Below are 137,746 nucleotides of genomic sequence, written 5' to 3' on the forward strand. Positions count from 1 at the left end.
TCAGAACAAGCAAGCCTGGAGAATGGCGGTGCTTCCAGCCCAGCTTCCTCTGGTTTCGGGAATAGCAGTCATTTCTCAGAAGCTGGCCTGACAGAGGCGACTCTTTCAAAGAGCCTGAGAGCTTCAGCTTGGCTCTTTTGCTGAGCAGGAAATGGATTTATAAAGAAGCAACCGGGAGTGTTGAAGAGACAGCTGAAGAGACAGCCAAAAATCTGGCCTAGGGATGAGAAGCACTGGCTTTCTAGGCTGCGGACAGCTGTCCACTCAACAATCCTCCAGCCCGGCACGAAGCAGATATTTTTGTATATATTCTGATCCAACTAACACTTATCAAGTGTCTGCTGTGTGCCAGGCGCCAAGCACAAAGCTTCTTTTTATAAACTTCATTTAATGCCAACAAGTTTGAGAAGGTGGCATCACACCCCTTTTCTCAGACAAGGAAACAGGAGCAGAGTAAACGACTGGCCGGGATTCCTCGCACATCCTCTGAGCTCCGAGCACAGCGCGGTCGCCGCGAAGCCGAGCTGCCTTGTCCTTAGGGGCAAGAAAAGCCTGCCTGCATCTGAGCTAAAGTTCAAGAGGTCGCGTGGCTCATCTTAGGAGCACACACGTGGACCTTCCTGCCTTGTGACTTCTAGTGACAAGAAGGAGTTTCCAAGCCAGATTCAGAATTCAATGCCTTTTTTCCCTCCTAGCCCAGATCCCCTCAAAAAAAAAAAAAAAAAAAAAAAAAAAGCCACAACAGGGGATACAAATTTTTAACATACTTTATTGATTTAGGGGCCAAACAAGGCAGCATTTGGTCAGTTAAGAAAGGCACCTCATTGAAAATAATACATCACAGTGCTGACGAGTGATCCCAGTCACAGGATTTGAGGATGGAAAGGACAATCTTTGGATGACGTTGCTTAGGGCACTTGCTCATTTATTAATAAGGGTCCCTTCCCACATTATGGATGCAAAATGGCAAGAGTGCAGGGATGCTGGGTGGCTGCTGGGAGCTGACCCATGAGAACAGGGCGGGAACCAGTACACAGCAGTATGTGGTTGAGGAGGGAGACCAGCCCCGTCTACCCCCAACTCCAGTAAACTTGATTGGCTGAGCCACGGCCCCTTGAACATGCCCCCTCCCAATCTTCCCAATGCAGAGATGATCTTTTGATCTCACGGTCTCAAGGGAACCAGGGCCAGGAGTCGAACCACCGCCATTCCAGGCTTTTGGAAAGACGGGGCAACAGTCTGACTTCCTGCATTCTCAGGCTGGCAACCCATGAGGCTCTGAGATAAAAACTGAGGTCTTAGGACATTTGGCTTTAAAAAATATTGTCACCAATCCACAGTAAAGGAAACCTGGCTTCCTTAGAAACAATACTGTACCTCCCTATTTCTATTTACAGCCTCTAATCAGGTTTTTTAAAAAAAATTAATTTCCCCCTTTTTCAGACTCCTCTATGACGTGTGAAAGAGACGGCCTATCCCATTGTTGCTCTCCGTTACTCCTTTTGGGCCCTCGCCATTCCTCCCTCTCCATCCTCACCCTGACCACCCCTCCCCTCTGCCCAGCACCTAAGAGCAGGGATCACGCCGCGGGGTGATGAACAGTGGTGCAGTCTCGCCTGGCCTTCTGCTACTAGGCTGAAATAGAGAGGAAACAAGAGAGAACAAAATGGGTTTTTAAAAACCAAGTAAATATCAGGGAAGGCTGGCATGCATGTCCCAGCAACCAAATGCATCAGACACTGGACATTTCTGTCGGGAGAAAGCTCTCATGCCTGCTGAGGTTAAGGCCATGTAATTAAATGAAGCAAAAATCTAAATCCTGACCACCCCCCAAAGGACATATGCATCCTGCATGTTCTAGGTTCACCAGCAGCCCAAATATGCACATGTGAATGTATAGATAGGTGACAAGTATTTGAGGAGGATCACACACATTCAATTAGCAAACACTCAAGGCCAGCCACCTCAAGGCCAAGTGGCTGCAGCTGTCCCCTGGGAAAGGCGAGTGGACTCCAGGATCTGTGAGGTCTCCCTCCCCCAGAGAAGGGCCCCAAGCCACTGCAGACACAGCTTATAGTTTTGGTTTCACTCCTCTTCCCTGAAGTCATGTGCTTCCCAGAAATGCCCCATGGCAGACTAGGTTTCTGTTCAGAATGGGCGGAGTTAGTTTACAGGCAGGGAGGCAAGGCAGAGCAGAGCTGGCAGACACTCACTTGAACCAGACCAAAGGGAAGCAAGATAGCCACGTACCCATGCCCAGCTTCCAGGTGGACAGGGGACAAGCCCTCTCAGAGTTCCACAGACAGCAGGAGACTCAGGTCAGACGGGGACTGGGACTCTAGAGCTCACTGCACCAAGTCAGCAGATTGTGCCAGGGCTGGCGACGTTATTTACTGGGCCTGCCACTGGTTTTCCAATGGTTTTTCCAGAAGCTGCTGTTTTGTGGCCTCTTCCAACAGTCTATTAATTCACCTGTTTGCCACAAGTCAAATAGCACAGCATGGACCTCAGGAAATGCTTAATAGATGGAGAACTGAAGTTAGGAGTAAAAGCTGGTTCCTGTCATAGTTGATCTTATTTTGGGTGATCTTTTCTTGGGGAGTCTGTGGAGAGAGTCTGAGTTTACAAGAGACACATCTGATTGCGGTTTCATATCCTGCAGAGACTGGGTTTGAGTAAACTCTAATGAGGCCAAGAACAGAGCACCTCCAAATCAGTTTTGTTCGTACTTGGACTGAGACCAACATTAAAAAATGCAAACAAACCAACCTACCCTGGTCTCTCTGGGAAGTGGCCTGGCTGCTCTCAGATGCCCTGCCTGGATGTTCGGAAGGCAGCATGAATTCAAGAGGACCATTGACTTGGGTTTAATTCTTTGGCAACAATTGGGTTTCTACACACGGGGCCCAAGGGGTCCCTACTTTACAGCACTGTGAAATCACCGAAATTTTCCATCTTAGCCTAGATCTTTCTATGGTGATACCTCTACCAGTTATTTCTGAAATCTGTAGTGTATATGCCCTTTTCTTTTCACTGAGGGGAAAAAAAAAAGAACAATCCCCATCCACATACTGACTTGTGGCTTTTCACTGTGGGGTAGAAAACAAGTGGGAACCTTGGCCCTGCTTGACTTCATGTGATCCTGGACTCCTACTCAGCTGTTGGGAGAGGGACCATGAGGTTCTAGAACTGCGGTGCCTGGCAGATATCTGAGTTAGGTTATCTTGGTAAAAATAAATAAAAATCAAGACTATGGCTAAAGAAGTAAACAGCTGGGAGAGCAATCTTGCCTGTACCTTAGAAAAAAGGAAGAGTGTACATGTATTTAAATCAACGAACACACGCACGCACACACACAGATGAGATGAGAGTTGCACACACGCTAAAGAGACATCAAGCAAGCGCTTTTTTAATCAGTATAACAAATGGTATTCTCGCTGGCCTCAGGAAGCTTCCCTCTGCCTGCTCTGTAATTCCCACCCTCCCTCAACAGGGATAGGAAGAAAGAAATTCCTTTTTGGACCCAACATTAGATAAACATAACCAAGTCTTTACATGTGGCTTTGGAGAAGGCCGCTAGGATGCTGGCAAACACGACATCGGGGGTCTGGGTGGCATCGATGACAGAGTGGATCCCTCGTTTCCTGTAGTATTCCACCAGCGGGATGGTCTGAGAGTGGTAGGCCTCCAGGCGGATCTTCAAGGCCTTCTCATTATCATCTGATCGTCGGATCAAGGGCTCCCCAGTGACCTGAGAACAGGAAGGGGGCAGTGAAAGTCTGGGACAGTTAGCAAGGTTCCTTATCTGATGATGCCAGGTGCAGACATACGATGCTGTCTGCTCCCAAAGTCCATCAGAGGGAAAGAAAGATGATCTAGATCCCCTCCACTGTGGAACTCTAAATAGCTTTGCGACTCCCAGGAAGTTGGTCCTAGGAGGAGACCAACTAGTCCGGAGCAGCCGGGCAGCCTGAGGCAGCAAAGTGTGAGGAAGGGGCTGAGCTTCTGCACAGGCTGCTTGGCTTCCAAGATGAACACTTCTAGGATCAGAAGCAGGAAAGATACAGGCCCTCGAGACTGAGAATACATAAAAAATCAGAGATGCATTTGCCATTGTAACCTTAGTTGGCAAAGTATTCGGTGTTTTCACTAGGGCATCGGCCATCAGTGTTGTAGAAGTGGCAAGTAAATGAGAAAGAACTCTGAATGGCAGAGTTCCCAATCGTGGGATACGTGGCTACACTGACACGAGGGTTCTGAAACCTGTAGGACCTGACGAACTTGTCTGCAGGGACAAAGGCAAACCCAGGATTCTCACTCTCACTTACATGTTCTAGAACAGGTCAAACAGACCTAGTACTGCAAATGTTACAGCGAACATGTACAAGACCCTCCTTGTCACATCTGAAAGTCACTGCAGACTGGGCACTTGGCAACGTTAATCCAGCCTAAACAGTCTGAATCTGTTGGACACAGCAGAGTCAACAGAGAGGACATTCTTCTAAAGTTAGGACCGATCAACACATCTCTCTTCAGTCCTGTTCTCCCAGCTTGGCTCTGCCTCTGGGCTTCCAAGCAGCCCTCTCCTGAGGTTAGTCAATCATTTAGATCACCATGATAACAGAGAGGGGCTGCGTTAGACCAAAGACAGGTATAAACTGGGCACTGTGAAGTAGCCAGTGCTGGTAGCTACCTCAAAGTCAAATAAACCACCCGGGGAAGGCGCTGTGTAGACAGAAGGGCCACGGCACATGAGGTTTACTTGGTAGTGGTATTTCTCATGGTTAAGTTAATCATATTGGTAGGAATAAAGAGAAGATGGAAAGAACAGAGAACAGAAAGGAAGAAAGGGGAAGGAAGGAAAAGGAAATTTCCTGTCCTGGGTTTACATACGTCATCTTTCATGTGTTCCTTTGGGGGGTTGAACTCCTCGTGGTAGGAACGGCCACTCAGAGGGTGAATCAGCCTGAAAGACAGCAAACGAACATGAGTCAGGTTGCCTGAAAGTACCCCGGCACCCCAGGGGTCTCCAGGTTGATAAGCAATGACAGAGGAGCTGGACATGAGGACTTTATCCAGCCAGAACCCTGCCATAGGCGTCTCTCGCTTGGGAAGATAGCCGGGCTTCCAGGAAGCTTATGCCAGAGGGAGTATGTTTTCTACTTCGACCTAATATGATAATGACCGTCTGGCTGCCGAGGCTGGCGTTAAGCACCTAACTCAGGAACCCGGTGCTGGTCTTACACAGCCCTTCATTTTATTCACCCACTCGCCCAACAGACGTTTATTTTATTAAGTGCTTAGTCCGACTCTGGTGTCATACTGAATCCAGGGGCCGCACTGCAATGAATCAAGATGCCTGATCAAAAGCAGCACTTACTCTAGTGGGAGGGACAAATGAGGAAAAAAACGAAAATAAATGTGACTATCCTTTAATAGAGATTTGTACAACATGCCATGGAGGCCAGAGGACAAAGAAGCTAACCCTATTTTCTATCCCAGTTCGGTTACAAAGACCAGAAAGGTGTGATGGCGAAGAATTATGTCCTTTAGATGCAAACAGCACCAGACAGGGTGGCACTCCTGAAGCATCGGAGGGCCAAGCTATACGAACATTGGCACCAGGGGAAAGGACTTACTCAACAAGTTAGGAAGTGCCCAAGAATTAAGTGTTTAGTGGGTGCTGAAAACGTAGCTGGGCACCCCATCTCTGCCGGGCCCCCTTGGGCCGGAAACTCGAGTTCCTTACTGTAAGGGGCCATGCCACGGGAGCCTAGAAACCTAAGAAGGGAGGAAGGCAGGCCAAACACTGCCCAGCAGCCACGGACCATCTAGTTTGCCACGTTTGTGCAGACCTGGGTCTTCTTACTGAATGGATGCCTGCTCTCCTGATGAAGGTCTGTTACACCAGAGCTTCCCAACATTTTTCACCTCTTGGTGCCGGCGGAAGCATTTATGTGTTAAGCACTTGCGTGCTTCCCCTCCGGAATAGCCCAGGCCTACCCAGCTGCTCTGATGGCTGAGGGGATCCACATCTCGGCACATCCGTTGCTAAAGTCCGGGTCAGACTATCAAAGCCTGGGCAGGGGCGCGCAGGTGGCTCAGTCGGTTGAGCGTTGGACTCTTGGCTTCAGCTCAGGTCACAATCTCAGGGCTGTTAGATCAAGCCCTGCATCGGTTTCCACACAGAGCAGTCTGCTTGAGATTCTCTCTCCCTCTCCCCCTTCCTCAGTTTCGACAGCACACTTTTGGGGTGCTAAGTGGTCCATTTACAGCACTGGTGGGGGCAAGGTGATGGCTGAGTAGAACAGGCTACACTGATGGCTATGCCTGTTGTCAGGCCCTTTTATTTGAGTCACTGGTGAAGTTCCTCTGGTGCCTCTATTGGGAGACCTGGGGAAAGGTTGCGGGGCTCAGCTACAGCTTTCCCTCTGCAAAGGGTTGCAAGCTCGAGACATGGACCATGATTCTTCCCCTTCTGGAAAGCACAAGGCACCCAGCAGCCAGGCTGCAGCAGACCTGACTCTTTCATTTCCACATCCCTACATCTCTCGCTTACTTTGATTCCCTCAGCCCTCCAGATACAGACAACACATGGCTCCTTCCCTGCTCTCAGACTTCATTTTAAGAGGAATGCCAGGCTCACTCCCCAGAAGGGCAACAAAACAAAGTCCAAGATCCAAGTTTTCAAAGTGGAACTGGTCTCAGTACCAACCACAACAGCTCTAAGGACCACTGAGCCTGACCTAGTGGTGGGGGTCGTGATGGGGAGGGACATGAGCTGGGATTCTAGAGCCGTTGGTCTCGAGGAGGACACTTCAGATGGCTGTTTTCTCAGCCACAAAGGGTGGACGGCTTGAGACATTAGGAGAGGAGCACCTGGGTGGCTCAGTGAGTTAAAGCCTCTGCCTACGGCTCAGGTCATGATCCCAGGGTCCTGGGATCGAGCCCCACATCGGGCTCTCTGCTCAGTGGGGAGCCTGCTTCCCTTCCTCCCCTTCTACTTGTGATCTGTCTTTCAAATAAATAAATAAAATCTTAAAAAGAATGCTTAAGAATCACTGAGAAAGTTTAAAAAAAAAAAAGGGAAAAAGAAAAAAAAAGAGACATTAGGACAGCCAACTGGCAGGATAATTAGGATATCGGACAGCCAACACTGAGAAAGTTAAAACCCATAACCGCCAACCATACATATTCAAGACATAAAGTAATGACTCATAATATCGTCAGAAGTGAGGTCAGAGCTAATCAAAATTTACAGTGCATTTTTATCATGTCAGATTTAAATAAGATTCAAATTAAACCAACTAGTCCCTGCCACTTTTTCTTCCAACCCTCACTGTAGTGGACCAGGAGGCAGAAAGCCCACTTTCAGTGCTAGTTCTGCCACTAATCCAGAGTGAATCTGAAAAAACTGCTTTACCAGTCTGGTGTGTCCTTCTCTGTGAGGGAGGTGGTTGCACCGTATCACTCACCCCCAAACCCAGACCCTGGGTCTTCTTCATGCTCTACAACAACCTTATAATTTGCTCTTCGGCATATCTTCATTCCCCACCAGCCAACCCCAGTCAAAAGCCTCCACAACTCCACGTGGGGATCAGAATCATCCTCCTAGGTGGGCTCTTGTCTGTTTCTCTTTTGCCCCAGTTTAGCCTGTATGCCAGGGCCAAACTAATGTTCTTAGAATGCTGCTCCTGCCCTGACACCTCATGGCTTACAAACGTCCCATGACTCCCAATCTGTCTACCCTCTTCACCCTGGCCAACCTTTCCCAGTCAAGCGCCCATCTGTTCTTCCCAATAGCACTTTTTCTACCATCCAGCCCTGCAGATCACTCCTCCAACTCCGGAAATAAATAAATAAAATAGATAAATAAAATAAACTCTGCCACCACCCCTAGAGCTAGAGGCCCTCCCCTAACCTGTACTCATTCCCACCTCTACTCCCGTCCTGGAAAGCCTCGCCGAAATCCTCTCCGTCCAGGAAGGCCATGTTTGACATTACATCTCTCCTAGGCAGCCTTCCCTTTGCGCTCCCAGGCTCGCTCCTTAGGACTACGTTAATCAGCCCAGGTTTCTCGTATGGCTTGTAGACTCTCTGAGGTCAGAGACGGGCACATTGTTCTTCTGTACCCTCCAGTATGGCACTACACACAGAACAGGCACCCAGAAACATGGGCTGATCGATGCAAAGGCCTCCAGCGTCAATAAAGTGGATCCCACCATATCTAACGTAGCCCCTCAGGAAAACACCTGTCAACACTCACCCCGCTGTCTGTTTACATGTCTATCTCTGCCCTTGTAGATATGAACTACAGACCCATAGAAAAAATGTACATCTTCATGAGGAAATCAACTTAGTAAAATTTACAACAAGAAAACATTCTCCTTCTAATTAATTCCAAAAGTTTACACGTACTAGGACGGTCACAGCATTAAATTAACAGCAGACAACTATAAAAAACACAACCGTACCACAATAAGGGGACAAGGGAGTAAATGATGGCCCGTCTACTGTGAAATACCGCGCAGCAAGCAAAAATAATGGTCACAGATGTCTGGGTCAAGATGGCAGACTGACTACCTTCCTGAGACTCCATCAAAATGACTAAGGGATATAAAAGCTAAAAGCCACAAACCACAATAAAGATGAGAATGGGAGGAGGTCTATTAGTGGCCAAGATCTTCCCACATATTTCTGGAAGCGGATGGCAGAGTGGACAGGGAAACAGGGTAGAGGAAATTGTAGCCTAAAGCAGTGGCCCTTTCAGGGCAAACTTGTTCAGAAACAGAAACATATCTGTATTCAGCGGTGACTACTACAAAGAAACATGTACTTTAAAGATTGTATTTGGGGCGCCTGGGTGGCTCAGTGGGTTAAGCCGCTGCCTTCGGCTCAGGTCATGATCTCAGGGTCCTGGGATGGAGTCCCGCATTGGGCTCTCTGCTCAGCGGGGAGCCTGCTTCCCTCTCTCTCTCTCTGCCTGTCTCTCCATCTACTTGTGATTCCTCTCTGTCAAATAAATAATAAATAAAATCTTTAAAGATTGTATTTATTTACTGTTTTTTTTTTTTTTTAAGATTTTATTCATTTATTTGACAGAGAGACACAGCAAGAGAGGGAACACAAGCAGGAGAGGGAGAAGCATGCCTCCCACCAACCAGGGAGCCTGAAATGGGGCTCGATCCCAGGACCCTGGGATCATGACTTAAGCCAAAGGCAGATGCTTAACGGCTGAGCCACCCAGACACCCCTTTATTTACTGTTTTAAGTAAACTCTACACCCAATGTGGGGATCCGACCTCCAGTCCTGGGACCAAGAGTTGCATGCTTCATTTGGCTGAGTCAGCCTGGTGCTCTAAGCAACATGCACTTTATTTATTTTTAAAGATTTATTATTTGAGAGAGAGAGAGAGAGAAAGAGAAAGAGAAGGAAAGAGTGAGGGGGTGGGCAGAGAAAGAGGGAGAGAGAATCTGAAGTAGACTCCGTGCTGAGCACGGCACCGGACATAGGGTTGGATCTCACGACTCTAAGATCACGACCTGAGCCAAAACCGAAGAGTCGGACGCTTAATGGACTGAGCCCCCCAGGCGCCCTGAAACAAGTACAAAGCAATAGTGGGTTTGGCTGAGGTGGCTGTACACGAGCAAAATTTTCCTCCATTTTCTAAACTTTGTGTAAGTGGTCATATTATTTTCACACTACAAAACCTACAGCAAGGTAGGGCAACTCCCAAATGAACCCAGATTTCAGGGCACTGGATATAACCATGGAAGGAATGGAATCTTTCTGAGGTACCTACCGTAAGCAAGGCTCCAAACTACACAGGTCATGGTATGTAAAATGCACAGTGGTTCCTTGAAGTGGGTCTTATTAACCCCCCTCTATGCAGGAGGAATCAGCCTTGGATAGATTAAGAAAGTTGCCTAGGGTCAGAGTTAAAAGGTGACAGGCCTGAGATGCTGTCTGCCTTCAAACCCCTTGCTCTTCTTTCCACGTATCTCCATCGCATGTCACATACAAGACCAGCCCATGTAAAAATGGCACTACGCTGCCTGGCTGGGATGGGGCAAGAGCAATGCTGGTCTGATAAAGCTCTGAGGAGGCAGGACCAGGAGAAGCCTTCAGAGGACAAATACCTTCCTGTGATTCTTCGGATCAGCAGAGAGTCTGGGATGCTGAATTCAATCACAGAGTCAAGCTTCTCTTTCCTCTTCTCCATGAGGTCGTCGAGCTGCAAGAGAGTAGTATATGGCCCATCTAAGCTACCAGAGCTTGATCAGAGCTGTTTCCCTCAAAGGAATTACGAGATAAAGGGCCAAGAGTTCGTTTTCATGCATTAGTGACACAAATGCAAGGCACCTACCATTTCTGCCTGTCTCACGGTCCGAGGGAAGCCATCTAGAAGAAAGCCATTTTTGCATCGAGGGGTCTCCAAATTCTTCTCAATGAGCTCCACTACCATTTCATCGCTCACCTGGAAGTTAAGAACGAGACAGCCTTGGGTTTAAATCTGTTAATTAGGTGACATGAGCCCAACTCCAGGGCCACAAGTTTGTGTCTGTATAACCTGATTAAACAGCATGTTTTCTTGACCCCAAAGAAGCAAATATTAGAGCAAATGTGGAATGGCTCCACATGCCAAAGAAAATTCAGTTTCATGATTTTTGTGGTTGCCACATATGTATTCTCTTGTGTCCCAACTATCTGGGTGAGGGAAGAGGATCCCACTGCCCGTCACCTGGACAGGAGGTTCTCATGTCTGAGGTCCTGAGGACCTCACCAGCCATTAGCCAGGATCCTTTCCATCAGATAATAGCTCATCAGCTGTCCTCAAGGCACAAGAAAGATGAGGGCTTCTGGCTGAGAGATCACTGAGGAGGGCTCCATGGGAGAATGGGGCTCGACCAAAATGCAGGAAGGTACCAACCTTCCCTGTTTCACAATTCTGATCAGGCGAACAGTAAAGTGGTTCAGGCCATCCTGGACATGAGGTAACAGAGAAGGCTGCTGAACTGGCAAGACTGGGTCAGAGCCAAGGAAATGAGGTACCAGCCCAACGCACCTCTTAGTTGCTCTAAAAGCCCTAATGAGGACTCCTCCAGCTTCTAAAAACTGGTTTTCCTCCTGAGCTTTCATAGAAACAGAGTTCCCTACCAGTATGACCGTGAAGGTGGCTAACACTTTTATCTCCTGGGACCCGCTGTGAACCTGGGGACAAAGTACAAGCTCTGTGACGAAGTGAAGGCTGGAGATAAGCAATCTCATGGCCATACCCCAATTTTTTCTCAGTACAAGATCTTATGCCAAGACCCAAAGTCCAAACTATCTAGCTTTCTGGCTTAGCTCAAGGTCTCACAAGCACGAAGGGAAAGCTAGAGATAAAGGGGCAAGTGGGCGAGTAGGGGTACCCCAGATACAGCTATGCAATCTCAAAGCCTGCCAGGAGGTAATTTGGGGATAAAGATAAAGCCAAGGCCTTCCCCGACCAACATTCTGAGATGCGAGAAGACCAGAGGGCCAAGCACAAAATGACTTCTGAAGGTGATTCCCAGATGATAAACGTACCTTTTTCTACCCCCCTTCCCCCAAAATGGTATGTATATCTGATCATCTTCATGTATGAACTTAAAATAGTGAAATGTTGGGCACCTGAGTGGCTCAGTCAGTTAATTAAGTGTCTGCCTTTGGCTCAGGTTACAATTCTAGGGTCCTGGGATCAAGTCTCGCATTGGGCTCCCCGCACAGCAGGAAGTCTACTTCTCCCTCTCTTGCTTTCGCTCTGTCAAATAAAAAAATAAAATATATATTTTAAAAATTTTATTTGTTTATTTGACAGAGAGAGAGATCACAAGTAGGCAGAACAGGAGGCGGGGGGTGGGGTGGGAGAGAAGGGAACAGACTCCCCGCTGAGCAGAGAGCCCGATGCGGGGCTCAATCCCAGGACCCCGAGATCATGACCTGAGCCGAAGGCAGAGAGGCTCAACCCACTGAGCCACCCAGGCGCCCCTAAAAAAAATAAAATCTTAAAAGAAACCAGGGAAAATGTTATGGAAGCAAATGGCTTGTAACCTTGTAAGTACTTACAACACAGTGTATCTTCTTGCTCATGAATATTCTATACTAGAACCATTGTTTCTGTAGTTTAATTAAAATGTTTTCTTGGTGTTCCAGTTTATTAAAATGCCTGAAGGTGATTCCCAGAGGCCAACTCCCAGAATAACTCAGTTACAACTAAGCTCTGGCGCTAATCAAAGAAGATTTAGTAGATAATAGATTGTAACCATCCAAATAGATCAACTGGCCTACAAATGTAAGAAAATGCTATTATATCCCCCAAGTAGGAGGAATTATTACTTTCATCAGTCACCAAGCAACTCCACTGTTAGAGACACAGAACACAGTCACAAAAACAGAGTTAAAACACCCTGTGGTTTCCTGCATCCTCTCTTGGATATATCCTTGAGTTCTGGCATAGGGATGGCAGTTTCATTTCTGGCTCTAAAACCAGGGCCTATTACAAAACGCATCAGCACAAAGAACCTCAAGAATACTATAAATAGGGGCACCTGGCTGGCTTTGTCAGTAGAGCATGTGACGCTTAATCCCAGGGTTGTGAGGTCAAGGCCCACATTGGGTGTAGAACCTACTTAAAATAAAAATAAAATAAAATAAGTTAAAAAAAAAAAAGGAATACCGTGAATAAAATAAATGCCACACATTCAGAATATACCACATAACCTGCTACCCTAGAAGTCTGCAGTGGGTGAGTTTGTGAGAACACCCTGCAGCACACAGGGCTGTCCAACAGAACTTTCTACAATGATGGAAACATTCTAAAGCCGCGCTGGCTAACAAACCTTTTAAATGCCGCCAGTGAGACTGAGCAGCTGAATTTTCAATTTTCAATTCAAGGAAATCTCAATTAATACCCATGGTTCCACGTGGCTGGTGGCCACCAAGGGAGGCAGTGCAGACTGAGACGCAGGAATATCCACATTCACTGGGACCACTGAACCTACCAGTTTCCCGGCATCCATAGTGGCCTTCAGCTTTTTCCCCAGTTCTGAGCCAGACGCAACCATGGCCCTCAGCATGTCCCCAGTGGCCAAATGGCAGACGCAGAAGTTTTCGGCCAGTTTGGGTGCCTGTGGAGGGGAAGATGAAAACAAAGACAGAATTAATACTGAAGGCCCTGGCATCAGGCTGCCCAAGGGTGAGTCTGGCCCTGTCACTGGCTCAGTGGACTGTGGCCAATGCCCGATTTCCTTACCTGGAATAGGGATAAAAGTACCAGATGTTATAGTCCAATGTAGAACAATTATAGGGTCACAGTAAGATTTCTACGACAGAATCCCTGTAAAGCACTGAAAACTGCACCTAGCACACGGGAAGTGGTCATAAATATTAGCTATTCTCACAACTTCCACCAGATACGCCCTAGTGACACAAAAGCCTCAGTTTACAAATGGGAAGAATCAAAACAGCAGTATCAGTACCTCTCAGGGTTGCTGCGAAGTTTATTTATTTTAAAAAAGATTGTATTTATTTATTTGACAGAGAGACACTGTGAGAGCAGGAATACAAGCAGGGGGAGTGGGAGAGGAAGAAGCAGGCTTCCTGCTGAGCAGGGAGCCACCCAATGTGGGGCTCGATCCCAGGACCCTGGGATCATGACCTGAGCCGAAGGCAGATGCTTAACTGACTGCATCACCCAGATGTCCCTTTATTTATTTAAAGATTTACTTTTTATTTTTTAAAGATTTATTTATTTACTTATTTGACAGATAGAGATCACAAGTAGGCTGCGGGGGGAGGGCAGGGAAGGCTCCCTGCTGAGCAGACAGCCTGATGCGGGGGCTCAATCCCAGGACCCTGAGATCATGACCTGAGCCGAAGGCAGACACTTAACCCACTGAGCCACTCAGGCGCCCCTATTTTAAGATTTTTATTTTGAAGTAATCTCTATGCCCAATGTAGGGCTCAAATTTAGGACCTAGAGATTAAGAGTCATACCCGCGGAGGAGGCCAAGCGCCCCAGCTGCTGAAAAGTTGAAATGAGTGTAGATCAACCACTCAGCACAATGCCTGGTATATAATGTGTTGAATGAACATTTGCCAAAGGAATGAATGCGCCACAGTCAAGTGCCAGGGGTCTGGGATGTAGCCCGGGGCCAGCTGAGGAATGCGGGTTTCCCCCCAGGCACATCTGGTTCTTCCCCTTTCCTCTCAGAGGCTCAGTTTTCTGGTCTGTTTAAGTCGAATGGAAACAGTAGCAGGCCCTCCATCACTGGGCTGATGGGATCAAATGGAGCTCGACATGTATACACCGGGACAGACACAGAGTAAACACTCAGTGAACTTTAGCTGGCACTGCAGCCCCAGCCCTAATTCCACGTTCATTCATAGAGAAAGAAAACACTGAAGCCCCCTCCAAGAACCCTGCTGGGAGCCAGGAAAACAAGACATGGATTCTGGCCTCTACAGGCTCCTAGTTTGGTGGACAATACAGCAGAATAAAGACCAGAACAGGAAGAACTCTGAACAATACAACAGGAGTACTCTCCTCACCCCAGCCCCCCACCCCCACAGAATCAGTTCAAGAAGCTTGATATTTAGTGTTCTGGTTCAACTGTTTCATAAAATAAGTAGGGTTGGATTCTTATTCAAGCCAGTGCATTGGGAGTTTTCTTAGTTGCACACAGGAAAGGGAAATAGATGAGGCTCAGTGTAGCAAATTCCAGTTTGATTCATGGACTGATTCAGTTCAAGCAAAGACATGACTTCACAGCAAAATGGAATCCAGATGAAGAACGTGTTAAAAACTGCACTTTGGAAAACCAGTGAGGGTCAGGACTCTCTGGCAATGGAAAACCTTCTGGCCCTCCAGGTTGGCGTGGTGGCCACACTCCCAGAGAACTGTGCTTTTCTGCCAATCTTTCTTGTTGGTTGTTGAAGTTAATCTGGGGGAACATTCTGGAGACTGGGCTTGTGCGTTTCGGGATGATGGGATTCTACAGATGTGTGACCTTGGGCCAGTTACATTACTTCTCAGCATGTTTCTTCACCAGTCAGTTGGGGATGTCTATCTACTTGATTGGGCTATAGTAAGGATAACAACATTGGGCTGTTTTGAGGAAGTAAGTACCCAAAACATTAAGAAACACAGTAGGCATTTAATAGAAGAGTTCCCTCCATGGTCTTTCTTTTTTGCATTTCTCCACAGAAATGCAACCTACAGAAGCATTCGGATGAAATAACTTTGGACTGTTTAATCCCCATCCCCTCACACTTCAAGATTATGCTTCAGGGCACTGCTTCTACTCCAGACCACCTGGAGATGCTGCTAAAATGCAGATTCTGATTCCACAGGACAGGGCCTGAGCATCTGCATTTTTAACAAGCTGGTAGGCCTGGCTGTCCTGTTGGCCCCTGGACCACACTCTTGCTGCTTGAGGCCCTGAGCCACTTGTGTCTCACTGGCCACCTCTGAGAGAACCCTGTCGGAGAAGAGGAGGGCTTTTGTGGGGGGCATGGGTAAGAATGGCTGAAACCACCAGACAGGCAGCATGGTGGATGGGTTTAATGTCTTCGGTCTTCAGTGTATTACCACAGTCATCTGGGGCATATGCTAAAAATATAAAGCCAGGCCCACCCTTAAAGTTTCTGCCTGAGCGGTTCTCAGGCAGCACCCAGGGATTCTCATGCACAGTCTGTGAAACCCCCGGGGGCAGTGGGACAAGACTGGATTTTTGGTGGTACAGATCTGGGTTGGAAACTAGGACCCACAATTTACTCACTGTGCTCCCCCTGAACAAGTTATGCGGCCTTCTTAAAGCCACAGTGTCTTGTCTTCATCCCTGGAGTCCAGACAATAATGTCTACTCTCAGAGCTATAATGGGGACTTAATAAAATTACGTATGCAGAAGCATTCAGCACAGTGTCTGGCATTCAGAGAAATAAAGGGAAGCTATTAGTTGCTGAGGTTTGATTTAATCTCAAACTCATGTGTTTTCTCACTTTGAAATTACCTCTCTGCCTCTGTCTTTCCCATTCCCACGTCCCATGCTCCTGAATATGTAGCTGGAATCATCTCCTAAAATACTGTTGGGCGTGCCCCCCACCCCCAACACCTACACACACATTCAGAAGCCTTCCATGTCTCATCAGTGCAATAGGAGAGAAGTCCAAATATCTTAGTCTAGCACTCAGTGTCCTCCATAATCAACTTCCTACACGGCCTAAGCTCTTCAAATTTACCTCCACCTTCAAATTTACCTATATATGCCTTGCACCACTGTAAACAGCAGCTCTATGGATGGTTCCCGAATACATAACGTAAGCATTTCTGAGGACCCTAGCTCCTCTCCCTTCTACTCTTCCCAAATTCTGAGCATCTCTCTCAAAATACTCCCACCTACCCCTTCTTCCTCTGATAAGGACTCATCAACATCAGTTAACTGAATGTTTGCAACATGCCAAGGAATTTTTCTATGCAGTTTTACTACAGTTCATATGCATAATATACAACAAACCCAGGAGGTAGGAACTATTTTTAATCTGTATTTTATAAATGAAATTCAGAGACTAATTGCCCAAGATCGCGTAGCTAGTAACATCAGAGCTGGCAAGCCCTAGCACTTACCCATGATATATGGCCTTATTAAAAAACAGCAATAACAACCCACAGAGCCTCAGTGGCTGTTTCTGAGGAAAGGGGGTGTGTGTGTGTGTGTGTGCACGCCTGCCTGGAAGGGAGCACAAGGAGGATTTTGCCATGCTGGCAACATTCTGTTTCTTAACACGAATATAAGCCGCTCAAGGGTAATTGTGAAAATTCATGTTGTGAGGAACCATCAAGTTGCTCACTTATGATATGTGTACCTTTCTCCATATACAGTATACCTCAATAGAAAGTTTTTTAAAAAGCACAGAAACCTGTGTTTGAGTATCACTTCTGCCTCTTAACTTACCATGGAACCTTAGGCCAGGGATTCTTCGAGACTATCTCCTCATCTATAAATTGGGGCTAACAATACCGACATTATGGGCTGGGTAGGAGGAAGAATGGAATACTCTCGACAAATGACAGTTCTTGTTTTAACCCTGAACTAATCCTAGCATTTGTCAGTCACTCCTGTGACACGTCACGCATGGTACTTCACACTGGTACGAGTTGTGCGCGTGCTGTTCGGTTTTGCCTCTACACCCAGGCTAGTGTTAACCGTGAAAGATGGTGACTCTGCTCAGGAACCAGTCATGGATTCAAATCCTGCCTTTGCTACTTCTTTCTGCTTATCCTGGGGCAAGGTACAGCATTTGAGCCTCAGTTTATTAGTACAAAGGGCATGGATAAGAACAGGACCTACCTTCTAGGGCTGTAGGTTTAAATCAGACGACACGTGGAATTTCTGACTAGGGGCCTGTCACATAACTGAGCAAAGGGTGACTATTTCCTGTACTGGATCTTCTTAAGGGCAAGGGCTGCTCTCTGCATCGCTAACACCAAAACGATCAAGCACAATATGCATAGGGTAGGAGAAAATCTAACCCAGGGTAGGAGATAGTCAATAAAAGAGCAGGGGCTTTGGAGCCATTCAGGTGGCGGATCTGCCGATAACTTGCTATGTAAACTAGAGAACAGGCCCTCTGAACTTCAGTTTCTCTAACTGTAGAAAGGGGAATAAAAGTATGGGTCTCACAGAGGTGTCATGTCGCTGCACTGATACAGCTGACAGAGACTGGCCTGCAAGAACTGGTATAAGCTGGACACATGCAAAAAATGTGAACAGGGCGACAGAGACACCTCGGTCACGCTATCTGGTTGCTGCTTGAAAATAATTTGTGAAGGGATGGGACGCCTGGGTGGCTCAGTTGGTTAAGCAGCTGCCTTCGGCTCAGGTCATGATCCCAGCGTCCTGGGATCGAGTCCCACATCAGGCTCCTTGCTCAGCAGGGAGCCTGCTTCTCCCTCTGCCTCTGCCTGCCATTCTGTCTGCCTGTGCTTGCTCTCCCCCCCACCGATAAATAAATAAAATCTTTAAAAAAAAAAAATAATAATTTGTGAAGGGAAAGTGGATGGGGAAGCAATGGCCACCAGCTGATGGTTCTTGGGGCTGGATAATGGGTACATGGGGACAAGTCTTCTTTTGTATTCAAACTTGAGGCACCTGGGTGGCTCAGTCCGTTCAGTTTGTTTGACTCTTGATTTTGGCTCAGATCATGATCTCAGAGGATGGTGAGATCAAGCCTCTTGTGGGGCTCTGCAATGAGCATGGAGCCTACTTAAGATTCTCTCTCCCTCTGCCCCACCTCCACTGCCTTCCCCCCACTCCCACCCCGGGTCATGTGCTCTCTCTCTCTCTCTTTAAAAACCCAAAAAAACCCACAAATTCTTTAAAAAAAAAAAAAAAAAGTTAGGGGGTGCCTGGGTGGCTCAGTCGGTTAAGCATCTGCCTTTGGCTCAGAGCATAATCCTGGGGTCCTGGGACTGAGCCCTGTGTTGGGCTCCCTCCTCAGTGGGAGTCTGCTTTTTTTTTTTTTTTTTTTTTGTTTTTTGTTTTTTGTTTTTTTTTTTTTTTTTTTTTTTAAAGATTTTATTTATTTATTTGACAGAGAGAGATCACAAGCAGGCAGAGAGGCAGGCAGAGAGAGAGGAGGAAGCAGGCTCCCTGCCGAGCAGAGAGCCCGATGCGGGGCTCGATCCCAGGACCCCGGGATCACGACCCGAGCCGAAGGCAGCGGCTTAACCCACTGAGCCACCCAGGCGCCCCAGTGGGAGTCTGCTTTTGCTTCTCCCTCTGCCCTCAGTCCCCCTCCCCCATCTTGTGCTTTCTAACTAACCCCCTCTCTCAAAATAAATAAAATCTTTTAAAAAAAATTAGGGAGTCACCCTAATTAGGGTGACTAAAATTAGCCTCCCTAAAAAATTAGGGAGTCACTGCTAGCTCAGTCAGTGGAGCATGAGACTTCAGATCTTGAGGTCTGTGAGTTCAAGCCCCACATTGGGGAGTAGAGCCTATTCAAAGAAAAAAAATAAATATAGGATGTGTTTGTAGACTAAATGTTGCTGGACGCTGCCACTTTGCAACCTCTGATTTATGAACACTGCTGTTTTTTACTTTTTTTTTTTTTTAAAGATTTTATTTATTTCACAGAGAAAGAGACAGCAAGAGAGGGAACACAAGTAGGGGGAGTGGGAGAGGGAGAAGCAGGCTTCCTGCAGAGCAAGAAGAGCCACCCAGATGCCCCTGCTGTTTTTTTTTTTTTAACTCCGTAAAACTACAACCACTAGTATTCTTTTTGTCCCACTTACGAAAAGAAAGGTGTACAGAGGTTAAAAGACTTGTTTCCTCAAGTCCCAATTACATCTCCTTCACTTCCACAAAGCCTTCTCTGACCAACACTTGCTGTATGCACACACCCTTATAAATCAGCTCATAAGTATAAATTCCTTCAAAACTTCCTGAATACATCACTCTTTACACTGAAATATCTGGTTGTAAGGGAAGGGAAATGTATAAGATGAGGAAGTCAATAATTATTGAACACCTGTGATGTGCCAGGTTGTCATTTGGGTAGGTAGGGATGCTTTTACACATGTATATAACACATTCTTCCAAAATCCTTGTCACCTTTTGGTCTATATGAATAAGGACCCTATTAGTCTTGTTCACTGCTATATCTCCAATGTTTGGTACTCATAAAATGCTGAATAAGTAAGGTGGGTATTATCACCATTTTTCAGGCGAAGACACTGAGATTTAGAAGTTACAAAGCTTGCTAGACTATAAAACCCTTGTCTCAGCACTGGGATGGGTTGTTCATTACACAGCTAATAAAATTATTAACTTCTGTATGAACTAAGAAAAACTAATTGATGCATTTGAGCTACCCTGTTTATAGTCACAGCAAAAATTTGCAGAGTCTGGGATTAAATATTCCTCCGCTGCAGTTTCCCTAATAACGGAGGGTGATAGCAACAGGAAAGAGACTTCAAAGTTAACGGAGGTCAAGGGGATTAGGTAACAGTGAGTTCCAAGGATGTATCAGCTCCAGCTATAGAAAAGGGTAAGTGGTCGTTCTTGACCTAGTGCCCAGAGCCAAAAAGCAATTATCACAGGAATGACCTGTATCTCCCAGACTTCCCTTGTCATCACCCACATTAATCTGTGTCCTTCAACCATTTCCAACCCTATCAAGTGCTAAGTGATGTGCTGTGTGCCAGAGGGGTCTCAAGAATGAGTTAGACAAGATCTTTTCAAGTGCTTTTCAAAATCTTTTCAAGGAGAAGTGGGCACACAGCTGTCCCCTGAGCACCATTCATTTAGGTGCTCAGGACTTTCAGGAATTCCATCTTAAGCAGCTAACAACCAACAGGAACCTGTGGCCTGGAGGGCAATGCCAGACCTTAAGCAGGAAGGGGACACTGATAATCCAACCTATGGGCTTCCAAATCTTAAAAGATCATAAATCCCAACTCTGATCTATGGGTCCATTACAGCCCCGACACCATGTGAGGATCCACAGTCTGCTAAGGTAGAAGGTAACTTTAGAGTCCAAACTCCTGGAGCCCCATGGTTCCTGAGGTTCCAGACTGCATGAAGTTAATTTTGCTATCTTCGGAAAGCAACCTAACCTCTCTGGGACTGTTTTCTTACCTGTATGTTGACACCGTCTCTCATTTCCCCAACTTAACTGGCTCAGGTAGGTTATACCTCATTTCTCTTAGAACTCTTAATCAGCACACCCCAGTTCCCCCAATGTCCCACGTGCTAAAGATGCTCCTCTGCCTTCAGTCATTAACCCTAACCAGCAAGGTTTCCCCTACACCAAATGCCTGGAACATTAACTTTGGACAAGCCACTCCCACACTGTAGGGAATCGGGGGTCCCTGACTCCACTCAGGCTGTAATATAGATACTTCAACCGAAAGCTCACCCTACCGCTCAAATCCTCTCAGCTTTTAACTCCTTAAGGAATCTAAATCAGTCCTTTGATCCCGACATGACACCTCAAGTCGAGATGCCTCCAGAACTCTAATCCTAACTCAGACTTCCCCCGATCTCCAACTGGACCCTCTCCCAAACGCCTTCCCAGAACTCTCCCACACCCTTCCTAGGCCTAGGCTCCAGGTCCCGCTCCAGGGCTATCTGGAGCTCCGGCCGTCCTGACCTTGGAGTTAGTTCCACAGGCTCTGCCGCCAAGCCCGCCCCTGCAGCTCACCTGGGTACCCTTGCCGGCCCCGGGAGGCCCCAGAAGCACGGCCCGGATGCCTTTGGGACACTCTGAGGCCGGTTCGGGCGCGGGGACGTTGGGAGCCATGGCCGCCAAGCCTCTCAGCGCTCAAGCCGCCAGCACACACCTCGCAGGTCCAGCGCTTCCAGTCTAGCGCGCCGCGCACGCCACGCACGGCCCGCTCGCCGCTAACACTGGTCCGCCGCCACGTCCGTCAGGTCGCTTCTCCCGCCCTCGAGTGTGATGGACACTTCAACTCACCAGCCATGAGGCAACGTTGTAGAAAGCTGCTTTTGATTGGACAAAATCCGTAAGGGAGTAAGGAAGGGGCGGGCCATCATATTCCGAGGCGGGGTTGGGGCTCTCGGCGGGTGTGCGGAGTGGGCGGGAAAAAGTGAAGTTAGACCTGAGGCCCGGCTAGGAGTTCCAGTTTGGCTTTGACAGTTAATGACGCCCGCAACTCCGGTAAAGTCCTTTGCAGTTGCTTCTGGGAGTGCAAATGGGCGTAATCAGTCTTAGAAGACAAGTTGATATTATGTATCAAATATCCTTTGGCCCAACAACTGCACCTCCAGGAATTAAAGATATAATCAAAGAAAGATACGTGTGAAGATTTGTGTAACAAAGACACTACTTGTAGCACAACAGCCTAAAAGCCTCAAAAAAGCAAACCAAAGAACAAAATAAAAACAAAGGCAATATCCCAAATATTCAACAAGAGATTGGTTAAATAGATTGCAACAATTTGTATTCTGAACCTCCCCATTGTATAAAATATTTAAACACATGGGAAAATGCTCACCAAACAGGATACAAAATTGCAGTTACAACAAAATCCCACTTTTGAGTTACAAGTGATGATCTTTGTACACTGTGATTACAGGAGCCTCTCCCATTCTTCTTTGTGCATGTTTATATTTTCAAAAAGTTCTATAATAAGTTCTGTAATAAACAGATACTACTTTTATAATAAGAAAACAACCTTTTTAAGTCAGGAAAAGCTTTTCTCAAAAGAGATAACTCTTGGAGATATCTCTTGGAGATATCCTTCTCAGATAAGAAAAGAATTCCTCCAGCTTTTTGGTGTGTGAAAGTTTCATCCACACCCCCTGTGAAGCAATCCTCTAGACCCTGGCAAAACTAGCCCCAAGGGCCCCTTTGGACCTTTAGTCAGGAATGTGATTATGAAACGATTATGTTTCCCCACAGGCTCTTAGCAACTTATTTTCTACATCCTAGTGGTGAATTTGCTCTTCCTTCAGTGTGACCTCTTCTATATTACCTCACAAAAGAAATGAACATTTATTCCCCCTCTCCACGTTGGACATCTACAAAGTGCCTGAACTTGAAAGAGGCAGAGATTGTTAAACCCATTTTTCAGGGAACTATGTAGTGGTTAGCCCAGAGCCACATAGTGGCAGGGTCACAATTAAGACTATGGATGATGAGCTGGTGCCCCAGAGAGCTCAGAGTTCATGGGAGTGAGGGGGAGGGTAGGGAACAAGCACATTTTTCTAGTGGAAACTTCTATGTAGCCAAAATTCACTTTATTCCAAGAAAGTCAGAGTTTATGTAGGGTTGCTGTACCCAGGACACCAGGCAAGGGGCATAGGATCAGTCTTCCCTTTCTGTCACCTATCCCTACAGTGATTTCTATCAGGCACAGATCCCTCGGGAAGGAAAGCAACTGAGACTACACAGAAATACACAGTGTAAAGTTTATTCATTCAAATTTTAATAATGTCCTAGTCTTTGGGGGGCATACTAAAGACCACAAGGGGGATATTGACAGCCCTTGGGAAGGAAGGAGTACTTCATTTATTCTCTCAACTTAATTTGTAATAATAACTGCTATCATCTACCTATTATTGGGTACTGTGTGCCAGCCCTGTGCTAACACTTTACATGCATTACTTCATTTAATTTGCACAATAAACTAGACATCTAATTACTTTATTTTATGCAATTTTTTAAATAGAGGAAATTAAGGCACAGAGAGGTGAGGCTGAGGCTGAGCAGATCTGAGCTCAGTTCTGTCTGACTGGCTGGTGCCCAGTACTGCCAGACAGCAACACAGGCAGTTTCTGCAGATGTGAGACCCACAGCACAGCTGGATTCCAGGTAGAGGGATCCTGGACATTTCTGTGAAAAAGATGGACCTTGAAAGATACAGAGGATTTGGCTTTGGTGTGGGGGATATATTTCAGGCTGAGAGAACATTCAGAGCAAACTAGCAGAGGGGAGAGAGAGAGAGAAAGAGAGAGAGAGAGATAAGAGTGTGCTGTAGACTTTATCCAGGGGGCTTTGGTGAATTGAGAAATTTCTTAAGTAGAACCATCATGGTCAGATTCACATCTTTTTTTTTTTTTAATATTTTATTTATTTATTTGACAGAGAGAGAGAGAGAGAGAGATCACAAGTAGGCAGAGGCAGGCAGAGAGAGAGGTGGAAGCAGGCTCCCTGCCGAGCAGAGAGTCTGATGTGGGGCTCGATCCCAGGACTCTGGGATCATGACCTGAGTCGAAGGCAGAGGCTTTAACCCACTGAGCCACCCAGGCGCCCCTCAGATTCACATCTTAAACGGATCAGTTGCAGGACAGACTGGAGAGAAGAGGAAGAGATTAATGCCAAGAGATACTTATGTTTGTGTTTTGTGATAGGCAGAACAATCCCCTCCCCACTCTACCCCCAAAGATGTTCATGTCTTAATCCCTGAAACTTGTGACCATGTTACCTTACAAGGCAAAAGGGACTTTGCAGATGTGATTAAGTTAAGGATTTTGAGGTGGAAAGAGATTATCCTGGATTATCTGGATGGACCCAATGTAATCACGAAGGTCCTCATTAAGGATAAGAGAGAGGCAGGATAACCAGAGAAAGAGGTGTGATGACACAGACAGAGGTCAGGGTGGTGTGATTGTTGACTGGGGACCACAAGCCAAGGAGTGATCAAGGAATGATCCAGCCTCTAAAGCTGGAAAGGCAAGGAAACAGACTGTCCCTCAGGGCCTCTAGAGGAAACACATCTCCTGCTGACACCTCGATGTTAGCCCCATAGGACCCATTTTGGATATCTGACCTCCCGAATTATAGGATAATAAATTTGTATTGTTCTAAGCCATCAAATTTGTAGTAATTTTAAAAAAGATTTTATTTATTTATGCGAGAGAGAGAGAGAGAGAGACAGAATGAGAGAGAGAGAGCATGAGAGAGGAGAATTTCAGAGGGAGAAGCAGACTCCCTGCTAAGCAGGGAGCCTGATAGGGGACTTTATCCTGGGACTACAGGATCATGACGTGAGCTGAAGGCAGTCGCTTAACCAAATGAGCCACCCAGGCACCAAACTTGTAGCAATTTACTACAGCAGCAATAGGAAACTAATAAATGTTCTTTGTGTGCAAGCAACAGAAACAGACTCTGGCTACATCAATCAAGAGAGGAACCCGCTGGGATGATACAGTTGTACGACAGGTGGCCTTAGGAATGACAGGAGCCAGAGCTGCTTTGGGTAATCTAAATATCGAGAATAAGTAGACAAGGTGGAGGGGGATATTTATTCCCTCCTCTGGCTTTTTCCAGAAAAAAAGAGGGACCTCTTTTAGAGTAATATTCCTGCCTCTTGTCTCTGCAGAAGAGAAGGAGGAGTGACTTATCTGATTGTTGAGTTTAGGGAGACTAAACGAAGCTCAGTTCACCTCTTCCTCTTCTTTCTCTTTCAGATCTACCTCCTCACAAGAACCACGTTTTGTTTTGTTTTGTTTTGTTTTGTTTTGTTTTTTTCTCTCTTCCTTCTTGCTCTAAAATTTCCCAGGATCTGACCCTCACAGGGAAGATTATGATTCCCAGCACTGCCTGAGACTGGGTGGGAAAGATTGCTTGCTGGAGTTCCATATTAGTAATTCCACTTGTCTGTCAGACCTCAAGGTACATCTCCAACAGGTCTGTCAGTAAAAAAGGTGATATTTAGATCTCCTTCTGTCCTACTTCGGTAGCCACCTATCACTGGATTCTAAACTTGGGTGAGGCTACCCTCAAGCCCAACAAATGAGTTCTCATGATGCTGTGATTGGAATGACTCAGCTTGACTGTTCCCTGCATCTGCGTCATTCTACTCAAGATTCAAAGCTCTGGCTTGGTTTTTACCTCATGTTCACCCCTTGGCAAAGGTGGAGAGTACCTTGATTAATAGTTCTCTCAAGATTGTGGGAGTGGGAGACGTAGTTCCCCAAAAGCACATGACGACAGTTTCTGAAATAAGGGGGAAGAGCCTGTGGGCAGGCAGAAATGACAGATGTCCACAGCAGGGAGTATTGCAAAAGTCCAGGAGAAAGGGAATGAGGGACTGGTCTATGGAGGTAGAATTAATGGGAACTGACACTAGACCAGATGGGAATAATAATGTCCAAGTTCTGGGGCCAGGTGACTGGGGGAGGGTGGTGTCATTAATATTCACCTCATTCATTCTTTAATTAATTCATTCAGTGTATATTTAGTGAGCATATACTATTGCCCAGGATTGTGCTTGGTGCCAGAGATCTGGTGCTGACAAGGAAGACAGGGTATCCACTCTCATAGATCTTGCAGTCAAGGGAGGGACAAAACTCAAGTAAGATGGCAATTTCAGTACGGGGATGAGGACAATGCTGTGGAAGGGACAGTCTATGATGGGAGCACCTGTCCCAGATTTGAAGGGCAATGACATCTAAGAGACATGAAACATCAAAGGATGAGGAGAGTTTGGCTGAAGGAGGGAGGGACACCAGGAGCAGTATGTGCCAAGGTCTGGAGGCAAAGGAGCCAGTGGCAAGTCAACGATAACTGTGGTACTCAGCAGAAGAACGTCTCTCCTATGTTGAAATCCAATACTGTAAAGAGCTTGGAGGGCAGGGGACAGCCACGTCTCCTTGTCTCCTCCTATGGAAGCTGAAAGGGCAGAATCTTTCCTGCCTTTCTGGCAAAGGGACAGTGAGCACATGACCCGGCCTGCCCAATAGGATGTCTCTCCCCAGGACTTTGACCTTTGAGAGAGAGAAAGAGGCGACGTGGCAGGGCTGTTCTCGGAGGGGACCTGGGAGTCTTGCAGCAGTGGGTGGCCAGTGGCCAGTAGCAGCTATCCAACTGGGCTTCTCCTGAACCATGTCTTTGCCTGTGTTCTTAGCCTAAATACTTTGGGTTCCCGTCCATGTTTGGAACTCATGAACACCACACGTTATTCAACACAACCCTTCATCCTTTAGGTTAGCCACCAAACAGACGGCATAGAGCTGAGAGGGGGTCAGACTGGCCGGAGGTACAACTTGAGAGGGTGAGGGAAGAAGCAAGAGGGTGGGAGGCAGGGCTTTCCCTTTGGGTGAGGAGAGAGATGCCTCAGGGAAAAACCTCCCTTCCTGCCTGCCTTTAGATGTTGAGGGTGAATGCGATGCTTAGTCTAGCAGCCATCCTGGGGTTGTGAGGGAAGAGCGAAGAAACGCAGAGAGAAGCTGACTCAGAGTCGAACATCGCTGTGCCGCCAAATGAAACAACTGGTATCACCTGCCTCTAGACTTCTTGCAGTGGGGGCCATGTTTATTTGGGTATTCCTGTTCCTGCTGCTAAAAGTGCCTCCAGTGACACTGCAAGTCATCTAAGCCCTCTTAGCCTCAGTTTCTCTTTGTGAAGTACAGATGGGAGTGCCTGGGTGGCTCAGCTGGTTAAGCATCTGCCTTTGGCTCAGGTCATGATCTCCAGATCCTGGGATTGAGCCCTGCATTGGACTCCCTTTGCTCAGCAGGGAGTCATCTTCCTCTCATCTGCCTCTTTCCCTGCTTGTTCTCTCTCTGCCCACCCCCATGAATAAACGAAATCTTTAAAAAAAATGCAAATGATGATACCTGCCTCATAGGATCAGAGCGAATATCAAATTAGATAATGGATGTGAAGTATTTAGCACGATGCCTTGCTTATAGTAAGCACTCAGTAAATGTTAACTATGACCACCTGTGTCAAAACCTTGGGGCAGATGGGTTTGTCCTAGAAGAGAATAGAGAGAAGAGAAAGAGAAGAAGGACTAAATCTGGGGAACCAACATCTGAGGGTAGAGAGGTAACCAGCAAAGGGGTCAGAGGATAATTAGAGAGCCAAGAAGAAGACCTGAAGTTTCATTCTACTCAACATACTCTTTTTCATCTGGAAAACTCCTATTCATCCTTCAAAGTCCAGCCTAAATATACCCTTCTTTATGAAGACTTTTTGCGCACTCAACCCGCAGTTTCACACTCTTAGTTGTCCTGATGCTCTGGCTCTGACAGCATACCCTTCTTTTCTTGCATTTATTCTGATTTATCATGATTTTCTGCTTTTATATCTGTCTCCTGCTCCAGACTGTGAATGAATTCCCTTAAAGCCAAGGTGCCCTGACTGCATCTTCCAGCCCAACCTAGATGAAGCTTGGTAGCTGGTGGCAATAACAGAAGCTGATGTTTAATGACTGATTATCCTGTACCAGGTGCTGTGCTAAGTGCTTTACATATGGCAAATGATTTATTCCTCCCGACAACTTTATGAGCTAAGTGCTACTCTTGGTCTCAGTTTATAGATGAAGATCTATAAGAAGTGAGAAGCTATTTAGATCCAGGTGGTCTGGCTCTCTAGTCTCTACTGTTACCGACAGTGACAAATCATCTCATAGGTAGTGGCCACTGATGAATATTTGTTGACTGAAACGATAGAAGGGGTGTTACCAAAGCCAAGGACAGAGTTTCAAGAGTACAGTAGTCAGCTTCAGCTAAGTTATGCTGCAGTGACAGATAATCCCCCAAATATCAGCTTACAGAAAGGTTTATATCAGAAAGGTTGCAGGTCAGCTATGGTTCTGCCATCAATCGGAGGTGCTGGCTGAAGGGAAAGGCCCTATCTAGAAACTTGCTGCTCTCAGAGGAAAGGGCCAAGGCAGACAGGAGGCTGGAGTAGGCTTGTATTAGGGAGCGCTGGTAGTACAACTCTCTTCTCAACTCCATGTTCAGTAACATCACATTGGCAGCTTGAAATCAGTCATTCCCTCCCCTCCCCCAGAGAGCCTGTTGCTGAGCATTTACCAGCACAGCACTAATGATGTTATCCTTAAATCTTCTCTCCAGCTCTAGCACAGGTCATGGAAGTACACACTCACATTTTACATATCAAAGCAAGTTTCATGGCCAAGCTGCAATCAGTGGTACCAGGAATATACTTCTCCCACTGGGAGGGGCAGTGAATTATTTGTGGATAATGAATAAAGCAGTCCGCCTCTATGAAGGGGTACATGATGAAGACTGAAGAAAGCCCCTTGGAATTGACCTTGAGAAGTTTGTCCATGACCTTTAACAAGGTAATAGTTTCAGTTGGAATCTGGGGTAGGGACTCAATTGTGAGGGGGCGACCCTCATTCCTGAGGCTGTTCAAGGGAAGGAGGGAGACAGGTAAGCTGATAACCAGACAGGGTGGCCAAGTGGAAGGCAAGAGGTCTTCCAGAAAGAGGCAGGCAGTTTCTTGGTGGGCCTGAGTGCCATTTTTATTCATTTTTACTTATTTATTTATTATTTATTTATTTAGTAAACTTATTTATTTTTAAAGATTTTATTTATTTATTTGACTGAGAGATAGAGACAACACATGTAGGCAGAGCAGCAGGCAATGGCAGGAGAAGCAGGCTCTCCTCTGAGCAGGGAGCCTGACGTATGGCTTGATCCCAGGACCCTGGGATCATGACCTGAGCAGAAGGCAGCCATTTAATTGACTGAGCCACTCAGGTGCCCCTGAGTGTAATTTTTAGTATTAACCAATGTCTTTCTACACCCATGGTTCTTCCACCTTTGATGCCAGGGATGGCACTAGGGAAGGCAAAGAATGAAAGAGAAAGGGTCATTTTGAGGGTTCTAAAAGCACAAGAAGGGGGAGGGGCTGACTGAGCCACCTAGGCACCTATCACTTTTCTGGTGGTAGGAAGAGTCCCAGAAAGCACAGGATCTCAGAGACCCACCTTCACACCATGATGCAGGGCAAGGCCAAGGACTTGAGGCACCCCCAAGGGTTCCCTCATGACTCCATGTGCTGCAGGGGGCAGCAGAATGTGTTGCTGTCCATTGTGGGTCGGGGGGTGGGGTGGGCACTGGTGGCAGGTGGACTAGAAGAGGCCCCGAGGAGCGGACAGGGAGCTCTCGGCGGGGACCTCTGTGTACGTGCCCGCACGCCTTGTTGGGAGGAACCGAGTGCGGTGGTGAGTGGCTGCCGTTGCTTCTAGAACAAGCCTGCAGTCCCTTATCTAACAGAGAGCTTATTCAGAATTTGGAATTCTTTTGGACTTTAGACATAGGTGATTGGGGCACATGCGGTGTGTTACGTAACACTGCTTATTATGGTCCTTGGGGCAGCCCCGTGTCATGAAATGCAAGAATCTTTTCTGCAGCAAGGTGTATGGGACACGTAGATTCTAGAGTTTTGAATCATTTAAACCAGAATGTCTTCCAGGTCAGATTTTGCTGTCAAGTTACTTTTGGTGTCAAATTTTTAAGAAGTCTTTTCAGGTCAGTCCTGGGAGTCACCATGGCTTCTTCCTTTCCCTCCTTACTCTCCCCAGATCCCATGAGTCAGCTAATGCCTCCCATCCTTATCTCCTTAACACCTCTCAGTCCCTGTCCTTCCTTCCATCCCTCCCGCTGTGTCCTGACGCAGGCCCCCTTCCCCTCTCACCAGGCTCGGCATACCCGCTTCCTGCCAGACCTCCTGCCCCTCCAGTTTCTGCTCCCTTACTGCCCCCACAGGAATTGCTCCAGAATGCAAACTTCTGGCTTGGCCTGGCTGTTCCCTCAGGATAATGATGTGTTTACCTGAGAAATACCAGCAGAATTGAAGAATGATAACTTTCTTTTTATTGATTGTTTGATTTATTGAGGAGAGGGAGAGCACAGCAGTGGGGAGAGGCAGAGGGAGAAGGAGAAGCAGACTCCCCACTGAGCAGGGAGCCCGATGTGGGACTGGATCCGAGGAGCCTGGGATCATGAGCTGAGCTGAAGGCAGATGTTTAACCGACTGAGCCACCCAGGCACCTGAATGCAACCTTTCTTTAACAATCCTGGGTATGGAAACTTATCTTTTGGAGTCCGCTAAGCAAGAAACAGTTGCATGCTCCCAGATGGAGCTACACGTGGCTTGTGGAGTCCCACACTGAGGTCTAAGTGCTGCCCCTCCTGACTGCTCAGGCAGAATCTGGGTATGTGCCTGCCTGCTTGGCAGGTCCAAGTAACTTTTACAAAACATACATCCCAGAGTTAAGTTCTCAGGCATGAGGACCAGGCTTCAGTTTGCCTGAGAGTTCTCACTGCAGCTCCAAAATCCAACACTGACCCCCAGAGAGTCTGATTGGTCATATTCATGGTCCTGTACCATAGGCTACCTTGGCCACACTGTCTAGAACAAATGCAGACCAAGATTCCAGCTCCTTCTTGGGCCCACAACGGCCAAACAAAATCAGAGGCCTTCCCAGGCCCAGGAAGCAGCCCCTGATTCCAGCAGTTACATTTATAAGAGAAAAAGGAGGGAAACAACAGCTCCAGGTTCTTGTGGTTTGAGCTGCAATGAAAGAAGTCATATGGGACACCTGTGTGTTTCAGTCAGTTAAGCGTCTGCCTTCTGTTCTGGTCATCATCCCAGGTTCCTAGGATTGAGTCTCGCATTGGGCTCTTTGCTCAGCAGGGAGCCTGCTTTTTCCTCTGTCTGCCGCTCCCCCTGCTTGTGGGCTCTCTCTCTCTCTCAAATAAATAAATAAAATTTAAAAAGAAAGAAAGAAAGAAAGAGGCAACCATGAGTCTTTCATTTTACTCTTGCCTTTTGGTGATCAAGGTTCTCCACAATTAATGTTTAAGAAGATACCATTTATGGAACAAGGCTTTATACTGGGCCTGTGTTCAGCTCTCTCGATGCATTCTCACGGAGTCAGTACAATCCTCCCACTAAGTCAGCTTCCTGGCCGGGAAATTTGAGTCCCAACCTGACTGGTTGGCTTGCTTGAAATCATACAGTTAGTGAAAGCTCCAATCACACAGCGTTTTCTTGTGGGATGGATTACTGTCTTCCATAAGTACCTGATGTCCCTCCCTATTGATACTCTTGCCCTCTTAAACTTTGGCCAGAGCATAGGACTTGCTTTGGCCAACGAAATACGAGCAGAGGTAGCATGCATGCCACATCGGGTAGAAGCTTTGGAGAGCTGGAGCAGGATTCGAATACTCTCTTCTCATTGCCTCTGCAGTTACAGAAACCTGTGCTGAGATGCGGCCTTTATCAGCCCAGGTCTCTGAGCAGAGACCTTGAGCAGAGACCACTAGTCGATACCAATGAGCATCAACTATGAACAAGGGGCTTCTTTTGTTGTTTTAAGTTACTGGGATATTCCTGGTTGTTTCTTACTGTAGCAGAACCTAGCCTGTCTTAACCGATCTCTCCCTCCTGTGGGCTCATAATAGAGAGGCTGGGCAGGAGCCTCTTGCCATGGGGGCCAAGACCCACTTAGCTTAAGCTCTGAGTTCCACTTACCTTCACAGACCAATACCCTCCCACCTGTCATGGTGTACCTCTTCTGTGCCCTTCCGGGCTTCACAAACCCACCTGACCTGGCACCCACTTCCCGATTTTTGTAACACGCTTCCTGCTCTTTTGCCACTCAGACCGCAATGTTGAGATGTGGTTTTCTAAAGAATTGGCTAAGCCCAAGCCATCTGAAGAGACTTTCAGCTACTGTTTTGAGGTCACTGCGGCCAAATGCTGATTTCCATAAAAGCTGCCAGTATTCCAAGAAGATGATAGCGGTGACAAATGCACACTTGGTTGAGAAATGCTGCACCCTGGACACCGCCTGTGAGGAAACCCTTGTGGAATGAACCAGAAGTTCTGTTGGAAAATGATGATGTAGAACAGAGGGCACTGGGTTGAAAGTTCTCTTAGAATAATGTTTATTGAGCACCTACTATGCCTGGCAATCAGAACTCTGTTGCCCCTGTGGCAGGGGACTCAGGTGAGAGAGACAAGTGTGAGCAGAGGGTGGTGATGATACAGCATGATAAATTAGGCTGGCTGCCCCATCTAGTCATTTATTCACCTGGGACATATTTAGTGAGTTCTCCCAATATGCTGGAGACTGGGCATTAAGTGCAAACCAGGCAGGGACCATCTTTGCCCTCCCAAAGTTTGTAGTCTAACAGCCCTGGGAGAAATAGACACAGAGTGCTAAGGGAGCATCTAGTGGAGGCAGATAACCTCATCTGGGGGTGGGGATGGGGTTCTAGGATAAGTTTATTAAGGATTGACTCCAGAGCAGAGTCCTGAAGGATGAGCAGGGAGGAGGCAGCAAAGAAGGGGGAAGGGCATTCCAGGCGGAGGGAACCGTTGAAGCAAAGGCCTGGAAGCATGAATCAGCTTAGCACATTTGCTAAGTGCGAACAGTTTAGTATGACTAAAGCAGAGAGTTTAAACTAAAGAGGAACAACAGAGAAGGCGAGAGACTAGGCTGACAGAGGCTACATCTCCAAGGGTCTTGGGTGCTGGCTTTAGGTGCTTGGACTTAACTTGAAGACTGTATGTAGGAGGCTTTGCAGGAGTTTTGAGTGGAGTGTTTATTAGTTAGGAAACAGGCTGAAGTACAGTAACAAAGACATTGAACTAACAACGGCTTAGACAAGATAGACGTTTGCTTCTTGCTTGTGTAAAAACAGATAGGCAAGCCAGAATGGGCACGGCGGTTCCACAATCACGAGGGACCCTGGTTCCTTCTGGTTTGTTGCTGTGACATCTTCAACACCAGCTTCCTTCTTGTGGTCTAAAGAGGGCAGCTCCGCCTCCCACCATCACATCTGCATTTCAGCCAGCGGGTAGAAGTATGAAGGATGTGGAAGACATACCCCTTCCCTTGAAAGGCATAACTCAGGACTTGCCCACATCACTTTCATTTACATTGTACTACCCAGAATTCAGTGTGGCTATGGCTAGGGGCCAGGTTGCTGGGAAATGTAGTTTCTATTCTGGGCAGACATGTGTTTAGCTAAAAGGCAGAGGCTCTATTATTAAAGGAAGGATGGAAGCTGGGAAACAACCAGCTGTCTTCAACAGGGAGTGATGATCCTATTTGCTTTTTGGAAAGATCTCTCTCAGGAAAGGTGGAGGAAGTTCTGGGTGGTAAGGGATCAGAGCCAAGGAAGTCATCCAAAGGAGAGCTACGGAGGCCCGAACCAAGGTGGAGACATCTGGGGTAGAGGAAGTAGACAGAGGCTTAGGAGAGAGCTGGAGTTTGAACAGACCAGGATATGGTGACCAACTGGACTTAGACACACATCGAATTTACTGTACTTAGCACAGTGCTAGGAGATTGTGAATGTACGAGGGGAGAGTAGGAGCCAAGGACAATGACAGTGATAATAATGGCTCCTGGAACTAGCTTGACTGAGGAATATCAACATTTAAAGATAAATATCGGGGTGCCCTGGGTGGCTCAGTTGGTTGGGTGTCTGCCTTCGGCTCAGGTCATGATCCCAGGGTCCTGGGATTGAGCCCCGCATTGGGTTCCCCACAGTAGGGAGCCTTCTCCCTCTGCCTCTGCCGGCTGCTCCCCCTGCTTATGCTCTCTGTCCAATAAATAAATAAAATCTTTAAAAAGAAGGTAAATATGGAATAATTTTTTTTAAGAAAAATAAGTGCCACCCACTGGTCCTCCAGCTGGGAGGACATTCTGTCATTCTTAGTTATTAACGCAGTCTCTTGTTTTGGGCATTAGCCTGGTCTTTCTAATTCCTCCCTCCTCCTTCCTCCCCCCTCCCTCCTTCCTCCCTCTTTCCTCTTCCTTCTCCTCCTCCTTCTCTCTCACTCCTTCCTCCTTTCTTTACCCTCTTTGTCTTTCTACTTTCAAATGTTGATCTCATGGTGGACTCCAAGTCCCAGCACGCAGGACCGGTGGTGGGAAGGGAGTTGACCACGGTCTGCCCTCTCCCGGTGGGGAGGAACAGAAGGAAAACAGGACCTGTCCCCTGCTGGCCCTTGGCAGGACCCTTCGTCACTGCTTATAAGCGGGCTGAGTTCCTGTTGTCACAGCTGCTCAGCTGATGGTCTACAGCCACGGAGTGTGGGGCTGAGGGCCGCACAGGCCATCCTGAGAAAGGACTTGGTGCTAAAGAGCACTCCTCTGCCGGTGGCCTCGGGCTCACCTCTTTGCCTCCAGCACGCCTGCTGCCCCCATCACATCTCCCCTCTGTGGCTCCAATCCCGGGGCTGTGGACATGGGCAGAGTCTGTCTTTCTTCTTCTCACCCACTGGCCACCCGGTCACACCCTCAGCCTTTTCTCTTGGGTGTCCTTTGCCCTACTTCAGTTAGCGCCAGGGCAGGTCACAAGTACAGTGGTTCAGCTGACACCCATGGGAATGCGAGGCCAGGCCCCTCCAGGGACACCCCAAACTCAATGAATAATTCTCTGGGCTCTGGTCCACTTGTCTAGTATCGTGTACTAGACTACCCCAAACTTCATGGCAGAAACAATTACAAATAGCATCCCCTCAGGTTCTGTGGGCCAGGAATTTGACAGGATGCCAGGGGCATGGCTGGACTCTGGTGGAGGTAGGCAGCCTCCGAGATGCCTCCCAGTACTCACACCCTTGCATGTTAGTCTGCGCCCCCTCTGTATCAAGGTGGGTCTGTGTGGCAGTCCAATATGGCACAAGTGATCATATGTCACTTTCGAGGTGAGGTTATGAAATATATTGAGGTTCCTGCGGATCTGTCTTTTGGATCGCTTGGGGGAAGCCAGCTGCCATGCTGTTAGGACACATATTCATGGAGAGGCCCATCTGGAGAGGAATGGAGGCCTCCCGCCAGCAGCCATGTGAGGGAGCTTTGAAGTGGCTCCTCTGGCCCCAGAGAAGTTCTAAGATGACTGCAGCCCTTGGCCGACAGCTAGACAGCAACTTCATGAGAGAGTGGGAGTCAGAACAACTCAGGTGTGCTTCTCTAGGACTCCTGGCTGTCAGAAACTGTCAGATGCTAACTGTTGTTTGAAGCTGTCACACTTCGGGATCATTTGTTATGTGGCATTAGGTAACTGATACACTGCTCCAGGATGTCTGTGTCCTTAGCTGAGAAGACTCACATGGCGGGGGGCTGGGATCCCCTGGAGGCTGCTTTACTTGGGGTGGGGAGATGGAGCCTTAGTGGGGATGGCCTGAAGGTTCTGTTGGCCTTGTCACCTGGAGGGCCGACATGTGGACTATCCATGTGGTGTGGCTTCTCACAGCATAGTAGCTGGGCCACTAGAAGGAGTGTCTGTAGAGTGGGCTTTCTGAGAGAATGTTTGGCCTTGTCCCCAAGTCGAGCAGGGTAATTTCTGCTGTATTCCGCTGTTACAGGTGAGTCACTAAAGCTAGTACAGATTCCAGAGGAAGGGATTTAACTGGTTCTCTTGATGGAGGAGTGATAAGGTCACATTGCAAAAGAACAAGTGGGATGGTAGAAACAGCGGCCATCTTTGCAAAAGACAGTTGGAGCCCTGCGTCAGGGGGAGGAGCCAGTCCCTTGGTCCAGCCCTCAGGAAGGGAGGGATCCGTGGCTTTTTACCAGCGACACATCTCCAGTCCTTCCTATCAAGTCCTGGGAGGACTTGATCAAGATAGGAAATGGCCCTTCCTATCAAGTCCTGGGAGTCATCCTCCGAACTTGGAAGGCAGGGTAGTGCATACCTTTTCTTCTCAGCTCTGGATTCTGGGGATCATTTCCCTTTCAGGATAAACAGGGAAGGTCCCACACGTCACCTTCTCCTGCCAAGGCCTGCCACCCTTTCCCTACAAGCCGCAGTGCTAACCTTTTTCCCTCAGTTAGTCTTGTACCCCTCTACTAGCTAGGAATTAAGATTCCCTGCCTTTTCAGAGCAGGAAGTAATCCAACCAAGATCACATAGCCGGAAGTGGTAAGCGGAGACTCAGCACCCTGACCGGTAAGTCCAGGCTCTAGGGCCCTGGGATTCCAGAAAGCCTACGGGGCATTGGAGCCTTTCCCCTAGTCTCCTCAGGACCCTGCTGAGGGCAAGGCCAGTGTGAGCAGTGTGAGGGGGAGGGGCTGGACTCTGCCTGAGGGTTTGGGCTAGTTGTCAGGTGTGCTGCTGGGGGAACAGGCAGGAGAAACAAGAAAAGGAAAATCCATTTTTACTTTCTTTTCAGGCCTGTCCCCAGTCAGCAAATTTTTCAGCATCCAGAGGGTGACCTCCAGAGTACCAGACCTGGGCTCACTGCCCCTCTGCATTTGCTTGATGGAAACCCCTTCTCTGTCCCGGAGCCTCTGGTCGGAGAGCCCTCTGAGCTCCTGGGACCGGAGGATGCTGGGTCTTGCGGCGATTTCTGGCCCCAGTGAACAGGTCTCTGGCCGGTGTCCAGCCTGACCTGCCCCTCCTCTCCCTTGTCCCCTACTTCCCAACACGCCACACCTCCAGATCCCAGGATGGGACATTTCCCAGCACCTACTGCCTGCCAGGCGCTGAGCTCATGTTAGGGACCCAGAAATAAGGCAGATATAGCCTCCGTTCCTGAGCCAGTTGCAGTCTAGTAGGAGGTGAAACGTGAGCTGTGAAGTGGTTGGTGTCAGGTCAAGGGCATGTCGAATAAGGGTTTATAAAGCTCCAGGTAAAACTATGATTATACAGAGATAGATTCAAGATCAGTAGTCATTTAGGGTGGGGGGGGGGCGGGACTGGGAAGAGGCAGGAGGTGGTGGCTCTTCTGTGGAGTGTTCTGAGGATGAGGAATGGTCTGCGGTGGGGAAAATAGCCTAAATCTTGATAGGCGTGTGAGTCACATGAGAATATTTGCTTGTTACAGCTGAGGGGTTCACCTAAAATCTGTGAATTTCATCATATGTAGATCATACCTGTGATGGGCAGCATTCAAAATAGGCCCCGGGACCCCTGCCTCCCAGTGTGCACGCCCGAGGGCAAACCCCATTCCTTGGATGGCGTCAGGTTGGTCTCCGTGGCTCATAGAATATGGCAGAAGGGATGGTGAGTCCCTGCTGAGATTAGGCTACAGAAGACGCTGCTGTTCCATCTTAGTCTCTCTCTCTCCTCATATGGCTTGTTCTAGAAGAGGCCCTGTGCTGAGCATCCCTATGGAGAAGGGCGTGTAGCAGAGGAACCGAAGCCGCCTGCCAAGAGCCGTATGAGCGAGCTTGCGGGAAGTGGGTCCTTCAGTCCCAGTCAAAGCCTTCAGGTGTCTGCAGCCTTGGCTTGCTGCTTGATCACAAACTCATGAGAGACCTTGATCCAGGGTCCCCCAGCTAAGCAGCCTTCCGATTCTGCCTCTCAGAAGTTGTGTGGGATGATAAATGCTTAGTGCTTTAAGCCATTACATTTCGGGAATTATTTGTTCGGGAGCTCTAAGTGATGAATACAATATTTCAGTAAACTGAACATGTGGGGAGAACAGCTTCTAAGTGTGCTTGGCCCAGCTGGCTTTCCAGAGGACCTCCAAGTGCTTTCTATGACTCAGACTTCTGGGCTCAGTGTCTGGAACAGGGAGATGAGCGGCCTGGAGCTCTGTCTAGACATCAGGAATGGGTGTCTCCAACATAGCCACGGCATCTACCCCCGGCCCCAGCTCCGAAACAGCTGCACACGGCACCCAGCCTGCAACTGCTGTGGGGAGAAGACTCCAGAAATGTTCCTCCATCCCTCGCCCGCACCCCCCCGGCCTCATGCCCAGGTCTACCTGCAGGAATCCACACAGGCCTCAGAAGCGAATCACAGCTACTATTTTTGGAACACTTCTTATGTGACAGGTGATATGCAAAGCACCTGGCGTGCATCTTTTAATTTATTCTTCCCACCATATCAGATATTCCTGAATCTATTTTACAGTGGAGGAAACAGAGACCCTGAAGCCACCTGCCTTGGATCCTAGAGCTACTAGGGCGTGGCTGCTTTAGACTTCCATTTGGATTTGTCTAGTTCCCCCACTGAGAGGCCAGGAAGCAACCCTAGACCTGAAAATACTTTTCTTATCTGTTCTCTGGGAGAGAAATCCCCTGCGCATTCCTCCATCAGAGAAAAGGCCACAATCTCAACCCAGATTCCCCAGACCAATGATATAAAGAGCTTGGGGCAGGGGGGGGGGGGATGGGAGGGAGGGATGGTGATGGTCATATTCCAGAGCCAGGAATCTCAGAGATCACGGGAATCACGGAGAGCAGGGGACTGAGATCCAGAAAGGGAAGCGATTCTTCCAAGGACTCCAGCAGCCCAGGGCTCTTTCTACTGCACTGCCCTGCCTCTGTCACACAGAGGGGAATTGTCACCTTGTGGGAGAAGCATAACAGGGTAATGGCTTTGGGGGAGGGGAATGAGAGAAAAAGGGAAGTCAAAGGTAACAATGGCAAAATTGAGATTTGCTAATTTTGTCTTGGGTCAAGTCTACAATGGCCAGGGGCTATGGAACCAGCATCACAGATGGTCCCACTGAGAGCCTCAGCAGCCCCAGAGGACATCACAGAACATCTCTGAGAACAGCTCCTGGCTTGTGGCAGGACCTGCTGAAAAGCACTGTTACTCATTTGCTGTGACGTTAGGTTGCCCTAGTCATTCATTCATTCATTCATTTGTTAATTCCCTAAGTATTTATTGACGGTCTGCTATCTGCTAAGTACTGTTTTAGGAGCATGGGTTATTTCAGTGAACACAAGATCCTTGTCCTTATAAAGTTTACAATACATAGACAATATATAAATTCCAACTAACCTAGAAAGTGAAAGGTGTAAAAGAAGAAAAATTAAAGAGGGGCTAAGACCTGAGAATGAAAACTGCATATGGAGGGTGTGGGTTGATGTCTTTTCAAGGTGGATTGGGTCAGCCTCCTTGAGGAGTGTAGTGAGTACGAACCTTTAATAAATAAAGTGTAATAAATAAATGAATGAATAAATAAATAATATGTAGTAAGTGCAAACCCCTATTAAATGAAAAACAGGAACAAATTGCAAACTAACCACATAACAAGTAAGCCTGGACCAAATGCGTGTAGTGATAACAAACTAACCTCATAGCAAATACCACATAGCAAGTAAGCCTAGACCATATGCGTGTAGTGATAAGATTAGCGCGGAGTAACAAGTTGTAAATATTTTAACTTGTGCGAAATATCGTAGACCAAAACATGTTTACGACGTGTGTATGTTTTTGGTGTGTAAGCATAAGGAAAACAAGTGATGTAATATGTTTATGAAGGAGACTTAGCACAGTATATAAAGAGGCATCGGGGTGGACTGAGGTGAAGCGAGTTCCCTGTCGGGAGGACATCATCGCCGGTGCTACCGACGCCCCGACAGTTTCGTTGCCGACCACTTGCTGGTTCTCAGTCTCAACTTCTGCGGTGACCTCTCTGTCTAGATTGTGAGGCGACGTCTCCTTCTCCGTGACAACGTCAGCGGACCATGACCGGGCCACGATAGTGGTGCGGACCTCGTCCCAATAAAGATCAAGTGAGTTACATCATATCCATCTCTCTATCTCCTCTTTACACGTTGCGACCTCCTGGCGGGATGCAGGGGTTTTGCTCGCGACAAGGAGGTTTCTTTGGATCAAAGACTTGAAGAAGGTGAGGTGTGCCACATCCAAGTGAGTTATATGGACATCCGGACAAAGCACATTCCTGGCAAAACACACACTGATGTATTATGGGTAAAGGGAAATTATGTCTACAATTTACTCTCACACAGTTCAGAAAATTAAATTACAGGGACACATAGATATAGATACACAATATGCATGTATATTCACACTTGTATAAATATACATGTACACATAGAAAAAGAAAGATACAAATAATGTCAAAATGTTAATATTTGGGGAATCTGGGTGAAGGGTATATATTATTTTTAGAAATTTTCTGTATGAATTTTCAAAATAAAATACTGTTTTGAAAAATTTCTATTCTTTTTTTTTCTTTTAAAGATTTCATTTTATTTATTTGCCTGAGAGAGAGAAAGAGAGAAAGCAGCAGAGGGAGAGAGAAGCAGGATCCTCGCTGAGCAGGGAGCCTGGTGGGGACTCCATCCCAGGACCTTGGGATCATAACCTGAGGCAAAGGCAGATGCTGAACTGACTGAGGCACCCAGGAGCCTTAAAGGATTTATATTCCTAAAAAAAGAAGAAGAAAAGCATCTTAGGAAGAGGGAGCAGCCTGTGGGAGGATCCTAAGGCAAGACTGCCCGAAGGGCACCCCACTGGTTTTGTCAGTGGAGCGCCTGACTCTTGCTCTCCGGGTTGTGAGTTCAAGCATCATGCTGGGTGTAGAGATTACTTAAAAATAACTTAATTACTTAAAAAAGAGAGAAAGAGAGAGAGAGAAAGTGCCCGAATGTATGAAGTGAACAGAGTACCCACAAAGGGAGAAAGGGAGTGCATTGGTGGTTTTTACTGGCCTAGGATGCATCCCTCTTCTTCTTTTTTTTTTTTTTTAAAGATTTTATTTATTCATTTGACAGAGATCACAAGTAGGCAGAGAGGCAGGCAGAGAGAGAGAGAGGAAGGGAAGCAGGCTCCCTGCTGAGCAGAGAGCCCCGATGCGGGGCTCGATCCCAGGACCTTGAGACCATAACCTGAGCCGAAGGCAGAGGCTTAACTCACTGAGCCACCCAGGCACCCCTGCATCCCTCTTCTTTAGGTAACAACACCCTATTTTTCCTTTGGGGAAGTACCCTCTCCCCAGTCTCCTTCCATATTGATTCCATCTCCTATCTGGGGGAGAGGAGTAGCTCTAGACCCAGGCCCGGCCAATCAAAGACAGGGCTGAGGAGACAATTCTGGGGTCCAGGGCCGGTGGTGGGGTAAGAGCCCACCTGGGGAGGAAACCAGTCCTGAAGAAGGCAGAGCTGAGACCCAAAGCAAAGTCTGCACCTGAACGTTTTGCCCTCCAGTGGCTTCGGTGCATGAGGCAAAAAGAAATTTACTTTTTGCTTGAGCCGGTGTGAGTGGGATTTTTTCTTACTCTCAAAAACAAAAAAATGTGTTGACTGCTTCCAGGTGTCGGGCACAGCCTCTCTGAGGAAAGGACATTTATGCAGAAACCCAGAGGATGAGTAGCAATGGGGCAGGTGAAGAGGTGGGAAAGTGTTCCAGGCAGAGGGGCCAGCAAACACGAAGGCCCCAGGAAAGGAATGGGTGAAGCGGTTTGGAGGAGCTATGGGACAGTGGCCATGGTGGTGGCAGGGAGAGTGAGGAGCTGGTCAGAGAGGAGGCTGGAGCTGGGTCCCTCACGGAGGTCCTCGCAGGTGTTGTCAAGGATAGGGGACTTGATCCCACTAGCAACAGAGAAATCTGACCCTGACTTAATTTGCATTTTGACATTATTTGCATTTTAATAACATGCTGGGGGCTGTGTGGGGACTAGATTGACAGGAGGGAAGAGTAGTACAGGGGGATTACTTGGAAAATAATTGCAGACCTCCAGGCTAGAGATGACAAGCACGACTCAGAGTCAGGGCAGTGGGCAGTACAGAGACTGGATGGCTTTTGGGGCAGCTAGGCTCCCAAGACAGCCCCGAGGAACCAGCCTCATCCCACGCTGAATCTGGGACAGCTCCATGACCCACTTTAGCCAACAGAATGCAGAGGAAGTGACACTGTGCCTTTCAAGGGCAAGAAGCCTGGTGTCCATGTCATCAAGGACTGCTATGTGACCTCTGTGAAGGAGCTTACCCAAAGGACCCAGAGTATCTCCCAGACTTGAGGTGTGAGTAGAAGCCTTTGGCTCCCTCTAGAGTAGATTCCATTGACCCTGACTCTGACCTATCACCTGAGCACAGTCTCCATGTCTCTGATTGGTGCGTTCACTGGAGGCCTAAGGATGTGGGGATGTTTAGTCAGCAGTCGGGGAGGGGAACAGAGCGCCCTGAAGTATGACATGGCCGCCTGGTTCCACTCTGCCTGGAGGTGAGTGAGCAGTTTTCCAGAGGAGAACATGACTACTACGGTAATTTAGAAAGAGGCCCAGCTTGCGTCAGGCTGGCATGATGGGCCTCGGTTCCAATTTCTTGGGCTGACTCACACTGGGCTGACTCTCCCTGAGCCTCTGACCCCTGGTAGGTGTCCCTTAGCCCATGTCCCCAGACAAAGCTCCCTGTGGAGCTGCTTCTCCCACGCTGCCCCAGCAGGGTCCTTCTGATACATTTCCAGATTTTCTCTTCTGACCTCCTGCACCCCTGGCTCGGGGTAATAATATTAATTGCTACCATTTAGAATGCATTTGTGAATGTATGTGCCAGGCACTAGGCAAAAGCTTTTACATCCTCGTGAATTCCTTACACCTGTTCTAGGAGGTAGGCATGCTTGTGCCCAGGTCACAGATGAATAAAGGGAGGGTTCACGCAGGATAAGTAAGTTTGCCAAGGTCATACAGCCAGGAAGTGGACCTAAGCTTATCCACCCCTGAAATGTGTTCTCTTGTTGTTTAGAGATGGTACAACCGTTCAGCCCAGGATGGTTTTTGCCCCATTCTACAGCTGGGGATGAGAACCTGATGCCCTTCTTTTAAGAGTACTCAGCCTTGGGTGCCTGGGTGACTCAGTGGGTTAAGCTGCTGCCTTCGGCTCAGGTCATGATCTCAGGGTCCTGGGATCGAGCCCCTCATCAGACTCTCTGCTCATCAGGGAGCCTGCTTCCCTTCCTCTCTCTCTGCCTGCTTCTCTGTCTACTTGTGATCTCTCTCTGTCAAATAAATAAATAAAATCTTAAAAAAAAAGAAAAAAGAAAAAAAGAAGAGTACTCAGCTTTGACCTCTTTGCAGGCTGTGCCTCAAGTTCACTGAAGCAGGTGTTCTCAAAGTGTGGTCCCTGGGCCAGCAGCCTCAGTATGCCCTGGGAACTTGTCAGGAATACATATTGTCAAGCCTTCTCCTGACTTTCCGAAACTGAAACTCTGGGGTGAAGCTGAGGCATCTGCTCCTATCTGAGAGCTGCTGGAGAAGGTGGGAGAGGCCACAGCATTTTCCATCCCCTCCCAGTGGCTCCAGGGATGGCAGCTGGAGAAAGAATTTTCCCCTGAGTAGTTTTATTTGGTTATTGTTGTTTTCCTATCACATTTGTCAGAAATGACTCAGGTCCGGCTTGAGAGAGGGTGTGTGAATTCCTTAATTGTCACACACTATTAGTATTTTTTCACATTTCTGTTCAGCCTGAAAGAGAGTGAAAATAAACATAAAGAGATCCAAACTACCAAATTCAGCATCTCAGCACCTCATTCGTCTAGGGAAGGGGTGTGACGATAATCCCACAGGCAGTCACCACACTCGAACCTCGCCTCCGCAGTGCCTCGCCCTGGGCCTCTGTCCCACTTGCCTCTGTGTCAGGGGATACGGACACCTCACTCATAACTAGAATTCTGGGTTCCCACGGATGGGGGCCAACGTCTGCTCCCACATGACCCTGGGCTCCATGGTTCTAATTTCCTCACTGTAGAGCCTTGAGGTGGAGTCCAGACTCTGCCGTCTGCCTGCTGTGTGGTCTTGGGAAAATCACTTGGCCTCTCTGGGTTTCAAATTCCTCCACTGTGAAATGAGGGTAGTAATTCTCACTTTGCAGGCCTTGTTGTGAGGATGGAGGAAATGTATGTAGCCTGGTGGTGCCTCATGCTTGTTTTGGGTCCTTGAGATTAGCCTCTCCTTCGTGTTGCCTCCCCTCTAATACCCACGGCACACACTGCATCAGGCGGCTGTGAGGTTAGGGGTTATATCCATCTTACAACAAGGCCACGTGATGGCAAGTACTCTGGCCATGTTATCATTAATGCATACTACCATGCCTGGGGCCTGTAGTACGCTCAATCCATGGTGGCTACTGGTATTACTGGTTTCCATCCCGAACTTGAAGACAGTTCTGCTCTTGCGATGCCGAAGGCTGCTTCCAGCTTCTGGTTGCTTCAAAGTCTCCATCTCACTGATGCCTCCTGGGAATTTGCCATTCGTGCCCTTTCTGCCAGGTCAGCTTGCATCTGACTCTCAGTTCCAGATTTTCTTGGGTCTCCTGTCGTTTGCTCTTGACCTGGTCTTCATCTTCTTTGTTCTGGCTTCCTGCCCCATTCCCAGGGCCTGTCTTATAGGCATCAAGTTTGCCAGACCAGAGTTAAGTCCCAGCTCTATTACTCACTAGCTGTGTGACCTTAGACAAAGGATTTAACCCCAATTTTCTCATTTGTAAAATGGGACTAATAGGGACCCCTGTGCGGTCCAGTCAGTTAAGTATCTGCCTTCGGCTTAGGTCATGATCCCAGGGTCCTGGGATCCAGTCCATCAGGCTCCCTGCTCAGCCGGGGGGAGCCTGTGTCTCCCTCTTCCTCTGCCTCTCCCCTGGCCCTTCCTCCCTGCCGGTATTCTACCTCTTGCTCTGTTTCTCTTAAATAAATAAAATATTTTTAATAAAAAATAATAATAAATAATTATAAAATAATTTTTAATAAAAATATTTATTTATTTATTCATTTATTTTGGGGGGAGAAAAAAAGAGTTAGAGAGTGAGCATGGGGGGGACGGGCAGAGAGAGAAGCAGATGCCCAGCTGGGCAGGGAGCCCAATGTGGGACTCCTTCCTAGGACTCTGGGATCACGACCTGAGTCAAAGGCAGACACTTAATCTATTGAGCCACCCAGGTGCCCCAAATAAATAAAATCTTATTATTATTTTTTAAATGAAATCTTAAAAAAAAAAAAGAAAGAAAATAAGGTCTTTACATAAGTAAATCAAGTTAAAATGAGGTCATTTGGGTGGGTCCTTACCCAATATGACTGGAGTCCTTATTAAAACGGGAAATTTGGACACAGAATCAGATACAGACACAGGAAGATGGTGTGAAGAAGCACAGTGAGAAGACAGTTGTGCGAGCAGGGGAAGAGTCTCCCCTAGGACCATCAGAGAGAGAGCAGGGCACGGCCCATTTGGCACACCTTGATTTGGGACTTCCGGCCTCCAGAACTGTGACAACAAATGTCGGTTGTCTTAAGCCACCCAGTCTTTGGTACTTTGGTACAGCAGCCCTAGGAAGTTAACAAATGTGCGATTTGGTGATGGCAACCGGAGCTAGCTTTCCTGGTGACCGCACCATCCAGCGCTTGTCCTTAACGTTGGGAACAATCACAGGGAGATGGGCACCGATCAGTTGGTCTTACTGGTTAAATGTTAGCTCTGGCAATGCTCCTGCAGCCATTTTGGGCGATGAAGCCAGAAGCCAGGAGATGAGGATGGCAGAGTTAGAAGAGGGGAGGAGCCTTGGTTCCTGATGACCTTGTGGAGCTGCCACACCAGACTTGACTGCCCACCTCCAACGTTGTATAGCAGAACAGACCTGTGTTTGTTCATGGTCTCGATAAATTTTTTTTAAAGATTTTATTTATTTCTTTGTCAGGAAGAGAGAGAGAGTGAGCACAAGCAGGGGGAGCAGCAGGCAGAGGGAGAAGCAGGCTCCTTGCTGAGCAGGGACGCCCCCCACCCCATGCTGAACTCGATCCCAGGACTCTGGGATCATGTCCTGAGCTGAAGGCAGATGCTTAACCGACTAAGCCACCCAGACATCCTGCTTTGGGAGTTTTGTCCTCTTATTTTCCTCAGCCAAGCCTAAATTGAACTGAGGTCCAATCCCGTGAAGCATTGGGAACCCTGCATAAAATGATGAACCAGAAAGTATTTTGTAAACTCTCCAGTTCTCAACACATGTAAGGCATTTTTATTTCTGCTGTGGTTGTGACTATAATTATGATTGGTTTAGGAGGAATGGGTTGAAATTGACTGACATGATCCTGGCCAGAGAAGAGAGGCTCTTTGTCCTGCTTCAGCAACATGTTTCTGAGGGCTGTGCAGGGATAATAGTGGTACAGGAGCCTGGCAGAAGAGGAGCAACCAGCCTCTCATCTGGATGCCAGCAGGATGACTGGGTGATGTTTGGTGACCTGGGGCCCAAATGCTCAGGCACTGGTTGGCAGGAAAGCATAAAGGCTGAATTGGGATGGATGGGTTTAAATCCGGGCTCCCCCTTTACTCGTGATGTAACCCTGGGCAGGTTACCGAACTTCTCTGAGTTTTCAGATTCGTCATCTATAAAATGCGAACAATTATAGCCCCTATGACATAGGGTTGTCATGGAGATTCAGTGACATCACATACCCAGGAGGGAAAAAGATAAATCTACAGCTTATCTGTATCCAGCCCAGGGATACAGATTTTTCTGCTCTGACTACTAACCCATGACAAATTACAAATGGATAGGGTGGATTCGGGCTTGTTCCTTCTTACCTTTTTTGATTCATTCAGTAAGAAGACTGAATGGGCCCACTGTGCACTTAACCATGTACCAGGTGATGACAAGAGCTATGAGGCAGACTTAGACCATGGCATCCAAATACAGCCAGCTCAATGAATAATTAAAACAAAATAGAGCCAGTTTGTTGGAGTGTCCATACCCTTCTCTTGCTGTCACCTTTTCTTGAGGGCTCCTTTTGAGGTTTCTGCCATAGCTAAGTTGGATGCTTAGTCTCAGGAAGACCTCAGTCACTAATTCATCTTACGGTGCAAATGACTACAAATCTCTCAGAGCACAGACCTGCAAGGACCTGCCGATGACCCATCCTGTCAAGAGGAGTGCCCCTGAAAGGCTGCTGCAATGCATAGAGAGCAAGACGGTTCCAGGCAGAAGGGCCTAGAGTACTCACTCAGTTTGAACCCTCTCAGTTCACAGTGGGGAAACCAAGCTAGGCAAAGGGAACCTTGGTCGAAGCAGAATGACCCAACCAAGGATACTCAGCAGTCACGTGGTCAGGCTGGGTAGGGAGCAGAAAATGGCTCCTCCATACTCCCACGGTCTACACCATATGTATGCCTTCCAATTAGGTTGTGCATGATGCCCTAGGGAGGTACTGAAGCAGGACAGGAAGTGCCTCTGGCTTTCAAGAAGCCTACAGTCCGACAGAGAACATAAATACACGTATGTTAAACCAAAGAGCCCTTTGGCCCCACGGATTGGAAATGCTGCCATTACCTATCAGATTCTACAATCTGCATGAGACTGTTCTAGACTCCGTTCTGTTCTGCTGTCTCTTCCTGCTCAGCAACACGTTTTAAAGACTATAGCTTATAAAATATTTTGATATCTGGTCTAAGAAGTCCTCTCTTTTTTTCTTTTCTTTTCCTTTTTTTCCTTACCTTTCCTTTTCTTTCCCTTCCTTCCTTCCTTCCTTTTTTTTTTTTTTTAAAGATTTTATTTATTTATTTGACAGACAGAGATCATATGTAGGCAGAGAGGCAGGCAGAAAGAGGAAGGGAAGCAGGCTCCCTGCTGAGCAGAGGGCCTGATGCAGGGCTCGATGCAGGGCTTGATCTCAGGACCCTTGGAACATGACCGGAGCTGAAGGCAGACGCTTTAAACCACTGAGCCACCCAGGTGCCGCCTTCTTTCCTTCATAAGAATGTCCTGGCTAGGGACGCCTGGGTGGCTCAGTTGGTTAAGCAGCTGCCTTCGGCTCAGGTCATGATCCCAGCGTCCTGGGTTCGAGTCCCACATCAGGCTCCTTGCTCGGCGGGGAGCCTGCTTCTCCCTCTGCCTCTGCCTGCCATTCTGTCTGCCTGTGCTCGCTCTCTCTCCCTCTCTCTCTCTGACAAATAAATAAAAAAAAATCTTAAAAAAAAAAAAAAAGAATGTCCTGGCTATACTTGTACAATCACTGTTTCAGATGGACTTTGGAAGCAGTTTTTGAATAACACAGATACTGAATCGTCTTTGGCACGCTTGTTTACAGCAGGCACTGGATACTTTTTGAGGAGTCAGGCCCTCATTTCCTGCCCTTGGGAGATCACACAATAGCTGGGAAGTGTAACCAAGCAAGAAGTGTAAAGCAACAATAGGATTCTCATGCTCTAGGTAACAAGAGCCAGATGAGTGAGGAGTGTACACAGATATAACCGCTGTGAGTTCCATTGTCCCTCCAGCCAAGGAAAGTCATAGACGCTCAACAGGGAAGGTCACATTATACTGTATTTTGATAGGTGAGCAGGAGTTTGCCAGGTGTAGAAGAGGGAAAAAAAATGCATTGAGTTGAGAGGAAGTCAGAGAATGCATCTTGGAGGAGACATTTTATTTGAAAGTCAGTAGGAGTTTGCCAGATTCAGAAGGTGGGATGAAGGCAGCGATTGCCCTGAGCTGGGAAAGTCACGTTTTTGAAGCTGGGTTTTGAGTTGGAGGAATCAGAGAAGATGCTGGGAGAGGTAATTAAGAAGGATTTTATTAGAAAAGTAACACAAGGAGATGACATTTGACCTAGGCTTTGAGGGATAAAATGAGGAGATCACCAAGAGGAGAGGAGAGAGGCACCCGCAAGAGGAGGTAGTCAGAGAAGATTTCCCAGAGCAAATAGATAACCTCCTGGCTTCCTGCCCGCTCGCTAAGATCCATGATCCAGGACCTAAGCTTCCCAGCGTGTAGGCGCTCCGGATTCTGAGGTGGCGGCTCTGCAGTTCCCACTTCCCAGTGTGGGGTAGCTGTGCAGCCCGGCTGGGAGGATTGACGCTTACTCAGGTTTGCGGAGCAGGGTAGCAGAGCTGAATGCTTTATGTCGGAATCGACCAATGGGATGGCGGCACCCGGTTGCCCGGGCTACGGAGGGGGCCGAGAGGGGCGGGGCCTGGGCGTCAGGGGCGGGGCTTGGGCGGGGCTTATATAAGCAGGCGGCAGGGGCAGGCGGGGTGTGGGGTCGGTGGCTGCTGGGCGGGCGGGGCGCAGGCCGCGGGGCCCGAGCCGGGGGGAGCGGGCGAGCGGAGGCGCCGAGGATCCGATTCACTCGCTGGGGAGACCTATGGGCCGAAGCCGTGTAAATGCGTTTTAAGGCGAGTGCGGGGAGTGGCTCGGGGAGCCTCCGGGGGCGGACGCCCTCGGCTCCAGTGCTGACCTGCCCCCGGCCCCCTTGCCTCCTCTCAGCAGGGGCCTCGGCTCCGCAACTGCCACTCCTCCTTGGGGTGTTGCACAAGTTTCGAGGTCACCGGCGACCCCCCCTAGCAGCGCGCCTGGCTCTGGCCCCCGCGAAGGAGGACGGGGCTTGGTAAGGTGATGTGGGGGGCGGGTCCTTGGCCCTGCACTCGGGAGGGCTCTCCCGGGCAGAACCTCAGGTTTCGGTTCCCGCCCAGGAGCCCGCGACCTCTACCCACCATGTGGCCCCATGCACGCTTAGAATCCTGGCACGTCAGGACCTGCCCGCCAGCCCCCCCCCCCCCCCATTTACAAACGGTGAAACTGAGGCTCGGAGAGGTGACAGGGCATAGCCAAGGTCACGGAGCTGAGGGGGGACTCGAACCTAAGCTCCTGTTCTGGGGCTGAGACTCCTTAGTGGGGCCACTCCTTAGTGGGGCCACCCCCAGTATCTTTAGTTGGGGTGGTCAAAACTGGGGGGTCCCTTGAAAACTTCCCCACCTGAGCTTCTTGGCTTTCCTGCTCCCTCTCCTTTCCCTTTTTGCTAAAACCCGAATTTCATAACTAGAAAGGATCTCTAAAATGATCCATCCGTTTTACAGATGGGAAAACTGAGGGTCAGAGAGGCAGTGACATCTAGGCATGTTATGCCTTGTCCCAGTCCGGGATTCCTGGTCGTCCCCACCCTTCCCAGGAGGCCTAAGCTCTCCAGACTTGAGCTGGTGGTGGGTTGTGACAGGACTGGAGCCCCCGGCTTGGGGAGGTCAGAGGGACAGTGGAGGGCAGCCCTCCAGCGAGCCCACTCACTTTACTCCCTCTTCCCCTGCAGTGTGTTGCATACTTTCTAAGGCGGCGGGGCGGCGGGGCAGCGGCTCCATCCAGCCCGAAACGGCTCCTCCTCCTCGGCATGGCTGGCTACTTGAGCGAAACAGACTTTGTGATGGTGGAGGAGGGCTTCAGCACCCGAGACCTGTTGGAGGAGCTCACTCTGGGGGCCTCACAGGCCACCGCGGTGAGGGATGGGGAGTTGGGTTGGGTCTCTTATTCCCCATGCCGGCCTTTCTTGGAAGGACTCCTTGGGTCCTCATCTTCCTTCATATTTGGCATTCAGTCTTTGCTGTTGCCCGAGATGGGCTCATTTGACCCCCATTTCCTTGTTTTTGCCCCAAACTTTGTCCTTCCTGCCTGCCCTGCCCTGATGAACAGCACCACCACCATCTACCCCCCCTCTAGGTCAGAAACAGGGGAGTCTGGCTCGCCCCCCCCCCCCCCCCCCCGCCCCAGGGCATCACCAAGCTCATTATACCACCAGCCTGCCCCCGGGGGTGCTCTGCTGGGCCCTGGCTTTGTAGTTCAGACCTCATCTCTCTAGGGGCCCACTAATCTCCCTGCCTCCTCTCACTAGCCACCCCCCAACCCCATCACAGCCATGCTCAAACTCAGAATTGTTGGGCGGTCCCCAACTGCTTGCAAGGTGAAGCCAGAGTTCTGCCTTTGGAGCCCCGCACCCGCCCGGCTTTGCCCAGAGCGGATCATGCTTGATCCCAGCCGAACCACTGCTGCTTCCTGATGACGCTGTGTGCTGTTATCGCCCCTCGGCCCAGGCTGTTCTCTCTGCCTGGAATGCCTTTCTCCCAGGCTGTCTCACTCTTACCTGTTTCCGTCCTTCCTCATTACTCATCAGTGTCACTTTGTCCTAATCTCCCGGGCCGATTTTGTATTTCCTCTTCTCTGTGGCCTCCACCGCGTTGTGGAGAAGCTCCGGGAGAACATTTATTGAACGGACCTGTCCTCGCTCAGAGGGTTGGTTGCCTTCAAGACCCAAGCGCCTTCAGGGCCAGAGCCCTGTCTGGTCACCTGTGTCCCTTAGCATCACGCCAGACACCAAGTGGGCTTCAGTAAAAAAGTGTAGCGTAAAAGGGAAACTGTTCCAGGGAGGGCTGAAGTAAATGCTTTCTCACCTGGAATCTCGTACAGGTTTTGCCCTCAACAAATCTGTGGTGACCCATTGCTCAGAGGCAGGGGTCGCAGTGGAGGTGGGACTCATGCAAGGCTTCAGTGGGCACCTACATGTGGAAAGCCATGGGCTGCAGGCTTTGGCTTTGGCCTGCAAAGAATCTATCTTTTTCTGGAGAAAACGAATGTATATACAGCTCTGATACTTTGAAAGCATGTGTTACATGCAGCGAGAGCCCTAAAGTGGCGTTATTGTTTCGGGGGAGGTAGCCTGTGAGGGGAATCTTGAAGGTAGACTGGGAATTTGCCAGATCCAAGTGGGGGCAAGGGTATTCTGCGCCAAGGGCATGATGGGAACGAGAGCTCGGAAGGTGTGGAGCTGGGGCTGGCGCTGCAGTGAGGGGAAAAGGGGACTTGAGCCAGATCCCAGAACCCCCAGTGCAGTCGGCCTTCTCTGCAGAGACCGGAAGAGGTAGAGCCGGGCGGCTTGGTGGCCAGAGTGGGGCCTGGGTCAGGTTCCCCGGGAGGATGGCAGATGGCACGCACCAGGAGGGAGCTAAGCAGGGGGGGTCTCACATTCACTCTTCTTGCACAGGGTGATGTTGCTGCCTTCTTCGTGGCCGACCTGGGTGCTGTGGTGAGGAAGCACTTCTGCTTCCTGAAGTGCCTGCCCCGAGTCCGGCCCTTTTACACGGTCAAGTGCAACAGCAGCCCAGGTGTGCTGAAGGTCCTGGCTGAGCTGGGGCTGGGCTTCAGCTGTGCCAACAAGGTGAGCCCCTATCCTCCCCCACCCCAACCCCACTGCTTACTGACCCTTGCTGCCGGGTCAGCACACAGGAGGCTGGAGTGCTGCCATTGGTCCCTACCCCCTGGGACAGGCCACCCACTTGGAAGAGGGCTTGAAGGGATGAGGGAGGGAGAAACAAGCATGGAAGTTCTCAATGGGAACCCGTGTGTGTGTGTGTGTGTGTGTGTGTGTGTGTGTAGGTGAGTCACCTTATTCATGGAGATTTTCAGGCTTCTTGGCTTAGAGCTCTGCATGGTATCCCTCTAATTAAAACAAGACAAAACAAAACAAAAATACCTTCTTATCGTTTTTTTTTTCTTTTATAGTCTTAGTAACGTGTGGCAGTACCTTTTCTCAACTAGTCCTTTGAGAATTCTGTTGTGTTGCCAATTTTGCTGCCTTTCTAATGAGATGACTACTGTTGTCTGAATTCCCCGCCTGCTCTCTCTAGATTTACTCTGCTTACTTAGTGTCGTTCTCTGTCATCGGGCTGCAGTGTGCGGGTCAGTGTGTAACTAGGGCTGGCAATCCAGTGTTGAGTAAGACAGGCTCTGTCGTCTGGGGGTTGAACTCTTTGCTCATCTCTTTTCTCCCTGTCCTTAGCTGATGACAGCCTTCAAGCGTATAAAGTTTCTCAGAGTACCGCTCTGGACACATTTAGTCATTCAGCAAACCTTTTTTGAGCACCTACCAGAGGGCACATTTCAGGCAGGGATTTAGCAAGTGAACAAACCAAACCAAACAAAAACGGCCCTTTTTCATGGGACTTGCTTTCTAAAAAACAAACAAGTGAAACGATGAAAATCTATGTTGTTTTAGGTGGTCATTGCTAGCGAGAAAGTTAAAGTGAGGAAGGGAAGTAGGGAATGTTAGGAAGGAAGATTGTACTTTCATGGAGCTTGGCCAGAGAAGGCTTTGCTGAAATTTAAATACGGACCCAAAGGAAGCAAAGGATCCAGCCAGGTGGTTAACTAGGGGATGTGCTTCCAGGCAGAGGGAACAGCAAGTGTAAAGGCCCTGAGGTGAGAACAAACCTGGTGGGCGTTGCTTTGTGAGGTTGTCATTACTGTTGTTTTTTTAATGGTTAGTATTGATTGTTTTGAGGGGAACTCGTTTGAAATCCTGGCTGGCAGTGTGGTTGGGTGTTAGGAGGAGGAGGATTCTAGAAAGGGACCCTGGAGGAGAAAGGAGGAGAGCTAGCCTGGGCAGGGTGACAGGGGTGGAGGGATTCTGGGTGGGAAGGAGGTGGGCAGCATGGTGGGATGGTGAGTGAGAATAAGTCTTTTCTCAAAGACAATGTTAATGCTCTGAGTGATAGATGAGTCTCTCTCCCTATCGTCATCGCAAAACCTCTTGGCATTAGCTCTACCTCTTGGCATTAGCTCTTCCTTTGCACACCTAGCTTCATGCGTGTCTTGCGCCAAGCTTGTGAGGAGAGTAGGAGAGAGATCACCATTCTACAGTGGAGGAGACTGGGGCCAACTGTGCGCAGCTTGCTGGTAGCAGAGCCCGGACGTCCCCCTGCAGGCCTGCCATGCCAGGGTTCAGCTCTGGGAGAAGAGGAAGGGGCTCCTTTCCAGGCTTCTTGGTCTAGGGGTGAAGAAAAGGAGCCAACCCCCCTGACAGGTCCTATGCATCTGGAAACCGAGAGATGGGACACTGTGCTTGACCGTCTGGCCTCAGAGCTGGCCTCCAAAGAGCAGAGTTAGAGGGGGTTAGGGCTTAGCCTTTGAAGTCCACAGGGACGTTAAAAGTGCGTTCTGTTGTTGAGGGCTTCTGTCCTGTCAGGCATTTTGCCAAGCGTTTTCTGTACGTTATCTCATTTTATTCTTGCAACAACCCTGTGAGGTAATTATTACTACCCTGATTCTGACAATAGCCCTGTGAGAAAGCAGTTAACAGACCAGGAAGGGGGCGCAGGACGTGAGTGACTCACTAGGGAGTGGCCACGTGTGTAGTGTGGCCAGTGGTAGTGTGGGGTCTCCAGCTCTTGCTGTATCTATCCATGTCCTTGGGAAGGGGATGGCAGAGCTGGGCCCCAGCTGGTGAGGAGATTGCCTTTGCTAACCCCCAGGGCCGAGAGGGGGCCATGGCTCCCTCCCTGCAGTTGAGATGATCCCACTTACTGAGAGGTGGCTCTGGGAAGCACAGCTTTTCTTGAAAGGCCAAGACTGCCCTCTTCTGGTTGGCCATCATTAGTGGCTACACTTAACATCACCATGCCCCTGGCCAAGGATCTGGTGTGAGCAGTGGGCTGGGTGTAATTATGCCATGGATAGGTCAATGGCACAGGCCACGCCTTGCATGGGGCTCTCGTCCACCCACCCACCTTCCCAAGGACCTAATGTCATCTCCCCTGCCCCCATTCTGCCTTTTCTTGCTGTCTCTATCAGCATCCTCCCGTCTTAAAAAGCCTTCCAGGGACTCTTCACCACCTCCTGCGCAGTCCCGTGCTCTCTCTCCATGGCCAAACAGAGCTGTCTACACCCGCTTGTGTGTGTGCACCTGGCTCTTTCCTCTAACCCCGACATCTGAGCCATGCGCCCCCATTTCCACTCTCACTACTCTGAGGAATCTCTTACCAACTTCCTTACCAACTTTTTTTGTTTTGTTTTGTTTTTTTAGAGTTTATGATAATTTTTATGTTCATTTATAGTTTTAATATAGCATTAACAACATAGAAATCAAAGACTTAGTATTTAATCTATATCAACTATAGTCTATTAAATCATAAGAGATATTTTCAAAAGATCCTCTAACTTGAATAATACTCTAAAATATTAATTTTGGTACTGACTGTTCATCAATAGGCTATGAAAGAGAACATATTCACTTTTCAAAGAAAGTAACAAATCAAACCTCAAGCCAGAATATAACACTGAGTATATTGGTTTCATAACATAATACTGTAAAGTATTCTTTTTCTTCTAGCATCTACATTAGCAACATTTCAGTAAGACAAAAAAAAAAATCTTAGATGACAAAAAGCAACTTAAGCACTTTGCTTTCTTTTTGTGCAGCTTCTTGTTACTATTGGCACTCGAGAATAATTAATAGTTGTTTTGGCTTTCAAAGATTTTTTAAAGTATTTAAAAATTGACTGGAGGCTAGAGGAAGGGGCTAGGTTGTGTTTTTCTGTACCAGCAGAAACCATAGGAAACTCCTTTCTTAAAACAGTAGTTGCAGGTTTATCCAAAGGCTTGGGACTTGTCACCCATTCACGGCAATGGTGCTTTATCCAGGCTAATAACTGTACATCACTTCCCAGCGATCCCCCAAGACTCAGTAAGCACTTGATTTTAAACATGCGTTTTGAATTATTCGAAGAATACATTGATTCATTCATGCCCACACGTAGGCCATCAGCTTTGTGTCTCTAGAGATAATCACCATTATCTCTGTTTGACTTTGGTGGGTATATGGTGTTTAAAAAATACGTACAAATATGATCCATAGAAAAGATACAAAACATAAAAGATGTTTATGTGGTGGGGACTGTGTCTCAATAGCTTTAAGCTTGGCAGGTTGGAGATCTGTCCGTGTAGATGCATTTAGATCTTGTCAGGGGCACTCTTTGGTTCTCTTATTATCCAGACTCTCAGTAACATTCAACACAACGACTGTTCGTTTTTGGGGTAAGAACACTTAACGTGAGGGACTCCTGGATGGCTCAGTTGGTTAAGCATCTGCCTTCAGCTCAGGTCATGATCCCGAGGTCCTGGGGTCGAGCCCCATGTCAGGCTCTTTGCTCAGCAGGAAGTCTACTTCTCCCTCTCCCTCTGCCTCTCCTCCTGCTTGTGTGAGCACATGTGCTCTCTCTCTTTCTCTTTCTTGCTCAAATAAATAAAATCTTTAAAAAAAGAACACTTATCACAAGATCTACCCTCTTAACGCATTTTTAAGTGTACAGCACGGTATGGTTGATTGTAAACATGGTTCGGCAGATTTCTAGAACTTCCTTCATCTTGCAGGACAGGAACTTTATACGCACTAAGAGCTACTCTCCATTTGGGACAGATTCTTTTTTTAAAAACACTCAACAATAACCTATGTTCCTAGTTTAAAGACTTCAGAAGTAAATGAGAGGAATGAGAGTGCTGCTCCGCACCTGCCCTTCCTGCCCACCCCCCGCTCCCCGCTCAACCCCCCTCCCCACACCCCGCACCTGTGAGAGTTGACACCCTCCTTCTGTACGGATAGGAGTCACAAGATAAGGTTTGCCGTGACAAGACTATATAATCTAGGTGTTGTTCCCCTTCTGGATGAATCCTTGCTCCTCCCCTCTCTGCAGGTCCTGGGTGCCCGACTTCCCTCTCTCTCAATGGGAGAGTGCCTTTGGATTCTGTCTCGGGCTCCCTTTCTCTTGTAAACTCTCCTGCCTCTTAGGGAATTTCATCTCCTCCCACTGCTGTAGATACCATTAGTATGCCACCACCTCCCACATTTCGATCTCCAGACCAGACCTTCTATATCCGGTGGCTGCCTGGATCCCACAGGTCACCTAGAACCCAGTGTGCTCCAATACTCTCATCATCTTCCCCTTGGAGAAGGGCTGCTGGGCCTGCTGGGCGTGGAGTCAGACAGCCCCACGAGCTAGCCACCACCACACTTGCCAGCCCTGCCCCTGGAATACCTCTCTCCCATCTGTTCCCTCACCTCGGGAGATTGCCACCAGTCCCCCACAGAATCCTGTCAGCCCTTCCTGAGTCTGTACTCACATGGTAGCCAGTGATGTGCATTTAAACCTTGCAGTTCAAGTGCAAATCTGACTGTGCCATTTCCCTCCTCGAAACCCTTCCAACAGATTCCCTTGAGTCGCAGGATAAAATATAAATCCACATCAGCCTTCTCAGTCTCCCTGTTGGCTCTGCCCACCTCCCTGACACCCTGTCTCCCCCCCCCACGGTGCTCTCCCTGCCCAGGCCACTCCAGGGTCCCCTGGTCCTCGACCAGGCTGAGCACATTCTGCCTCCGGGTCTCGGCAGGACCTTCTTCCTGCTACCAGAAAGTTCCTTCCTTCCCTCTGGGCCTGGACGAGGCCTCCTGTGGAGCTCAGCTTCACTTTCTGACCTTCAGAAAGGCTGTTCTTGACTCTTCACATCCAGGTCCCCCATTGGGCTCTCTAGTATCCCGTGCCTTTTCCCCATGCTCTGCTCACGTTTGTAACTCCTTCATCATTCAGTGCTCATGTGTTCTTGCCTGCCCCCGCCCCAACCCAAGAAAGCTCCATGGGGTCAGAGGTTTTCTGCTTCTCTCACCACTTGTTTTCTTATTAGCATCTCAACTGATGCTCCAGGAACACTTGTCTGCTTTGAGGTTGAATTCTCCATCGCAGTACTGTGGTAAAGAGCTTGTTGTGCGGGGCGCCTGGGTGGCTCAGTGGGTTAAAGCCTCTGCCTTCGGCTCAGGTCATGATCCCAGGGTCCTGGGATCGAGCCCCGCATTGGGCTCTCTGCTCTGCAGAGAGCCTGCTTCCCTTCCTCTCTCTCTGTCTGCCTCTCTACCTACTTGTGATCTCTCTCTGTCGAATAAATAAATAAAATCTTGAAAAAAAAAAAAGAGCTTGTTGTGCTGAAGTCTGACAGTCCTGGGTTAGAGTCCCAGCTTTGCCGCTTACCAGCTGGGTGACTTTGGACAAGTCACTTTACTTCTGAGCCTCTGCTTCCTGCCTCATAAAATTATTATGAGACTTAAATACAAATGAATAGAAAATATTTAAGGCGATGGCTGGCCTGTGGAAATCCTTCAGTGAATAACAGTTGTTATTGTGTGTTTATAACTAGATCACAAGCCCCAGATTGCCACCGTGGCTTCCTCCTCATGTGAAGTCAGGAGCAGAAACACATTTGCACATCCACTCGGACTCAGGGTCTTTGGAAAACAGCTGTGAGGCCAGCAGTTCCAGCTCCGTCCTGCTCTCTTCCTTAGTGTTTCAGCAGGCACATGGGCTTCTCTGAGCTCCATGTGGTCCTCTGTAAAGTGTGGCCAATGCATATGTCTCAGGACAGTTACAGGTATCACGCGAGATAATGCACGATAGTACCCCATGTTGAAAAATTGCTACATTAAATTGGAGACTTATTATAAACTCAGAATGGCTAAAAATGGCCCTGTGTCTCCTACATTTTTTCAGAGCTGGCTTCCTCTTCTTTTCCTGCCTTCCATCATGGAAAGTCAGACCTGAGTTTGAAAGCTGGCTCTGCCCCCTGCCCACTGTGTCTCTCCGCTGAGTACCAGTTTCCTTCTCTCTAGAGTGGAGTCGGCCCCCCTCTGACGGGATTAGTGCAAGGAGTAGATAAAGCAGTGAATCCAAAGCAAGGGTTGGCCGATGATGGATGGTTATCAAAGCTAGGCCACTGCCTGATTCTGTCAGGTTCTGTCGGATCACAGCCGTGCTCGTTCACTTGGGCCCTCTCTCTGGCTGCTTTCGTGTTGAGCAGATGTCAGGGAACCTCTATGGCTGGGGCGCCTGGGTGGCTCAGTCCATTGGGCACCTGGTTCTTGGTTTTGGCTCAGGTCATGATCTCATGGTCATGAGATCCAGCTTGGCCTCAGGCTCTGTGCTTGGCCTGGAGTCTGCTTTGGATGCTCTCTTCCTCCCCCTCTGCCCCTCTGCCCCTCTGCCCAGCTGCCCCTTTCCCCGTCTGCTCCTCTCCCTGCTCATGGCTTGCCCATGAGCACACAGGTCCTCTTTCTCCCTCTCTCAAAATAAATAAAATCTTAAAAAGAAAAAAAAAAGGAACCTCTGTGGTTGACCAAACCTAAACTATTTGTTCTCTGGCCCTTTTTCTGACATCTCATTCAGTGCCTGCTTGTGGTATGTGCTCAGTGACAGTGGTTGCTCTCATCAGCATTGTCTGTATCATTAATGCTGCAAGCTGGTGGAACTGTGTTCTGTAAAGGTGAGGAAGAGGAAGCCCCTCACGGAGAAGGGCTGACCAGAGTCACCCAGCAGAGCGCCATGCACACAGCGGGCCTTGGGATGTGGGATGACCTGTCAAAAGGACTCTTGGTCTGATGAACTTTCCAGTACATCAAGGAATATATTTTTTTAAGATTTTATTTATTTGAGAGAGAGCGCATGAGCACTTGAGCTTGCACAGGTTGGGGGAGGGGCAGACAGAGAGGGAGAAGCAGATTCCCCTCTGAGCAGGGACCCTGGGATCATGATTTGAGCTGAAGGCAGATGCTTAACCAACTGAGCCACCCAGGTATCCCCACCAAGGAATACTCTGAATATTAAATCTGTCAGGAAAATGTATCATGCCTATTGTTAGGCCTATCATGACTCTATGTAATGTCTTTCAGTGAATTAGAATATATATATGATATATTATAATATATATATATGACTTTGTGAGGCTAAGATGCTCTACTGCCAGGAAGTTATAATAACTATATAAATCTACCATGGATTCTCTGTGACTGGGACCTCCCTCACCTCGGTTGTACAGTGCACCACCTGCCCAGCTGTCTGTGGCAGCCTTGTCTGTCAAAGAATGGCGAACTGTCACGAGTCCTGATTTTCACATATCTGTTGTGTAAAACTGCAGCCCACTTCTTAGGGACCTCCCCAGGCATGCTATGACTCTGCCCCTCATTTGTGCGTCCTCGACTTCTGTGGGCCCGGTAGACCCTGAGCCTCCTCACCATCACCTTTGGGATCCCACAGGCAGAGATGGAGTTGGTCCAGCGTATTGGCGTCCCTGCCAGTAAGATCATCTACGCCAACCCCTGTAAGCAAATTGCACAGATCAAGTACGCCGCCAAGCACGGGGTCCGGCTGCTGAGCTTTGACAACGAGATGGAGCTGGCAAAGGTGGTAAAGGGCTACCCCAGTGCCAGGTAAGCTGAGGACCGCTCGTGGGGAGGGCTGGGCTGAGTGTGAGGGCCGAGGGGGAGGGAGGGGGAGCACTGGAGCTGAGGACCCTGAGCTGGCCCGGGCCATAGTCCCAGGAGTCTGGGGTGGGCGCGCCTGGGTCAGACCCAGCGAGCTGGGGCCTGATGAGGACCGGGGCAGAAATACCTGTGACGGCCTGGGCACAGCAAAGCTGCGGTATTCTGGAGGTCAAAGTCATAGGCCGAGGGAGCAAGAGGGGGTTGGTCAGGAAGGCAGCGCAAAGGAGGCGGCCTTCGAGGTGGGCCCGATCAACAATGTATGTGGGTGAACTGCTCAGCAAAGAATGCGAGGAAGTCAGAAGCAGCCCTTGGGTGTTTGAGGAATGAACAGAAATTTGGGGTGGCCAGAACAAACCCTGTGTGAGGGCAGAGGGCAGCTGTGAAGGCTGGTCGGTCACAGTCCCAGGGCAGAGACCTGATGCATGTGGGCTTTGGTGGGGGTCAGGGCTGGATGCTTTGCTCTGGCTTTGGCTTTCTCGTGGTCACCTGATGCCATAGGGGCTCCAGGGAGGGCCACCTTGGGGTGATGGGGGACCACTCTGGTTCACCCAAAGAATCTTCCACGTTGTTGATTTCACTTGATATCGGGGTTCTCAATAAGACTGTGTTTAAAAAACGGTTCCCCTCATACAAGAAAAGTTGGAAAAGCCTGGCTGGTGTCGAGGCTGATTTGGAGGAAGTGGAGCTGCCTGGGAGAGCTGGAGAGGTCAGGGCTAGGGCAGCGGCTGCGGGGCTGGGCCCAGGGAGGTTTAGGGAATGGACTGGACAGGCTCCAGAGGCTGACTGGCAGTGTAGGTACAGGAAGGGGTCAGGGCCCTGTGGGATGGGTGGCTCTGAGCTTATGCCTCTGTTCTCCGAGAGGATATAATTGGGGTGGGAGGCGGTGGGGTCCCCCCGCAGAGGTGTGCTGCGTGTCTCCTCAGGATGGTTCTGGGCATTGCTACTGATGACCGTCACTCCCTGAGCCCCCTGAGCTTCAAGTTCGGAGCGTCGCTGCAATCCTGCAGACACCTGCTTGAAAACGCCAAGAGGAGCCACGTGGAGGTAGTGGGGGTGAGGTGAGTGCCCAGAAACGCCACCCTCCCTGCCAGCCCCCTGCCTCTTTCCCAGAAATTAATCAGTTCTCTTATGAGATCCTCCTTCAGGGTCTGCAAGGAGGGCCTGTCCCCAGGCATAGAATCCTGCCATTGGACAATTTCCTCTCTTTGGAAAGAAAGTTCGGAGTGTCCCACTCACTCAACCCCATGGTCCTCAGATCTTGTCCCCAGAGGCCCTAGGAGGGACCTGGCTTGGCAGGAGCCATGCACCTCTTTGCTCTGACTCTTTGCACGCAGGGATATGGAAGAAGTCGTGATAATGACCTAATAATATAGTTGTCATTTATTCTGTGCTTAAGATACACCAGGCACTGTGCTAAATGCGTCAGGTACATTATTGCACAGCCTTGTGGGATCTTAACTCCACTTTATAGCTGGGGAAACTAAAGCACAGTGCTGGCTGGGAGGGACCTACGGACACGGCTGACTCTGAGCCCTGCTCCTCATCCCAGGGGACTCAGCCCCAGTGGCAGCATGAAGGGATGGGATGGACACCAAGTGCCAAAGGACTTTGGATCTAGTCTCCTGTCCACACCTCACTTGCCCCATGACCTTTGGCAATGCATCTAACCTCTGGGGCCCTCAGTCACTGTATCTGCAGAATGGGCACGATGCCCATTGTGCTTGCCCAAGGCTGCTCCTGGCTTGGGCTGCGGCCATGGCACCTGGGGCCCTGCATGTAAGCCGAGGGTCTTCCTCCCTTCCCAGTTTTCACGTTGGCAGCGGCTGTCCTGACCTTCACGCCTACGCTCAGTCCATCGCAGACGCCCGGCTTGTGTTTGAGATGGGCGCTGAGCTGGGCCACAGGATGCATCTCCTGGACCTTGGTGGTGGCTTCCCTGGATTGGAGGGGGCCAAAGTGAGATTCGAAGAGGTAACCCTAGACTGTGTGGGAAGTGGGGATGGTGTGCCCAGGGCTGTTGAGTGGGTCCTACGTGCTGTATGCTGTGCTAGGTGCTTTTCCCAGATCATCTTATTATTAGCCCCATGTTACAGCCGAGCAAACTGAGGCTTCTCAAGGTCACTTTCTGGTGTACAGCAGAGCTGGCAACACACCCTGCTCTCTCTGACACTAGTCCATGCACATATTTGAAGTTAACCAGGCCTATTTGCGTACGTCCTGAAACTTTCTGAGGGCCTGGCCTGCTCTATTCTGTCTTAGGTGAGCTGATGAGAAATCAAACGGGAGGGCAGGGAAAAGAAAGGCCCACCTGTCTGCTCCTTCCATGTGAGATGAAATCCAGAAAAATGTCCCCCAGCAATCCCCACTGCAACCACTAGGGGTCGCCTTTCCCTAGTAAGAGCCAAGTTCTGGGCGCTCACATCCGCACTGACCCTAAGAAAATAATCCCCCACCGGCACAAAGAGCCTCAAAGAGGAGCTTTGTGGCATTGTTCATAACAAAAACCCAGTGGACTTTTGTGGTCCATCTAACACTCGAGAATTGGTTAAATGATGGTACATTCATATGACCTCCTTGTGAGGTCATTCCCAGGGTCTGTTGCGTAAAACAGGTTATAAAACATGTATAGCCTTATCATATTTATAATAAAAAACTGTGTTTGAGCCTTATCATATTTATAATAAAAAACTGTGTTTGTATAGAAAAAGAATTAAAGGAGCTACTCCAAAAAGCTAACAGTTATTAACAATCTGGATGATAGAATTAAGGGTGATTTTGATCTTTGTTCTTATATTTTCTGTGAAAAACGTGTCCTTTAACAGATTGTTCACTTATGAAAGAAAGATATACATCAGGGCTTCTAGAGCCTGAGTACCAACTATTACGTTAAAACACCTCTTCCCGGGGCACCTGGGTGGATCAGTGGGTTGACCCTCTGCCTTCAGCTCAGGTCATGATCCCAGGGTCCTGGGATTGAGCCCTGCATCAGGCTCTCTGCTCAGCAGGGAGCCTGCTTCCCCCTCTCTCTCTGCCTGCCTCTCTGCCTACTTGTGATCTCTCTCCGTCAAATAAACAAATAAAATAAAATTAAAAAAAAAAAAGAGAACACCTTTTCCCAATTTGGGAGTGTTAAGGAAGCTGATTGACACAAGCGTAAGGGTCTTGACCCTGCTCCGTCTGCATCCTGCCTTCCCGGCCACCTGTCCGCAGTCACCAGTTTGGGCCTTAGCAGCTGCCAAATGCTTCTTTCTGAAATCAAAGAAGCTTTCAAGGAATAGACTTGAAGCTATAGCAAGTCCTCAGTATGTAAATCCCACATTTCACACATGTCATTGTTCCCCATCCCTGTCCCACCAGATTGCTTCTGTGATCAACTCAGCCTTGGACCTGTACTTCCCAGAGGGCTGTGGCGTGGACATCCTTGCCAGGCTGGGGCGCTACTACGTGACTTCGGCTTTCACCTTGGCTGTCAGCATCATCGCCAAGAAGGAGGTTCTTCTGGACCAGCCTGTAAGGGAGGGTAGGTTCCAGGTGGGCAGCAGAGCCCCATTTTTTCCCGAAGCTAGGGACAGTGGCTGGCTGAGCAAGATCTAGTTTTAGGGCTTGGAGAGTCTGGAGGATGGATCCTTGCCTTAGGGAAACTTATATCCACTCTTACCCCCTCAAGATGCTTGGTGTCAGTTTTTCCTATGTATGTTTATACTTTATGAAGATTGAGGTCAAAACAACATTAGGGAGAACAGATAGTTTATTAACCAATTGTACAGGTGAGAAAACTGAGAGCCAAAGAGAATATAAGTGAATTGCTTAACAGTAAAAAGCAAAGCCTGCATTCGACCCCATGTCTGTCTGCTCTCTAAAGGACAGGTTCTTACTCATCCTACTGCTGCTTATAACATAAGGAAAATAATTAATGACAACCTATAATTGTCTAAGCCGACTTTATAGATGACAGAACATAGGCCTGGAGAGGTTGAGTCACTCGCCCAAAGTCACAGAGCTGGTAGAGTCAATGCCTGGATCCAAGTTCAGGCTGGGCTGACTCAGGGTTCTCTGCCCACACTGCAACGTCGGCACTCTTTCCTGCCCTTCCAGAGAGATCAGTCCCTCCAGCAGCCCCTTGAGTGAGTGGGATCAGAGGCTCTGATCTTGGGGCTTCTCCTTCTGCTCCGGGGTCCCAGGCAGGAGAGCTGAGGTCTGTGTGTCTTCCCCTGAGAATCCATTGGGAGGGGTGGTGGGCCCCAGGTAGAATGTCTTGTGTGTGTGTGTGTGTGCAGAGATGACATTCTTCTGGCTTCCTTTATAAATCTGGCTCATTACCTTATCTGGTCCAGCCAGGAGACCTGCTTTCTCATTTCTGCCCCATATCATATGCCTCTGAGTGAGCAGCTTAACCTCTTGGGGTCTCGAGCTTGGGTGGGCTGCTCTTCGGCCTTTGCTGGGGCGTCCAGGGGCTCAGCTGCAGGCCAGAAGTGTGTCTGTGCAGGGGTGCCCAGCTGCAGGGGTGAGGCTGCATCACATGAACCTTGTGTCTGTCATAGGAGGCAGCAGGACCCACCCCAGAGCTGAGGAAGGGGCAGCCTTTGGGCTTCAGTTACCCATCATCCTTGCTGAGCCGCCCACTGTGCCAGCACCCCACTCCCGCCCCCTCACACTGCTGCCTGTGCTGCCCCTGACCCCTGCCCTCCCCACAGAGGAAAGTGGTTCCATCCCCAAGACCATCGTGTACCACCTCAGTGAGGGCGTGTATGGGATCTTCAACTCAGTCCTGTTTGACAACACCTGCCCTACCCCCATCCTGCAGAAGGTGAGCCTACCCCAACGTGGGCCTGTTTTCAATTGTGTGTGTATGTGTGTGTTTAAATAACATTCTGGGGGGTGTTTTTATCTAATTTTTAAAAAGTAACACATATTCATTGTGGAAAATGGCAGGATGATGAAGATCACCCAATCCCACCATGTAGAGATAGACTCTTGGAACATTAGATTTCTTCTTAGTCTTTAAAAAAATGTACTCTGTTTTCAGAAATAAAGTTGGATTGTGTTCTTTTGTAACTGCTGTTTTTCCACTTGTTATGGGGTATAGCTCTTTCCATGCCATTAGTTTACCTTTGGCAACTTGCATTTTGAAGACTACGTAGTATTTTAACCCATCTAACCTATGGTGGGTTTGCTGTTTTGAGTGTTGTTGAGCACATCTTGACATCCATCTCTGGTCAAGCCCTAGAGTGAATTTCTAGAAGCTAAAAGAAACAGTTCATCATTGATGGGTTTTTCCAGGGTGACCAGGGAACAGGCATGGACAGAGAGGGGAAAGACTATCAGACACACTGTTGTATTTTCACATCTACAGGCCTTTGTGTGGCCCTTTTTCTGGAAGGGAACTTCAGTGTCTAGAGGGACCTAGACCATCGTGAGCGCTCGGTGTGTTTTTGTTTGTCTCTCTTTTTCCATTCTGTCTCGTTTTTTAAGACCCACTCAAGTGTCAGCTCCTCTGTGTAGCCTTTCCTGCCCCTTATCTGTCACAGGCAGAAGGAGCCCCCCCACCGCAATGCCTACGTCCACGTGCCCATGCCACGACTTGAGTATATCCTCATTCCAGAGCTGGGTTGTTCAATGTGATTTCCTCTAGCTAGTCTGAGTAAGCCTCCCTGATGTGCTCAGGAATTCAGTTTTCCCCCGTGATATGCTAGCCCAGCCTGCATTCTTGTGGTTTCCCACATCCTACTGCACTGAGAAAGGACAAGGCTGGCCTAGGCCAGCCACGCCCCAAGTCACACAGCAGGCAGCAGCTGCTTCCCAGGTCCTGACCCCCTCCAGACCCCATCTGCCTTCCAGTACCCCTCTTCCTGTCGCAAGCCGTCCGTGACCCACGCCCCATTCCCTTCATCAGTAACTCAGATGAGCAGGACTGTGGGCCCAGCTCATTACCACACCCCCCCCCCCCCATCCAGGGTCTCTATTTTGATGAATCTCTGGTTGATATTCCTGCCTTGGGCCCCAGAATGTTACTGACCTGCTTTGTGATCAGTCCTGTTTTCCTCTGGATGCTACTGAAGTTTCTTCCTTGGGGCTTGTTAACCACTTACCAGGTCCAGCCCTGTGACCAGATCCAGGGTGGGGCCCCTGACTGGTGGTGGAGACAGATGACCACACACTCAGTAAATGAGCTACTGTTGTGTTGGGCGTGTGTCAGAGGGACCCGGCCTGCCTGCAGTGAGATCTGCACCTCCTTCCCCAAGGAAGGTCCCCTTCATGAGTCTCGGTGGCAGGTCTGCATCCCTGCTCTTCGTTCCCCAGGACTTTGTGTTTGGACGCCAGGCACAGAAAGTCCTCTTAAACATAATCAGTCCTTGGTTCAAAGTATACTTCTTATTACTGGAGCCCACCTGGCTCTTTTTTGTTTGTTTTCTTTCTTTCTTTTTAAAAACTCAAGAAACATTTGAGTATTCTCGTTATGCAAAGCCCCTTCCTGAGGCCTGCACAGAACAGTAGGTGAGACAGAATTGTCTGCACTTTGAAAATGCTGTCCTGCTGGGCACGGGAGTGTGTGCCTGTGTGTGTGTGTGTCTGTATGCGTGTGTGTGTGTGTGTGTGTGTGTATGTTTTTGTGTGTGTGTGTGCATGCAAGTGGTGAGCAGTATACAGGCTTCAACAGTGTTGTGAGAAAAGCACAGAAAGGTACAGAACAAGTGTTATTGGAATTTTTTCAAAATGATTTTAGTATATTGGGGTACCTGGGTGGCTCAGTGGGTTAAGCCTCTGCCTTCGACTCAGGTCATGATCTCAGGGTCCTGCGTTCGAGCCCCGCATTGGGCTCTCTGCTCAACAGGGAGCCTGCTTCCCCCTGCCCCCCACCTGCCTCTCTGCCTACTTGTTATTTCTCTTTCTCTCTGTTAAATAAATAAATAAAATATCTTAAAAAAATTTATTTTAATACATATCTTTAAAAGGAAAGGACTTCAGAAAAGTCATGATACCATTATCAAATTAAAAATAAACAATATCCGGGACACCTGGGTGGCTCAGTTGGTTAAGCAGCTGCCTTTGCCTCAGGTCATGATCCCAGCGTCTTGGGATCGAGTCCCACATCGGGCTCCTTGCTCGGCAGGGAGCCTGCTTCTCCCTCTGCCTCTGCCTGCCATTCTGTCTGCCTGTACTCGCTCTCCCCCCCCCCCCGCCGATAAATAAATAAAATCTTAAAAAAAAATAAACAATATCCCGAATCATCCTGCCTCATAAATGGTTTTTCTAGTTGACTTGCTGAAAGCAGCAGCCAAAAAAAGTCCATATACTGCATTTGGTCCAATGTCTCTCCTTAACCTATTGGTTTCCCCAAACTCACTCCTGGTTTGTTTGTTTTTTGTTTTAATTATTTGTTGATGAAACTGAGTTGTTGGTCCTAAAGTTTCTTGCATTCTGGATTTTCCTGATTGGCGGATTCCCTGGATTTCCCTCTGGTGTTATCGACTATGTTGTTCTGTGCCCTGTATTTATTTCTTTGAAACTAGGTAGTTCAATTTCATGGTTTCAGGTGGATTCCTAATCAGTTTTAGGGTAAAAACATTTCCTGGGAGGACTTGTCTTTCTTTTTAGTGAAATAACCATTCTTACATTATTTATTCTTTTTCTGCCACATTCCTTTTGTCTCTTCCCATGGAAAGTACCCACTGTTTTGACTCAACTGCTACCATTTTTTCCATATGGCTTTTTTCTTTTTTGATATAGTTTTTTTTTCCCTATTGTGGTAAGAACATTTAACATAAAATCTCCTCTTGTAACAGATGGTTAAGTGTATGATGCATTACTATTATCTGTAGGCACACATGGTATAGCAGATCTCTAGAACTTGTTCATCTTGTGGAGCTGAGATTGTATGTCCATTGATTATTGACTTCCCAGTTCCCCCTTCCATCAGCCCCTGGCACCCACACTTCTAGTCTTTGTTCCACAAGTTTGACTGTTCAATACCTCAAATAAACCAAGTGTGCAGTGTGTGTCCTTCTGTGACTCGCTCATTTCAGTTAGCATTGTGTCCTCCATGTTCATTCACTGCAGCTGTGAATGCTGCAGTATTTCCTCCTTTGATAAGGCGGATAATATTCCATTGTAAGGATAGACTGCATTTTATCCATTGTAAGGATAGACTCCATTCATCCATCCTCAGACATTCAGGTCTTGGCAGCGGTTGACAGTGCAGCGATGAATATGGGACTGCTAATCCCTCCTAGAGATCCTGATTTCAGTTCTTCTGGATAAATACCCAGCAGTAGGATGGCTTGATCATACTGAATTTTTTGATAAGCACCATCCTGTTTTCCAGGAAGCGTCTGCATCATGAGGCATTCCTTCCAGCGGCATAACAGCGTTCCAGTGTCTCCATGACCTTGTCAACACCAGTTGTCTTTTGTTTTTTGATAACAGCCTTCCTAACAGGTGTGGGGTGACATTTCCTTGTGGTTTCGACTTGTGTTTCTTTTATGACTAATGACATCCAGGCTCTGGTCATGAGCTGGTTTGCCGTTCATCTGGCTTCTTTCACATTTTGTCACATCAAAGCTTATTCCTCAACGTATTATAATTTATTTTATTTTACTTTGCAAAAAGGATGTTATGATGTATGCAACATTTTTGGACTTCTTGAAAAGTGTACTGTCGCAGTCTAAGCTGCGTCACTGCTGCTGTGTGTCCCTAAGGCCCACACCGTGGGTGAGCATGCTGCGGCCAGTCTGTTTGCTCTTCCTCTCCAGGCGCTGGACTGTTTCTAGGTCTTCGCTACTGTGAGATCTACTCTGAATACTCTTGTTTGTGACTCTGTGGAGTTGCTGGGTATAGATAGGGCACCTGATTGTTCTGCCTCATGAGATCATGCCAGATGGTTTTCCAAAGTGGTGGTACTGCTTGGTGATCCCCCACCAAGAGGCTGGGTAGATCCGCGTATTCCCCAGCGCTCGGCATCGTCAGACTTTCAACATTCTCCCAGTGGAATGGATGTGAAATGGTTTCTCCTGTCTTGATGTGCATGTCCCTGATTACTAATGAAGTTGGATATCTCTGTGTGTATTTATTGGACACACATATTTTCTCTTCTGTCAGAGACTTTGTGACCTTCCCTTCAGTGTCTGCTCTTTGCATCTGAACCTCTCCAGCCAGTGGACTGCACTTGCTACCCTTGCTCCCTTGGCACTCACTCCCTCTTTGAACCTTTCCAGTGGAATATAGATTGGGCAGCTGTACAGAAGATGCTTTTGAAAGTTCCTTGCACGTGGCCAGCCCAGGGGTGGCACTTCTGTCTTCAGCAGCTGATCTTTCTCCACCTTCTTGTTCTCGGCTTTGCCTCCTCCTCGGTCATTCCCACCTTCGCTCTCCAGCACTTTCCCACACTCCCCTGAATGTTGACTCTCAGACCTCCATTCTCAATCTTCTTCTCTGCCTACGTGAATTTCCTAGGTGAGTTCTTCCAGACCGAGGTTTTCAATATCTTCAATGGTCTCATCATTTTCAAATTTATATCTCTAGTCTGGACTGTTCCCCTGAGCTCCAGACTTGTGTATCCCTCTACCCACTTGCCATTTCTGCTGGATATTTCACAGGCACTCAAATTTAACTTGTTCGGAAATGAACTCTTGATATTCAACCCAAACTTCTTCCTTCCCGAAGTTTTCTCCTAGGAAACCACTGCCAGCCAACCAACTGTTCAAGTGGTAACACTTTGGTGGTATTCTTGATTCTTGCTTTCTTCTCTTCCCACAGGCAGTTCACCTGCAATTTTTCAGTCCAATTCCAAAATACACTTGGAATCCATCTAATTTCTTCCCCGCCACCAGGGCAGAGTGCAAGCTGCCATCACCCCACTTCCTAGGCTAGTGTAGCACTCTTACTGGTCTTCTCACCCTGACTCCTGCTTCCTACTATCTAATTTCCACACTGTAGACAAAGTGATTTTTTTAAAAGAGATTTTATTTATTTATTTGACACAGAGAGCGAGCAAGAGAGAGTGAGAGAACATGCACAAGTAGGCAGAGCAGCAGGCAAAGGGAGAGGGAGAAGCAGGCTCCCCGCTGAGCAAAGAGCCTGATGCGGGACTTGATTCCAGGGCCCTGGGATCATGACCTGAGCTGAAGGCAGGCACTTAACCAACTGAGCCCCCTAGGTGTCCCCAATGTGATTTTTTTAAGTACCCAAAGATCATCTCTCTTTTCTTCTTAAAACTTTTGGTGGCTCCCTGTTACTCTCAGAATAGAATCCAGGCTCCTCACCCTGGCTGGCAGGGCTCCTGCCCATGTCTTTAGCTGCATCAGTCCCCACTGAGCCCCTCACTCACCTGCTCCAGTCCCAGTGACCTCCTTTCTGCTCCTGGAACAACTAAGCTCCTTCAGACTTAGGAACTATTGTATTCACCTGCCCGAACACTCTTCCCCTTGCTCCTGAGATGACTTCCTTACTCTCCTCTGGTATGTCTCAGGTTGGATGTCACCTCTTTGGGGAAACCTTTCCTGATGGCTCATTCTCAAGGGCGTTTGCTCCTCACTATCAGATAATACTGTCACCTTGTTTATTATCTTCGTAATGCATCAGAATCTGTAATTATTCCTATTGGGTTTTGTTTCCTTGCTTATCATCTGCCTTCCCCGCTAGTGCACAGGCTCTGTGGGTGTGGCCACATTGTCTACTCGTTACCTTTGAATTCCTAGCACCTGGCGCAGTGCCTGGCACATAGTAGGTGTTCGATAACTACTTGTTGAATGAAGGATGAATGAATGCGTCATTCACTATACTGGGAGCCCCTTGAGGGCAGAAATTGTTTCCGCAGTACAGGGCCTGGCACATAGTAGATGCTCTATGTTGGAATGGAATCAGTCTTTAAAAATTATGGGAGTGGGGCGCCTGGGTGGCTCAGTCGGTTGGGCACTTGCCTTCGGCTCAGGTCATGGTCTCGGGGTCCTGGGATCGAGCCCCTCATTGGGTCCCCTGCTTGGTGGGAGTCTGCTTCTCCTTCTCCTCCCCACTCATGCCCTCTCTGTCTGTCTCTCTTTCAAATAAATAAAATCTTAAAAAAAAATTATGGGAGCAACTTAAATTTAAAGGAACAAAGGAGGGAGAAGCTCTGCAGTCCTCTACCCTAATTTATTCATAATGTCACCCCTCTTCCATGAGACACACCAAGTGGCATGTGGCTGTGAGCCTCACGCTTAGTGGTGGCGGCTGAAGCCACCATGCACTTCCTGTAGCACATGCTGTACAAAGCACTTTATGTGGCGTTACCCACGTAATCTTTATAACACTTCTACATGGGGGATACTGTTATCAGACCCATTTTACAGGTGAGAAAACTGAGGCATGGGGGGTGAAGCAACTTACTCAAAGTCCCAGCTTTATAAAGGGTATTAATCACAGCTAATAAAGAGTAGAATTTTTATACTGCAGACTGTGAGGTGCCTGGGGGTAGGGTGCATAGCCTCTTTGGTTTTGATTAGCTGGGTGTCACCAGAGAACAAGCTCTTCGCTACTTTCCTATGAAATTGTTGCCTCCAGATAAAATCTTCTCACCACCGGGCATTTGGACATTGCTGATTTTTTTTTTGAAAATTTATTTATTTATTGGAGGGAGGAGGGGGAAGGGCAGAGGAAAAGGGGAAGGGAAGCAGACTCCCTGCTGGGTGCAGAGCCTGATGTGGGGTTCGATCCCACAACGCTGAGATCATGACCTGAGCTGAAACCCAGAGTTGGTCGCTCAGCTGACTGAGTCATTCAGGCGCTCCGGCCATTGCTAATATTTGGTTATGTTCATTCATGTGTCCATGAGTCATACCTCTGCCTAGGATGCACTTTATGAGTCTCTGTGTGGCTGATTCAAGTTACACAATGAAAGTGGGTTCCCTTAAAAAAACTGTTTTATGATGAGCCCCTAGAATAGGATTACCAGGTAAACAGATAGGAGCCTTTTTAGGTCTCTTCATACATATCGCCAGATTGTTTTCCTCAAAGCTTGGCCCAGTCTATACCGTTAGCAGCTGCACTCATTTCATAATAAGCTCACTATCCGTGCATGCTGTGACTTTCTCTGGTTGGCTAATTTATCTGAAATGGTATATATCTCAGTATTTCTTTCATTTCTGTCTTCTTGACAAGGATAAAGCATTTTATTGTTTTATTTCCTTTGTTGTCAATATCTTTTTATATTCTCCACTTACCTAATTTGGAGTTTTTTCTTACAAGTGAAGATGAACTTGCATATGCATATGTGTGGGTTTTTCATATAGTATTTGACATAAGTAGCTTTTTCATCAGTCTGTTGGTTTTATTCGAGTTTTGTGATTCTTTGTTTTTCCTTCCTAGAAGTTTCAGCATACTCTCATGTGTCTTAACTAAGTGCTCTGCAATTAATAGGGAGGGAATTTGTTCCTCTGCACCTTTTGTGCTCTGCGGGTTACAGACCGCCTTTATGTTATACATATGTTTTCCATTGTAGAAATAGAAAGTGTTGTGCTCGCTTTGGCAGCACATGTACTAGAATTGGAACGATACAGAGAAGATCAGCATGGCCCTGTGCAAGGAGGACATGCAGATCTGTCAAGTGTCCCATAAATTAAAAGAGAGAGAGAGAGAGAGAATGTTTATTGAGGAAAATCTAGTACAGACAGCCATATAAGGAGGTCCCTGAATCCCACCATTCAGAGATGATTATTGTTAAAAGTTACTTTGATTCCTTTTTTTTTTAAGTGTCATAGTACGCACTGTTTTTAATTTTAAAAAAATGTATATTGGGAGATGTGTTTTTCTTTAAATACTGATATATTAGGTGGACTTTTTAATGTATAAACACTTTAAATGTTCATTGAGTGGTCTAAAATGTCATATACTTAGGGTTAAAGATACAATTTAGTAACTGTGTATTGGCACCTCTTCAATGCAGGGTAGAGTGGGGTGTGGGGAGGGACCCAGATGGGGCAAGTACCCTGGGAATTTTATAAGAATCTTGGGAACCAAAATTCAGGATACAAGCTTCCATCACTCCACTCTGTCCGGATCCCTTCTCTCTGTTGACAGGGTTGGGCTTTCTTAATTGCTATTGTATTTTATTCTAGTGATTTGTGGTTACAAAGTGTGACTCTGTCTTGTGTATTGTAATAGCATTTGTCAAGCGTGGATCTGGTTAGTTCTTAAGAATTCTTAAGAAATGATCTCTAATGCTTTTTGTTTTACTACTGCTTTGCCGTACTGTACACTAGTTTTATTTATTTCATCTCTTGTCTTTATCCTGTCCTTTTGATATTTTTTTTCTTTGTTCAGCCTATTCCATAGTGTTTTGGCAATAGCTTTGTGCTGTGTTTAGAAAACTGGTGGGGTGCCTTCTATTTCCAGCAATGTGGTGGTCCAGATACTCTGAACAGCCTCCCCACTGACAACAAAGAAAACTGCATCCTGACTTACAAGAAAGCGGGGGATCCTTCAGAGGTCAAAATTAAGTGAAAGCAGGCATCTCCACTTAGAGTAAAAGCCAGCCTATTCTCCACCCACTAGCCAGAGGGATTCTTTTAAAATGTAAGTCAAATCATATCAGGTTTTATTGAAACTGCCCCAAACCCTGTGCTGGCTCCCGTCTCACTCAAATTAAAGCCAAAGTCCTCCAAGAGCTTCTAAGGCCCTTTGGGATCAGCCCCTGTCTCGTCTCAGATTCTCTCCCTCACCACAGTCCCTCCTGCTCATCCCATCACAGTCTTGGCAGCCTCCCTGCAATTCCTCGAGCTCCCCCAGGCACGTTCCTGCCTTAGCACCTTTGCACCAGCTTTTCCTTCTGCCTGGATCACATTTCTTCCAGGTACCACACAGGGTCACTCCTTGACCTCCTTTGCATCTTTGCCTGAAGGTCAACTTCTCAGTGAGGCTTTATGCTTTATTTAATCCTGCCACCTGCCCCTCCCCCTGCTCTTTTCTTTCTTTTATTCAATACCATTTGTTATCTCCTAATTTACTATATAACTTCTTTATTTTATTTACCTCCCTCCTGATGGACTGTAAATATGATGAGGACAAGGACTTTGTCTACTTTGTTCATTAGTGTATCCCACACATGTAAAATTATGACTATTCAAATATGTGGTAAATGAATTCATTAACTCAGAGAGAAAACCTAACTCTGGAACTGGCTTTCTCTCTGGGAGTGTATGTTGAACCCTTGTGGCATTGATCTTTAGTTTTGATAGCTGCGTGGGTTCCTAGGGGCTCAGTCAGGATGGAGACTCTGATAGGATCCCTTGCAGTAAGCTGGGAACCACCCCCAAAGGTCCAACATCAGTGTAAGGATAAACCAGAAAAACACCTACCCCACAGAAGAGAACAGCAAAAAAACACATGTCTTTGGAATCTTGATAGTGGTTGGAAGAGGGCACAAAACTGAGACTTTACAGCCCTAAGCTAACCTTTTCTTGGGTTTGTTGCCCAAATTTATATTAATTGTGTTGTTTGAAAAACCTCAAGGCTAGAATGTATTATATCTTGCAGAAGCAAACACGTCCATCTGGAGTGGAAATCTTTAGCCTAGACTTTTAAGAATTCTCACAAATAAAGAGCCAAAGTACATGAATTAGCAGTCAAAAATCACAAAACACAAAGAAACAGGTCACCATTGAGGGAAAGCCAGCAGAAGTAATAAACAACAGAACCAGACCTGAAATTATTTCACGTATTAGAATTCTCAGGTGTTAAAGATAAAATAGAATGTTTACAATGTTTAAAGAAATAAGGAATTGTGACAAAGGGATACTTGTGTGGCTTAGTTGGTTGGGCCTCCAACTCTTGATTTCAGTTTAGGTCATGATTTCAGGGTCATGGGATCAGCTCTTCATTGAGCTCTGCATTGGGCTCCACACCCAGTGTGGAGTCTGCTTAAAACTCTTTCTCCCTCTCCTTCTGCCCCTGCTCCCCCACTGTGCTCTCTCTTATTTTAGTATATGTACTGCTGAAATGAGCATGTGTGCTCTCTCTTAAAAGAAAAGAAAGTGTGAACAAAGAATAAGCAAATATAAAAATATGAACTAGCAGATTTTTTTAAGTGGGCTCCATGCCAACATGGGGCCTCAACTCATAACTCTGAGATCAAGACCTGAGCTGAGATCAAGAGTTGGCTGCTTAAATAGCTGAACTACCCAGGTGCCTCTCCAGCAGACTTTTTAAAAAAAGATCTTATTTATTTATTTATTTATTTATTTGACAGAGAGAGAGAGACATACACAATGAGAGAGGGAACACAAGCAGGAGGAGTGGGAGAGGGAGATGCAGTCTTCTCGCTGAGCAGGGACCCCAATGCAGGGCTCAATCCTGGACCCTGGGATCATGACCTGAGCCAAAGCAGATGCTTAACGACTGAGTACCCAGGTGCCCCACCAGCAAATTTTTAAAAGGATTAAATAGAACTCCTAAAAATAAAAATATATGAAAATTGAAATAGTGCACAGAGTAAGCAAGCTATTAGAGACAGTTAAAGAGAGAATTAGAGAATGGGAAGATAGAGCTGAAGAACTGATGTCAGTGTAGCACAAAGACAGGGAGATAAAAAATAAGAAAGGCACAGGAAGTGGCAGACAGAATAAGCACACATCAGACACAATGTCTAATTATAGTTTCAGGGGAGATTGCATGAGGATACAGAAACCCTACCAGTAATCTGAACAGGATTTCAGTATAAAGAATTTCAGTATAAAGAATTGTCAACTTTAAAAATGGTTAATTACTAAAAGGGGCAAAAGCAGTTACTGCTGTTAGTAAGAAAGAGTTAACAAGGAAGCAACTTGGAGGAGGGCTCCTCCCTCCAAGGCTGAGGTTGAAACCTTTGAAGAAAGGCCATGACCATCACAGAGACACACAGCCTATCAGTGGCAAAGAAACTTGTCTAAGGGTGCCCACCACAACTGGATCATAGGGGTGGTTTGCTTCTGAGTGGAGGGGAAGCTTGCTGGAGGGTTCAAGATTCAGTTCAAGGCTGAACTGAGGTGAAGGCTGCCAGACTCTCCTATGCTGAGCCATGGAGGCCACACAGAAAGCAGCAGGCTAAAGAGAGAAAGTCTCTTCTTCCTGATATGCCTTACGGTGTCCTTCTAGCAACCTCTGTTGACAAAGCCTAACACAGAGCTACCTGGCAAAGAATGTTCAGCTCTAGTACTACAAAGCAAGACAAAGAAGGGTGGATAGGGGACTGAGAGGCCAAAAGTTAGTAACTGGCAGAAAGTCAATACAATGGGAGAGAGGAAGACATGTCTTCCGATTTAGGAAACCCAACAAATCCCACACTTAGACAAATAATAGTAAAACTGAATACTGAAGACAAAAAGAAAATCTTATAACTAGTGAGGGAAATGAGACAAATAGACTACCTATTGAAGAATGACAGACTTAGAGCTTTTCTCTATAACAGTGGAAAGTGGGAGATACTGGAATAGCAGCTTTAAATACCAACCTAGAATTTTGTATCCAGCAAAATTGTTTTTCAAGAATGAGTATGAAATATAGGCATTTTCAGACAAGCAAAGAGCGAGAGACAAAGCTTCACTAACAGAAATTCTAAATGATATATTTCAGTCATAAGGAAAATGACTCCAGAAGGATGGTCTGTGTTGCAAGAAGAAATGGTGACCAAAGATAGCTAAATATGTGGGTGTATCTAAAGGATCATTGACTGTCACCACTTCCACCACCAATAACATTTAATTCGTGGGGTTAAAAACAGTATTCAGGGGCACCTGGGTGGCTCAGTCATTAAGTGTCTGCCTTTGGCTCAGGTCATGATCCTGGGATCCTGGGATCCGGCCCACGTTGGGCTCCTTGCTCAGTGGGGAGACTCTTTCCTCTTCCTCTTCCTGTGCCTGCCACTCCCCCAGCTTATGCTGTCTCTCAAATAAATAATAAATAGATAATATAATGGATAATAAATTTTATATATTAGAAATATATATCTATAGAAGTAGATGATATAATTGCCAACATTGAAGGTAATTAAAATGGTTTAGTTTAGACACCAGCATTTAAAAAATAGACAAGAAATATAGTTGAAAGCACAGGAAACCCCCATATATATCTGGAAACTTGATTTTCAACAGGGCTTGCAAAACAGACCATTGGGGATTGTTTAATATATAATGTTGGGGCACCTGATTGTCCAAATGCAAAAAATGAAATTGAATCCCCATCTCAATGCATGTGTGAATATAAATCCCAGAAATCCATATAGGAGAATATCTGTTTGACCCTGAAACAGGGAAGAAGAGTAAAGAATCTCTTACAAACCAAAAAAGGAAAAGACTGATATTTGTCTACATTAAAACGAAGCACTTCTGTTCACCTGTTAGTGAAAGGAAAGAGGCAATCAGACCCTGGGAGGAAATATGCAAACACATGTACAACTGGATAAGGAATCAGTACACAGAATTTATGAAGGATTCTCTTTTTTAAAAGATATATTTTTTTATTTGAGAGAGAGAGTGCGCACACACACAGGAGGAGAGTGCGAGGGCGGAGCAGACTCCCAGAAGAGCAGAAAGCCCGAAGTGGGACTCAATCCCAGAACCCTGAGATCATGACCTGAGCCAAAAGCTCAGATACTCAACTGACTGAGCCACCCAGGAGCCCCTCTATGAAGGATTCTTACACAAGAATCTTAAGAAAATAAGAAGAAAAGCAGGAAAAAATAGAAAGCAATAGAAACATAGACAAAAGGCTTTAATAGGCAGTTCACAGAAGAGGAAATCCAAATAGAAACTGAAAAAGTGCTCAACCTCTCTGGTAATCAAGGAAACACAAATTCAAATGAAAAGGAGACATCATTTTCTACTGACTAGATTAGAAAAAAATTAAAGGCATGACAATATCAAGAGCTGGTGAGGGTATAGAGTAGTTGGATCTCTTAGACACTGACAGGTGTTTCTATTTTGGGAAACCAGTTAGCATTATTCATATAAAGTTAGACATGTGTGTACCCTACCTTCCAGCAAGTTCTTAGATATGTGTTGTAAAGAAACATTTGGCATGCGTATTTGAGGAAATACACAAGAGTGTTCACAGGAGAAATTTTTTTAGTATAAAACATTGGAGTCAACATTAACATTTGTTGGCAGGGTAATAGATAAATAAATTACGGTGTATTCCATATAATGAATTTGATGCAGCATATTGTGAATTATGGCTACATATTTCAGTTGGATGAATCTTGGGAATGTGCATTTCAACAGTAAAAAAAAGCAAGTTGCAGAGATTACGTACTCTATGGTTTCATTTTACATAAATTTCAGAAGTGTACTAAATACTGTGCCAAACAGAACAGGAGAGTAATGAAAACAAAATCCAGGATAACGGGTACCTCTGGAAGGGTTAGGGAAGTAGCATGTCACTGGGGTGGGGTCACATGGGGGTTTCAAAGATCTTGGAAATTTTATATTTATTTAGCTGGTGGTGGGTACACATATTCTTTTTTTTTTTTTTTTAAAGATTTTATTTATTTATTTGACAGACAGAGATCACAAGTAGGCAGAGAGGCAGGCAGAGAGAGAGGAGGAAGCAGGCTCCCTGCTGAGCAGAAAGCCTGATGCGGGACTCGATCCCAGGACGCTGGGATCATGACCTGAGTCCAAAGCAGAGGCTTAACCCACTGAGCCACCCACATTCCCTACACAGATATTCAATTGATTGTTATTCTTTATATCTTACATGTACAAAATTTTTTGTAGGAATTAAATATTTAACAAAAATTGAGTCTGTCATTATTACTTATTATATTCTTTGATAGGCTCACATTTATTCTTTTATCATGCCACTTCTAACATTCAGAAAAATATCTTGGGGATTTTAATTAGTGGTAGCCTACTTAATCTATTTCTTAAATTGGAGAGCATTCTCTTTTTTGCTTTATTAACGTTTTCCAGCTAGGAGAGGTAGAGCTCTTGTATTTTATTTCTCTCATTAAGGTTTTATTATTCTCTCTGAATAAGTTATTGTGGCTCAAGTACATCCAAGAATTTAATAACATAATGCTTTCATTACTATTGTGAGTGGAAACATTTCCCTGTGTTTCTGAGCTGAGACAATGACTTGCATGCTGAGACACTGATTTCCCCCCCAAACTACCCATTCCCTTTGGATTTTCCAGGTAGGCAAACAAGTCATCTGCATTTTATATATATTTTTTACTTCCTATATATTATATTTTTCATTTCTTTCCCCCCCTCCCCCAGTAGCTATTGCCCAAAGAAACATGATATATAACGTAGGAATGGTGACAGAAAGCATCAGACTTGGGTCAGAAGTCTGGCTTGTCAAGTCAAAAGTCTTGGCCAGAAGTCTGGCTCGAGTCCTGGCTTTTCCATATAGCAGCCGAGTAACTTTAGGCAAGTTAACTTAATCTCCCTGAACCTGTTTCTCCCGTTTCTTCATCAGGAAAATGAAAGGTTGAACTCAATTACTAAGGTTGGTTCTGGTTCTGAAATGAGGCCATTCTAATGAATTTCCATTAAGTTGGACTCGCTCTTTACCTTAAATAGTCTCTCTGCATTGCAGGGTTTGACTTTGTCTGTAGTTTTAATCAAGAATAGATGCTATAGGCTACAGAATATTACCTTCACACATACTGAGAAAATGAGATTTGAATTGTAGATTCCTCTTTTCCATATTATGATGAAGCCAGTGGTGGCCTGGCTCACATTGTTCCTGTCTTCCAGAGAGAGGTAAATTGTCTATATTGTTCCACATAGAGGAAAATCACTGAAGGTGATTCTTTGGCTACGAGGGCAGATTGGGTTAGTTATGGTTTCATTTTAGATTTTCCTGTATGTTCACGAGTTAAATTCTGACCATATGTTTTTGTTCTTTTCCCCCCTTTGTATGTGCTGCCTTTGTTCATTCCATTTTTTTGTTTTTAAAATATTCTTGTGCTCTTTATGTAGAATAGAGATTATTGATTTATTCTTTAAAAGTTGGGGAGTTACTTAAGGACTCCATCAGGGCCAGAAGATATTTTAAATGTTTGGCCTTGTTTCTTGTGTGGATCCACTAATTTATTGGGACTCTTTGAGGAGGGCACCCAGTTGGGTGCAGCTGGATGGCCCCTTGCCTGGGACCACTTGGAGTTCTGCTACTAACTCCCTCCAGAACCTATAAAAGGTCACTTCCGTTCTCTGACTTTTCTCATCTGTAAAATGGGGACTGCAGCTGCCGCCCAGATGGGGTGTGAGGCAATGGTGGGGGTGCTCTGTAAACTCCCTGTCCTCTCTCTGGGAGGGGCCTGATAGATTGGGCAGCTTGTATTTTGACAGGTGTTTGTCCGTTTCCACTCAGTTTCCAGACTCATAAAAAGAGCTAAGACTTAACAAGCCTGTTGCCACATGCCTTTAGAATATTTATTTTGCAGATTTTTTTTTTTTTTTTTTTTTGGTTTCCTTTTTTCTTAAAGACAGGGGAGGGGGAGGAGACAAAGATGTATTTATTTATTTATGTCAGAGACAGAGTGCACACAAGCAGGGGGAGTGACAGGCAGAGGGAGAAGCAGGTTCCCCCCCCACCCCCCGAGTAAGGAGCCCAATAGGGGCTTGATCCCAGGACCCTGCGATCCAGACCTGAACTGAAGGCAGAAGTTTAACTGACTGAGCCATCCAGGCATCCCAAGGCGGGGCTTGAAGTAGCAAAAGGGTAGCTTTGCATTATTTCCTGTGAAGTTAAATTTTTTTTATTTATGTCACTAATAAGAAGAGAACTCTTATTGTAACACAAGGGTGTCTTTTCTTCTTTATTGTGAAAAAAACTTTGGAACCTCTTTTCTCAGGATCCTCATGGATTCATTTATATAGTATTTCCTCCCAAAAGCTTTAAAAGTTAGCTTAATGCTTTTTAAGAAGTGGAGCTAAGGGAAATAATTCAGAGCAACTGAGATTAATTTTACTTAGTAACAGGAATCTCATAAACAAGAATGTTAAGTTATATGAACAAGGATATATTTGTTTCCCTTTTCTAGAATATATACTTCCTGGCTCCAAGATTGAAGCCTGGCACATAGTAGGTGCTCAAAAAGTATTTATTGAATGACTCAATCAATGAATATGGATAGCTTGAATTTTTGACTTTAATATGTGCATGCTTTTCTTTACTAATGAGACTAATGGCTTATTAGCTTTTTATCATATACATGAATATTATTTCTGCTTATGCAACCTGTGGCTTTTCTTTCTCAATTTTACTCACTCCTGCGGCTGGCTATGGTATTGTAATACTTTTTGTTTTTCCCCTGTTGGTCTTCTCCACTACCTCCTTCTAGACTCTTCAGAGGGCTTCTATTAATCTCTTCTTCCTTTCTTCCTCCCTCCCCTTTTTTTCTTTTTTTCTTCTGGTTCTTTTTCTCATCACTCACATATTTCCTATTCATTCATTCATTCATTTAAAAGGTATTATTCATAAAAGCACCTACTCTATGCCAGACTGCTAGGAATGGGGGAGATGGGGGGGTGAACGAGATGGTCATGATCTTTGGGGTCATGGAATTTAGAGTCTGACAGGGAAGACAGGCCTGAGCAGATACATTTCACAAATACCTAATTATAAATTATGACAAATGCTATAAAGGCTAAGCTTGTTGGTGGGGGGGGGGCATGGAGCCTTAGGAAAGGCTTTCATGAAGCTGTTGTAGCTGAGATCTAAAGGAAACTTAGGAGTTGGCAGGGTTGGGGCCTCAGGGAAGAGCAGGGGGAGGGTTGGGGTGGGGGGAAGGGAAGCGAGGTTTCCCTAGGAGCCCAGAGCAACTGGCTTAATGGAACATGGTAGAGCAGCGAGGAGGAGAGGACTCCAGGGCACAGTCAGGGCTTTCTCATATCCGTCTTTCAGTCAGGACTCCTCCTCTAGGACCTGCCTGGCAGAATCTCACACTGTGACAAATTGCACTGGTTGTCCGCAAATGGTCTGTGTTACAGATTGCTTTTCTGCATTTTTAAGTCATCTAAGAAAAAAAATTTTAATTTTATGTAATTTGTAGTTCCGTCTTTGGGCAAGTCACATAACCTCTTAGAGCCTCGGTTTTCCTGAAATGGGAGGAATTTTGTCTACCCCTTGGGGTCCTCTGTGACCTCTGCTGGGTCACCCTGTGATTACCTGTTGGAGGCCCATCTTCCTCCCCAGACTGAGAGCTGAGGGTGGGAGAAGGTCGAACTCACCTGTGTTCTTCTGGCTCCCGCGCCAGGGCCTGGCATGGAATGAAGGCATCTGGGAGGCCTTCACAGAAGAGGAAGCCCCAGGGCTGGGCCCGGAGGCCACGCTGAATTTGAGGGAGGAGGAAGGGCTGGAGAGATGTGGACAGACCCCAGGTCTGGAAAGTGGCAGATAGGTCAGTGAGGACCAAAGCAGAGAGGAAGTAATGATAACAACGATAATGATGGCGCTGTCTCACTGGGCCCTTGTCGTGTGCCAGACACTGGTCTAAACGCCCTACACACACTCATTTATCCTTTCAGGGACCCTATGAGTTAGGTACTATAATTATTTCCATTTTACAAAGGAGCATACCGAGGTTCGGAGGGATTAAGTACCTTGCCCAAGATCACATACCTAGTAAGTGTTGGAGCCTGCATTGAAGACCAGGCATTGTGGCTTCAGAATGACAATGAATGCAGAGGAGGAGGAGGGGCTTAAACGCCAGGCTAGAAGCCCCTTCAGTCTTTATTGTACTCGTTAGGGGAGCCATGGAAAGCTTTTGAGGGAGGGAGTGCTCAGGCTGTGCTCAGGGTGCTGAGGAAAGCTGAACGTGACTGTGCCTCTCTCCTGCAGAAATCATCCGCGGATCAGCCCCTGTACAGCAGCAGCCTGTGGGGCCCTGTGGCCGACGGCCAGGACTGCGTGGCTGAGGGCCTGTGGCTGCCGCAACTACACGTAGGGGACTGGCTGGTCTTTGAGAACATGGGCGCCTACACCGTGGGCATGGCTTCCCTCCTTGGGGGGACCCAGACCTGCCGAGTCACCTATGCCATGTCCCGGGTGGCCTGGTAAGGGGGCCCTGCTGAGAAGGCAGTAGGGGAAGAGAAGGGAGCAGGTGGGGAACGAGAAATCTGAGATCTGAGACTGGTTTTCATGTAATCCAGTTTGACGAGTACTCTTGGCTATTGATTCCAAGTGAGGCCTGCGCTTGGCACCTGGCCGTGGCCATGAAGGAGACAGAGCTTCCCTTGAGCAGCTCAGCACCCTGTGAGAGACACAGAGCAGCAGACGGGCCTCCTGATAATACGGGGGCCGGGGGTGGGGGGCGCTGAGGTTGGGCTGTGGAACCGGAGAGCCCTCCCTGATGCCCAGACTGACCTCCCAGAGGAAGGAAGATATGGGAGTCAGCCGGCAGGAGGCAGTAGGGGGCTCCGGGCAGAAGGAGCACAGAGTGAGTACGCTGCCTTCAAGAAACCACCTGAAGTTGGTTGTGGCTGGAGAGGGAGCAGGGCTGGATCTGCGAAGGGCCTTGAAGGCCGAGTGAAGGGCTTTGAGTTGTGGGAATCATGGACTGATAGAAGCGAGGGACAGACGTGGTCTGGTTTGGATTTTAGAAAGGGCACTCTGGCTCCTGGGGGCAATAAGAGGGGACGGGGGCAGACGTGGATTGAGCAGACTAGCTGGGAGGCTGTTCTGTGGCCTGGGAAAGACTTGCCTGCTGACTGAGCCTCCTCAGGAAATGCACACCACACTCCCCCTGCTTGCCTGACTGGACCGGTGCTGGGATCCAGTGAGGCAAGAGGGGCACGAGCCCTACAGAAGTCACGTTTGTTGAACCCTCCCGTCAGGCCTCTCCTCTCCACTGCACAGAATCAGTGCTATCACAAAGAGGGAGGTGTGGTCAGTGGTGAGGGGACTGCTGTGGGGATGGGGAGGGACAGAGCAGTCACAGGGCCTTCCATGCCGGGCCTCAGCCTGTGCTCTGGAGGACATGCTGGATGTTGGAGCACCCCACCCCCCAACAGTGTTACCAACCCCCAGCCCTCACGGGGCTCAGTCTCAATGGCACATTTCATTCATCCAGTCAACAGACCTTTGTTGTATCTGCTCCCCCCAGGGACAGAGGTTTGGGTCAGTGCAGCGGTTGTGACATCAGGGGTATTGTGACAAGGTTTGAAAACTGAAAAAGCCAACCACACAGGGCTCCTTATCCCGTCTCTGCTCCATCAGAGCAAACACTGGGAGATGGGGTGCAGGAAATCCCTTTATTCATTGCTAGAAACAAAACATTTTTATGTATTAAACTGGCTGTGCCAGAAAGTATCAAAGGAGCCCCGCCCAGACATCCTGCTTTAGAGCCTGGCTCTGTGCCGAGTCCCAGGGCAGTGAGAGCACTCGAGCCGGCGTGGTGACCTGCGCACACAGACGCTATTGCAGAAGCAGGAAGGTCACTTGGGAGCGAGGGACAGCAGGGTGGCGGGGTGGTCAGGGCTAGGAGTTAGCCAGGTGCGGGAAGGCAGATGGGGGGGGTTGGTGGTCCGGGCTGAGATGTGGGGGTTTGAGTCCAGTGCCGTCAAAGAACTGAGAATAGTTGCATGTGGCTGGAGTGGCCTGTGCAGAAGACTGGATGGCGAAGGACCCTGGAAGCCCAGGTTGGACTTGATCTCAAAGGCAGTAGGGAGTCTGTCATGGATGCCTTTTAAGAAACTGGACCAACCCATTCTGAGAAATAAGGAGATAGACAGAAGGGACTTGGCTGGGGAGCCTCCTGCTGGAAAGAAGAGCTGGGCCACTGACTTCCTGTTGAAGTGAACATGTCAGCGTAGAGGGAGGCCTCCCTGGGAGCCTGGGCTGGACAGGGCCTGAGAGCGGAGCTGCTGGTGGCTCAAGGGTAGGAATGAGCCTCCTGGAGAACTGAACTGTCTGGAGGAGGCAGGAGCAGACCGTCTAGAGATGGTGGTGGCCCTGGGAGGTGGGTACCCACCAGGAGGTTCAGAAGCTGGGCTCGGCAGGGATGGATTGGGCAAGGAACAAGATTCCGGACTTGCGGCTGAGCAGCTGGTCAGACGGTGGGGCCATTTATCAACCTGGGTAGGTAGGTTTGTAGTTGTTTTTGAGGGGGGCCGGAGATGATTTTTTTTTTTAAAGTCCTAAGCCTGGGGTATAAGGAGTGTGGGATTTGGACTGAGAGTTGTGTTGAAGTTCTCCCACTTTCTAGGGATGTGACCTTATGCAGGTCACTTCTCTCCCGGCCTCAATTTCCTCATTGGTAAAATGGGGATGATAATGCTGCCCTTACGCAGTTTGGGGGAGGACACAACTAGATGCTCTAAGAAAGGTGCCTGGCACACAATGTGTGGCCTGTAGTAAGTACCCAGTAAATGTGGGTCCCATTTCCCTTGTGGAGGTGGGCCACAGGGGAGAAGAGAGCGCTGGGGGAAGAAGTCAGCAGACCCACCCCCATTCCTGCCTGAGGCTGGGCTCTCTGGGGCCAGGGGGGAGCCCTATATACAGAGGGGGGCTGGCTCTTTTGATGCCGGGGTCTTCTCAGGAGCTCCTGGCCTGTGGGGCCCCATGCTGGCTGCCTCCAGTGCCCCCTCTCTCACCCACAGGGAAGCGCTTCGAGGGCAGCTGCTGCCTACAGAGCAGGATGAGGACACCGAGGGCATGTGCAAGCCTCTGTCCTGTGGCTGGGAGATCACAGACACCTTGTGCGTGGGCCCTGTCTTCACCCCGGCGAGCATCATGTGAGCGGACCCCGTTTCCCCCCCCCAGAGAACTCCAGCGGGGCTGCAGAGATGCCTCTGGGAGACGTGAGGAAAGCAGCAAGCAGGGACACCCTCTGGCCAGGACTCTGGTGCTCGCTCTGCTTCCCCCCACGCTCCGCCTGTAGTGTTTCTGCCCTGTAAATAGGACCAGTCTTACACTCGCTGTAGTTCAAGTATGCAACATAAATCCTGTCCCTTCCAGCTGTGTCTGCCTCCTCTGCAGCGCACGGGGCCTGGTCAGCCAGGTGTGGGGTGTTCTAGGGGTCTCCCTTGGTCTCCTTCCCACCTTTGTAAATATGAAGCAAATAAATATTTAGGTTTTTTTTTTAATACTCCAGTGGAATCTAGCAGCTCAATTCACAAAGCAGCCTGGGCAAGACTTTCGCACCCAATACATATGACCCCATGCCCTCTGCTTCAGTCCTGACCCAGCAGTGGTGTGGGCATCTCCCGTGGCACCGGCTTCTCTGACTCACCTCTGTGCTCTGCAGCGGCTGCCATGCCTGGGGTCATGAGGAAGAGTGAGGTGTCAGGGCTTGAGGCGGGGGTCAGAGCTGCCGTCCTTCGGCCCTAGAGCTGTAGCTCCCTGCTGGTTGAGGGGCCTCTATGGAACCCAAGACCCAGCCTAAGGCCTGGCCCAATGTGGGGGGCAAAGAGCAAAGAGATGGGTGTCAGAGACGTTCTGAAGACACACCCTGCACCCTTACTGTTCTTGCAGGTATGTAAGGCAGTAAGAGTAATGCAGAGATGGGGAGGCTGGTATTGCTTATCCAGGCAATAACTACCAGAGCAGGGCTGGCCACAGAGCACTGCCACATCCAGTGCTGAGGGGCCTGATACTGATGTCTCCTCAACTGGAAGTTCAGTGTCACTGCTGGGGTCCGAGGCAATGCACCTGCAGGGAGTGAGCTGCTTAGCAAAGGAGATCAGATGTTAGAGTTCCCCTAGCTGCTACAGGGGCCCTGAAAGATTTTTCTTCTGTAATTAAGAAAAACTGAAATACAAAACTCACATGCCTTAAAACCCACCCTTTCCAAGTACAGAATTCATGGTTTTTAGTATACTGAATCTGTACAACCGTCACTACTGTCCAATCCCATGTTCATTACCTTGAAGAGGAAGCCTGTGCCCATTAGCATTCACGCCTCACTTCCCCCTTCCCCCAGGTCCTGGCAATCCCTACTCTATTGCCCACCGCTGTGGATTAGGCTGTTCTGGACAAATCATTATGAAGGTTTTTATACCCTCACTTGAGCTTCTGTCTGGGTAAGCCTGGTACATGGGTTTTTTTCCCCACACTGCCAAGCAGTTCTCCGACACCAGCTGGGTGTCCCTCAGTTCAACTGGATTCTGACACTATCTGTCCAGAGACAGCTTTAGATTCCACAGGTCAGGGGCTCAGTCCTACAAGACTGCCCCACTCTCCCCCTACTTCAGACCCTGATCTCCAAGCCCAGGTCGTGACCTCTGTTTGGACCAACGGGTTATAGATTGGAGGCTCCAATAACCCACTTCTTTGGGTTTAATGAATTTGCTAGAGTGACTCACGGAACTCAGGATAACCCCTTCCTTACTATGGTCCTGTTTTATGATGAAAGGATGTAACTCAGAAGAGCCAGAGAAAGAGCTGCACGGGGCAAGCCCTGATGATGGTGCAGAGCTCCAGTGCCCTCCCCAGGCATCAGTCCCCCAGCATCCCCACGTGTTCACCAGCCTGGAGGCTCCCCAAACCCTGTCCTGTGCAGCTTTTATAGAGGCTTCATTACCTCGGCAGGACTGATTAGATCATTGGCATCGGCGACTGAACTTGATCTCCTGCCTCCTTCCCTCCTCAGAGTTGGAGGGTAGGATATAACAAAAGACACCTTTGTCACCTCGTCACCTAGGAAATTTTAGGATCTCCGTGCCAGGAATGGGGATGAAAACAAAGTACATGTCTGTTATTGAAAGTCACGATATCATACCTGGTGCACCAGTTCTAGTGTGCGTTTAGCTCTGAGGTCCCCTCACAAGGCAACATGTTCTGAGTGAACTGGGTGCTTGTCAAAATCAGAGATGCCTTTTCTGGGCTGAGCCTAGTTTGTGGTACTTTGACAATAAGCAGGCTGAATGGTCAGGACCCCAAGAGACACAGGGACCAAGCAGCCAGGGTCCCTGTATTGCCCGCTGGTTCTCAACGCACCACCAGGTTTTGCATCTTACCATGCCAGGCTCTGGCCTCGTGCATGAGGCTGTTTTGAAGACTTCTCATGTTTTGATGCCTTTTTGATGCCAAGCAGATCGGGACCCGCTCATGCTTGTTTGGTGGAGAGGGAAGGAGGGCAGACACAGGTTCTGCCGGAACTGGCCATCTGCTTCCAAAGGCAGCAGATGTGCTGCTAAGAGCGCTGGCTGCAGGGAGATCCAGGCATAACTCATTGCCTTGTCCACGACCAGTTCGCTGGGGAGAGGCTTCTGTGGCTTTTAAAGTGACAGCAGCTGGCACAGAGTTGGAACAGATTTCTCACTGGAGCCTTTCAAATGTTTCACGTTCCATTTGCAGCAAGAGTGTGAAATTTATACTTTTCTGAGAAACACAGAAGTTGCTGTAACTTGCTTGAGAATAATAAACAGTCATTTCAGTTGTTTTGGTTTGTCATTTCCATTTTTTTTTGTGAGGAGAAGGGTATTAAACAGGTGGAGGATGTTAAGGCCCTCAGGACTCTACAGGGGAATCTGACCCAGGGTCCCTGGAGCCCAGGCTGCACAGGCATTTGCCTCCCTAAGCAGCCACTGGCAGTGAACTTGAATGCCATGCTGGCTGCCCCAGAGGTCACTTTCCTGTCGGCCTCTACCAGACCCATCCTGCCCTGGGACCTCACCTAAGGGACAACCTCCTCTCAACACCTCCCCACAACCCATCTGTGCTTCCTGAGGCTGCTCCTGTGGACCCACCTGCTCACTCTGGGAGGTTCACGGACCTGCTCCGGCCACTTCCAGACCACGCTGCCACCCCTCTCACCCAGGGATTGGCCCCCTCCTGCCCCTCCACCGCCCACTCTGCTCAGAGATGGATCCAGTCGCCGCCAGGATTCCCATTTCATCGAGAGTAACATTTAAAGTCCTCATCCAACTTCTCCTCCCTCTCCTCCTCCCTTACTCACTCCTCCCCAGACACACTGGCCCCTCCATTCCTTGAACATGCCCTACACCACCCCCATGCTGGGCCTGCACTTGCGGTCCCCTCTCTCTGACATGACCTCCTCAGGCTATCAGTGGGGCTCACTCCAAGATCTACTCAAATGTTGTCTCCAGGCAAAGGCTTCTCTGATCACTCTTTAGAAAACAGCACTTTCCAGGCTCTCTCTCCTCTCGTAACTGGTTCTCTTCTTACCTATCCGCACTCACCACACTCTATTACATGTTCTTCTGTGCATCATTGGTCAGCCCCTCCAGAATGTGAGTTTGGCACCTGGAACTTTAGTTTTTTTCACTGCTAGGTCTTCATTACTCAGAACAGAGTAGGTGGTCCAAAAGCATCTATCAAATGGACAAGCGAATGAGTCTAGCATCTGACCTGTCTGAATCTGTTTCTTCCTTTGCAAAGTGGGGTTGCTAAATATATTCCCCTCAGAGAGCTATTGGCATAAAGTACTCAGCTCAGGGCCTGGAATATTATTAGATGCTAAGTAAATGATGATGAAAGGGAATTCCTTGAACATTTGCAGTGGCCGTGGCCTGTAGTAGACGCTGGTGATGCAGAGCTGAGTCCTCAAGGATCTCACAGTGCAGTGGGGTCATAAAGGACCCTGAATGAGAATAAGGAGTCTGACCTTAATTCTGTAGGCAGCAGGGAGCCCCACAGGCTTCTGGAATAGAAACACGACACTATCTTTAAGAAGATAATTCGAAGTATATTCCAAAAGAGGCAGAAGGAGAAGAGCTGGTGGGCTGGTGATAGCATGTACTTCCTTCCCCCCACCCCAGCATGGTTAACGCAGGCCCTGCCGGGGAGCATTATGGACCTCCCAGCAATTCAAGTTGTCATGTCTGTCTATGCCTGTTCTGGAGGGACACTGTGGCTCTCTGGGTGTCATCCCTCCCTTTGGAAGCCCACCTGCCCAGGCCAGCTCATGCAGTTGTAAAGGAACCACAGGGAAGGCAACAGGATGGGAGTTCCCACTCAACATTTTGCTCCAATGTAAATCCTCTTCCTGGCACTTCTGGGATGAGCAGCTAAGCCTGTGTAAATTCAACCAGCAATATTATCCAATACAGCCTCCTAGCAGTCAGAGGGATCTTACTGAAACCTGACCCTGATCTTGTCAGTCCTCCGATGAAAGCCCTTCAGTTGATTCCCACTGTAATGCCAATAAAAGTGAAATTGCCTGAGACCTCTGCCCATCTCTCCAATCTCACCTGATGCCATTCTGCTCTCACCACGCTCCAGCCTAGTACCCTCTTTTCAGTTCCTCACATTTACAGAGTTCTTTCCTGCCTCTAGGCCTCTGCCCTTGTTTTCTCTCTGCTTCTCCTGGCTCACTTCTCATTTTAAAGGTCACCTTAAATGTCACTTTCTCAGGAAGGCCTCTTCTAAATACCCTTAACAAGGCAGCCCCCATCTATGTTAGGTGGAGTCACATTTTATAGGAATTAGATCCTTGAAGGCATTGAGATAAGAAATGCATCAAGATTATCCCTGAAAGTCCTTAGAGCCCCACATAGCTCCATGATCTCTCACTGTCACCCCTTCAGGTCTGCTCAAATGTCACCTTCTCAGTGAAGCCTTCCTGACCATCACTCTAAAACAAACACTCCCACCACAGCATTTTGTAACCCCTTTGTTCCTTTACTCTTCTCCCTCTGCCAACCCCCGCCCCATAGCTCACCATCTGACATACTATATATTTTATTTAGAATTAAGCTCTTAAAGGCAGAGATTTGTTCACTGCCTGGCCTCAGTGCCTAGACTCTGCTCTATACATAGCTGTTCCGTAAGTAACTGTTGAGTGAAGGAATCCTGCAGGTCTCAGCTTAGCTCTCTCCCTTTCGGCTAGGTAATGCTTCTTTAAGCATTCACAGTCTCCTTTATCTATCTACCCCTATTAAAAAACTGTTGAGGGGCATCTGGGTGGCTTAGGCGGTCTGCCTTTCATTCAGGTCATGATCCCAGGGTCCTGGGATGGAGTTAGCCCCATCCAGCTCCTTGCTCAGCGGGGAGCCTGTTTCTCTTCCTTTCTCTGACAAATAAAATGATTTAAAAAACCCCAACAAACAGAACTGCTGATCACAAGGTAATTTTTTCTGCATTTGTTAATCTCACAAAGATAGGGAGCTTCTCCTAACTGCCAGTGTCACCTGGAGCCTGGGTTTACGCTTGGTAGAGTAGGAGCTTAGTGTCTTTTGAATAAACTAGTCTTGGAGGGCGAGGGGAGAAGGTTGGGCATCTGGGCCCTTCAGCTCAGCTTCCCCGCAGCAGCCTGGAGCCCGCAGAGTGCCGACCACGGACGGGCACGGGCTGGGGGTCCTGCAGGCCACCTCAGCATCGCACGCAGCCGGAGTGAGGGCTACACACGGGTGAGCCTTAGCAGGGAACGCATACAGGGTGCCTCCGTAGCTACGTCTACTCTTCCACTCCGCTGGGTGACCCTGGCCGAGGCCGGTCGGATAGATGCGGATTCAGACAAACGACGGACTTTTTTTTTTTTTTTTTTTTTTAAAGGGAACGTTATGTCCGGACAATATGTGGGCTATTCTTACAGAGTCGTTACTTGTGGTTTACCTGAAATTCAGCTCTTACTGGGCTTCCTGCATTGTATTTGCTAATGCTGGTAACCTGACCCTGCCTGTCTCTGGGTTTCGTTTTCCCCATCTGTGAAACGGGGCTATTTCTGCAAGACCGGCCTCGAGGGGCTCCCCAGGCGGAGCAACGGCCCCCCGACCGCCCCGTCCCCGGCGCCGTCCCTTTGCGGAGTCGCGTGCGAGCGCGCTGGTCTCGGGAGAGCTTCTCGCCCGAATGTGCAAGTGAGTACGTGCAAGGCCCTTCCGCCGGGAGCTCGGTTTTCTCACTGAACAAACGATGGGCGGAAACCATTCTCTCCGCCACGGCCTCATCAAACCGCAAACGCTCGGCTTCCAGCCGCGGCGGCCGCGGATTTCCGGTAGCGTGACGTCTCTTCCGTGCCAGAGAGCCTCCTCGGCTTCGAGCCCTGCGCTCTCGTGCTCTCTGCCGGCCCGGAGGACGAACTGGCTTTACCGAACGGAAGAGAGAGCGGACTCCATTGGTTGGAAGACCGACGCCGCTACCAGTCTCCACCAATGGACAACCGAACTTTCGTCGTGGGCGGGGCTCCCACAGGAAAGGGGTCAGCCCGGGACGAAAGCGGCGTGGGAAGGCGGCGACCGGGTCTCCGCCGGGAGAGAAAGGGTCGAAGTGACACCGGAAGTAGGCTTGTTACCCACCCGCTACTTCCGCCTTTCTTACAAAGTGGGAGGATCCTAGAGGAAAGAACCGGATTGCTGTAGGGCACTGGGAGGCTCGGCTGAGGTGTCCGCCCTGCCAATCCTTTTCATATCTGAGAGACACCTGATGAGTTCACGCAGAAAACCAGGGACTTTGAACGCATACTTGACCTGGAGGACCAGCTGTTTTTACGTTTTAAAATAATAAAGATTTCTGAGTTCTGACCGTGTGACTTGCTCTGCTCTTCCCCCCGCCCCCCACTCGCTCTATTTCATTTAATCCGCACAAGCCTGTGAAGTTATTTTGACGGATCCCCACCCCTCACTGCCTGTATTGGAATCATGATTCTGTTGTTCTTGCCCGTTTCCTGGGGCAAGTTCAGATTTTTTGCCACGGTTTCTGCGTCTGTGAAATGGAATAGTTGCACTTATCTTACACGGTTGTTAACGAACATTTAAAGCACTTAAAATATCATCTGACTTGCTAATATAGCAACTCCTTAGGTTACTTCAATTTACGATTTAGGAGACTAAGTCTTTGATAGGACAGAGCTTGGCCAGAACAGATAGTATTCCCTGAAGGCAGGCTGGGAAGCATCTCGGCCTGCCCTGGGGGAAACTCTCAATCTTATTCACCCAGCCCTGTGGAAGCTTGCGGGGACCACAATTGCTTTTACAGTAGCCTATGTATCTAGTAGGACCCTATTACCAAATTGCTGCTCTCTGGGCGTTTTAATAACATCAATTAAGATGGTGAAGTTCAATAACTTGTTCTGTACATCTCCAATTAAGAGGGTGAATCTGCTAAATCCCATTAGTATGCAAATCAACAGAAATGAACTTCTGGCAGGCCTGGGTGGCTAAATCGGTTAAGCCGCTGCCTTTGGCTCTGTTCATGACCTTGGGTTCCTGGGATTGAACCCCGCAGTGGGCTCCCTGCCAGCTGGGAGTCTGCTTTTCCCTCTCCCTCTGTCCCTCTCTGCTCACTCGCTCTCTTAAATAAAATAAAATAAAATAAATAAAAAATAAATAACATCTTTTTAAAAAATGACCCTCTGAACATGTTAAGTTTAAGATCATGTGAGATGTATGAATGGGGATAATAATGATTAGGTGTGGTAGGTGCTGTTAGTGGAAAGCACAGGATGCCCAGGGAGGTCTGATTAGGGATAGATGTAACTGCCTGCTAAGGTTAGGACAGAAGCAGTGGGCTGTGATGGATGGGTAGGAGCTGGCCAGGTAGAAAAGTCAGGGGAGGTTGAGGGGAGCATTCCAGACCAGGGAAATGATGTGTACAAAGGAATAACGGTGTGATAATTTAGAGTCCTTTCTTGGGATCTGGAGTACTGGATGGAGGATGAGAATGCAATGGAGGTCAGGGCATATTATGAAGCTTATGTCCTTGAGGTACCAGCAAGTCCACAGAAGTTTCTGAGCAGGAGACAGAAACGGTCAGCTACGTGCTTCACATGGCTCCCTAGGAGGCAGTGAAGAGGATGTGGTAGACAGTCTCTAAGATGTCACCAATGATCCTGAACTCCAGTATTCACACCCTGGTGAGATTCCCTTCCCTAAAGTATGGGCTGTGTTTATTGATTCCATGACTGTGTTTATTGATTCTATTCTATTCTAACGAATAAAATGGGTTAAAGCGATGGATCATTATTTCTGAGATTAGATTACAAAAATTATGGCTTTTGTCTTGGGTACCCTCTCTTTTTCTCTCTTTCACTTGTTCTTAGGGAAGACATATATCATGGTATGAGCTGTCCTGTAGAGAGGTCTATGTATCAAAGAACCAATGTCTTTGTCCTATAGTTAGCAAGGAATTGAGGACTTCTAATAGTCATGTGAGTGATCTTGGAGGTGGGTCTGCCCTCAGACAGGCCTTGGAATGATTTTGGCCACGGCCAACACCTGATGGCATTCATGTGACAGACCCTGAGCCAGAGGTACCCATCTAAGCCACTACCAGGTGTCCAACCCAAAGAAACTGTGGGATAATATGCTTGTGGTTTTAAGTTTTAATGAAATTTTAAAGTAATTTGTTATGCAGCAATAACTAACTAGATAATATAGCAAGATGAGGAGCAAGGAGAGAAAGCAGGGAGATTAGAGGGCGACTGTTGTTGTAGGCCAGGATGATGAGAATTGGAATCGGGACTGTGGCTGTGGGGTGGAAGAGCAGGGAACGAATTTGAGATATGTCTGGGAATAAATGCAGACATTTGGCAATGGAGTTGGATGTGGGAATGAGGGAGAAGGCAGAAGAGAGAACAGTGTCAGTGTTTGGTAATAACATGGGGGATGGTATTAGCTAGAGTTGCTTGCATGCTGGCCATGGGGGTGAGTTTAAAAAGTAGTTCCTTAAGATTTCTGGCAACAACAAGGTAGATCAACAAGCAGACTCTGGGATGGACAAAGAGAAAACAACTACTGTGATCTGGGGAAGAAATGTTGGAGTAAAATAGAGTCCAGGAAGCAAGAATCGGAGGGAACTCTCTTCCCTGAGTTAGATTTCGTTGTCAAATTGTATGGGGTGCTACTCTCATCTTCATCATTCATTCGGCAAATATTTAGTAAGTGCCTTCTCTGTGGTAGGCACTGTTCCAGGCACTAGGGACACAAAAATGAGCAGAAAAGTTCCTGCCTTCATGGCATTCATGTCTTGCTTGTGGGAAGAGAAACCATAGTTAGTTTCTGGCTGTCACTTTCTCCAACACGGCTTCTGTTTTATTCTTTGATGGTTTCGGTAGACACAGAGATGGTCCTTCCAACATTCTGTCCTCTCAGTTTCTTGCTTCAAAGATGTTGTCTTCTTTACATCTCAGCCACTTACGCATCGTCATCCATTGACCTTGCCATGAATCTGATTTTCTAAGCAGCACATCATATCTTTCCGGTTATTCTCTCTCCTCTTCTGAATCCATCAATCCTTCAAGGCCAGGAACGGAAATCTAGTAATCCCATACTTTGCATTTCCTCTGTTTGTTGATGTTCTCTCTTCCAGCCACATCAGTCAGGATAGGCCAAGTGGTAATGGAGTACCAATCTCCAAATTTTAGGCTTACATTTAAGATTTACATTTTAAGCTTTAACTCAATAAAGGTTTATTTCTTGCTCATACACCTTGAACCTTGTGGGTTTACAGGGGGCTCTGCTTATTGTAGTCAGAAATCCAGGCTGACAGAAAAGCCAACATCTCAAGTCATGTTGGTCACTATGCCAGAGGGAAAACAGAACTCTGAGGGTTTTGTTGTCAATTATATGCTTCAGCTAGGGTCTCTTACTAATTGGCCAGAACTAGTCACATGGCTATGCCTAATGTCAAGTGAACAGAAAAGTACAATTTTCCCATTTAAAAATGAGGTGAAGGGGTGGGGTTTGAGAATTGGAATATTTATGAACAGCACTTAAAGATTCCCGTGACAGCTTAAATCCCAGGGCCAAACTTTAGCATCATTCCCTTACAATCACCCTCAACAATCTTGTCTCTTTTTTTTTTCTTTTTTTTTTTTTTTAAAGATTTTATTTATTTATTTGACACAGAGAGAGAGACAGTGAAAGAGTTAATACAAACAGGGGTCCTGGGAGAGGGAGAAGCAGGGTTCCTGCTGAGCAGGGAGCCTGTTGTGGGGCCTGATCCTGGGATACTGGGATCATGACCCCAGCTGAAGACAGACACCTAGGGACTGAGCCATCCAGGTGCCCTTCTTGTCTCTTTTCTGTTTGTTGTATTCTCTTGGCAAAACCATAACCTTGGTTCAATACAACTTTCTACCTTCACTCATGCAGCTGAAATCACTGCACCTCTCGGAGTTACTAACAATTCCCAGGAACAGGACCTTTAGCCAACCTAGTTGGGGGAGGGGGACTGATATTTCCGGCTTTCAACTATTTCATGGTTGGGGGTTGGGTGTGGGCAGGAGCATTCAGAGAAGGCTTTCTTTCTTTTTTCAGTATTTTTTTAAGTGAGCTTTACACCAAATGTGGGGCTTGAACTCATGAATCTGAGATCAATAGTCTCAGGCTCTACCAACTGAGTCATTCAAGCACCCCTGGAAAAGACTTTCTTGAGGGAGGAAGGAGACATTTGTTAATTGATTCCCTGCTGTGAGCCATTCTGCATGTGTAAGTAACATAGACTACAGCCTTAAAAATTGGGAGGATTTACTTCTTTGGTTGTCAGAGAGAAAAGGAGAAATATTTGGGATGAGGTGGTGGGGAGGAGATATGCAAAAGCGTGCGGGTAAGAAATTGCGCTTGTGTGTCAGGGTAACAGTGATGATGAGGCATGTTGTGTCTCTCTCCCAAGCATCTCTTGAATTCAGTTGTATCTCAGTATTCCTGCTGCTGTTCACAAAGCCTGTCATCATCATCTCTCATCTCTCATCTGGATGACTTTAACTCCTCCCAGCTGATCTCGCCAACACTAGCCTTAGCTCCTGTCCAGTCTTTTCTTTAAGAGGAAGTCAGAATGATCTTCCTAAAATGAATCTTCTGGCTTGAATCTCTTTGGGTGATGCCCACTGCTTTCAGAATGAAGCCAGGACTTTTCAGCTGCCCCTCCATGGCCCTGAGGATCTAAATCTGTGCCGTCCATTATGTTAGCCTCCAACATTGTGTGGCTGTGGAGTGCTCAAAATGTGGCTAGTCTGATTTGACATGTGCTATAAATATAAGATACGCCCCAGATTTCAAAGATGTAATTCAAAGAGAATGTAAAGTATCTCATTGGCAGTTTTAAAATATCGGCTACACACTGAAATATTTGTATATGTTGGGTGAAGTAAAATATATTATTAAAATTAATTTCAGTCACTCATTTTTTTTTAACCTTCTTCAGTGTTTCTACTAGGGAATGTGAAATTGCATATGTGGTTCATATTATACTTACATTGGACTATGCTGATTAAACCTACATACCCCTCCAGTTTCATCTTTCTCCACTCCCTGAATTTTAGTTAAAGTTATTAAAAATAACAGAAACTGACTTTGAAAAGAAACAAAAATTCAAAGCTTAGGGGAATTGATTGTAAGGGGCTTTTGACTCAAAGGAATTGTTGATTAACCAGTCTGGGGGCCATATCAGCAGAGGTTCACGACAATACTGTAACTTAGCTCCATTTCTGGGTCTTACATTCCACATTTCAAATTCCTAGGAAGAGAGAATCTGATTAGATCCGTTTATTTATTTATTTTTTAAAAGATCTGTTCATTCATTTGAAAGAGAGAGAGAGAGCAAGTATGAGTCGGGGAAGGGCAGAGGGAGAGGAAGGGAGACTCTCAAGCAGCTTCCCCACTGAGCACGGAGCCTGATGTCGGGCTGATCTCAGGATCCCAGCTGAAATCAAGAACTGGAGGCTTAATAGACTGAGCCACGCAGGTGCCCCTGATTAGAACAGTTTAAATCAGATGTGTCTATTCCTAGTCAAACCATTAAGGACTCATTGTGAGCTGCTTATTGCACATTTCCTCCCTCTACCCTCTAGCCATTATGTTCCTAAAAGGCAGCTTGAGTTCTATAACCTCTAGGAGTCACCAAACTTTTTCTGTTAACAGCCAGATAGTAAATATTTTATGTGTTGCAAGCCATAATATCACTGTCACAACTATTTGTAGTCAACAACTATTTGTCACAACAAAAGTAGTCATAAAAACACAAGTGAATGGATATGACTGTGTTCCAATAAAACTTTATTTATAAAACCAGGAAGTGGGCCATATTTTGCCAACCCCTACATTGGGCTTTCTCTTCGTGCTACCTTTTCCACCTTCTTTTCAACAATTTGCTAGTCATTCTTCAGTTCTTGGTGAAGATGCCACTTCTTGGAAATCTCAACTCTCCTTCCCTTCCTGGTTAATTGTCTCTCTTCTCTATGCTTCTAAAAACTCCTGTACCCCATCCAAGCACTTCTCATTATTTTTATTCTGCTCCAAGACCAGATCACTTGTCTGGGTCTCATTTGTCCATATGAACACAACACCCAACACACTTGGTTATCATTGAATGGGTGGAAAGAAGCCGTGAACCTGTGCTGGGCAGAAAGAACAGATGTCTGAGATCTTAGGGCACTAGTGAGAATTCTGGGCTTTTGTGTTAGCTATATGATACCTGCTTCCTCCCTTTGTTGCCCCTCAGAATCTAGAGATCAGGCAGTGGGTAAGGTAGAGGGGAGGCTCCAGGCTGGGCAGGGATTCAGAGTCCTGGCAATTTCCATGCCATCCAAGACTTGCCTGTCACGGGCTTAGGGACATGTTCTCCAGAAGAACCATGTAACAAGCAGAAACTCCATGACCTCAGGAAAGCAGAGGTGTTTTAAGATATGACAAGTGGTGGGATGCCTGGGTAGCTCCGTTGGCTAAGCATCCGCCTTCAGACCATGATCCCAAGGTCCTGGGATCAAGACCTCCATCAGGTTCCCTGCTCAGTGAGGGAGCCTACTTCACTCTCTCCCACTCCCCCTGCCTGTGCTTTCTCTCTCTCTGTCAAATAAATAAATAAAATCTTAAAAAAAATAAGATGACAGGTGGAAAATTCTAAGGACAGCAAGCCTTGGGTAATGTGATAAGCCCCAGCCCAGCTGGAGTGAAACTACATGCTCTCATCCGGTCCCTGGAGCAGGACTTCCTGTTCCTTGGTGAGGTTCCCTGTGGAGGTCCCACCAGGTCAGGATAGGGAGATTTTCAGGGAGATAGGGGGCAGTGTGTGTGTGGCCAAGGGCAACCTAGGTCTCACAGTCACCCAGAGCGACAGTTATAGGGGCTGCGGAATGGGCTTCCTTGAGCCAAGAGTTTGTGAGTAATGTCCAACAGAACCTGGACAAGGGTGCAGAGACTGTGAGGCCACACAACATGGCTGTGACCTCTGTGTGGCTTTATCTAGCTCATACATTATTGCTTATTACCTCAAGAGAGTAAAGGGGTTTCTTCTCCTGACTTAAGGGTCACATGTCACACATTTGGACAATACACACATGATAAGGCTTTTTTCTCCTTGTTGTGCACAAGGAGACTGAGAATAAAACAGAATGGAAGCTTTCCAGTCTTTCAGTCTTGAGTGGCTTACCTGGGCTCCCGATGGGGATTGTGGGCTGGGGTGGGGGACCCGAGACCACTTGCAACACGTCTTCCATAATATGCAGCTGATGATCAGCAGAGTGGACAAGGACAACAGGGTGGGAATGATGATCACTACAGCCTGTAAGCCACCAGCATCTGGCCAAAGAGACTGAAGCATCAAAGCTATGCCCCTGCCCTCAGTAACTGTGCCCACACAAGGTTGGGATCCCAGGTCTGGAGGAGGCATGGTATAGGCAAGAACAGTCTTGGAGCCAGAGATTGAGTGACTTTGGGCAAGTAGGCAATAGCCGCCCCCCCCCCCCACCACCACCAGTGGTTGGCACTTAGAAGTTCATGGTACTTGGTCCATGTTTGTGGACTCTAAGTGAAAGAAGTGATGTTAATAACACCAGATGCTTTCTATGCGTTGTCTAATCCAACCTGGCAAACTGCCTGTGATATTCCCCTCTACCAGATGGAGAGGCTGAGATGCAGAGGCTGGCTTGTGGGAGACAGCAGGAATCACATTCTACGGGTTGTACTGGTGTGAGGAAGAATGTGGGACCTTCCAGCTTGCTCTACCTGTCCTCTCTGGGGCTCTTGACATAAGGGAGTGAGGCTGAGCAATAGGACTCCAAAACAGCCCCCAGTGCTCCCAGGAAACTTCTCCCTTCTTCTGTCTTTCTCTCTACCCTGTGCTACAGCCTTACCAGCCTTCACTGCCTCCAGTTTTGCTCTTTCCTGTTCAAATATGACCTCACCCCTGACCTGCTTAAAACCTTGTCATGGCTCCACAGTGCCCTCAGATGTCTCACAGCATGGTGTGGCCCAGCCCTGCTTTCCTCTCCAGTTGCATCGCTCTGCTGTCTGTGTCACATTCAACCCTCAGCCCCATAATCCCATTTCTGGCCCCCTAACCCTTGCACATGCTGTTTCCTCTTCCTGGAACACTCTGCCTAGCTCTGACTCATCCTGCAGGCCTCAGCTTCAGCAGAACTTTCTCCTGCTGCCTCTTCTCTAGCCTCACCTCTGTACATGCGCTGTGACTGCCTGGTCACCGTCAACTCTTGGATAGAGACCTGGGATGCACCTGTCATTGCTTATCTTGGTGGTAGCACATAGTAGGCACTTTATATATATATATATATATATATATATATATATATATATATTTTTTTTTTTTTTTTTTTGGGGTGAGTGATTGAATGAGAGAGAGTGGAGAGCAAAGTGGGGCTATTTTGGAGGAGAATGGAGAAGGTTGCAGGGTGACCCTCTGGCCCAGCCCTCCCCCACTCCACAGGTAATGTCATCTTTTCTCCCTCAAAGACTTGCTCAAAGTCAACACTTCTCTGGACTGAGCTCAGGGAGGATGGACCCAGGCTGGGCTGAATAAACATGACCTTCCCCACCTGACCACCCCACCCCCATTCAGTTCTGGGCATTTGACTCCAGCTCAAAGGCTGTGTCTGTTCATCAATTTTCCTCTTTGAAAATTAGCCAGTACTGGGCAGGAGATGAAGGTAAGCTGGGAGGCACAAAGCCTGGATTCACCCAGTTCTGCCATGAACTTTCTGTATGACCTTGAGGAATTCATCTCTCTTCTCTGGCCTCAGTTTCCCCAGCTAGAGCAAGGGAAGTTGATCCCTCATATATCACAGGGTGGTATGGGAATGGCAAGATAATAAGGAGTATGGGATTGGGAGTCACACAGCCTTGAGTTCAAATCTGAACTCTACTGTTTAATTAGAACATCATCTTAACTCTCTAGACTTAGTGTTCTTATCTGTAAAATGGGGACAAAAGTAGTACCTCCTCTCAGGCTGGTACTAAGGATGAACTGAGATGAATACTTTCAATAATTATTTTGTTAATGCTGCCTCAAACAAGGCCTGGTTAGGTTCAATACATCATAAGGTGTGCAGGGACTTGGAGAGAAAAGAGAACATTTGGAAACATGGCTTCATATTTAGTTATAGAATTCCAGAGTGGGTAGGTGAGTGAGGAACCACATGGTATGTGGCGAGGACATAGACCTCTTCGGAGTGGAGAAGGGTCTTGCCCAAGATCACACTCAAGTCCTTGGTATTTGGCTGGAAAATTCCTGGGGCAGAACGTGGGGCCTGGGCAGGAAGCTGGGTATTTGTTTTGGGAACCGGAAAATGTTCAAGTAGCTCAGCTCCTTCCCCACCACCCGTGGCATGGACTTGTGGCTGTTCCTTCCCGGGTCTCATAAGTCTGAGGGAAAGCTGGCTGAAGTGAAGCCCAAGGGTAAGGAGCATTTTTCGTCAACTCCCTCCCACCCCTGGAGCTCCGAAGCCCTCTTCTGTCTCAAAATCAGGACCACCCTGGCCCTCCACGCCCCATGATCAGAGGTGCCTGGTGTTCAAGAAAGTGGCAGAAAAAAGGGGCCGGGCTCTACTTACTACACCAGTGGGCACCATTTCTACTTACTGCACCACCTGGAGAAAGTTGCAGGTGGGCTCTGTGCCCATCAGTGAGGTGTCGGGGCCTCAGCTCAGGAGGAATGGAGATGGTAGGTACTCAAGGCCTTCCCAGGGCCTTCCCTTTCTGACAGGCAGGGGGACAGACCAAGGTTAGATCCTGGAGCAGCTGCTGCAGCAGGCTCCCTACTCAGAAGGGGGGTTAGGAAAAGCAAGCTTCCAGGGGCTCTGAGATCAAACAACCCTTATGGTGTCAAACTGATGCTGTAGAAGACTATTGCGTGACATGGGAAAATGAACACAATCTACTATTAAGTGGGAAAAAATGGGCTATGGAGCAAAAAGAGATTGTGTTCTGACTTTTGTAAATTAACACACTCACACGGGAACAAAAAGACTGTAAATGTTATCACCAAGGAACTATCAGTGGTTATCTCTGAACAGTGGTGGACAGATGATTTTCACTTTGTGTGTCTCAACTGTATTTTCTCAATTTTCTTCTTCTTTTTTAAAGAAAGAGTTTATTTATTTATTTGAGAGAGAGTGAGAGAGAGAGAGAGAGCATGAGAGGGGAGAAGGTCAGAGGGAGAAGCAGACTTCCTGCCAAGCTGGGAGCCCAAGGGACACCTGAGTGGCTCAGTGGGTTAAGCCTCTGCCTTTGGCTCAGGTCATGATCTGTGTGTCCTGGGATTGAGCCCCGTATCAGGCTCTGCTAAGCAGGGAGCCTGCTTCCCAAACCCCTGCCTGCCTCTCTGCCTACTTGTGATCTCTGTCTGTCAAATAAATAAATAAGCTCTTAAAAAAAAAAAAAAAAAAAAAAAAAAGCTGGAAGCCCAATGTGGGACTCGACTCCAGGACTCTGGAATCATGACCTGAGCCTAAGGTAGTGGCCTAACCCACTGAGCCACTCAGGTGCCCTCTCAATTTTCTATAATAAGCACGTTATAAGAAAAAAATTTACTCAGGAAAGCAACATACTTTAAGTGAGCAAGTCTTTTACCAACAATTCCATTTGTAGGAATTTATTCCACAGAACACATAGAAGAAATATGAAGACTGGTCATGTTTTCGTAAAAGAAAACTCTATCTTTGTTTATACATAAACAAAAATGTCTGGAAGGGCCTGAACCAAACTGTTAACAGCTGTTGACTTCTGGGAGACAGATGAAGGAGTTTTCTGCTTTACATTCTTGCATTTATTTGAATTTTTTAAAAGATTTTATTTATTTATTTGACAGAAAGAGATCACAAGTAGGCAGAGAGGCAGGCAGAGAGAGAGAGAGAGAGAGAGAGAGAGAGAGAGAGAAGCAGGCTCCCCGCTGAGCAGAGAGCCAGATGTGGGACTCGATCCCAGGACCCTGAGATCACCACCCAAGCCGAAGGCAGCGGCTTAACCCACCGAGCCTCCCAGGCGCCCCATTTATTTGAATTTTTAAACAATGAGCAGAAATTAAAAGGGCAAATAATCAAGCAACATTCCTAGTCTTCGCTTGCTCTTTCCCGTTCTCCCTGCGCAGAATCTGGCTGAAGGGGGTGGGGTGGTCAGTGGGCTCACTCTGGGGGCTCAGTTTCCAATGGGCAGAACTGGGAAATGTGATCCCTGCCTCAAGATGTTCGTGGCAGTGGGAGACCCACTGTGCTGCAGGGGTCCAGAGCTTTGAGTTCTGCTGGGTCTGAAAGACTGGGACAGCTGCACCCTGAATGGGACATGAAGGGTGGGCAAACAGGATATCAACAGGGAGAAAAAGGAAGACAAGGGCTTTCTAGGCAGGCAGACAAGTATTACCAAAGCAGAGGAGTTAAGGACCCGAATATGCTTACCATGCTCCATTTGGAATCCTTCTATCATATGCAGTCTTTGCCTCCTCTACAGGTAGCCCCTCGAAACAGAAAATCTACATTGTGGGGTGCCTGGGTGGCTCAGCGGATTAAGCCGCTGCCTTCGGCTCAGGTCATGGTCTCAGGGTCCTGGGATCGAGTCCCGCATCGGGCTCTCTGCTCAGCAGGGAGCCTGCTTCCCTCTCTCTCTCTGCCTGCCTCTCTGCCGAGTTGTGATCTCTCTGTCAAATAAATAAATAAAATCTTAAAAAAAAAAAAAAAGAAAGAAAATCTATATTGTGACAGGGTGTTGGTGAGGGGGAATGAGGGCTGAAGGTTGGGCCAGAGCAACAATTGCATTGGCCAGGTGCACGGGAGCCACCGCCATGTCTAGCTGGGTCTATGCCCACATAGTTAACAACTGCTCTTGTGCTGCCTGAATGGTCATAAGAAGACGCTTCCTTCTTCCTATACCCTTATAAACTTCCACCTACCTACTTGCTGTGATGCCTGAAGTCCCACCACTGGTCACTCTTTCAGAAACGGCTCCTGTCATGAATATGCATAGGTTGGGAAGAGGACGGCATCTCAGGCCATAAGCCACTTACCCTGAGGAACACAGGAGGGTGTGTTTTGATGGAGGAAGGAAAGGGACAGAGGAGGACATTGCAGGAATGTGACAGAGGAAGAGGGAGGGTGGAGGGGGTGGGCAATGTTGGGCAAACTCCACAAGGCTACCTCCTGCTAGAACCTTAGAACCAGGAGTCACCCCGTTGCTCAGGGCCACCCATCCCTCTTGCGGAACCAGTGAGGAAGGGACACCCTGAAGGTGGAGACGAAGGGAGCTCGAGGGTCACTGGAGTGTCAGGGATGGAGCCAGGACCCACTCCAGATTTAGCAAGGTTCTCCCAGGTCTCAAACCTCAAACCCACACCTTTGATATGCACACATACCATGTGTCCAGCCTATCCTACTTTTTCTGGGACCTCCTGGGGTCCTTATCCGTATCTCCCTTCTCCCGTGCCAAGAGCAGACTGCTGGGCCCCAGGACTTCATTCCTGGTTCATAGATCTGGTAGCTTGGGTGGGAGGGGCTTTTGTCTGGGGTTTATAGCAGGCAGAGAAAGCAGGTCCAGGGGTTCAGCCCACAGGGAGTGAGGGACAAAAAAGCCCCTTCTCTTGGAAAAAAGATTCCCAAACCTCCAAACCACTGAAGTCCCAGTGCTGACTCTAGTGCCATGGAATCAGGGGGCCCCCTTGGGCCATTGCCCCGATGCCCTCATTTATCTGGAACACTCCCCGTGGCCTCAGCAGCTGCCTGGCTGGTGCTGGCTCTGGACTCTATTGCCAGTAAGGGAGGTGCCAGGTGTGGGCAGGCACCAACTGACTGCCCTGGAAGAGGGATGTCAGGGTAGAGGCCAACTGTCCCTTTCTGGGGAAGAGGATAGAAAAAGGCACTCGGCTCCTGGTGTCTGGGGCTGTGGGGGCCCTGGACACTCGCCTTTTTTTCTGCTCAGGCTCCAGGTTCCCAAGGAGTGGGAAGACACCAGAATCCACTGGGGGGAGATTAAAGGTTGCATGAAAAGAGCCAATGACTGGGAGGCGGGAGACCTAGGTTGGGCCTGGCTATGGTCCACAGGCTGGTGTCTTCTCATTGGTCACAGTGTTCTTCTCTATAAAATGACATGGTTGAAGCCAGTGGTCTCTCAGCAGTTGTCCTGTGATGCTGACTGGCAGCTCAGTTGGGCTGTCTCCATCCCAGAGAGGATTTTCCAACCTTATGACCCCTTTGTTCTCTCCTCTTTTCTGAGAAGCACAGCAACTGACTCTGAGGGTCTAAAACAGTCAGTGGGGGTGGGATCCTTTCTTGATCCTTCTTGAATGCCTCCCTCCTCAGCCCTGCTCCTGGCCCCTTCCAGCTGGTCTTCTCAGCTCCTTTTCCTTGCCTGGACAAGGCCCTCTTAGCTGACCATTCTCCCTTCTCTGTGTACTGACTGGGAACCAGAGCATCTGGGCTTGGGTCTTGGCTCTGTCATGTGCTGTGTGCCCTTAAACTAGGAATCAACCCTCTCTGAACCTCAGGCCCCACCAACATTCAGATTCGATCATACCCAGGTCCACAGTTTCTGGGAATTCACTGGGACCTGGGCATTGTGCCCCTGGCTTCAGCCTCTTGAAAGGTCTGCCTTGTTGTGACATCAGAGTAGGAAGCCCCTGGGCCTCTGGTTCCAAGTGTCAATCCTTCCCATATTTCATCTAATTCCTAGGGCCTGTGGGGAGGGGGCATTTTGAAATCGTCAGAAATCTAACAGAACTATCAATTTTTTGAAAGAAAATAGAAGACTGTTCTATTCTGTACACAGGGTAAACACACACACACACACACACACAGATATTTCATCCAGATACAAGGAAAAAACAAAGGAAAATGAACACATTTCAAAATAAAAGTCTCCCCTCCTCCAAAATTTTTGGAGGCTTTGTCTCCTGCCTGCATCTCTCTTTTTCTGTCTCTGTTTCTGTTCTGCTTCCCATCATACCATCTTCAGGGGTGGTTCAGGATTCCTGGAGACACAGAGGAGAATCATGGGCACCCCCGAGTGAGGAGAAATAACCACGCCCGGGTGGGCAATTATGATTCAGCACCTTGGCCAGCACCCACCACTCCACCAAATCCACTCCTCTTCAACCCCCTTCATTTAAGCCTGTGACATGACCCTTTGCAACTGACCTCCTGGTGGGGTGTTCGGGGATGGTGAACAGCTCAAGACCCAGACAGAATGAGAGGAAGCCAGGAATACTGCCCAGGTGTGAGCAGTCAGCCTCCGGAGATGACCTCTCCAGCTGAGCTCTGCGCTGCCAGGCCTTATCTCTGTTGTTTTCTATTCCTGCTGCCACCCCAGAGAGAAATATCCAGAGCTAATGGCCTTGTTATGTTCTGAGCAGGACAAATTCCACATTAGACTTAGAGAATCCTGGATAATCAGAGCCAGAATCTGGGCAAGCAATTAACTGGGTCTCTAGCTCCTCCCCCAAAAGAGATGGGGAGGGACACTGAGGCCCAGGGAGAGACAGGTACCTACTTAGGGTCACATAGTAACTTCTTGAGTCTACTCTGACTCTGAGAGACACAGGAGTCTTGGCTCGAAGCTGAGATTTGACCCACAATTGCACAAATGCACAATGGTGTGGAGCAAGGGTTAAAGTCCCAGGGGGATCCAGTTCAAGTGTCTGCTGCCTGTCACTGAAGGGGTGGTCCTCAAAGTTGAGAAACATTCTGAGGGAGGTCCAGTGACGAGTTTGACTTTAGCTTTGGATGGGCCTGGGTCTGATTTCCTGCCCTATTGAGTACTGGCTGTGGGTCCCCTGGGAGGTGATGTTTCTCCACTCAAACACTGAGAAAATGATACCAACCTCATGGGCTTGTCTTGGTGTTAGTTAAGTATCAGTCCTTTGTCTGCTGACCACAAACTGGGATCCAAATAGGGATACATTTCTCTCGTGCTCTGGGTAAGACCTTCACTGATCCCTCCTTCTTCCCCAAGACTGGGATGCCTTTGCCTCCTCTCTCTGCTTGTCTGTGTTAAGTGGGGGATTCCTGGGATCAGCCAGACAACCCCAGATTCTTTCATTCAGGAATTCTGAAGGGAAGACTGGGATATGGCCAGCACTCCTTGGACCTTGCACCAAGGCTGAGTCAGAGAGGGGTAGGAAGGACTGTGGAGGGGGCGTTTCTCCCCCCAGAAGACAGATACACTGAGCAAAGATGGAGGGGCATGGCTTTGAGGGAGCCACAGAGATTTGAGGGATCGATTGGGGATACTCTAGTCTCAAAATCACCTCCCCCCAAAACTGGGTGCTCTCCATCAACCCATCAGAGACCTTTCCCTCTGCTAATTTCTCCAATCTTTGTTCATGCCCCTCCATCTAGAACCCCCCAAAATTCAATGACTGTTGTGGCTCCCTCTCTACTCTCCCTAGATCCAGGTATAAGTGAAGATACCTCTGAGGCCTCAGGGGGCATCCAGTGTGACCTCTCTCATTTGCAGATAAGGAGACTGAGGAGAGGGGCTTCAGGGTACAGAAAGGGTCAGCGCAGAACTAAGATGAGGCTCGGGACTCCTGATTCCCGGGTTGCTGCACTGTGCAGCTGTGGGGCCCCAGAGCCTTGCCACCTACAGTGTCCACAGCTCATCTGTCCATATTCAGGCCCCTGCCTGACTCCTGGCCAGTCAGAAGTAGGATAGACCTCCTTCTCTACAGCAGACCTGCAGACATCACCGACCAAGATGCTCCCATACTCCACAGGAAACCTAAGGAGGAAGATAGACTCCTGAGGGTCAGATTCCTTAGGGCACTAACTCTGGGAGGCAGCTGGAGTGAGAGGCAGAACTTCCCTAAGTGCACTGCACTTTGCAGCTTACCAATAAATCACGAGATGGGTGTTATCCTCAGTTTCCATAAAAGCCAAGGCGCAGAGAGGTTAAGTCATTTCTCTAAAGTCATACAGTAATGGAGCTTGGGTTTAAGCCCAGGTTTGTGGAATTCAGGAGACCTGACACTGTCTCATAAGCTCCCCTTTGCTCCCAAGACTATCACTATCCAAGACTGCCTGTCTTCCCTGACTAGTAAGTTGTGATGTAAGTGCTGGCTTTAGAACTTAGGTCTAATCTGAGCTTTGCCCCTTACCGGCATGGGACAGGGGGCTGTAGGCATGTCACATCTTCTCTCTGAACCTCATTTTCTACTTCTGTAAAATGGGCATAATATTACATACCCAATAGGGTTGCTTTGTGGATTAGACATGTTAATATATGTATACTGCCTGGGCCTTTTTCAAAGTGAATGGAACTGACCACTGACATTCTGTAACTTTAATTTAATACAAATTCATCATAACTCACAAAATGGGCAATATTTAAAATAAAAATACTGCTGGGGGTGGCCCAGATTCTGGTAGATGTAGAGGTGGGGGGAGGTTGAGGATTCCTCCTGCCTGAGAGGGACGCCAATGGGCAGCAGTTGTGAGGGGAGCCCTCCCCCAAGTTCAGCCAGTCTGGCTCCTTTGGGATGAGTGTGGTCATGGACCCCACAAGCTCCAAATCTAGGCTCAGGATGAGAAAGCAAAGCTGAGGCTTGAGATATTCTGGCCACCCTTGGGCAGGGCCAGAGCCAGGGAGCGGGACAGCTGAGGCTCTGCTGCTTTAAAGCCAAGACCCGGAGGTGAACCCCTCTCTGTTTCTTTTGTGTCCTTTTAATGTGGTTGGGCCAGGAAAGAAGGATCTATTTCCCAAACACCCATGCAGCCAAAGTCTTGGCTTTGTGTTTGTGTTTCCCCAGCAGTGCCTCTCATCCAGATTGGGATTTGGGAATGAAATTGAGTGGGAGAGAGGCGGGCCCCAGGACGTCCCTTTGCTGGCATGGTCAGCAGCGGAGGGAGCACCGCTTTGCGGTCTGCGTCCTCCTGATTCAGTGGCTTACTGCAGATGGAGCAGCGTTTTTGATCAGGACAGGCATGATGAATTTGGCGGCTGGGAATTACTTCTGGAAAGCCAGCAGAGTCTGCTCCTCCAGTCTTTCCAATGATTCTGGAAAGCCATCCGGGATGTGGTCATAAATCCTGTCTCATTAAACTACCAAAGAAGCTCTTGTTAGCCGCACAGGATCTGAACGGAGAGAGATGCCAAGCCTGATGGGAGGTCCCAGCCAACAGCTTGTCCCAGTGCTCAGGTCCTGACGGAGACACTGCTCCCTGTACCCTAGCCTGGTCCCAGAGGCCCGCTTGGACCCTTAGCCAAGCTTCTGGGGACCTCCATCACCCAGTGATGCTTGTCCTGCAGCTGCCTTTAGGCTACTGGTCTCCGCCTTGGCCCCTGGACGTGCCGTCATCCTGCTTTTCTACCCGTGGGCTGGAAGGTGGTGGCACATGTAACATGTGGGCCAATGACAGGTACCTCACAAAGGCCACAGCATCATCTCTACCTGCAGGGCAGTGGGAAAAACAGGAACCACAAAGCTCTTGGTCTGGAGGTAGAAGACGTGGTTCTCGGACACCTTAGGATCAGCTACTGCTTGTGTCCACTGTGGGCTGGGGTCAAGGGTAACATGGCCCATAGTTCAATGAGGGGCAAGTCTCTGACGTGGGGAGCATAAAAGGGTTCCTGTGTATCTTTCCAGCTGCCAACCACTGGCAACACTGACACATCCTGAGATCAGGGCGTGTGGGCAGGAGGGAGACAGAGGGAGGTGGGCTCCTGCCCCCAGAGGATGGGGATGAGGACTGGGCAGGGGCTTCCCTGAGGAGAAGCCACGTCACATCCTTGGACCAAAGCTGCCTCTCCATCAAGGTCAGAACTACAGGACATCAATGCCGACAGAGTTTAGGAATCATGGAGCATGGAGGTCGAAGGGTAAACAAGCAGCCTGAGACCTCACCGTGGCCATGCAGGACCGGAATCCAGGCCTCTCCCGTCCCCTGTGGGGTGCTCTTGCGGGTGGCCGTGGCGCGGGTGGCACCTGGGCGCTCCCTCCGCCGCCCTAGATGCGCACAGTATTGATCCTCAAGGGCTGCACGTTCTTGCCATTGGCGTGGCTCTGCCCAGGGCTGAAGTAGGAGCAGAGCTTGCCCGGGAACTTCTCGCGGAAGGTGTAGAGCCAGGACATGTCGTCGGCGTTGTAGAAGATGAGCAGGCCTTGATCGTAGTCCAGGAACACGCCCACCTTGTCCAGCTTGTCGCGGACGTTGAGCCGGGTCCAGGGCTCGGTGCAGGCGCTGTACTGGTTGCCATCGTGCATGACGATGCAGTAGAAGCCGCGGCTGGGCTGGATCTGGATGCTGCCTTTGCGGCTGGCTGCCTCGTGGGCCAGCCCGATCACCCACTGGGTCTTCTCCGCCACCACCACCTCCCAGTAGTGCACGCCGCTGCTGAAGGCCTCAGAGCCCAGCACCGACACCTCCACGTCGAAGCGCTTCGGCGAGTCCTGCAGCGGCTGCGGGTGCAGGTTGCCGTAGGCCACGATGGTGCAGTCGTCAGACAGGATCAGGCGCTGGTGGGCAGTGCCCGGGTCCAGGGTCAGGGCGGCGGGCACTGCAGGGGGCGGAAGAGGGGAGAGGAGGTGAGTGGAGAGAAGGCTGTGGACCCACTCTACTGCCCTACCTGGGGGTTGGCTTCTGGTTGGTCCCCAGGAAGCTGTGTGTTGCTGAAGGCTAGCCTACCCTCTCTGGTCCTCAGCTCCCTCCTCTGTCAAATGGAAGGGTGACGGCCAAGGTCCTTCCAGATTTAACCCTGGCTGCAGAGGATCAGGAGCTGTGCCTGCCTGGGGCAAGGAACACAGGGGGCCCCCTGCAAAAGTCTGTTGGGTAAACTATAATGAAACCCAGAATTACAGAACTTCAGAGCGTCAGATTATCCAGGTCTTGGCAGTCACCCTGGTGGGGACAAGGACATGCTTGGGAGTGTGTGGGTTTCTCAGTAGATGCAATCCATGCGTCCAAACGCCCTGAATGAAAGGCACAGGGCGTTCCCACGGCCCTCTTGCCACCCGTATGTTTTCAGATGCCCAACCAGACATTCATGTGGTTGAAAAACTTTTTTACAAAGACCTAAAATTACAACTTAACTCCATTTTATGTATGAACAGGATGTAATTTTTGTACAGTTTTAATATACTGAGTATTTTAGAACACTACTACCATGGAAACTGAGGGGAGACTGCATTTACGTTGCTTAGAACTTCATTGAGAATTGTTCACTTTTTGGGACATCTCTAAGAAGAATGCCACTGACTCACAGAATCTACCTGTTTCAGACCACATTTGAGGCAAAATGGTGTTGTACCTCTGGTAGGAGCACCTGACTACTTCATTATGTTTTCCAGTGTGGCTATAGTGAGCCCCTAGAGAGGACACGTGCAATATTTTCTTACAAGGAATTTCCTTGTATTTTTTCTTTATATCATCATCAGATTATGGATATACCATTTTAAGTATAGATACATTTAATATATATTTATATATTATATATAAAAATTTACAGGGCGCCTGGGTGCCTTAGTGGGTTAAGCCGCTGCCTTCGGCTCAGGTCATGATCTCAGGGTCCTGGGATCGAGTCCCGCATGGGGCTCTCTGCTCAGCGGGGAGCCTGCTTCCTCCTCTCCTCTCTCTGTCTGCCTCTCTGCCTACTTGTGATCTCTCTCTGTCAAATAAATAAATAAATAAATAAATCTTTAAAAAATTTACATATATTATAATTTATATATTATACACATATATAAATTGTGAAAAGGTTATATTATCTTTGAGACATTACAAATTATTTGTTAGGAAAGGTAGGTGACAGGTCTGAAAAAGCTGTAAACCATTAATTCTGAGCCAACTGTTCCATTTGATAGATGGGAAAAATAAGACCCAGAGAGGAGAGGGGACTAATCTGAGGTCACCCAGCACCTAGTGGCAGAATCAAGACTAATCAAGGCCATGTGCAACCCAGCCCCAGCCCTCTCCTGCAGCCTCCCTGGCGCACGCCACCCCACCCCGCTCAGCCCCAAAGCCTCCACTCAGACTGTCCTCCACTGCCTCCTCCCTGCCTCTTGTCGTCACCCCTGCGTGAGGCTCCCCACTCCAGGGCCCATCCTCTGGGAAGCTGTCTTAGTGGCCCAGCAGGTGGGCTCGCTCTTTCTTCAGAGATTCCTTAACTTCATGTCCTCTCCTGATTCTATAAGAGGTACGGTCTCCTGTGCCCACATCTTACACCCTCTTTGCACCAAGAGGGCAAGGGCTATGTACCACCCAACTAGGTTCTCCTTAGTGTGCCTGGTGCCCAGCACAGAGCCAGGCATAGTGAAGGTTTCCAGAAAGGCTCACCCAATCAAACTGACTCTGTTTGTGTTGCTCTCAGGCAGGCAGCACAGGCTGGGTCACCCTGCTCTTGGCTGGTCACACTGGCTTAGCAGGTCTGGTGCTCAGAGTCTCTGTTTACTCTCTCCTCCAGAAGGGAGGGGATGCTCAGCCAGAAGATGCGAGAACCTGGAAGTGGCCTGCCTGAGCTTGGATGACCATTTCTAGGCCAGAGCAAGACAGAGGCCGAGAAGAGTGAAGAGAAGGAATCTTGCCCCAGGTGCTGGGAGCAAAGGATTTCTTCACGCTGCTCTCTGGGGCTTCCCTTATCTGGGGGGAGGGTGGTGGGGGTGGGGGTCAGAACCAGGATTCCACCTGGCTGAAGCATTACCCCCTACTTCTGTCACCTCTGTTGGCTTCATGCGTGCGCAGAAATGAAGCACTTCAGTGGTGGCAACTGTCCCCAACAGGGACCAAGAGGCGGTTTCTGAACCGTGCTCCCGTGCACACGGCCACCAGCAAAGCTCACCCTTGAGTTCTATCAGGCTCCCTCCACGGCTCTGGTAGGAGTCAATTTCATTTTGCATGTTACAGTCTCCTTTCCTGTTCTTAGATCTCTGAGGGCTGAACGGAAACCATCAGCCCTGGGAACAGGGGGGTCAATGGAAACAGAACTCTCCATCCAGGGACACTGAAGAGGGGGAGCTCCAAGAAGGAAGACACTGAATCAGTGGCTGAATGTTCTACCCTGTCTTCCGAGGGTCACAGTGCAGCCTGTGGGAACCCGAAGCTCTTGCCCACGTGGAATCTGGGAATCCCCACAGTGGCCTCAGGAGGTGAGAGCAGGAGGGAGGTGTAGGAAGTGTGTGTGAGGGGGAGGCTAAGGAAGCAAGAAGAATCTAATTAGACACAGATGGGCCACTCCTACAGGCTGTGGAATGTGGGTCACACTCAGGCGTCTGTAGCAGAGGGGCAGAGCAGGCACAAAGCCAAGGTGTGGGCAGCCGCCATCCTGAGTGCCACGTGGAGACCTGTGGAGCTCAGGATGCCTGAGGAGGCCTGCAACAGGCAGAAAGTACCGCGTGGGGCCAAGGGACCAGGGCCGGAGCAGGGGGACGGGGGTTGGAGCCCCATACCAGCACAGGGGCCGGAGGGCTCAGCCCCAGATTCTTAAGCCTCATGGAGGGCCACATGGTCACTTCCACGGCCACCAATGAGTGCAGAAGGCGCTGGAAGAGGCAGCCAAGTGGGCTCTCAGGGGCTCTGAGATTGGGCCATAGGGATGAGGCAGGAATTCAGAGGATATCCTGACTGCACTGAGTGCCAGCTCGGGTGTGGACCCTCACTGCTTTGAAGCCCCAGGGCACAGGGTAAGAGGTGGGCCGCCACTCATTGGGTGGGCTTGGGGGCAGGGTCTGCTGTTCATTGGGCAGTGCTGGCAGCAGAGGCGGAACTGGGGGAGGGGCCCGGTAACTGGGTGCTGGGCCTAACCTCCCAGGGGCAGGGCTAGGGGTAGAGCCCAGAATTCTTATTAGGCACAGGGTGTGGCCTGCTTCTTAATAGGCTTTGACACCCCCAAAGGGTAGGCTGGGGCTCACCTCCAGGGTCTCCCATTTCATCATAAACAGAGGTTTTGTCTCTCCAGGACTCCATCCCATCTTCTGTGAGGCTAGGTCTGGCAGGAGTAACAGCCTTCAGACCAGAGAGAGACCCAGAAGGGGCCATGGCAACTCCTTTTCCGTCTGAGATGTCAGTCCCTGGATGGGGAATGGCAATCCCTCCACCCATCCTTTATCCTTGGGAGAGCTGCCAGACCACAGTCCCCTGGGGCTCACTATGTTATAGGTCAGAGATCTTTTCTACCTCCCGAGACACTGTTTTAGAAAAACAGAAAGCAGGTGTTGAAGCAGCCCGTCTGGTCTCTGGGTGTTTTTCCTGTCAATTTAAGACTGAGACCTCAACGTTCAAAGGCATTGAGGGAGGGACATGGACTGTGGAGGCCCTAGGAAATGTCTGCTGGCCATCGTCCACTCCTCCCCCCCACTCCATGGCCCAGGGAGCAGAGAAACCTCCTAGTCCAGCACCATGGCTTGGCAGTGGGTGACTGATGTCCCTCTGTTCCCAAGGACAGTGGCTCGACCCTTCAGAAGCCCGACAGGATGGCTCTTTCCTCAGGCCTTTACAAAATCTGCCACCTCGGGCTTCCCACCTACTTAGACCCTCCAGGGCATCGTGCCAGCATTTGAGAAACACACTCATACCCACTAGCTTGCTGGAATGCTGCGGCAGCCCCAGAAGAGCAAATCATGGTACCATTTGTCAGAAGAGGAAACTGAGGCTCCAAGGACACTTCTCAGAGTTAACCGGCCTGTGTGAGCTATCCCTCAGGGTGCAAGTACAGTTGGAACTTGAGCTAAGCTCTTTTCACACCATGTTCTTTCCTTTATGTGGCCCCAGAAAGCCTGCTCAGCAAGACTGAGGAACCATCCGATGAGACCCGATCACCATCGTAATAAACAGGTATCACATACTTACTGAGTTCCAGGATTATTATCACAACTAGATAATTTTATTTCATTCTTATACCTACCCTGGGAGATCAATCACATCTGCCCCATCCCTGTTTTACAGAGGAGAAAACTGGCTCAGAGAAGGCAATGATCTGCCCTGGGGCACACAGCTAGGTGGTGACGAAATGACTGGACTGAGGTGAGCAGGGGGAAGGAGTGAGGCCCAGGGGAGGGAGGTGGCAGAAGCACAGAAGGCAGCGTCTGGTGTCCTCTGCTCTGGCCGGGGAGGAAGTTTGTGTTGGGGAGTTGGAACAATCAGACCTGGCGGTTGGGGGAGGGTTTCTAATGTCAGCTGAAGGGTGGGACAGGAGGTGGGTGGTGGTAGAGACTGGAGGTTCCAAAGCAAGGGGAGTGACCAGTGCTAAATGGAGTTCTCAGGTGACCCAGTAGGAAGCCTGAGCTGGAAGCAGGAGAGGCAGGAAGCTGCTAGAATCCAGGGGCTAGGTCCCTGGGGGTGTCTGTCCCTCCCATCTGGACAAAAAGGGCCTTGGTGCTGCCAGAGGAACCAGAGTGACTTCACAGGGCCTACGGACAAAGGAAGGGGACTGGCTAAGCAGGTCACTGTTCTCTGAATTCCCCAGGGACCTCTGTCCTTGGCTGGATACTCAGGGCACACACTACCGCTCCCTCAGCCCCTCTTCCATAGTTTTCTCTGGGTCAGTGGTTCTCAACTGGGGCTATTTGCCTCGCAGGGTTCATCTGGTAATGTCTGGAGACATTCTGGGTTGTCAAAACTGGGGAGGGGGGCCTTTTGTTGAGCAGAGACGAGGAATGCTGCTAGCCAATCCACCATGCGCAGGACAGCCCTCTATAACAAGGAATTATCCAGCCTCAAAGGCTGGGGCAACCAGTAAGTTCCCCCATCCGTGTGCTCACTTGTGAGGGGGTTGAGAAGGGACTAGCATCCTGATTTCTTAGAGGAGGAAACTGAGACTCAGGAGAAAGTGACTTTTTCAAGGATGTGTGGCAAGTTCCATTCAAAAATATTTACTGAGTACCTACTTTATGGCACTATTCTAGTAGCAGAACTGAGCCTAGGGCTCATTCATTTCTTTATCTACTTATCAACAAACATTTCCTGTGTGGGCTTCTAGGGATATAGAGTGATGAATTAGATCCAGCCCTGACCCCTCAGAGCTCATGATCTAGTGAGACAGACAGCTACACAGACATTGACAAAACAGTGAGACCAGGAAAGCCCAGGGCGACCTGAAGAAATCAAGGAAGGCTTCTCAGAGGAGGTGTTTATAAACTGGATGTGAAGGGGAGAAGTTAGTCATCAAAGACCGAGGTTTGTAGAGAGGGTTTTAGGCAGAGACGGATCAGTGTTGCTGAATATTATGGGGGTGGGAGGGGGGAGGATGTGAGAACGGCAGGGCCTAGGTCTTGTAGGGCCTTGACCGTCAGGCTGAGGTGCCAGGAGTGCCTCTCTGAGCTGTGACAAGGATGCAGCAGGTGGCAGCCAGGACAAAGAGAGCTCCTGAGACCATCTGCCCAAAGGCGTCCCTGGGTCAGCGGCTGGGGATGGGCTTGTTTCCTCCTTGAGTTATTCTGCTTCGCCCACATGTGGCCCTTCCCCTGCTGGGTCACCAGGTGGAGGTCCCTCCGAGTCTAGGAGCACCCAAGGAGGCTAGGAGTACCCCCCAAGAAGACAGCCCAGAGTCCCACCTAGTCTGCTGGGCCCTTCCCCAGATTACTGCCCCTTTTGGCAACGAGGGTACAGATCCAGATTTACGAGTACTAGGCACTGTCCCTTCGCTTCTGGGGAATTAGAAATGATATATCAGATATGGCCTTCAGTCACTTATGGGGGCTCCCCACCTCTGTCCAGCGTTCAAGCTCTCAGGCTCTTCGGCCTTCTCCATCCTTCCCTGGAAGGGCCCATCACGAACATCCTGGGATCATTCATGCTCCTGCCCTCCCCACTGCCTTTGCCGGTGCAGTTCCACACCAGGGACAGTCTGGAGGCCCCACCAGGCCCCACCTTTCCCTGTATGGCCAAAGCCTCAGCCTTCAGTGCTCAGTTCAAACATCATCAGCTCAGTCCTTCTCCTGGCCCCACCAGAACCTTCTGTTTCCCCTTGGGGTTTCCACAGAACTGCATGAGTTGCTTGTCATAGCTTATCCCACTGGGCTGTGGGGTCTGGGAGGGTCTCTTTGCCCATCTGTATCTCCTGACCCCTGAAAATGCCTGGAGGCACTTTCAGTGTCTGTAGGTCAAAAGAATGAATCCAGCACGGGGCCAGCGCTCTGACTGCTGTGTGACCATGGGAAATCAGCGAGCCTCTCTGAGCCTCCGTCTCCCACCCAGGCTTCCTGGGTTGGTGTGAGGCCAGAGGATGCCTGGCTGGCTTAGAAGGTAAGGGCACAGGCTCTGGGCTCTGGCAGGTCTGAAGGCGAATCTGGACTGTAACACTTCTGGGTTGTGTTCACGGACAAGGTCTTAACAATTCTCTTTCCTCAACTGAAAAAGATGAGGACAGTAATACTGCCTACCTCTTCGAGAGAATTCCCCTTCATATCCTTGTCTCACCTTGAAAGGACATGTTGCCTTTGTAGGTTATATGATTTTGGGTCCCAGGGTCGACTCCCTCCACTAGAAGCCTGTTAAAACCTTCTCCTCTCTCTGCAAACCTCCCATTACCTCCTCCCCCCTCTCTTCATCGCGGGCGGCAACCTTGCTTCCTCCCTCAGTGGGAAAGGGAAGGCCATCAGAAGAGAGACCTCTCAAGCTTCCACCACTGCCCATTCATTCCCCCTCCTCTGGGCTCCCGAAGATGAGCTGTCTGGGCTCCCAGCAGAGGCGGCGGCAGAACCCCCCACCATCCACCCCGCTCCTGGACATCTCCCCGGCCACTCTCTTGGCCCTTCCCCCTCAGCTCTGCCCTCCTTCCGCTGGGTCTTTCCCATCACCCACAAAGAGGCCATTACTTCTTTCCCCTTCAACAGCCTCTGACACCTTCTCTGTCCGTCCCTTAAATCAAATGCCTGACTTAGAAATAGAAAGCATCGTCTCCACTGAGTCTCCACTCGCTCTCTCCTCCCACTCGCCCTTGGATGGCCTCCTATCCAGCTTATGCCCCTGCGGCTCCAAAAAACCCCCATGCTGCTGGACAACAGTCAGTTCGGGGTTCTCCCACCTGGCCTAGTGGCCTTCGCTGCCATCAGCCGCTCTCCCCACTTGGCTTCCAGGACAAACCTGGGATTCCACCCCCACCCCCTTCTCTGGCTGCTCCTTCCTGGTCCCGTTGGCTGGGTCTCCCTCCTGTCCCTATGATCTGGGAGTGCCCTGGAGCTTCAGAGTTGAGAGTAGCTCTGTCTCTCTTCTTTCACTTCCTAGGTGATGTCATCCAGGCTCATTAAGTACTGTCCACACGCCGATATCGCCGGCGCTGACCCTTGTCCTATATAGTACTTGTCATTCCAGATGCCTTCTGGCACCGGCGCTTAGACATCTCATCCATATGGCAAACATCACGTGCTTATAGCTCTGTCCTTCCAGGAAGCTTGGCCTGCAGCATTGTAGTTCCCTTGTCTTTTTTCTCTCATACCCGAGATCGGATTCATTGGCAAATCCTATTGGCTCTCCCTTCAAAGTAGATCCCAAATCTGATCACTTCTCTCCACCTCCACTGCAGTTACCCTGCTCCAAGCCACCACCGCTGGCCTGGAGTATGGTGGAAATCTCCTAACCAGTCTCCCGACCTCCACTCTTCACCCTCTTTAGTCTATTCTCAACCTGGGAGTAAGAGGGAGCCTCAAGGAACTTAAGCACATCCCACTGCATGTCCCCAAGCCCTCCAGGGGTTCCCACCTCACTCAGCAGGAAGTCTGAAGTTCTCACACTGGCCCTCAGGCCCTCAGGGTCTGGCTGCTGCCACCTCCCTGACCTCCTCACCTTTACTCCCTTCCACTCTAGCCACGCCAGCCTCCTCGTTCCTTGAATATGCCAGGCTACTCCTGCCTCAGGGCCTTTGCACTTGCTATCCCCACTGTCAGGAACACTCTTCCCTCAGAAAACTGCATGATCACTCTCCTTCTTCCTTCAGGGCTTTATTTCTATGCTTCCTCCCTGGTGAGGACTTCTAACTGGACCTTCTACTTATTATCTGACCTAAAATCCCCTAGCTCCCTTCCTTATCTTTTATCCTTCTCTAATGAACTATGGATTTTACTTATTTACTTTCACTTTCTCTCTCCCTATGATATAAGATCCACGAGGGCAGGGAATTTGCCTGTTTTTCTCACTGCTATGTCTCCAGTACCTAGAAGAGTGCGTTGTGTGATATGTGCCGTAGGATGGATAAATCAACTCCCAAGGCCTCAGTCTCTTCATCTGGAGAATGGATATATTAATGGCCTCATAATGGCCATATGAGGATTCACTGAGCTGAGTGATAGTGCGGGTACCGAGCACAGGCCCTGGTACAGAGCAGGTACTCAGCAAGAAATTCTTCTCCTCCCTCTGCCTTGCCCCCATGCTATGTTCAGAGTGGGTGGCCAGGCTGGGACGTATCCCCTCACTCCTGCCGTGCTAACCCTTACCTCTTCCTGGGTGCTCTCTGGGGCTGGCAGGAAGGGCCTTACCTGGGTGGATATCCTGGAACAGAGACTTCCAGATGGTGTATTGCAGGGGGCCCGTGTACTTGGAGGTCGGGAAGTCTTCGTAAGTCAGATTGGTCTCATGGATTTTCCCTTTAAGCCTGGAAGGAAAACAAGAGAACAGGCTGCTTTGGGGGCTGGATTTTGGTCCCAACCCCGGGGACCCTACAGCCTCCTTCAGGGCAACTGACAAAGGGTAAGGTCATGTATATCAGGTCTGCCAGCGTCAGAGTCAAGTGCCTGTTTATGCCACTTCCTACTTCTCTAGCCTCAGTTATTTCATCTTTAAAATGGGTACCAAGATAGCACCTGCCTTCCAGGATTGTTGCGAGTAGAATACGGCGTAATGTATGTAAAATGCTTACCACAGTGCTTGGTTCACGGTCAACACCGAATACATGATGTTAGCTATCAGGATTGATCATCAACAGACTAATAACGAAGTGTTATCATTATAAAAAGGGGCTATGAGACCAGAGAGACGTGCATTTGAATCCTGGCTCTGCCATATACTAGACCAAGTGATCTAGCTTCTCTGTGCCTGTTCCCACATGTGTGAAATGGGGGTGGCAGCTGTCGCTATCTCCAAGGGAGCTTATAGGATTATAATAATATAAATACTATGTATTACCTATAATATCAATATTATAACCAACAGAACATGTATTTGTAATATAAATAATGTTGCTCTATAAGTAATACTCTATATGATTCTGCTTATTACATAAATAACAATATAAACACAGAAAACCTTTTTGGCCCAGGCTCTGGCACAGAGCCGATGTCCCGTACCCCTCTGATGAAGACGGGAATGAATGAGTTCTCTGCTAACCAGCCCCTGTGCCTGGGGGCCCACCTCCCCAATACCTGTCTGGGGAAGGTGGCTGCTGGTGGGCCCTTACCGCTCAGACAGTGAGGCCACCCCGGCCAGGAAGGTGTGGCGGTCGGTCTCGGCCAGCCGCTCCTGCAGGATCTGGGCCCCCTCCTGCACCTTGCGCAGCTGCTGGCTGTAACGCTGGACTTTCTGCTCGATGTCTGTCAGCGTGCGCGCCGTGTCGGCCTCCAGCTCCTCCAACATTGCCTTCTGCCGCTCCCGCAGCAGCCGGTGCAGCCGCTCAAATGCCTCCCCGATGGTGGTCCGCAAGCTTTTGGTGGAAGACTGTGGGGACAGGCATCAGGGGTGAGGCCAGGGGGAGTGGAAGGGGATGACTCCTGGGAGAGAGGTGGAAGCGGACAGCCTTGCCGCGGGGAGTGGAAAGGGTGGTGGAAAAGCCGAAAAGCCGCGGTGGCAGGATAGGGCCGGCAGAGCCAGGGACAGCACAGGATTCCACGTGCCCCTTCCACTCACTGAGGCTTGCACTAGTGGAGCGGCAGAGGCCTGAAAGACATCTGGGGGCAGCCTCCCCATGCCAGGTGGGCTGGCAGGAGAGATTTGGGAGAGAAAGGTGTGAGGATGATGCCCAGCTTTCTGGCTTGGGGGTGGGAGGGACAGAGAAGCTGGGGGAGAGGTGGTGGGCGGGGAGAAGAGGCTGAAGTCAGTCTAGGATACAGTGAGGTCTTTATTTGTTAAAAAAAAAAAAAATCACTCATGGGGCTCAAGCCAAGAAGACAAGGAGATCACAGATATCACAAGGGCAAACTTGGGTGGTCACCCGCCCTGTCCAGCTACCCTTGTGAGCTCCTAGCCAAGAAACTGGACCAGGAGGTTAAAGTCATGATCACAGGAGGCAAGCCTGGACTTGCCCACTTCTCTGCTCCCGTGGGCACTGCCAGGCCCAGGAGGGGCTTGTGTGGGGATGGACACAGGCTTCGGTGCGCAACAGCCCGGGTGAGAATCTTAGCTCTGGGTCTCTAGCTGGGCCAACCTCAGTTGCCTAATGTCTCTGAGCCTATCTTCTTATCTGTGAGAGGAACGACACAATCACAGCGCAGGGGTCTGGGAAGATCGAGTGGGGGCATGTTCACCAAGTGCACGGCCTTGTTTGAGGTTCAGAGAAAGAGCCTAATGATTGAGAGATGGCTTCTGAGCTGGGGCCTGTAGGACAGGCTACAAGTCAACGGCGGGGGTGGGGGAGAAGCAGCACATGGCAGGACAACACGGGGTACAGAAGTGTGGCCAGGCTGTAGTGCCAGTGCGGGACCTGCCTCTGCAATTTCACTTTGTGGGATTCTGGCTGGGAGTTCACAGAGTCAGAGACCCCGCTGTGTTCTGTGCCCGGGGCTCTGTGGGAGGCTTGACAAAGGCTCAATTAGGGCCAGTTCCCTCCTGTCGCGGCAGCAGGAAGAACTGCTGGCAGTGGGCCAGCCTCCCTGCGCATGCCCACCCAGAGCGCCAGGCAGACAAAGGGGGCGGAGGGGAGGCTGGGGATGAACAGCAAGGCTGCCTGTGGCCTCCCTGAGCCCCTCCCCGAAACCTGAGGCTTCTGTGCAGCTCACGTGGAGAAGATGGGGCCTACCCTCCCTACAACCATCTGCCTCTGCCCCCCCCCAAGGACTCCCAGATCCCACAGCCACCCCTTCCCGCTCCTTCTCAGCCCCTCCATAGCAGTGTCTGGCGCCCTGGCCACCCTCTGCTGGCTGCATGTTCTGGTTTGCTTCCCACCTTGGTGGCTGCTCCCTCTGGGCCAGCTCCTTCCGTTCTCACCTACGCACCCTCCACCCTCCTGGATGGTCTACCTCCACTGCTTTGAGGATGGTTCCCGTAACCTCATCCGTGGCCTTGCACATCTCCTGAGCTCCACATTCATCTTTCCACCTGCCTCAAGCAGACTCCTGGGCTCCCACAGGCCATCTAACTCTCTTGGTCAACTCTGTGTCTTTGGCAACAAACTCATGTGACCCTTCTAATGTGCAAAGTGGGTCAAAGCCAATGCTCTTTAGGAATCTTTCTGGGCTTCTCGATAACTAGTAAAACACTAAATTCCTTAGCCCGGCATTCTAAGTCCTCAATCTGATCCCAGCTTACTTCTCTAGTGCCATTGTGCTGCAATTCCACTGCCTAGAATGGACCCCCACCCCCACCCACACCCACACACTCTTTATTGGACAGGCAAACTCATACTCAATCTGCAAGGCCCAGCTTGAAAGCTACCTCCTCTGTGACAGCCTCCCTCACTTTTTTAGGCAGTGAAATAGTTAAATGTCTCCAGAGCATTTTGGAAATACTCCTAGTACACAGTCTCACATTTTATGTGACTCCAGCTAGCGGACAATCCCCAGGGGTAAGAATGACATCTTTCCCAGCCATGCACTTCCTATGCCCATCCCAGGGCTAGGCACAAAGCTGATAGTCAGAATCTGCTTGGGAGGTGAAGAAGGGAAGAGTCTTGCCAAAATGGAGTGCAGACTCCATCTTCTTTTTAGGATGGGGGCCTAGTGTCTCCAGGACAAAAGAGAATGAGTAGGAAAAAGGGCAGAGGCAGGGAGAGGGTAGCTCAAAAGTGACAGCCAATCCTGGGTGCTTTAAGTATGTTACTGAAAGGTCTTCCCAACCTACTTGTCTTGCTGGCCACAGAGCCACAGATCTGGCTGCGGACCTCCCAGCACAGGGCTAGGATATGCATTAGGTTCTGACAAAATTAGACAGTAAGCTCCCAATGAACCACTCACTCACTATGGGACCTTAGGCTAGTTCCTCAACCTCTCTGTGCCTCAGTTTCCTTGCCAATAAAATGAAGATAACATTCCTACTTCTGAAGGAGTCCCCCTCACACCATACACACACTCATCTGTTCTATAATATTTATTGTATGGAGGCACTGTGCTAGCTTCTGGGGAGTCCGGTTGTCACAGAGGTGACATTCTGTGGGGTTCAGTTTCAGTGAGACAATGAACAGGAAACGCAATTACCAGCTCAGAGAAAGAGGTTCAGCTCAACTGGCATGCCCCATTTATTCTAGTTTTTTCTAGGGCAGAGCCATCCCCTCCTCCACCCAGCCCCCAATCCCTTTGGTGCTGTGGCTGGGAAAGCAGCCCCTACCCCAGCCCACCACATCCCTGGGAATACAGAGGGCTCAGAGGAACTGGGGCTGCTTCAGAGAAACACCCTGCCAAGAATGCATCACTTGGTCAGGCCCGACCAAGGAAAACATTGGGCCCAGGGAGGGAGATCAGACAGGCCCTCGGGCCGGGCCATTGGAGGGGCAGGCGCTGCAGGAAAGCCGAGTCAGGCACCAGGTGAAATATGACCTCCAAAGCATCCATAGGCATTTCTTGTATAAACACCCCAGTCCAGACAGGAAGTGGGGATGGGGGAACTAGAGGGGGAGGTGGCCCCACAGGACCCCCCAGAGGTAGACAGATGGACAGGAAAGCAGGGGAGAAAAAGGTCAGTGGAGAAAAACAATGGGGAGTGGAAAGAAGAGAACGCTAGGGAAAAAACTAGACCATAATATTCTGCTTTCATTCAAATAGAGAATTTCATTTGCTTCTCTTCCCCCGAGGGTGCAGAATCACCAGGCAGATGGAGAAACTGAGGCTGTGCCAGGCAAATAGGCTAGCGTCTTCTGTTTCTCATCTATTGCCTGCTGAGGGTCCTGCCCACAGGCATTCCAGAATGTTCTCTAAAGAAATGTTTGTCATGACCTCCTTGAGACCCCACACGGGTTGGAGACCAAGCTGGGGCACATATCTGGATCTGCAATGGCCTCTCCAGGCCCCCGGGTGACCTCAGAGGTCCGGAGCATTCCTAAGGCTCTAGTTCAGCTACTGCTGGCAGCTGCACCTCTGCTAGTGAGTGGGGCCAGACTGAAATTACCGCAGAGCTTAGCAGCTGGGCTGGGGTCCCCAGTTCGTGGTCCCAGAAAGGGCAGAAATCAAAGCAAGCCTTGTCCAGTTGGTGAGACATCGGTGGGGGAACTCAGAGGGAGGCCCTGGAATCCAGAACTTTAGGGCTGGAAGGAGCCTGGCAGGGTCTCTGGTGTATAGATGGGGAGACTGGGGGCCAGGAAAGTATGGTCTACCCAAAGTCACACAGCGAAGTAGTGACTGGATCAGAATCCAGGGCCTCCCTCTCAGGTCCAGGTTTCTTTTCAAACCATTGCAGCCAGAGACTATAGGGATTGGCCTTACTTTGCAGTAGAGTCCATAACCCCACCATCCGCGTTTAAGAGAGTGATACCAAGCCTGGGCCACAAATCATTGGGAGGGCTCCGAGGGGAACAGGCTCAGGTTGGCTCCTCCGGATTGCTCCCCGGTCCCACCTCACCTTCCACCCGGAGCAGGAAGGGAGAAAGGGCCCCATCCTTAAACCCAAGAACCAGCCCAAATCCTTGCCCTCAATCCTAGGAGTGGGTCCTGTCACATTTACCTTCAGGGAAGCCCCAGACTCCGTTCCACCCGCATCCCCATCCCAGCTCTGCCCCTCATAATAAGTTTGGCACCTTAAGACCCCGTCCCTCTTCCCAGAGGGCCTCGCCCCTCGACGCCCCGCCCCCAGCAGGCCCCGCCCCGCCCTGGCCCCGCCCCCACCCAGGCCGGGCTCACCTTGGTCTCAGCCAACTGTCGCTTGAGCAGCTGCAGTGCCTCGGTGTGCTCCCGCTCGCTGTCCTGAAGGGCCTGAAGCTGCTCTTTCAGCTCCCTCTGGAACAACACAAGGCCTAGATGCGGTCAGACCGCCGCCGCTCTCCCGCGACCTCCCCCAAGACCACCCTCCCCGCACAGTTCAACAACCCCAAGTTTCCCAGATATACCGGCTGCTTTCATTTTTCCATCTTTCATCGGGAGTTTTGCAACACCCTCCTCTCTAGCCATCCTAGATGCTTGTGGTCTCCCTGTCCGACCCGCCTCCACATGACTTTCTTCCCCCGCCTGATTTGCTGGCGGAGACTCCTGGTTTGGAATCCTCGGAAGGGTACCGAGGCCATATAGCACTGTGCTCCGCTAGGACTCGCACGTCGGGTGGGCTTGGCGCTGTTCTCAGGCCTTTGCTTGGATGGGGTCATTTAATATCTCAGTAACACAGAGGAAGGCACTATTATTACCTCCGTTTTCCATCGGAAAAATTGGTACAGAGAGTTTGTGAAACTGGCCCAAAAGCATGCAGCCAAGCAAGTAAGAGTAAAACCATAATTGCACCATGATTTTGACGTCAGGTGACATATCTTCTGCAGTGGTGACACCCATGACAGACAGCGACAAACATCCACTATATACAACAGATAGAATATGGCCACGATTAGTATTACTGATTTTTCCTTTCCCTCGGGTTCCAGTAGGGCTCAGTATGACTCTGCTATCAATTTTGTTTTGATTTAAAAAATTTGATATTTTGTTCATCATGGGTTTTCTTTTTGTTCTGTTTTAATATTGATTTTTAAAAATTGCATTAAGTATTACCCACCTCCACCCCTGAGTTTTGGGGTGCCTACTTCAATGTTGCACCTCAGCCTCCCACACCTGTCTCCACCATCCTCCTGCCCTTACTCCCCTGCAGCCAAAGTGGCCTTCTTCCCGTTGCTCCGTCATGGGCTCGTCTCACCCTCATGATTTTGCACTTGCTGCTTCCTCTGGCCAGTGCACTCCACTCAGATTTTCTCCCAGTGATTCCTTGGTGTCATTAACCTATCAGCTCCAGTGCCACCTGGTCAGGGAGGTCTCGCTCACGTACGGCTTCATCGACACCCTCAGTCCCACATCCTGTTTCGAGGTCTTCCTAGCACCTTCTGCTGTCCAAGACGCTCTTGCTCGCTTGTTAGACAGTGTGTTTCCGGCTCATGGCCTCCACTAGACAGTGACTATCACAAGGGCGGGGGTCTTGTCTGGCTTGTTCACTGTTGGATCCCCAGTGTTTAGAATAGTGCTCAGCACACAGTAGGGCCTCAATGAATATTTGTCAAATGAATGAATGTGGTGTTGAGGTGGGTACCCCGGTGACAGGGCCCACTGTCTGCACGAATTGGGTGTTTGGCTCATTGTAACTAGTGCTCCTGTCTGTCCCTAGTGTCCCGCCTTCCCATCCCCCATGAGCCCATGAGTCCTATGGGGATGGACCCTTACCATTCCCTGATCTCTAACCCCCATACCTGTCAACAGCCTGACACTAAGATGGGGCTCAAGGAGGTTTGCTTTGTGGATGAATTTCTGCGGAAACAGCCTCTGGGCAGGACCTGGGTTTTCCAGTCAGCCTGGGCTGTGAGAGATGCCAAGAAGCTGACTTACCTGTTCACCCCTACCTCCCTCCTACTCACCCAGCTCATCAGGGCAGGGAGGACCCTTGGAAAACATCTGGTCCAACTAATTTTACAGACGAGGCAGCAACATGGGAAGATGGTCATGATGACATGCTAAGGGAAGCATGCAGAAATTATCTTTGCTTACTATCCCTTAGCCATGCAACAAATATTTACTAAGTAAGTATGTACCAGGCACCACTGAGGCTCTGGGGATACAGCAGAGAGCGAGACAGACAGTCCATGGCCACAGGAACTGTCCAGGGTGGTGGGGAAGGGAGAGAATGAGCAAAGAAAGTCACAGCTCCAGCCTGTGCTCTAGAGAAAATAAAGCGGTGTGGGATGGGGGTGAGTTTGGGGGAGGGTGGACAGGGAAGGCTCCTCTTCCCTGAGCTGTCACCTAAGATGACATGGCAGCAGGGCAGGGAGGGGCTGGCCTCGGAAACAGGAGTTAGATGGGACACTGGGGACGGCTTGTGCTGTGAGAGCAGAGAGCTCCCACAGACAGGATGGCTACCACCTCGGCGAGTGCCTCGGGGCCATGAGGCAGCTATAAAGATGGGAGGCACAAGCTGAAGCCAGAGGGGTAGGAGGAGGCAGGAGACTGGGTCCCTGATGATGGATTGTGACTCACTGATGAGCTAGGAAGCTGGCCCTCAAGAAAAAAAAAAAGAGAGAGAGAGAGAAGCCCTGATTATTGGCATTTGCCAATTTCTGTGGTGTAAATGCTCCCACCAGAGCTGATTATCAAGCGATGCCCGTGAGGTCAGGGGCTGGGGATACCTGGCACAGTCAGCTGGCTGGAACTGGAGTGAGCCGGCTCCAGCACACCACTGCCTGGGGGCCTTTCCTACAGGCCTGCTGTACCGGGGAGAGAAAGACACATCATCTCCTCATGGCTGCCCGGCCAGGTGTCTGATACTGACAGCCAACAGTCATTCCTAACAGATTCATGTGCATCTGAGTTGTTGGAGCAGACAAATGTCATTCCCCCGAAGAGTACAAATCGACTGCTCGTCAGGCTCCCCCTGATGGCCCTGGGGCTACCCAGCTTGGGACCTGGCTGAGGGATGAGCTGAGTGTGACAGTCGTCCCTCCTGGTGTCCTCACAGGTTCACATAAGACTCAGCCCCCCAGATGGCTCCTCAGAGTCTCTGAGAAAACGACCCCGGAGGCAGAGTTCCTCACAGCACTGAGGACACTCAAGAGGCCTGGACAAATCCCTCCCTGCTTCCAGGGCCAAGGAACGAGAAACATGGGGAGAAGGCCTGCCTCTTCCTCTTGGGCCCTGGGAGACACAGAACCTTCCTTTGCCCATTCCATGGACATATGCAGAGGTCTCCTTGGGTCCACATGGTGCTGCATCAGCAACAGGCAGAGGGATGCTTCAGGAGGGGTGTACATGAGTTGAGCTGGGGGGGAACACAGGGACACATGCGTTGACATGACAGGGAATGCTGGAATCGGGTTAGGGGACACAACACTTGCTGCTTTTCCCAGGTCCCCATCTCAGCGAGGGCCACCCTTACCCCTACTGCCATCCAAGTGAGAACTCTGGGAGTCACTCCTGACGCTGCCTGCCCACGAGGGCAATCAGTCATCAGGTTTGTCTCGCCGGTTGTCTCCTGTCTACACCCACTGCCCCTGGTAAAGTTTTCAGCCCTGGTTTTCTGGACTGTGACCCTAGGCTCCCCTCTGTCCCTGTGCTCTCCAAGTAGAATGTCTTGTCTCTAGGACAGATCTGTCCATGCTTTTTCCCTGTGCCCCATGGCAGGATCTCCATGGTCTCTGAGAAGACGGCCACGAAGCTTGAGTGTGGCACTCAAGGCCTTTACCTCTGGCCCCAAACTTCTTCTCCAGCCCTGTCTCTTGGTCCAGACCTGTACTGTTCAAGGCAGCAGCCACCAGCCACATGTGGCTACTAGGGTTAATATGCTTTGAAATGAAATAAAACTGAAACTCTGTTCCTCAGTGGCCCCAAGGTGCTGGGTTACGCGTCTGAATTGGTCAACAGCCACACAGGACGGGTGGCCAGTGTCTCAGACAGCACAGATGCAGAGCCCCAGGAACCGTGTGGTCAAACCCTCCGGATCTAACAGGAAACTGAGGTCCACCGAAAGGGACTGACTGGCCGGTGGCCACATGGCTTGACAAAGGAGAACCAACTGGAAAACATGGTGCCGGCGGCAGAAGTGAGACACGAAACAGGAAGCTCTGAGCGGCAGAGCTGGTGCAGAGAAAGGGCAGTGGCGGCGTCTGGGTTCACAGGTGCGTGTCATGCAATTCTCACAGCCATCTCAGGGAGGGGGAAATAAAGGCTCAGAGAGATCAGACAGCTGGCCCAAGGTCACACAGCTCCGTTTCCAAATCTGTAAAGAGCAGCTAATAGCAGTGTTGGGTCTGTGGTTGTGAGGATCCAATGACTTAATTTGCGACCTGACATGATGCCCAGAGTGACACTCAGTCACTCTTGGCTGCTGTCATGGTCATCATCATCATCTCAATGACATGTGAAACAGGGAGTCAGAACCGGTTGAGGCTTCCGGGAGAGACATCATTCCTGATGGAAAGCCCGGGGAAGATGGCTGGAGGATGCACTGGAAGGAGTCCTTCAGGGATCCTGGGTGGGGTCAGAGCATCCCAGGTGGAGAGACTAGTTGGGCAGGGGCACACCTGGTGTGTGCAGGAAGTGGGGGGTGGCTGGGGGTGAGGGGAGCCAGGTCTGGGCAGGTGGGTGGAGTCAAGCTGGAAGGGCCGGTGGGGCTAGCTGGGGTGAGAGCAGGAGGTGGAGGAGGCCTTGAAGGTCCTCATGGGGGGCTGGACTCTGACGGCCCCATCAGAGCAGGAGCCTATCAGGGGGAGGGGAGTCCCTCGGAAGGCGGGGCCACAGCTCTGTAGGCCTCCCTTTGAAGAGGGAGCAGACCTGAGCAGACAATTATGCAAATGTCAGCTGACAGGCTCTGGGGCTCCCCTGCAGGTTTGGAGAGGCCCAGACCAGGGCAGCAGCCTTGGGGGAGGACAGAGAGCCAGGTCTCTCACACTCCCAAGGTCAAACTGCCCCTCCTGTGGGGCCACCCCTCTCCCATCCTATAGGCCAAAGCTGCTGCAGGAAACTGTCTCCTGAAGGCGTCAGGGACCCTTCTCCCAACCTTGTCACCAAGCAGTGCTGCCCATCGGAGATAATGTGAGCTCTGGCCTCAGAAAAACCTGGGTTCGAATCCCAGATGTATGACTATGGGCAGATCACCTCTTCCCCTCTCAGGGCTCACCTCTTGGAGGAGCCTCATCTGTAAAATGGGCATCAGAGCCACCCTTGGGGTTGGGCTGGGACTAAATAAGGCCACCTCCCCTTCTCTGTGCACCTGTACTGCTCTCTCTCCTGCTCTGACCCAAGGACGCCAGAAGTCTCGACATGGCAAGCTGAACTTGCCCCACATTCTTCCTCTCCATCCCTCTCCCACGCCCAGAACCCCTGATGCTCCTGCTCCCCCAACAGGCCTGAACACTTGCATGTCCTCTCTCTCTTTGAGCCCCACCCCTCCTGGACCACCAGCAATCTCTCGAAAGGCCTCCTGGCTGCTCCCCTGGCCCCCAGACTCTCCCAGACTTCCAGCTGCCCATTGCCCATCATGCAGACCTGGCCTGGCCCAGGTCTCAAACCTGTCCTTGGCTCCCCAGCATCTCTAGGAACAAATCCAAGCTCCTTGGGATGGGGTGGGGGGGTGTTCAAGGCCCTTTCTCAGCCGGGGCAACCTCACTCTCCCATTCCTGCCTGAACCCAGATGCCCTCCCCTCCAGCCACAACTACCCACCCGCTCATCTCCATGCCTGTCGCTCGGCTGACAGCCTGAGTTTCAGTTCTAGCAACACTTCCTGGTGCCATGGCAGTGGGTACAGATTCTGAGCCTCAGTTTCCTCACATGTAACACAGAGCAAGGTGCCCCACCTTTCAGGGGTGCCGTGAGGATTCAGTGAGCGTCCCCACCAAAGCGCTGTCCCTGCCACTGCCCTTGCCCCTGCACCCGGGCGATGGGGGTTGAGGCTCTGTTAGCTCCTTGTGTCCACAATGTCTTCCCTCTCTGGCATCATCCCACACCCACTCCATCCGGGGCAAGTTACAGAACCTCTCAGCCTCGCTGTCTTCCTCTGTGAAATGGTGCTGGTGCGAGTCCCAGGCAAGGAACTGGGAAAGGAGAGGGGATTTACTGCCCGGAACAGCACCTAGCTCACTGCCTAGTGTTTCCTTACAGTTGTTCTTCTTTCTGTTGTTGTCACTGCCTACCTGATCCTACACTTTCTATGAAATAAACATCCCGAGGCCACCCAAATTCAAGTTCCTACGCCATGGCTGGTGCTTAGCTAAGGTGTCCTGGATGAACATTCCTGGCAGCCACGGACACCTGTGAGGCGGGAAGTGGAAATGCCAAGAGCCAGCCCCGAGCTTGACTCCCCGCCAGTCTCGCCTCCATGGAGGCTGCTGTTGGCACAGACATCCTGTCCTCTGCTGGGAGAAGTAACAGCAGAGGCTGCTTCCTTGGAAAACAAAAAACCCTGGCTGCTTCCCTGTCCGTGGCACCAAATAAGGCGGCTCCGCGACTGCTCTCCATTTGGAGAGGCAGCAAGTCTCTCTCCCTCTTTACACATCAAGTGGACAGTCTTGTTGTTACTTGTCTCTCCCACACGGGGAAAGGGTGAGAGGAGGCAGTGCCTTCTGCTCAGCCGGAAGAAGCTAGAGGTGGGATCTGAACCCAGCCCCCTCACCCCATTCTTTCCCCACATGGCTGTCTCGGTGTCTCTGGGTCACCACGCCCAGCTTGGCAGGGCTCCCACCCAAGGCCAGTGTAGTACCATCTCCCCCCGCAGGACAGAGGCCTTGGGAAAGGCTCCAGGGGTCACGTGAGGCCCGGAGGGGGTGGGTGGGAATGAGCATGATCCCTTCTCTGGAGGCCTGGAAGCTGAGGTCTCAGGCCAGAGAGCCGGCTGCATGTCTGACCAAGAAGACATCCAACCACCTGCCCTCGGAGCATCAGGTAGCACAGAAGGTGTCCTTGGCCTGACCCTGTGTTGAGTACTTGAAATATAAAGACAGGCAGCATGGGGGGTGGGGGGACGTAGGGGCCAACCACCTGGGCCTCAGAGGCAGCAAGGAAGCGGGGAGTGGCTCAGTCTGACTGGCCTCTGATCCTGCCCCTGGCATCTCCCAGCCGGGTGACCAAACCAGGCACTCCATTCCTCTGAGCCTCTTTCTTTGCCTGGAAAAGGAGCAAATGACAGGACCACTTGACAGGGTTTTATGAAGATTAAATGAGGTAATACAAGGAAAGTGCTTAGTCTAGTCCCAGGCAAAGCGCCAGGGCCCAGTAGGTATTGACTGAGAAGCCCCAAACTTCTGAGAGGGGGCTCCCTCCCTCCCTTTGGCTCTGTGGTCCAGTGCTCAGCAGTGAAAAAGAAAGGTGGGTGTGTGGCGGGGGAAGGCATGAAAGCACACACACATGCACACACATCTGTACACAAAAATTCTAGAATTTTTAGGAAAATCTAGAAGCAATTCTAACCATGTCTTTCTATGGGGTGAGATTATGGTGGGGAGTACTTTTAACTTATGTAGCTCTGTTGATTATGTTAATTTTAGAGTCAGAAACAATAAGGATACTTAAACATTGTGTGCGACTCAGTGCCGGGCACAGTTATCAGGCACTTTTGATACCATAACCCTGACCCTTAGAACATCCTTCCCAGGGAGGTCATATTATCCCCAAGTTATAGATAAGCAGGTGGAGGCTTGGTGTAGTGAAGTGACCTGACCAAGGACACACAGCTCATCAGTGATGATGCCAGGATCTGACCCCAGTATTGGAATCAAGTTCAAAGCAATTCCGCCTGGCAGGCCAGGGAAAGCTTCCCGGAGAAGGTGATAATTAAGCTGAGCCTAGAAAGCTGTTTAGAGCTTTTTTAGGACAAGGGTCTCAACCAGGGGTGACTCTGACCCCAGGGGACATGAGATGAAGACTGGAGATGTTTTGGGTTGTCACAGCTTAGTGGGATGGGAGGGTGGGGGAGTGAGAGGGGGTGGTGGGAAATGCTGCTGGTTAGTTTTTAGGGGCCAAGGATACTCCTAAACATTCTAGAATGCACAAGACTGCCTTGTACACCAATGTCAATAGGGTACAGTATGATATCATTCTAGAACTGTCATTTACTGAGTGCTTACTAGGTGCGGAGTGTGGTACTGAGTTCTTGCAAATATCATCTTATTTCATCCACCCCCACTGCTGTCAGTGAGAGACTCGAAGCTCAGAGACGGAAGTGACTCTTCTAAGGCCACATCGCCAAGAAGTGGCAGCACTGGGATTGAAGCTGCCCGGTACGAAGTGGGAGTTCTTCACCTTTCTGCTCTGCTGCCTTCAGGATTTATAATAAATCTAAAAGCTGCAGGCCAAGCGCTAGGTGGGAAGGGAGGAGACTCCAGCTGAGCCCAGGCACAGCCCTCCCAGGGCCTCGGGCCTGGGGCAAGGTCCGCTTTGTCCTCCTCTGCCATTGCGCGCCACCTGTCAAGTGAGGGTTGAACCAGAAGATCTCCAAGGCTCTGCCAGCTCTGAGTCTGTTCTTCTCCCAGAGACGGGCCCAAGCCTAGGCTCTCGCAGCCCTGCGGACAGAACCACCAGCAGCCAGGAGAGAAGGGGGGGCAGTGCCGGGCAGGCTCAGCCTCATTCCCAGTGCACACATAGTGAGTGAGCCCTGCTCTGTTGATTATGTTACCCCACAAGGAAAGAGAGGCAGGTGGGGTGGGGAGTGGCTTGAAGCTCTCCCAGGAGCTCCCCTCTTGAGTGCGGAAGGCATGTTTCTCTGCCACCTTCTTGCCAAGCCCAGAGGAGGCGCCAGAGCAAGGCCTCCTCTCAGGCAAGAGAGGCAGGTCTGGGCATTCGCCCAGCTGGGCTCATGAGGTCTCACAGGTAGAAGGACAAGGGATGGGAGTGCGTGCTGACCCAGCCCCTTCCCTGCGCCAAGCATCTCAAACAGCAGGTTCATCTCAGGTCAGTCTCCTGAAATCCTGGTAGGAAAGAACCATTTTGACCCCAGCCTACAGACCAGAGAGCATCAAGGCTTCCATGAAGGGACTTGGCGAGTCACACAGACGGGAAGGTATGGAACCCAAGAGTACCTGACCGGAGGATACTGCCCTAGAGGGTAGGTAGGTGGCCATCTTGTTCTTTTCACCGAGGAGTAGAAGCATGTCAATAACATTTAGAGAAAATACACATTTAATTCCTCCAGCATTCCCCTAGGACGTGGAATGGATTGCAAAGAACTGAGTATTCTGATTTCCCGGTCTGCAGACAGGGGAACCCAGGCTCAGAAGGCAGAGGCCTCTCTAGCTAGAAGGTCAGACAGGGAGAGGAGGGGAGGGACTAAGTGGCAGAGGAGGGATATGGCCTGGGGTAGGTGGAGCTTCCTGGTGCTCTCATAGTCGCTTGGTGTGGCTTTGGGGGAGTCATTTCACCTCTCCAGCTCTCAGTCATCTATATTAAGAAGAGGTTGGACAGATGGTTGCAGCAGAGTCCCTTCAAAGCCTCACAGCCTGCACCCAGCCATGTCAAAGGTTCTCCCCTCCCTGTTTATGTGACTTCACAAAATAGAGAGATGGGGATACCAGAGCTTGCCACAAAATGCTCTGGGGATAGAAGGCCCATGCCAGCCTGTGCAAGCTCCCAGAGCCCCCAGTTCTTGCTCCCTATCCTCAAAAAGCCGGACTGGGAAGGAGTCAGTCATGGTTTGAGGATGAAAGGGGCAGGGAGGGAGATATGATATGGTGAACATGGGGTCATTTCTCCTGGGCCATGGGTCATCCACAGGCATCTGCTAAGTGCAGGCTGACTCGCAGAGACTCAGGGTTGGGGGGAGGATACCTCTTACAACATAAGGGAAAGTAGTTATTTAGCTCCTGCTTAAGAGTCCCAAGGGCCAGGGAGCTCACTACGTGTCAAATTAGTCCACTGCATATTCAAGAAATGAGTGAAAAATCTGCTTCCAAAGGCTCCACAGTCTGGGCCAGCTCAGGCCAGAATTGGTCCTTCACTCATTCATTATTCAAACTTTACTGAGGAGCACGGATATGCCAGGCTTTAGGGCTATAGATACGATGAATCAGAGACTGTTTCTGCTCTTTGGGAACTGTGTGCTAGATTGATATCCCCAGGCCAAAGACACAGGACTGGTGGATTGAAATGGTTTAGGTGGAGGAAAAGATTCTAGACTTCCACGTTGAAATAAGCTTGGGTACCATTTTAGTAAACACATTAAACGGATCTCTTTGCCACAAGATTTCTCCAAACTTTTAATATGTAAAATGTACATGCAGAATCCCCCAAGGGACTATCGAGAATATACTCTTATTTCCCCAATATAGCTGATCTTGGAATACTACTTTTTAGAACAGCATACTTATTAACAGAGGATATTTGAGGAAATGCAGCTCTAATGCTTTTTTTTTTTCTTCCCTCTTTTTTGGCCAGGGCAGATTGGGGATGCTTACACCCAGAGGACATTTGAGCAGGGCTTTGAGAACTGAGTAGGAGTTGGTCAGTGAAGATGGGAAGGTTTCAGGGAGATCATTTATAGTCCTAGGTTCACTATGCTCAGGTTACCCTGCATATACTGTTTCATTTAGTCTTCAAAGGTCTTGAGTGGGTAACAGAGCCAAGGAGGTCATCGAAAGCCTCTGGCGACTCCCAGAGATCCACCCCCTCCCTTTTCTTGAATCACCTAACCTCAGGGCCTTTATTCTCCAAATCTTGAATCTTAAGTCCTGTTCCCACAGTCATCCTGGCCTCTCCTCTGGTTTAAACCCCAAATAGTTCTTAGGGTACCTGGACTTGATCCTCCCTTTAACCCGTCACATACCCTGGCCTACCTAGGCCTTGGCAACCAAACTCACGCTCTCTGCAGTTTGGATGGCCATAACTTAGGCTCTCTCAGATTTCACCCTGGCCTGCCCCCACAAAATCTAGCCCTGCTACAGTTCCCTAGGTCCCGATGCACGCCAGATGGAGTCCTGCCCCATCGGCCCCAAGCCTGCCCGTCAGCGACTCCAGTCCTGACCTATTCCCCGACGGCGGCCCCGCCCCCTGTGTAGCCCTGATTGTGTTCCCCTTCCCATCAGTGTTTTGACGCAACTCTGTCCTGAACCGTTCATTTGTGGACCCTGCCTTCAGGTCCAGGCCCCTGACCCCAGACAGTGGCCCTCCAGCTCTGATTCGTGCCTGTCCCCAACCCTGCCCCAAGCCCGTACCTGGGTCATCTCTGATCTCACTGGTGCCGGCCGTGTCACTCCATGGCTGGCCCCTCCCCAAGAACCCACCCCTACTTCGGGTCCGTCTCGGATCCGCCAGGTGCGGAGGGCCGTAGGCCCCGCCCCGTCCCTGTCCCGTACGAATTCTGATAGGGCCCTGACCCTGCCGGCGGCCCCGCCCCGTGGCAATTCGGACTTGGCCCAGCCCACGGTTCAGCTCTGGCCCCGCCCCCGGCCCCGCCCCCGGCCGGCCCAGCAGCTCACCTGCAACTCCTCGAAGGCATCGTCGATGCCGGTGACCTGGTGCTGCTCATGCAGCGCGGGCTCATCGCAGAAGAAGCAGAGCAGCGCGCGGTCCGTGAGGCAGAAGAGCTTGACCTTGTCGTGCGCCTGGCAGGGTCGCGCGGCGCGGCGCGCGTTGAGGATGGCGTCCAGCGGGAAGGCGCTGTAGCGCTCCACGATGTTGGCTAGCTTGAGGCTGGGCGCGAGCGCGGGCTCGGCGAACGTGCGCCGGCACTCGGGGCAGTCGCGGGCGCCCTGCGCCTCCTGCCTCACCCAGTGCTCTGTGATGCAGCGGCGGCAGAAGTAGTGCTCGCAGCCCAGGCTCACCGGGTCCTGGTAGATGCTCAGACAGATGGAGCAGAGCAGCTCGTCCTTGAGGCTGCACGCCATGGCGCTGGGGGCGGCGAGAGGGGGCCCTGAGATTCAGGGGGGAGGCTGAGCGAGCGCGGCGCTGTTGGGGGCCGCAACCGAGAGATGTGTTCGGGGAGCAGACGGGGAGAGGCAGGAGTAGGAGCTACAGAAGGAAGGGGGGGCTATCCGGGAGGGAAGGGGGGAACGCGAGGAAGAGGTGCAGGGCAGAGACTAGCCGGGATGCGAGTCCAGGAAGGTGGTCTCTAGGTAGTGGGTGACTCGAAGCGATGGGGGCTGGAGGGAGGGGGCCCTGGTGTCAGAGGGAAGGGGCTCCGGGCAAGGAGCTTCTAGAGGAAGGGACAGTCTTAAGGGATGGGTACTGGGAGAAGAGGATCCAGGAGGGGGGCGGAGGCCTTAGGGGAGCTGAAATCCCGGGATGGGTGCAGTGGGGGGAGGGGGAGAAGCTGGGGATGGGGAATTCTGGGGAAGGGGAAAGCCAAGCGGAGCTGCGCCGCGGACGTGCGTGGCAGAGGAGAGGAGGGGCGCGAGCAGCTCGGCTGCCTAATCTCGGCTCCAAGACCCCGCCCGGCGTGGCCCCTTACCCCTGCCGGCTCAGCGGCCACTGCTCCGGTCCGAGCGCAGCCTCTCAACCCGGAACCAGCCGAGCGCAAGCTCTCAGCTACAGTGACTCCCTCCCCGCCCCCGCGGGCCGGGCCCAGGCGACTCCGCCCCTGCGGCGGGCGGGGGAGAGGAGAGGCGGGGCCAGGCCTCCAGCCTGCGGACCCCCTCGCTGCCCCCACGGTTCCCGTACTCCCCGGGGACCGAAGCCCCAGCTGTTCCTTCAGGATCTGCACACAGAACAACATGAGCGTCTCACTTAGGGTCCCTGCGGCGGGTGAGGACAGCTCATTTAAGAGGATAACAAGTAAACAAGGAGCATCTTTCTGGATGATCGACGTGAAGATTTGGGGAAAATAGTATTTTTTTGTTAAAACAAGCAATGATGCGTGCTGTAATGTGTATAAAATACAGCCTTTGCATAAATTGCAAAGATAGACTCGAGAAAATGCCCAGCTTGCTTACAGCAAGTTCAGGGTTTCCTCTTCACTTTCTTAAGAAGTGCTTGGGGGAGAAGTTTAGAAAGCCCTGTCTGACCCAAGGAGTGGCCTCTATTCAGCAAACATTCCGGAGTGCTATTTTGTGTGTGTGTGTGGGGGGCGCGGGTTGGAAGGTTGGAGCAGGAGAGAAGGAGAGAGTAATAGGAGACCTTATCTCCTATGCCAGATGGAGAGGGGATAAGGGATTTCTAGATGGAGGGGACAGCCGGTGCAG

The 137,746-nt window shown here is 49.3% G+C and overlaps 3 protein-coding genes, 2 long non-coding RNA genes and 1 other non-coding gene across 25 annotated transcripts; 4 read left to right on the forward strand and 2 right to left on the reverse strand.

The window, feature by feature from the left end:
* Positions 1–749: 749 nt before the first annotated feature.
* On the reverse strand, positions 750–21,415 carry AK2 (adenylate kinase 2). 3 transcript variants are annotated; one of them, XM_059136511.1, is made up of 7 exons: positions 21,228–21,409; positions 13,024–13,149; positions 10,368–10,478; positions 10,141–10,235; positions 4,894–4,966; positions 3,556–3,751; positions 750–1,635 (listed from the first exon to the last, which is right to left on the reverse strand). In XM_059136511.1, the coding sequence occupies exons 1-7, from the start codon at positions 21,324–21,326 to the stop codon at positions 1,631–1,633; spliced, it is 705 nt and encodes a 234-aa protein (XP_058992494.1). In that variant the 5' UTR covers positions 21,327–21,409; the 3' UTR covers positions 750–1,630. The 3 variants fall into 3 exon arrangements, with proteins under 3 accessions (XP_058992494.1, XP_058992493.1, XP_058992495.1); XM_059136510.1 differs by lacking the exon at positions 750–1,635 and having other exon boundaries at positions 3,384–3,751; positions 21,228–21,412; XM_059136512.1 differs by lacking the exons at positions 750–1,635; positions 3,556–3,751; positions 10,141–10,235 and having other exon boundaries at positions 4,895–4,966; positions 21,228–21,415.
* A 14,471-nt stretch (positions 21,416–35,886) lies between these two features.
* On the forward strand, positions 35,887–38,369 carry LOC131809488 (uncharacterized). The gene is made up of 3 exons (XR_009345186.1): positions 35,887–36,220; positions 36,444–36,637; positions 37,359–38,369. It is a non-coding gene; the product is annotated as an uncharacterized LOC131809488 (long non-coding RNA).
* Positions 38,370–38,452: 83 nt separating this feature from the next.
* AZIN2 (antizyme inhibitor 2) lies at positions 38,453–85,886 on the forward strand. 13 transcript variants are annotated; one of them, XM_059136348.1, is made up of 11 exons: positions 38,454–39,744; positions 49,216–49,336; positions 50,033–50,215; positions 51,755–51,928; positions 59,619–59,791; positions 60,769–60,903; positions 61,651–61,816; positions 63,203–63,365; positions 64,540–64,652; positions 82,640–82,854; positions 85,399–85,684. In XM_059136348.1, exons 3-11 carry the CDS (start codon positions 50,111–50,113, stop codon positions 85,535–85,537), a joined length of 1,383 nt encoding a protein of 460 aa, XP_058992331.1. In that variant the 5' UTR covers positions 38,454–39,744; positions 49,216–49,336; positions 50,033–50,110; the 3' UTR covers positions 85,538–85,684. The 13 variants fall into 13 exon arrangements, 12 of the variants coding, with proteins under 12 accessions (XP_058992333.1, XP_058992331.1, XP_058992341.1 ...); XM_059136357.1 differs by lacking the exon at positions 38,454–39,744 and adding an exon at positions 48,979–49,124; XM_059136350.1 differs by lacking the exon at positions 49,216–49,336 and having other exon boundaries at positions 38,453–39,744.
* LOC131810630 (U6 spliceosomal RNA) lies at positions 72,332–72,437 on the forward strand. The gene has a single exon (XR_009345632.1). It is a non-coding gene; the product is annotated as a U6 spliceosomal RNA (small nuclear RNA).
* A 15,356-nt stretch (positions 85,887–101,242) lies between the features above and the next one.
* Positions 101,243–128,450, forward strand: LOC131809360 (uncharacterized). 3 transcript variants are annotated; one of them, XR_009345145.1, is made up of 7 exons: positions 101,337–101,590; positions 112,306–112,431; positions 112,622–112,714; positions 112,912–112,987; positions 114,609–114,671; positions 114,783–114,860; positions 127,605–128,450. It is a non-coding gene; the product is annotated as an uncharacterized LOC131809360 (long non-coding RNA). The 3 variants fall into 3 exon arrangements; XR_009345144.1 differs by lacking the exon at positions 101,337–101,590 and adding an exon at positions 101,243–101,325 and having other exon boundaries at positions 112,622–112,987; XR_009345143.1 differs by having other exon boundaries at positions 112,622–112,987.
* TRIM62 (tripartite motif containing 62) lies at positions 108,175–137,124 on the reverse strand. 4 transcript variants are annotated; one of them, XM_059136338.1, is made up of 6 exons: positions 137,017–137,124; positions 136,046–136,457; positions 124,808–124,903; positions 120,226–120,482; positions 119,309–119,424; positions 108,175–110,403 (listed from the first exon to the last, which is right to left on the reverse strand). In XM_059136338.1, the coding sequence occupies exons 2-6, from the start codon at positions 136,451–136,453 to the stop codon at positions 109,853–109,855; spliced, it is 1,428 nt and encodes a 475-aa protein (XP_058992321.1). In that variant the 5' UTR covers positions 136,454–136,457; positions 137,017–137,124; the 3' UTR covers positions 108,175–109,852. The 4 variants fall into 4 exon arrangements, with proteins under 4 accessions (XP_058992321.1, XP_058992319.1, XP_058992320.1 ...); XM_059136336.1 differs by having other exon boundaries at positions 136,046–136,479; positions 137,017–137,118; XM_059136337.1 differs by having other exon boundaries at positions 136,046–136,514; positions 137,017–137,112.
* Between the last annotated feature and the right edge of the window lie 622 nt (positions 137,125–137,746).

Source organism: Mustela lutreola, chromosome 10 (genome assembly GCF_030435805.1).
Source record: "Mustela lutreola isolate mMusLut2 chromosome 10, mMusLut2.pri, whole genome shotgun sequence".
NCBI lineage: Eukaryota > Metazoa > Chordata > Mammalia > Carnivora > Mustelidae > Mustela > Mustela lutreola.

Coding starts and splice junctions, on each gene's coding strand:
- AK2 (XM_059136510.1), bottom strand. CDS start 21,326: ATGGCTCCCAACGTCCCCGCGCCCGAACCGGCCTCAGAGTGTCCCAAA. Junction 10,236..10,367: donor CCGTGAGACAGGCAGAAATG/GTAGGTGCCTTG, acceptor ACTCTCTTGCAG/CTCGACGACCTCATGGAGAA. Junction 4,967..10,140: donor ATCCGAAGAATCACAGGAAG/GTATTTGTCCTC, acceptor GCTGTCTTTCAG/GCTGATTCACCCTCTGAGTG.
- AZIN2 (XM_059136347.1), top strand. Junction 59,792..60,768: donor AAGGGCTACCCCAGTGCCAG/GTAAGCTGAGGA, acceptor GTGTCTCCTCAG/GATGGTTCTGGGCATTGCTA. Junction 63,366..64,539: donor GGACCAGCCTGTAAGGGAGG/GTAGGTTCCAGG, acceptor CCCTCCCCACAG/AGGAAAGTGGTTCCATCCCC.
- TRIM62 (XM_059136338.1), bottom strand. CDS start 136,453: ATGGCGTGCAGCCTCAAGGACGAGCTGCTCTGCTCCATCTGTCTGAGC. Junction 124,904..136,045: donor ATGCCTTCGAGGAGTTGCAG/GTGAGCTGCTGG, acceptor GTGTTGTTCCAG/AGGGAGCTGAAAGAGCAGCT. Junction 120,483..124,807: donor GACAGTTGGCTGAGACCAAG/GTGAGCCCGGCC, acceptor CTGTCCCCACAG/TCTTCCACCAAAAGCTTGCG.